This window comes from Ochotona curzoniae, unplaced genomic scaffold, assembly GCF_017591425.1.
Source record: "Ochotona curzoniae isolate NIBS_2020 unplaced genomic scaffold, NIBS_Ocur_1.0 scaffold_4701, whole genome shotgun sequence".
In the NCBI taxonomy this organism is placed as follows: Eukaryota; Metazoa; Chordata; class Mammalia; order Lagomorpha; family Ochotonidae; genus Ochotona; species Ochotona curzoniae.
In genome coordinates, this window is record NW_024467122.1 from 19,753,267 (window position 1) to 19,884,865 (window position 131,599).

Sequence of the window (131,599 nt, forward strand, 5' to 3'; positions counted from 1 at the left end):
GGGGTTAAATTCCTGTCATTAATTAAAATGCTGCTCTACCATTAAGCAACCCCACATTCAAATCATCAGGGGGCTGTTTGTGGACTCAACAAGGCCTGTTATGTAACCATCTAATAACCTTATAATACAATAACTGAAAAGGTGTTTATGGAGTGGCAAACCAAGCTGACCTGATTTCTGAAATAATACAGCAAAGGTCTCTGAAAGAGAAGAAATGACAAGTGCAGTGGAAAGGGCAGAGGGAGATGGGAAGGTATTTGGGGCCATGAAGCAAAATGAACCTCAGAACCAACAGAGATGGAACCTTCCACTTGACAACGTCAAGGGCTGCAGCATTTTGTAATAGCTGGGGCTTGATAAAGCTTTGCTTCCCTGTTAGAGAGCCTTGCAATACCCGCTTGAGAGGTAAACCATCACACCTGACAACCAAATTGCTGTCTGACAACAACAAGGCTGATGGGCCATGGAGCCCGTTGACAGGACAAACTGATATCATCCTCTTTACCCAGGACTGTGATTCTCAAATGTGTTTTGCCACTTTCCAACATGGACAGGCATATTTGGGGGCAAATGATTTTCTTGCAAATTAGATTTTTCATGTGTTGCTCAGCCGCCCCTGCAGTTTTGACAGGTTCTGGAAAGGAAGTGGAGGTAGGCTTGCAAATCAAGCCATGATGCCACTCCCAACAGTGCGAGGCGGATAATCAGCACAAAATGCCGACTCAGTTCCTGTTGGCATTTGTTCTGTCACTATGTGAGTGACAAGATGTGCTTGCAAGAAGCCCTTCTCAGTGAACGCACCGCACCTCCATCTTTCATTCTTCATGGTTAATGGTACCAAGTGCATGGCACCAAGCACTGTCCTAACTTCTGTGAAATAAATTACTTTTCCTCTACAACAGCCTGTGAGGTACAACACTGTACCACCCCCATTTTCCAAGTGAGAAAACAGACAGAATTGTTAGGTAATATGTCTGTGGTCCATGCTGTAAGTTTTTGAGCCAGGTGTTTAACCTACGAACAGACATTAGAGTTCCCAAGGCAATTGCATACACGACTTTGTACTGGAATCCAGTTCTAATCCCACCTTGGCCACTTTCTCTTCACAAGTGCTACATTTAATGATGGCACACATTGTTACTAGCCTTTTGCTGAAGTGCCTTCAAAATAGGTCTCATTTAAAACAACACCTGGGGAGAATGATTGCCATCATTTTCCTTTTTTTTTTTTTTAAGTTTTATTTATTTTATTGGAAAGTCAGATATACAGAGAGGAGAAGAGACAGAGAAGAAGACCTTACGTCCAATGATTCATTCCCAAGTGAGTGCAACGGCCGATGCTATGCCAATCCAAAGCCAGGAGCCAGAAACTTCTTCCGGGTATTCCACAGGGGTTCAGGGTCCCAAAGCTTTGGGCCATCCTTGACTACTTTCCCAGGCCACAAGCAGGGAGCTGGATGGGAAGTGAAGCTGCCGGAATTAGAACTGGCGCCCATATGGGATCCCAGGGTGTTCAAGGTGAGGACTTTAGCCGCTAGGCAACGCTGCTGCCGGGCCTAACCATCATATTCTTTACAAATTGGGAAACTGAAGTTGACATGGTGTAAGGAACTTCCCAAGTTCATAAGATTATTAAGAATTGGAGCTAAAAAAGTTGGAGCTGAAATTAAGCTGATTACTTGCCTCTTGCGCCCTGCCTGTTCTCTTAAGGCCTCAGTTTCTACATCTGTTAGATGGCATTGATACCAACAAGAGCAAGGTGTCAGTGGAACAAGAAAATATATGTGAAGATGAACTGCAACGTTCTATACAATGCAGAATTGCTTCAGGTTTGCCTTTTTTCAAGCCCCTCATCACCATCTAAATACATGTTTCTTATAGGTAGAAGAGATTATTTCTCTCCTTGTAATGTTTCTTTCATAGAATCTGGCACTTTATGGGTATTCAGGTTTTGACAAATGCTGCTTAAAAAGCATTGTCAGGAGACTGATGCAGTAGCCTAGTGGCTTAAGTCCTCACTAGCATACACCAGGATCCCATTTGGGCGTCAGTTCTAATCTCAGTGGCCCTGCTTTCCATACAGCTCCCTGCTTGTAGCCTGGGAAAGCAGTCAAGCACAGCCCAAAGCTTTGGGACCCTGCACCTGTGTGGGAGACCCAGAAGATGCTCCTGGCTCCTGGCTCCTGGCTCCTGGCTTTGGATCAGCTCAGCTCTGGCTGTTGTGGCCACTTAGTGAATCATCAGATGGCAGATCTTCCTCTCTGTCTCTCCTCTCTATATCTGATTTTCTGATAAAAATAAATAAACCTTTTTTTAAAAAAAGCATGGACATAAGGGACAGCAATGTTACAGCTGTTTTTATCTTTTGCTAAGGCAATCTGCAAAGTTTAATTTAGACATGAAGCCAATAAACAGCCTAGTTTCAATGACTCTGAAATGCACATGCATTCTTTGAGTTTAGGCCAATAAACTAATAATATATAATAATGTCAATAACAACAACAAATGGCATATATCATAATAATGAGTAATAAGACAATTAACTCAAGTAAATTAGCCTCAAATCGATGTTGAAAAAGTTTGGGGGAAATAACCTGAAACCTACAAGCTAAGGCGCCTTCCGCTCTACAGTTCTTCCCCACCACAGACCACACAACTGGAACAAAGTAAGTCCACTTAATGGAAAACACATGATTAGTTTTTCATGGGGAGTGGAAACAACTTCTCCTTTTCACATTTCCCAACACAGTCTCTATGAAGACAAATTCTTTAAGTTGCTTTCAGGAAAGTATTTTTTCTTCCTAATACTAGTTTGCTTACAGTGTGAGCAACATGATATCAACAGACACTTTCTTCAAGACATCCTGTAAGTTCTTCTTCTCCTCCCTACGAGTGGATGCAGCAGTTCATAAAGCTGTCAGTTCGGTCATACATGACCCATTACAGACTAATCAACACAGAGATGTTAAGGTCAAGGAGGGGAGGAAAAAGATGAGGGAGAGCTGTTAGTCTCGCTCTGTTTCACCAACTGGTTTTGTGCAGGAGACCTGAATCCCAGAAGCCATTGAAGCATGGCCCACGTCTTTTGTCTTGAAAAAGAGCAATGATAGAATGGCAAACGATGGACCTTTTACCCTCCAGATGTGACAATGTCCTTAGCTGACAAGGGTTTTGAGTTCAATGTTCCCTCTTTCTGGGATGCGTGTTCTCAGGTTTTCCTGTAGCTGCTTCCTTCCCACCTTTCAGGTACCCATCTCAGGGAAGTCTTCATTCCCTGGCTAAGATAGCATCCCCAATTCAGTACTACCTAATAATCCTCTTTCAGCATCTCTACAGCACTTATCTGGACTGAGGATACATTTGAGGAAGTGGCACCTGTTGGACTCTGGTGGTACCCTATAGTCTCATGGCGATTGGAATGCTGCAGCCATGCCTGCCACTGTCTCAACTCAAATCCTAATCCCACACCCTACCTGTGCTGTTTCAAAGAATCCCTATCATGACTGCCAAGGTTCAACCCCCTTGCTTATCCTCTTGCTGACTGGATGAACTTGGGCTTGTTATTTGTGCCCACTTGCCCAAGCTTCTCTATCTTTCCAGTAGGAATATATAGCACCCATGCTGTACAGTCATGTACATTTAATGAAATAATACATGAAGCCAGTACTTAACCCATTTAACCAGTACTTGGCATAATGCAAGTTCAAATCAATTGTAGTTGTGAATTTATTACTGATAATAAGTTCATTTATGCTTATTCCATGATTTTCTCTCCCGAAATGGACCTTACCCACTGTAACATTTCTTAAAAAAAAAGTCAACCTTCTTAATGCTTTCCTTCTCTAGACTGGCATGACCAATCAATCATGTGAAGCTGACATGCCAGCTGAAGCCCATTAAGCCTTTCCACTCAGAAATGTCTTAACAGGCTATCAAGTGGGATTATTAAAAGAGCTCAATGTTCTATGTAAAATAGTGGTTCATTTTGTTTCTGGATAAGTGACAAAGTTTAGTAGTACTAATCCTGGACAGACTCATTGGCAAAGGAGAAGCAAAGTAATGGGAAGACCTAGCTCTTGAAAGATAAGGATGGGGCCTCCATTGGCTTCCACTCTGAAGAGGTAGTAGAAATCAGGACTTTCAAATAAGTATAGATTTTATTTATTTAAACAATACAGCTACAGAGAGAGAGAGAGAGAGAGAGAGAGAGAGAGAGAGAGAGAGAGAGAGAGAAGGAAAGAGGGGGGTGGTTTCCACCATTTGCTTCATCCCCTAATGGCTACAACAGCTGGGGCTGAGCCAGGCTGGAGCCAGAATCCAATAGCTTCTTTCAAGTCTCTCACATGTGTGCAGGTACCTAAGCGCTTGGGCTATGCTTTGCTGCTTTCCCAGGTGCATTACAGGGATCTGAATCAGAAATGGAACAGCACTACAGACAGCCCTTTATTCACTTTGTCACAGTATCAGCCCCCAAAATTAGAATTATTGAAGTGCAGAATATGAGCACTGCTCTGTTTTGTTTATTTGAGAGGCAGAGCGAAACATACCAAATTCCCATCTGTTGATTCACTCTCCCAAAGCCCAGATTTATTGGGCTGAGCTAGCTCAAAGCCAAGAGCCAGGAATTCAATACAGATCTTCCATACAGGCGTCAGGGATGCAACCAAGGCATCACCATGCCCCTAGGGTCTACAATAGAATCAGAATAGAATCAAAGTGGGCACTGAACCCAGGTACTCTGGTGTGGCATATAGGCATGTTAACGATAAGGCAAAATGCCTGCTTCTAATTTGTTTTCTGATTAACTTGTCTCAATAAAGCAGCTATGATGGGAATTGAAATTTAGCAGAAAAACTTGTCCTTGCTGTTGCTTGGCTTCCTGTGAATTCTTATTGAACATTTGAATACCTCCTAACAATTTCTGGATTCCAACAGAGGTCTAAAATACATTGATTCATTTGTTTTCATTGAAAGGCAGAGAGAGGGAAAGATGGAGAAAGAAAACATGCATCCACTGGAACTAGGTCAGGCTCAGGCAACAACCTGGAACTCAATCCAGGTTCCTCGCATAGGTAAAGGGGACTCAAATACTTAAGCAATCATCTGCTGCTTTCTAGGGTGCTCATAAACAGGAAGGTAGAATCAGAAGAAGAGCCAGGACTCAAATCAAAGAACTCCAGTATGGGATTGGGCTATTCTAAGTGGTACTTTAAGTGCTAAGCCAAATATCCATCCTTATCATTTTGTTTTGGAAGTGATAAAGGTATTCATTAGGAAGCTTCTCTAGCAGCTGAGGGTCCCACCAGTTTGGCTGGAAAGCACTTACGTTTTCAGAACAAGACAAAAAAAGAAAGAAAGAAATGGGAGAAAATAGTAAAACAAAACACAGAAGCAGAAACAGAAAATGAAGCTGCTTTACTTACTTCCAGAAATCTAGTCCAAAAGCAGAAAAGAGAGAGAGAGAGAGAGAGACGGAGAGAGAGAGAGAGAGAGAGAGAGAGAGAGAGAAGGTCTTTTAGCATTTCTCTTCCTGTCCCCACTTTTGGTGACTTTTCTTCATTCCCTCAAGGATGCAGAGCCCTCCAATTTCTCCACTAGTGTCATCATCAAAACGTCCCTTCAGGAAATTAGTTGAGAAAAAATCAATTCATACATGAGTGGAAAAGTCTACCTGCTTTGGTATTTTTTCTTGCAGGCAATATCCAGACTGCAGGGTTTAAGGAATTAAGGACTTATTTGGGCTTCCCTGCCACCAAGAATCCTATGTTCACATCCTATCCTTCAGTACCTCAGATTGGCTGCCTTTGTAGTTAAGGTCTTTAAAGAAATAATTAAGGTTCACTAGGTTCATTGTTGTGGACCCTAACCCAACATGACTGGTGTTCTTCTAAGAAGGGATTAGGACACAGGCATAGAGGGAAAAAGATGTGAGAACATAGGAGGAAGATTTCCCTCGGTGAATCAAGGAGAGAGTCTTCAGAAGAGATCAGTGCTGCAGATAACTTTATCTTGGAGAAGTGGGGAAAAAAATGATCGCTGTGGAAGCCTTCCAGCATATGAAACTTTGTGATGGATGCCCCAGAAAACAAAGGTAAAGTCTCTGTCAGAATATGGACTCTTCTGTTTGGTAACTGTGATCATGCAGTCAGGTGGCAGAGTTGCAGTCTCCTCACCCATGGAAGGAGATGATAAGGCCAAAATGCTTATCCTATGGGGCAGTCCTGAGGGTCAAATAAGATGATTCCCAGTACCACTTGGCACAATGTCTGCCTGGCACCAGGAACCTCCCACTTCACAAGTCTATCACCACTGAGAATACGATTCTATGGAAATTTTCTATATGAATACAAATGAGTGAAATCAGTACCTCTGTACCACCATTTACCTTTACACAGTAGATGCTAACATGTAAAATTTTTTAATATTCCTTTTTTAAAAATATTTGAAAAGAAATGTTAACAGAGAAGGAGAGAGGCACACACAGAGACAGAGAGAGTGAGAGAGAGAGAGAAAGAGAGAGAGATTTCACCCACTGATTTATTCTCCAAATAGCTGCAACAACTAGGTCTGCTAGAAGGTCAACGTTAATTAGAAGCCCAGAACTCAACCTGGAGCTCCCAAGTGAGTGGCAGGGGCCTAAGCATTTCAGGTATCACTGCTGCCTCCCAAGGATGTGTCGTAGTGAGAAGTTAAATTTGAAAGTGGAGCAAGGACTTGAACCTAGGCACTCCAACAAGTGATTCTACTGTTATCATCCCAAGTAGCATTTTCACCACCACAACAACTGCTTTTCCTTTCCTTCATCCACTTCTTAGTAACAGATCACAATGATACGTAGTTTTCCACTCCTAAGGGCCCCTTGATTCTCATTTATATGTCATCAGAAGCTATAGGTATGGCCTTGGTCTCCAAAACACGCAAAGAGTTGCAGAAAATAAAAAACAGTCCATTCTGTAACAGCTAAGGTGGAAAAGACCGTTATTTGTACCAAGAAATGAAATGGATTTTTAAACTCATAGAACTTTGAGTGACTCTGATTAAACTAATAGCTTATTAAATCATTAATTCTGATAAGGGAGCACCTTATTTCTAACTAACTTATAAGTAAGTCACTTAAACATCAGTTCTGAGGTAAATGCCAAGTTGGAAATTAGCTGTTTGAAATTATCACTTCAGGGCAGGCACATTCAACTTCAAACATTCCAAATTTCAACATTTAATGAAATTTACTGTAAATGGTTTCTCTAGCAACCAAACACTTCAACTATGAAAAGAAGATATCACCAACATTGCAACATTTTTCCTACCTTGCAGTTTCATAAAAACATCATGAAACAGATCACTCAAAGCTAATTATCCACAAGGCAATCCACATAATTAACATAAATACAATTGTACCTCAGTATCCTCAGGGATTCATACTAAGACCCCTGTAAACTCAAAAATAATACTCAAGTCCCTTACATAAAATGCACAAAGTACATGTGCACATATTCCTATATACTTTAAATCACTTCTAGATTACTAATAATACTAACACAATGTCAGAAGTTACTGCTTTTTATTGCTTAGGGGATAATTATAGAGAAACAGTAGGTGGATGTTCATTACAGCCACAAGGCACAGTAATTTTCCCTTTAAATTACTTTTGATCCACAGTTTATTCATAGACTCAGAATCCACAGAGACAAAGAGACAAACATATGTTATATTGCCTTGCTTTCTCCCAAGAAGTAGGAACAGAATTATCTTTAACCTGTGGGCACTGGATCTACCGCATGTTTTTAGTATTAATAAATGGATTAATAAATGGATATAAAGCTGAGATTAAGCTCACTAGCCACATAACACACTGAAATGTAGAATGGGGTGCAGCCTCCTCCTAAATCACATCCCACAGGTGCATAATCTGTGTGGAGCTGTTACTCTGCAGCAGTAATGAATGTCCTCAGCTTTGTCTTTTTTACCCCAGTCATGGCACCTTTCATTCATCTTGAGTCTATAGTGTTACCTACCCTGCAGTTGTGCACTCTGTTGTCTATCCCATGCTCCTCTTTCCAAGCCCTCTCCTCCATGCGCCGGTACCCACAATCCACCACATCTCCTCTTTTTCAGAGCATTCTCTCTTACCTGTCACCCTACGCAACACAGTTGGGAGCACTGTGCCACAGCGTCAATACATACAGAGCAGAGAGGCTTCCAGGAGGGGACAACTGGACCCCACCCGATCAGGCCTCAAGAGCTTCCAGAGCTTGACTATGGAAAGCAGGTGTCAACAACACCAAACACATTCCTATAAACGTTCGCATCCATAGACTCACATTAGCTAATTTGGCCTCTTTTGTACCTTTTGCCTAACCTTCTAACTAACATAATCTGTCAGTTCTCCAGTTTTAAAATCCTAAAAGAAGAATTTATTAACTTAGTGTCTTCCTGCATTGCCACAAACTGTAACAGCCACATTTAAAAGAAATTGCGATGGTAATGACTTCTGACTTTGATACCTATATATTATGAAAGAGTGGGACAGCATTTGCTGAATAGCTCATGAAAAGGAATTCTGCCAGTAAGCTTACTTTTTACTAAATCACCTTTGTCTTAAGAGCAGGAGAAAAGTATCTGAAAACTTACAGAATTTAGAGAAATTCACCAGAAAAAAGCAGCTCTTGAGAAAACTATAAGGAAGAATGGCACTCAGACTATATTGAAAAGAAAGTTGCTGTGAACCTAGTAAGGATGGAGTACACGATCAGGTCAGAGCACCATTATGGTAGTTCTTAAATTATTTCCAAAATACAAGATCTGCAACAGGAGATATGCTTCAGAGTTTCAGTATCCAACAACAAAATGGGATAGGACAATGGAAGTCCCAAACTAAAAGAGGTCACACTCGTTCAGGAATTACTTCAAATTTGTTTCTGGAATTACCCATTACATGTTTTTCAAACTACAACACATAGTTATCAGAAAAGTGAAGCAACATAGTACAGAGATGTTAAAGATAATCATTCCCTTCTTGGCTTCTTCTCCAACCCCAAATCAGAATCAGTGTTAATAACAACGGTTCGATCACGGTGGATCTAAGAGTCCATATTTATACCTAGGGGTTGGACGGATTGTTTGCTTGCATTTTCACAAAAGAGAACCACAATAAATGTGTTTGCCTGCACCCTTTTAATTTCATAAAATATTAAGATAATCAGGCTTGCACAACAATCTTTGTATATAGATCTAGGCCTCTTTCTTTTAAAATAGATACACGTGTGTGTGTGTGTGTGTGTATCTATAAAACACTTATCTACTCACAACCTTACTTTATTCTTAGTAGAATATTCAATATGCTGGAAAAATAGAATATATGCATTTCAATAGCTTCTACATTTCTCCACAATCTCTTCCTACATTACATCTTTGACCTTGTCAGGTAACCACGGTTTATATGACGTAGTGTATGCAGAGGTACTTTAAGGAGAGGTATTTCCATGACCTAAGCCAAAATTGTCTACTTATACTCCCAGGTATTCTATTTTTCTCAATCAATAATATTTTATGGAAACTTCTCCAAATAAAATACTAGCAAATTCATTCTTTTTTTAAGGCCTCATGATATTCCATGATATGGACAATATAATTTTTGTGAGGACAATATGAACATTTTTTTACATATATTCTTATATGTTGATGCTTTTCATAACAGTTTATTAGGAATGTAAAGAGTAAGTTGGAGAGTAGATATATTTTTAAGCTTAATAAATGTTTTGACATAACTTAGGATTTTTACCTACAATTAAGTGATCATAAATGTGAGTGTACTTCTATATTCTATTCTGTATCATTGAGCTTGAATGCCCACCCTTAAGCCACTAACACAATATCTTCAATACTGTAGCTCTTAGTTAACTCTTAAAATCAGTTAGTATAAATCCTTCAAGTATGATCTTTTTGAAAATAGCTTTTGATGGTATAGATTCTTTGCCTCTTCTAGTAAATTCTAGACCTAGTCTGTCAATTTCCAATCCATCCCCCATCCTCCAAAAAATTACTGGTATTGCATTGAATCTATTTGCCATTTTGGGGAAAACTAAGCCTACCAAACTATAAACATGGCATTTATTGAAACAATCTTAAATTTCTTTCTGGAATGTTTTGTAGTTTTTCAATACAAAATTTTGCAAGCATTTTGTTAATTCAGCTTCATCTCTTTTGATACTACTGTTAACACTATGCTAGTAGTATCAGTTACTTATTGCTGACAGTATAAATAAATATAATTGATTTTTTTATATATATTCAGTAAGCTCTCTTCATTTTGGATGAGGGATATGAATGATTCCCGGTCATTGTGTTTGAAGAATTGTTTTTACTAGTATTTCAGTTGTTGCCCAAACCTGGTAGAGTTCCACTGCAAATTATATTTTGTGTTCAAAGATGCAAACTCCCAAAAAGATATCTGAAACCCTTGCTCTGCTTGGCTCTTTCCTCTTTTAGAATTCTAAGATTCACTATTTCAAAATTCAGTGTCTTCTCAACCTAGAGATTTCCTGGGTTCCACTTCTGTGTATCAAAGTTTGGAAATTGTTATCTGATACAAAGCCTGACCGGGGTAGCCATTACAGTCCTACACTGCCAGTGTCTGGCAAGTATGTTCCCTGTGGCCAATATTGCTTTTTAGTTATTTTTGGAATGAAGGAGAGTATTACCATACATGCAAAAGATGGAATTTTGCTTAAATTTTTATGTAATAGATTTTTCATGTAATAAATTGTGTTGCTAGTTCTGATGCTGAGCCACAACCATTATTCATGAAAAAAAAACTCTGTTTACATATAGTCTGTTATCTCTTAGCACAATGCTAAAATTCATTTGTATACCCTATTTAACACTTTTACATCTAATATTTAGCTCTTGTCTATGGGTTTTTAAAATTTATTGTATTTATTAGCTATATAATCATATTTTGTTATTAGAGGTATGTTTTCATACAGTAGGCTAACTAACAGTCTGTAATTAATTAGTATTATTTAATTAGTATTATTTCAGTAACATTTAATGACTTGCTCTTAAAGGTTAACAGAGCTCATTTATGCAGTGATCCTATCTTTTTTTAATAAGGAATCTAAAATTACCTTAAAATCTCTTTTGTTTGGCTTTGCATATTATCCGGGCTTTCCACTTTGAGTATTTAATTCAGTTAATTTACAATTTTTCAGAAAAGTACCCAATTCCTCCTTGTTTTAAAATTTGTTGTCATAGTTTCAAATGGTATCTCAAATAATATCTCAAGATTAGTTAATTTACAAGTTTTATTTTATTAGTAAATATATTTCCTATTTTATTGATAAATATATTTCCTTTTCTAGGTCTCACAATACTTGTATTCACTTATGACTGAATGAGAAAGAAAGAAAAAAAAAGACACTAATTCTTCAGTTCAAACTTTCTATTTACTTCCCCATTTCTTTCTCTATAATATCAGCATCTCAGACTTTAGCCAAATCCTGAAGACTCTATCAAGATTCAGTTACTCAGTACTTAGGAAACCATGGGCTAATCACAAAATACTTGGGATATACCAGGACTTAAATGTGTCCCCCACAGTTCACATGTTGGGGAACTCGACCCCCTTTTTGGAGATGTTGGGAGGTGGTTCCTTCCACAGGTATTTGACTCTCTAATATGGAACATGACATCCCACCTCAATTAGTAGACTAAGTGTTTACCACTCTTTCTAATCTAAAAGCTTTTTTTAAAGAACTTTCAAGACATTTATTTTCTTTTCAAAGTTCAAGAATTGTATTTGTATATTTCAGTCTTTTTTCATGTATAACTGCAAAATCCTTTCCATCTATCATGTCCTTTCTTTAGTTCAGAGACTTTCTTCAACTGTGGTTTTTCTTTACCTTTGATTTTTCTCTTTCTGAGGTTCCTATTATTCACATGTTAGATTTCCTGGATTTACATTCCAACTCATTAACCTGAACATCAGATTCACTAAAGCCCCGTTTCCTCAGATTCTCTTTTCTATTTCTCCTAAAGCATTAGTAACTTGTTACTTACAAGTAAAAATATTGCTGATTTCAATTAAAGTTACCTTCTCAGATAAAAGGCTTTTAATCCAAAATAGTAACACAACTTAAATTACCAAAGAATATTAATAATAATAAATGTATGCTATTAAAAGATGGCACAATATATTTTAAGTACAAATCTAAATATTATGGGGGAAAATGCTCCTTAAAAAGAAGTCTCTACAGAATTTCTTTCGAAAAAGAAAAATCATATCCATCCTTCTTCAATGATACAATTTTTACCAAGTACAGCAAACAGCACTTTTAATAACTAAGCACTTATTACGTATGTGGTATCATAAAATCTTAAAGTGTCACAGCCTATCAGCAGCTCCTTTCATTGATTTTTTTTCTCTTCTACAACTAAGAATGGCCAACTCTAGGAGACAATATGAAGGGAGAATAAGAGAATCCTTTTTCTCTGTTCATTCTTTAGCCTCAAAGACATTGTCTGTTATGTTAAAATCAGATATTAGAGTTGAAAACAATTAGAAAAGTGGCTCAATTTTCCATTTATCTTCTACAAAAATCAAGAAACTGGTGCGATCTCAATTTGCTCTACTCTTCATTGAAGAATAGCATTTGGGGGGGTACTAAATTTGAGAGTATAATCAGGTACTTCATACAAATAAGAACATCTGCAGTCACCTCAGGAATGATCAGGAATGAACACATCAAGACTTGTGTTTCAGGGCATGAACTGATCAGTAGCTGGAAAAGAAAGGACACTGCCTCATGGAATGGCATTTTCTATTATATCAGTAACTATGGCCAGATTTTCATTTCCCTTGAAACACAGTTCAGCCACAGCTTTAAAGCACACTGTAGTCAAACAGTGCAATGCGAGGCAGAACAATCACCAAAAGCCCACCAAAAAGGTCAGAGAAATGACTCCAAGAAAAAGAATCAACCGTAATGGAAGAATGATATCATAAAGGTATTTCAAAAATATTGTTCGGGCATTCATCATATAGAGCCTGAATTCAGTATTTGTTGAACAAATAAAGAAAAAGATTTACATGTACCTGGGTTCAAATTCCAGGCTAATACTCGATCTTGAGGATTCACATAGATATCTTCGCCACAGTTTACTCATCTGTAAAATGGAGATAATCATAATTATCTCTTCTTGATCTCACAGACCTGAACTACAAACATAGGTCTACTCTCTGGAACAGGGTGAGTTCTTACATGACAGCAATTTTAACAGCTCTATTACAACTGGCTTATTAATTCTTGACCCAACAGATCCAACAATGAAATCAAATTAACATGCTACGTAACACATCAAAGCTTTGTATATTGGCCATATTTGTATTGTAAGAAGGCACTTTGGGATGTCATATCATTATTAGTGTTAAATCATTAACCATACACTAAACTGGCCCTTTACTTTGAAATAAAATGTAAGTCTTCTGCTAATACGCAGCCCTCTCACTAATTTTGATCAGCAAAATTCAAATTCATAAAAATAAACAGCCATGGGCCCGACGCGGTGGCACAGTGGTTAAGGTCCTCACCTTGCACTCCCGGGATCCCATATGGGCGCCGGTTCTAATCCCGGCGGCCCCTCTTCCCATCCAGCTCCCCGCTTGTGGCCCGGGAAAGCAGTGGAGGACGGACCAAAGCTTTGGGACCCTGCACCCGCGTGGGAGACCCGGAAGAGGCTCCTGGCTTCGGATTGGCATAGCATCGGCCGTTGCGCTCACTTGGGGAGTGAATCATCGGACGGAAGACCTTCCTCTTTCTCTCCTCCTCTCTGTATATCTGACTTAGCAATAAAAATAAAATAAATCTTTTTAAAAAAATATACAGCCACTCATCCTGCTGGCCCAAAGTTACTGTGATTTGTGGCCAAATGCATATAAAAGCCACAAAAGGAGTAACTGCCAAGTGGTCTTGTCACTTCTAACAATTTCTCAGTAATTAGCTATTTGATACAAGTAAGTTCTCTTGAAAACTATAAATTAGATGAACCCTATAGAAGGGATTGCATACCATCACACCCAAAGAAATTCTATGCCTGTATACTGAATATTACCCCTGTGGCTGCTCTGCCCCCCACTAGTTACAGGTTGGAATAAATCACATAGCACTTACGATTAAAGAAGCTTAAATAACAATGAAGAGTCTTCTGCTGTACAAAATGATCACACATCGGAAAAGGTTTTGGACTATTTCTTCTAGGGCAGGCATGTGTGTGTGTGTGTGTGTGTGGGCAATAAAGTGGTTTTAGATTATAAATATAGCTGCCTATAATCAAGTTATCATTTTCTGGAACATAGAAAACTGGGCAATTTTGTGGAACTCAGAAAGTGTTTTTGCCATTAGCTCATGAATTACTCAGCAAAAGTCAGCCATATATCATTCCCTATAAGAGAATATCACTTGACTCAATAGATTTTTTTTCCTATTTATTAATTTTAGTCCATCATCAAATCAATAGTTCAGTCTGCAAAAGACAGAGCTTGTTATCACCAGCTATATCTGGGAAGAGAATGGAGAAAGTGGATATTTCAAAAAATGCGGGGGAAATAGAATAAAAAGGTTTTTTTGATGCAAAACAGTGGGAAATCCTTGCAAAATCGTTTTTATAATACCAACTGCCCATGAGCTTATCGAAGACCCCCTTGTGCTTGCGGCCTAAGGTTGAGAATCGCAGCCCACATCCACTGCCATGGCCCTCACTCGGGCACCAGGAAGGGTAGGGGCTGGCAGCTATGCAGAGCCTTGGCACACGTGGCATGGAGTGGCATGAAGGCCCGGGCTCTTGGGTACACTCTGATTTCACTCACAGGGCTAGGTACTAAACAGCAGGCGAACCCAGACCCACCATCCGGCCCTATGCTGCACTAGGAGTCCAGCTGGCCTGAGGGAAAGAAAGCTCATTCTGGCGCAGGAGGCACACGGGCCGGTCGGCGCCATAACCTTGAAAGAGAAGCCCCTCAGCCAAGGCTGACTGACTGGAAAGCGCGAAAGGATGACAGACAGGTGCCCGAGCCTTCGTGTCGTTTACCTACTTAAATCTCCCGGCAGCACCAAAGTCCATGTTATTGTCCCTGTCAGAGAGGCTGAGCTGAAGGGGTTCTGCCTCCAGCGCCTCAGACTCGGGGGAGAGCCGTAGCCGCTTTCTGGAGGGACAACAGCCCCACTCACCAGACGGAAACCTAGGCCCGGCTGAGAAGACCGCCCCCGGCAGCCAGTCTTTGCGACCCTCGCCCCTGGTGGGTCAGAGCTGGCGGCCCGGCGCACACCTATGTTGACAAGCGCCAGCCGCCGCCAGCCTTCTCGCAGTGCGCAGGGGGTTCTCACGCCCCCTGGCTCCTGGCTGGCTGCGCCGGAGGTCGGAAGGAAGGGGGCGAGGGATGAGTCATCCAGTTTAATTCTTTCTTTTCGAGCCCCGAGCCTCCGCTCGCTAACCCCCTCCCGGGATCCTGCAGCTGGCAGCCAAGACACCCGCCACCCTCCCCCCCCCCCGCCCATTCTTAGGCTCCTCTACCAAACCCCCCGTGGCCTGCGGAGGAGAGGAGACGGACGGGGCTCAGAGCCAATGAGGATCTCGCTCTCTCGCCCGCCGTCCAATGGGACACGGCTGACTGAGGGGCGGGACTAGGAAGGCGGGAGGGGGCGGCCTGGAGCAGGCGCGCGGCGCGGCTTCGCGGCTTCTCGGCTTCTCACAGAGCGGGAGCGCCTCGCGGGGAGCCGGCGCCAGGGCTACCCGGGAAGGCGCCACCACCGCCGCCACCGCCACTGCCGCCACTGGCCAAGGTGCTGGACGCCACAGGCCCGTGGGGCCCCTCACCAGCTCAGACACCGGCTGCAGCCGCCGCTGCCGCGCTCTCAGCCTGGTCCCCATGGAAGAAATGGAAGAAGAGTTAAAATGCCCGGTGTGCGGCTCCTTCTACCGGGAGCCCATCATCCTGCCCTGCTCTCACAATTTATGTCAGGCCTGCGCCCGCAATATCCTGGTGCAAACCCCGGAGTCCGAGTCCCCCCAGAGCCGCCGGGCCTCTGGCTCCGGCGTCTCCGACTATGACTACCTGGACCTGGACAAGATGAGCCTGTACAGCGAGGCGGACAGCGGCTATGGCTCCTATGGGGGTTTCGCCAGCGCTCCCACCACCCCGTGCCAGAAGTCCCCAAACGGCGTCCGCGTGTTTCCTCCAGCTATGCCGCCACCGGCCACCCACCTGTCCCCGGCCCTGGCTCCGGTGCCCCGCAACTCTTGCATCACCTGCCCCCAGTGCCACCGCAGCCTAATCCTGGATGACCGGGGGCTCCGCGGCTTTCCCAAGAACCGCGTCCTGGAAGGGGTCATCGACCGCTACCAGCAGAGCAAAGCCGCGGCTCTCAAGTGCCAGCTCTGCGAGAAGGCGCCCAAGGAGGCCACTGTCATGTGTGAACAGTGCGATGTCTTCTACTGCGACCCCTGCCGCCTGCGATGTCACCCGCCCCGGGGTCCCCTAGCTAAGCACCGCCTGGTGCCCCCGGCCCAGGGCCGCGTGAGCCGACGGCTGAGCCCGCGCAAGGTGTCCACTTGCACAGACCACGAGCTGGAGAACCACAGCATGTACTGCGTGCAGTGCAAGATGCCCGTGTGCTACCAGTGCCTGGAGGAGGGCAAGCACTCCAGCCACGAAGTCAAGGCCCTAGGGGCTATGTGGAAACTGCACAAGGTGAGTCTTCGGCACCCTCAGCCCCAAGTCCCCTGAGCTGGCCCTGTCTGGGCTTTGCGCCAGCTGGTCCCCTCTCACGCATAGCGCAGTCCAGCGGGGGCGCAGTGCAGGTGCCTGCGATGTCTGCCTCCCCGGGCTGGTGCATTGCAGGAGGCACAAGAGGACCTTAAACGGCACTGGGGGGGGGGGATTTAATACCCCCTCCTCTATACCCCCAAGAGTTGTAGCAAAGAAGCCTTAGAAATCTCGAGCGCGCAGTCTGCGGGGCTGACTCTGCCGCCTGTGGCTGCCGCCTGTGGCTGCCCTGTGTGCCTGGGCAAGCCGCGCGAGTACCAGGGACTGTCAAGCGCGCTCGAGGGCAGGGACCGCTGTGAGTGTCCGGAGAGGAGTGTGGTGGGATCCCGTGGGTCGCTGAGGCAGACACTGCCTGCCGATCTGCGACTTGGCGGCAGGGGAAACGCTGCGGGCGGAATACTGATGAGCCCCCGCTGGGCCTGGTTTGGATGCATGGTTGGGGTGGAGGGCGCCTCACACTCTAGAAGAGGGGGAGAAAAAGATCCTGCAGTCGCCATGGCAACAGGAGCAGCAGGCTTGGGTCTTGACCTTCCCTAGGGGGACGCAGTGCTGGAATAGGGGTGGAATGGGGGTGGGGTGGGGGACGAAGAAGGGAGCAGCATTTCTCCCCCTCTCCCACGCCTTCCTCACAGCCTGAAAGCCAGGCCCAAGTGCGTCTCCCAGGGCAACAGCCTCTTTTGACCCATCCAGACATTTGATGGCTGGATTCAGTCCTTCTTTTAGTAGTTGCGAGTGCACAGTTTGGGACACCTGTTACCACATTTAAGATTCAGGGCTCTTTAGATGAGGCCTCCACCATGGCTATACAACCAGAGCTCTTTACCAGCATGTTGAGTTAGGTCAACCCTCTGTCCACAGTCTTTTCCCAGGGTTTTCCTAAAATGGCCTGCTGGAACATCGTGCCCTGACTTTGTAGGCCTTCACGCAATGGTTGCCTCTCACTCATTCCTTCTGCCTCTGTCGTAGTGTGCTATCGCTGTGCCTCCACTACACCAGGTACTTTCTCATCCCAGTGACTGCACCTCCCGTTTCCTCAGCCTGAGCCTATTCCCAAAGACTCCTTCATTTACCTCCCTCCGATCTTGGCTAAGATGCCCTCTTTGCAGTGGACCTTCCTGTCTGCGGTTGTTACCACCCAATTCGGATACTAAGGTGGCTTAGTTACCTCCCTGCCGTTTCTCCCAGGTGCAGTTGTCACCACCTGGGCATGCTACATATTTTAGTCAGAGTGTTACTTGGTTGCACCCTCACACACACACGAAGTAACTTCATAATGAAAGAGACTGTTACAAGATTATGCCTACCCTGATCAAGAGGAAAGGAGCCAGTCTAGAGATACACCTAAATTTGACTTTGTAAATAAGCCCTGTAGACATGTGGCAGGCATTGCAGGGGTTCAGGGTGATTGGGGAGTTTGTTTTTGTCACCGAGTTGTAGGTTGAGGCAGGGCAGTGAAAAAGGTTTCAGGCATTTCTTGCAAGCAGGACAGGCTGGCCTTCCACAGAGGATAAAGCTGTTATACCACTATTATTGCCTTGTAATTTTAAATGGTTCAAATTCCTGTTTAATATTATTCTTGAACAGATGTGTTTATTTACAGCCAGAAAGAAAGTAAAATATCATTTTCAGCATTCAATGGAGGTTTTTTTGACTCCTTATCACAGTTGAATGTGGGCTGTGCTTACAGTTGTTCGGGTTCTCTCATATAATTGTTGCAGACCATTTAGTACTAATGGAGATTTAATTTAGGACAAAATTTGAGCTCCACAAGGCACATGACTGCTTTTTAAAAAAATACTTCAATTTCAGTTGTGTAAAACAGCATTTCTTCTTAAAAAGTTTTTGGCACTTAAGTTCACAACCAGACTTTTCTTCACATGGTGATTTTGCTGTGGACTGCAAACTGTAGTCCATGTTGAATTGCCCTACAAAGCAGCTAAGAAATTCATCACTATGGCTGGAAAAAGAATTTAGGGTTACTCAAAAATTAGGATGGTCAAACCATAGCCTCATTTTTCTATGAAGAACCTCTCTGTTTTCTATGAAGAAGGAATGTGTCAAGCCTGGTATAGACCTGAAATGTTAAGCCATTTTTTTTTTTTTACCAGTAATGTGATTTGGAAATACAGTGCACTTCTGGGTAATTTAAAATTTGGACTTATGTTAGAGAGAATTACGTGAAAACCATTGAGACAGGAGATAATTTAGCTGGAAGACCATTTATTCTCAGATCTTTTGCGTATTTTTTAAGATTTATTTATTTTTATTGCTAAGTCAGATATATAGAGAGGAGGAAAGACAGAGAGGAAGATCTTCCACCCAATGATTCATCCCCAAGTGGCCACAATGACCAGAGCTGAGCCAATCTAAAGCCAGGAGCCCAGAGCCTCTTCCGGGTTTCCCAGGTGGGTGCAGGGTCCCAAGGCATTGGGCCATCCTCGACTGCTTTCCCAGGTCACAATCAGGGAGCAGCTGAATGAGAAGCGGGGCTGCCGGAATTAGAACCAGTACCCATATGGGATCCTGGTGTGTGCAAGATGTGGACTTTAGCCACTAGTCTACCGTGGTGGGCCCCTGCACATTTTTTTTTTGTTTCAAAATACTAAGTAGGTATGATTTTTATTTTTTGCCAGTATCAGGAGTATTGAATTGACAAAAAAGAATAAGCCAAAAATGATGACAAATTTTAACCTTTGCTTGTCAACTGTTAGATGAAAAACAAACATTGCTCCCCTACCTTATTTCCATAAAGGGTAGTTAATGTATTAGCTTTTGATTTTCTCACTTAGTGTTTTTGAATTCACAAGTTAATGATACCTCTGTTACCACAACAGTTCAGGCCAGAATTTCTATGTTCTTCAAAATATATGAGAATGAAGAAGTATACGAAGCAGTTCTCCCCAGTTTCAGCAGTTCTTGACACCAGTTATTACAACATCCGAAAATTTGCATTAATGTTCTAGATATTAATCATCTCTACTCAGAAAGAAAACCCTATGAATAAGTAATTTCCTTCAGGCATACATCATGTTCTTACAGATTCAAGACAAAATAGCTGAAGTTTATTCCTAAATAGTTTTAGAAACAACTAGTTGAAATTTACTAATTTTCAATTGAATTGAAATATTTTAAAAATATTTGTGGTCTTCACAATCTATGCAAAAAATTAACACAAGAAGTGCCCTTATAAATTAGTTAACGATAATCATTTTAATTTAGTTCTACTTGCTATAATTATTCCTTTATCTAATTGAGCTGTTATGAAGAATGACAATCCAAAACATGATTCTGGACAGTTTCAAATGAGCGGTTTTGGATGACTGTTATTACTTTGTAATTATAAGCAATTCATATTCCTAGATTAGTAGTAATATGAATTCTTGATTTGTTTTGCTAATGGTCAGTAACATGTTTCCAATCATTCTTTTGTGTCTGTACTGTACAGCAAAGGACTTCTTTTCCTTTGTGTCTAAGTAATTACTCATGTGAATCATGTCCCAAGTGTCATTCTCCATTGCCTTGTTTTCTTGAAAGTGAAGATCTTCGGTTGAAACAGTATTTTTAAATTGTCAGTTGATATGTTTTCAACTCCAAAGTATTCTGGAAAAATATATCTGGTTAGTTATGTGGTAGCATGTCATCAAAACATGTGTAGCCAATATCATATCAACTAATTCTGGTACGTTATAAATTGTTACTGATGTAATGTCGGGGCTTTCAATTGATTGGGATGATACTCTTTCGGCTGTACCTTCAGACCAGAGACTGTCTCCCCATGAAACTGTTGAACTTATCTGCACAATAAGATGCTGGACTCTATGTTTTGTAGATGCTTGCAAGGAAAAAAAATCTCAACTGAATTCGATCTGTGGTAATGCAATAAGATGGAAGAATCCACCATGGGAAGGGGGAAGCGGGTTTTGGGGAGGGGAAGGGGGAATCCCAGTGCCTGTAAAACTGTGTCTCATGATGCAATGTAATAAAAAAAAGAAAAAAAAAAAGAAATGCTTAAAAAAAAAGAAAGAAAGAAACAGCCAGAACTGAGGGAGAGGTCAAATTTGGCCCAGGATAGATTTTTCTGGGTCTCATTAAAACCTCTACAAACAGAAAAAAAAAATGTGTAGCAAAATATGTTATGTAATGTCACTGAAATCATATTCAGTTAACATATGAAATCAGTAAACATTTTAATTTCTGTATTCTGATGGTAGATATACTCTGAAATCTTAAGCAAATATTAGTGATTTTCTACTTTTATCTTTTTACTTATAGTTCAATCAGATTGCTTACTGTCACCATCCTTGCAGATCTTCAGGACAGTGTGACAGAGGGAGAACTATTCCCTTTTCTCCTGAGCCACAGTGGAAAGAGCTAGCTGACAGATGATCCAAGGGCTGGAACAGATGCTGCCACTTGTACTTGGAGACTCTTGAGCAAGTCTCAAACTTTCTTTGCTTCCTTCCCACAAAAAATGTAAAGGAGTTAAGACTACATTTGTGAAAATATTTTCACATGTAACATAAATGGTTACATTTTATTAATTTCAGTTTGGTACAAGTGTAAACTGTGTGAAACAGAAGTCAATGGCTGTCTAGACAACAGTAACTGCCTAGAAATCACATCCCCCAACTTGATAGTCCTTTGCTTGCTCTTTTCTGAGCACAAGGTCCGGTCCATAGCTGCCTAAGAGAATAAGGCACATTCTCATGGGTCCAGAAATGATATTCAGTTGAAGTAGGTTCAAAGAATAAGAATATAACAAAGATTTATTTATCAAGCAAAGATATTTTGTTACTCCTTAACAAAGCTGAAATGATGTTTTATGTGACTGTTATTCTCCAGTAAACATGTTATAACTTTGAAATAGCAGAGTCATCTCCACCCTCTGCATACGTCATGAAAATATTCTATTAATTGAAATTTCAGGTCAACTCACAATTTGCACAAAGTAGGAGAAAATTACTGTAGCCATCTGTTTCTGGATAATAAGAAAAAATACAGACGAGGATTATCCTTAGCATTGGTACAACAAATGGCATTTCTCTCCCTTAAGCAAGTTAATGGACTTGTTATAAGTATGGATCTGCATTTTGACTTAACATGGGCATAGGCATACAAGTAATTACTTATTATGTGATAGAAGGTTAAGAACCAAGTTTTAATTTTCATCAGTCTTATCAGGATCTGTTGGAGGTATGCAGAAGAAATTAACATAAGAAATCGTAGTGGACTTCACTCCTGGGAAGTGAAATGAGGGAAAATGGAACTGAAAAACCTTATAGTTCATCCTCAAAATCATTGAGTTACCTTGGGCTAAATGATGTTGCAGTGATAAACAACCTATTAGTCTTAGTGAGTTGTAACAATACCATCTAGTTTGTTACTCATGTTAATATCACTAAGAGACCTTTTTTTTTAATGATTTACTTAATTTGTGTTGGTTTTTAGACGCTTTCAGCTAAGTCCTACTTAAAAAGCATGTGTATCAACACACATAAAGATTTTTATTTGAAGATTCTAATTCTTTTCTAAAATTTTATTTATTTGGAAGACAGACACACAGAGAGAGACCTCCCAGCTACTGATTCACTCACTAAATATGTAGAAAAATGGGGTTGGGCCAGACCAAAACCAGGAGGCTGGAATTCTGTCCTGATCTATAATGTGGGTAGTAAGGAACCTAACTAGTCAAACCATCACTTGCTACTTTCCAGTGTGTGCAGTAGCAGGAAGCTGGTATCTAAAGTGAATATGGTACTGAAACCCAGGTGGTGTGATATGGGATGCAGGCATTTCCACATGGCATCTTCACTGATATGCCAAACGCCCATCCAAGGTTCTAATTCTCAATAATTCCAGATATTGTGTCCAGAATACTACACCTAGAAGATTAGGTTATAATGCTGTAAGTTCAAAGACAGAGGCGGTTTAGGGTTAAAGAAGAAGCAATCATTTAATATTTGATGTGTATTCATTTACTACTGGGTAGCACAATCTATTGGGTGATTTATTCAAATATTCATACTATAAAAGCCCTTGGGGATTTTTTAAAGGTTTTATTTATTTATTTGAAAGGCAGGGCATGAGAGAGAGAGAGAGAGGAGAGAAGGAGAGAGAGAAAGATTTTACAACTGCTGGTTCACTCTCCAGATGGCTGCTGTGTGGAAGTTGACCCAGGTGAAAGCCACAGCGTGGCCATCCAGATCTCAGATGTGAGTGTTAGGGGCTCAAGTACTTGGACAATCTGCTGCCTTCTTCTCAGCAAGGAGCTGGATCAGAAGTGGAGCAGCTGGGACTACTCAAACTGGTGAAGTTCTGATATGGGATGCTAGCATTACAAGTGCTGACATCACATGCTACATTACACATTATTCTGATTTTTTTCCCCTCAGGCAACTCTAAATTACTCAGTGTGTATGGGTATATGGAGATTTAGCTGAAAGGCTGGAGAAGATTCTGTCTTATACTTCTCTGAATAGTCAGTGTTATTGAGGCAATAAATTCCTGAAGGAATTCTTTATGCATGAGTCCTGCAGAATTCAGAATTCATTTTGTTTTGATCCAGACTCTAGTTACAGTTTTCTCACTCATTGTCTTGGCCAATTTCTCATCTTAGAAAAAGCTATGCAGTGGCCACCATCAGTGTGCTCAAATGGTCAGAGACCCTTTAGGCTTTGTCAGCAGCACATCTGATTCATCCTTAAGGATGTGTGTCAAAGCCAAAGCCAAAACCACTTCCCTGAGATTTCTCATTAATGGTTTCATCCTCAACCCTAAAATGTGGCCAACCCCCAAACTGAGAGGTATCTTCAAATAAAATTACTCAGGAAAACCCAAGCAAAATGCACTCCTCCCCTTTTCATTGCATTGGAAAAATCATATCTCATCATCAGGTCGTTTGTTTGGCCCTGGCCTTGCCATGTTTTTAATTTTCCTGGTTTAAAGCACAGCCTGTCAGCTGCAGCCCCATCTGCCTGTCAGTGTCTTCTCCTCCCCTTCCTCCTCTACACCACCTGGCCTTCCAGCTTCCCCTGAACCTATCTCTTCAAGTCCACCACGCATTACCTCCACCACTTGATTAGACCAGATCATTGAATCACCCAGACAGCCTACCTGGCCAGGCTTTGCTCAGAACTTCTTTGCACTAGACCAATCTGTCTGCCAGGAACTTGTCGCTGTTCCCTTATCCCACAAGAGTCCCTCCAGAACCTGCAGCTTCACCTACCCCAGCTTGATTTTTTTTTTTAACTATAGAGTACAAGAAAACTTCTTGAGTCTAGTCATGAACAAACCATTGATTTTTTCCCTTCTCAACCCACCTGTCCTTAGAGATGCACGTACCCCATGGTTCTAATCCTGTTGCCCCTGGATGTCTAATGCAGATTGGAGCATCTCAGCCTTCTTCCTTCTACTTTGATTTCAAATTGCCTTCCCAGCCTTTTGTTCTGCCCTCCCTCAACTACCAATGCTCTCACATCCACGTCCTATCACTAAACATTCTTCCATTGCATTATAATTTGCTCATGTTAGATTTTTCTCTTTTAGGGAAAGGTCATATACTATTTCTTACATATCTGTCCCCCCATCTCCCATATTTTTGCACTTGGTAGATATCAGTTTGGTTTAATAAAGAAATCAATAAAATGAGTGTTAATAACAATATATTCCAATATTTTAGGTTTCTTTTAGCCTAACAATATGACTGCAGACCTGCTTTCATAATTTTTAAAATGTCCTGAGCATCTACTTACTATATACCAGGCACTGTTCTAAGCCCTTTATAATCCACACATCTTCCTAACAGAAAATAAGGGCACAGACAGGTTATGAAGTCATACCAGTTGTAAGTGGCACAATAAGGACTTGAACCTAGACTGTCTGCAGAGCTCATGTATTTAGCTACAATTCTGTTGAACTTTCTGATAAGCCCAGGAGATGTATGACTTACAGTGTTATAGCCTTAGGAATTAGAATGTTATAACTAACAGCTGAGAATCTTTAGTTCTCCTGTATAAAAATCACAGATGTTAGAAGTTATTTTTCTGCTCAGTTTCCCTATGACAAAACAAAGAGAAATGTAAGGAGTGGGAAAGGGGAAGGAAAAGCAGGTGCACTTTGTCTTCCATAGACCAGATCATCAGATGTGTGATGGGTATGAGCAGGTGGGTTTAGTTTGTAAAGGGTACATCCTGCCTCCCATCAAATCTAAGTGACAGGTTGACAGTACAGTTCTGTCGGCTCAGCTGTGGATTGTCCCTCTCCTAACAAAATAACGTGTCCTGACATTGGTAAGCTAAAACTGACAAGAAATAATACATAGATTTTTGAAAAGATTTATGTATTTATTTGGAAAGCAGAGATACAAGGAGAAGAAAAGAGAGAGAGAGAGAGAGAGAGAGAGAGAAAGAGAAAGAGAGAGATCTTCCATGCACTGTTTCACTGCCAAAGGAACACAACAGGCAAAACTGAGCTTGGTTTTAGTCAGGAATCTGGAGCTTTCTTGCGGGTTGACCATGTGAATACAAGGACCAACTACCTGGACCGCCTTCCACTGCTTTACCAGGTGCATAGGTGGAGAGCTGGATCACAAGTGGTTCAGCCGGGACTCATGCCAGGGCCCATAGAGGATGCAGATGTCACAGGCTGCCGCCTAACCCACTGTCACAGTGCCAGCTCCAATAAGGAGATTTTTTTTAAAGGAAAGTGGTACATAGATATTTTTGAAGATTTAAAACATTTATGTTACAACATTAAAACATTTACAAGTCCATTTTTTAAGATGCAAAAATATTTAAAACATTAAAGAAGTAAGAGACATATGTTTACTTCTTTTTCCTTGTACCTTTTGCCCATGTGGTTAAAGACACATGGGAACTTTATAAAGTTTGCGGGAAAGTAGAATTAAAAGATAAGTTTATCATGGTGCAAAAAAATATTTTGAAATGCATGCACTGTCTTTTATAATACACATTTGCCATGAACTTTTTGAAGATGCCCCTCATGTGTCTATTTTAGTTCAAGAACAGACTTGCTTGTGACCATAAATATTTTAAGTTATTTGAGCTGTGAATGTTACTTATATATTATTCACTGTGAATATTCACATATTAGAATATGTGAATATTTTTACGTTTTGCTATTTCAGAATATAATTAAGCTCTGCCAAACAAAATTCTTTTTCATAAGGGTTGTTTGTAAGGCTCAAATGTGCCCCCTAAAATTCTTGTGCCAGAGACTCAACCCCTAAAACAGTAGTGGAGAAGTGAAATTTTTAAAGGAGCTTAGGCCCCAAGGGCTCTGCAATCTGTGTGGTTTAGTGCCATTTTCCACTATGTGGGTTAGTTGCAGAAGGAATGAGTTCCTGGTAAAAGGATGAGTTCAGTCCCCCTCCTCAGTCCATGTCTTTTATCACATTACGATGCAGCAGAAGACCCTCCCCGGAAACAGCCCCTCTATTTTGAACTTCCCAGGCTCCACAGCTGTGAGCCAAATACATTTCTATTCATTATCAATTACTCCGTCTACCAAAACAGCACAAACTGGACTAAGATGCTTGCATAGAATCAGAACTGAACATTTTTAACTAACAGCTCCGATCAAAGAACAAACTGTTTCTAGAAGAAAAAGCTCTGGGGAGAGAATGCTGAACATTGTTCCTGGGTGTGGGAATAGATACCTTCCGTCACAGCAAGCACACAGAGATGGGTGTTTCTCATCTGCTGTTGATTTATTCATGTGAAGCTGACTTCCCAGCCTGATAGCATCAATTCTGCTTTATTGGGAGTTTTCTTCACTCCCTCTTTATTCTCTTTGATTGCAGCCTGCATTTTAAGAAATAACTGAATCCAAATAGTCATTACTGACTCTTGCTCCCGTGTTGCTCTGCACTGTATCCCATATCTATTCTGTTTTTTTAAGATTTATTTTTATTTATTTTATTGAAAAAGCAGATACACAGAGAGAAGGAGACATAGAGAGGAAGATCCTGTATCTGCTGGCTCAGTCCTCAAATGCCCGCAACAGTCAGAGCTGAGTCAGGAGCTTCTTCCCGGCCTCCCACACTGGTGTGGAATTCTAAGGCTTTGGGCCATCCTCTACTGCCTTCCCAAGCCACAAACAGGCAGCTGGAGAGTAAGTGGAGCAGCCAGGACATAAACCGGTTGCCCACATGGGATCCCAGTGGATTCAGTCACTAGGTTATCATGCTGGGCCCCCCATATCTGTTCTCTGAACAAAGTCGTTGCAGTATGGAGCACATGTGAAGGTGAAGGAATAAACAGTTTCTACATAATGCAGGTTTTTGTAATAGGCTTTGTAATAGGAAGCAAAATATTGGGTGCTTAAATATACATAGGGTCAACTATAACTCCGACTTACCTACAGCCAAATGGAAATGACTCTATAATGTAATCTAAGTGGTTTGACTGTTCTGTAGTTTCTGTTGATCAATGTAAATAACCAAACACTGAGTTTACTATAGATTTATGTAGTCTGTTACCTCATAGTATTGATACTTATGCTATCACTAAGACACAAAAACTCATGAAACTGATAAAATGAATGCTGTTTATGCTATGTACCCTTCCTTCTACACCTATGAGATATTCTCTCAAGAGCATTTGTCACATAAAATCAAATGGAAAATTGGACTTCTGTCTTGTCTAATAAGTTTCACATGGCTCAGATAAATCTGTGATGCTTTTAACAAGCAGTTGCTATTGATTTATTGACCACCAGTCATCCAGTCAGGACCTGTCAGGAAAAGATGGTAACAGCTTTCAGCCTGCCATCAGTGCAGTAGAAAGAAGTGTGATGTTGACATGCCACCTGCTGCCACTGTGGAAGTGAATCTACCATGGATGGGTATAAAATATTGTTCAATATTAAAAAATGTCTCTAGTTTGAAAACCAACCAATATAAAATCTGAATACTTTTATGACCACTGATTTTCACAAACTCAATTAAAAAAAAAGACTGTGACTATCTGCCCTTTAGAATCCTAAAATAGCACACATTTATTTATTTTAAATTATTTATTTTTTTCTTTGAAAGGCACAAAGAGAAAGAGAGAGAGAGAGAGAGCTTCATCAATCACCTATCTGTTGGTTCAGATCCTCAAATGCCTGCACCATTTGGAATTGGGCCAGGCAAGAGTTGGGAGCTAGGGACTTAACTGGGTCTTTCACATGGAAGTTACCCACCCAACTACCTGCTGCCTTTCTAGGTACATGCTATCAGGAAGCTGAGATAGGGAGCAGAGCTGAGACTTGAACCCAGGCAGTCCAATATGGTGTGTAAGCATTGTAAGCAGTATGTTATCACCATATCAAGCACCCACCCCAAAATGACACATTTGGAGTAGGATATGTATTTCTCATTGCTCTGGCTGCTACATATCAAACCAAATTGTGTTTATTAAGGTATTTGCTATGTAAATACAAAATGCATCACTAAAACTGGCTGTGTTTGGTGCAAATAAGCACATAAATATGTCACATGAATTGAAAAAAAAAGATTGAGCTAGTGGAGAAAATGAGCATTTCTGGTATTATGATGTTCAATTCTTGTTGACTTCACATTCAATATTTGATGTAATACTAAAACAGTATTTTGAGGTACAAATTACCTAACAACAGGGCTTGGATTCAGAATTTCACTGAACTTGACAGGTTGTCCAGTGAATTACCCTAAATATTATTTTGGTTAAAATGTATTTCTTATTGCTCCACTTTGTAAAATTTGAGCCACCAATAATTTTTTGAGTTCAGTTTGAGTTCAGTTTGAGAGTATTTTGTTGCAAGCATATACCAAGCAAAGAGTCCAGCATCTAACTGTCCAGATATATTCAACAGTTTCTTGGGGAGATTATCTCTGGTCTGAAGGTAGAGCTGGCAGAATATCATCCTGATCAATTAAAAGCCTCAACTTAACATCAGTGACAATTTACAACATTATGGAATTAATTGTTGTGGTTTTTAGTAACCAGTATGTTACAAGATGCAAGTTCTTAACCACATCCTGTGACTTCTTAAGGTCAGAATCTCGATTTTGTGCTTTCAGTACCCTAACTTGTACTGCATAGATCCTTTGTTTACTCTTACCCTGACAGAGATAAGGTTACTTAGAGGACCAATAATGGGGGCAACTGCTCAGTTTCTCACTTTTTTTGTTTACTTGAGCTAAAGTACACAAACCATGAAAACTTATCCTCTTAAAGTATGTAATTTAGTAGTTTTGAGTACATTTACAGAGTTGTGCATTCAGCATCAATAATTCTAGAACATTTTCATTACTCCCAAAAGAAACCTCGTTAGCAGTCAGTTTGTCATTCAATGCCCTGTCCTTTCCCCAATTTCTGGTAACTGCTTTTTATGTCTGTGCATTTACCTAGTCTGAATATTTCATAAACATGAAATCATACATACAGTTCATTGATATTGTACCTAGGAAACCAGTGGAAGATGGCTCAATACTGGGGTCCCTGATCTGCATGAAATTCCTGAATCCTGATTTCTGTCTGCCCAGCCCCAGCAGGCATTTGAGAAATGAACCAGTAGATAGAAGATATATGTCTCTGTCTCTCCCTTTTACTCTGCTTTATAAATAAATAAAATAAAGCTTTAAAAATATAGAATCATATCATACGTAGGGTTTTGAGCTTGATTTCTTAGCATAACATTTTCAATGTTCATTCACCTTGTAGTGTATATCAATACTTCATTACTTTTTATGATCAAATAATCTACTATTATTGGACATACCACATTTTGTCTATACATTTGTCAGATGATGAACTTGGTGGTTTCTAGCTTTGGTTATGATGTGTAGTGCTGCCAGTAACATTCAAATAAGATGCGCTAGTGTGGACATATATTTTCAATGATTTTTGGAGTTATGGCGTGACAACAAATATTTGGAGGTCTTCTCCTTGGTTCCTGGTCCAAAGCACTTGAGACACTGGGGATTTCTTATTCCAAGTTTGTGTTAACAAGTCTAGGCCTCCCATGAAGCTCCAGGGTGGGTGCTGGGCACCAAAAGACCAAAAATGAGATCAAAGAGTGGGTGCTCTCAGCTCCAGCTGCTGACTTCTGACTCCAGGGATTGCAGGGAGACTGGATGTGGATGTTGAGTTTTATTAAAACTCTTGAATTTCACAACATTTGGAGAGTTTCTAGGTTAGTGAGGTACTGGAAGGATGGCAAAATTAGACACGGGAGTACCATTCCTCCACCATATCTTACCATGTATCTCTTCCCTTTGTTTCTGAGCTTCTGTCAAACTGGTACATGCAAATAGTTTTCTGAGTTCTGTGAGTCATTCATTGTGATCAGCTGTTGAGCATGAGTGGGTTCCTGGTCAGACAGAACTAGGATTAGTCTGAGAACACACAGCTTGTGACTAATGTTTGAGATAAGGACAGTCTTGGCGAAAGGGGGCTGGGAGGGTGAGGATTCTAAAGGTGGGAGGCTAGAGTCAGAATAGGATTGAATGGTCTTATTCATATTGGTATTAGTTGGAAAATCAAAACAGTGTAAATTTAGGAGTAGAATGGTTGGATTACATGATAACGATGTGTTTAATATTTTGAGAACGTGTCCAATTGTTTTCCGTAGACATTGCACCATCTTACATTCTTATTGTGGTATATGAAGTTTCCAGTTTCTCCTTGGCCTCATCGATACTTCTTACTGTCCATCTTTTTTATTAGAGCTATCCTGGAGAAAGTGACCTATTATCTAATTGTTTATTTGTGGTTCTGATTTGCATTTCCCCAATAATTTGTGGTGTTCATAATCTTTTCTTGTGCTTATTGCTTAATTTTTGTCTTTTTAAAGAGAAATTATTTGTCCATTTTTCAGTTATGTCTCTTTTTTTGTGAGAGTTATTTGTATGTTGTGGGTACTTATTTACTTTTAAAATGGGATGGACCACGGCCAGCATTGTGGTGCTGCAGATTATGATGTTTCAGTCTGCAATGCCAGCATCCCACAATTTATGTGTCTACTCTCAGTCCAAGTCCTGCTAATGCATATGGGAAAGTTGCAGACGAAGGACCAAGTACTTGGCATTTAAATATTAATCTTAAATAATGACTTACATAAAGGTTACAAGACCAAAACAGAATTCCCCAGTAGTAAACATCACATGGTCTGTCATTCTTTTCCTGTCTTTCTATTATTAACATGCAGAGCAACACATCTATATAAATAGATAAGGCGCAACATTGTGGCAAAGGCAATAAAGCTATTGTCTGTGATATCAGCATCCCATATCCTGCTCCCTGTTAGTGCACCTGGGAAAGCACAGAAGGTAACCCAAGTACTTGGGCTCCTTAACCTACATGGAAGGCCGGGATGAAGTTTGAAGACTCCTGGCTTCAGCCTGGCCCAGCCCTGCCTTGCATCCATTTGCATAGCAAACCTGCAAACTGAAGATTCTTTCTGTTTCTTTCCCCCACCTTACCTCTGCTTACCAGGGCCTGGTGCGGTGGCATAGCAGCTAAAGTCCTCACCTTGAACGTGCCAAGATCCCATATGTGTGCTGGTTCTAATCCCGGTGACCCCACTTCCCATCCAGCTCCCTGCTTGTGCCTGGGAAAGCAGTTAAGGGTGGCCCAAGGTCTGCACACATGTGGGAGACCTGGAGGAAATTCCTAGCTCCTTGCTTCAGATTGGCTCAGTTCCAGCCCTTGTGGCCACTTGGGGAGTGAATCATCAGACGGAAGATCTTCCTCTCTGTCTCTCCTCCTCTCTGTATATCTGACTTTGCAATAAAAATAAAATAAATATTAATTTTAAAATATTGATAGCCACTATAGAGGGAATTGCACATATCACGCCCAATAACCCTCAAATAATCTGGTGTGTATGTACTAATACAATAGTATTTTCTTCTTGTTATTGAAATTGGGATATTGACACTAATAAAATATTAAATAAATAATTAATAAAATATTGTTTTCCAATCTGAAGATTGCCTATTCAGAATTTCCAAGTTGTCCCAATAATATCTTTTAGTGAAAACATTTTTTTCCCTAGGAGTGGGTATTTGAAACAGCAGTTAAGACACCATGAAACCAGCATCCAATGTCTGAACGTTGGGTCAATTCCTGGCTGCTCTGCTTCTCATCCCACTCCGTGCTAATGCTCCTGGGAAGGCAGCAGATGATGTCCCAAGTACTCGGGCCCTGCCACACCTTTGGGAGACCTGGGCAGATTTCCTGGCTTCTGTCTTTGGGCTAGCCCAGTTTTGACTGTTGTGGTCATTTAATGAATGGAAAATGTCTCCATCATTCTCTGTAACTATACCTTTAAAATAAATACATATTTTGTTGAAAATTGAATGTACAGATATGTGTACCTGTTGTCTCTTAGAAATACTCAGAGAAGGACAGAAGCCTACATAGACCCAGGAATGACGGAAAATTTGTCAAAGACTGGCCTTAGGACCTACCACAAGTTTTTTGTTTGATAACCCCTAATGAGCCAGTGTTGAGCCACAGCTTGGATAAATTTCATCAGGATTGGCTCTGACAAATTGGAAACAGGGACAATTTCAGAAGGAGAATGAAGAGAAATATAATTATGTAGATCCTTAGATATGGCAGTAATTCTTCCTACCTACCCAAGTCTCACTTCTCCTGACTTTTGTAATAGAAGTTCACCTCGGTACAGTTTCATGGAGTTGCAGTGGTGCTGTTTTCTGTCATCTGAAGGTTACCATTGTGGTATTCAGAAAACTTATTTAGAGTTTTCCCAAAAGATAAATCTAATGGTAGAATTTTCTATATAGAACTGGAAAAGATATGAGGTTTAACAGTGCTTCCTACACGGAAAGAAATGCTGCACTGCCACCTGGCTGACTCCTTGGAATGGCTATCTAGTTGTCTTCTGCTCTGGCAAAAAGCACAAAGGAAGATTCTGGAATAAGCAAAACAGTCTCCCAGTGCTCCTCTTCCTATTCTTTTACAAAATTTGTTGCTTTCTTGGAATCTTACTAATGACTAGCACTCTGCATTTCTGATCTCTCCTTCCATTATGGCCTCCTGAGGATTTTCTGGTTCCTGCCTTCCTATCTGCAAGCACTGCTCTGTCTGTGCTGCATGTGTCTTGCTCCTGACCATCTGCACAGCTTGCTCACATCAGAGTGTGTACAGCCTGCTAACCCAGCTCCAGATCCTTGATCAAGGAACTTCAATGGACTCTTCAGTGCCCAGTCTGTGAGGCTTGTGCAACTCCTGCCTCCAGCCTAGTATTGGCTTTTGCAACCCTGGCATCATTCCCACGGAAGATCCAGTGCCAACAACTTCTCAGATAATGCCTTGTGGGCAGTGTCTTTAGGGCTGGCACCAGTCCCAGTAATAGATTATTGTAATGTACTTGGCTAGTCACCTGTAATGTTAAAATAAGATTACACCATATATATCTGGGTTGCATAGAAATGCCCTCACATAACTGTTTTCTTTGAAAAAAATGCCATAAAATTATTTCACTAAATGCAACACAGAATTTATTAATGTGAATCCGCTATTGAAATGGAATATGACAGATATTTAGCATAGCCTGAAAGTTCTGATTACTTTAAGGACACAAAGAATAAACTTATAAATTTCATCTGCATGGAGGGATTGAATTAATAGGTAGAAGTTTGTTACTAAATTTGGAGGCTAGCCAAAGACTGGCCAATTACTGTCTTTTAAAAGGGTCAGGGAGTTCAGTTATGGTGTGGTTTCTTTTCTTTAAGTCTTTGGTTAGCTTTCATGAGAAATCAATCATCAGTTTATCATCAATATGATTTAATTTTAATGTTATGATATCATCATCTATTATTAAGTTTTCTAAAATTCTAGGTATAAGAAATTAATGTGTAACAGCCATCAAAAATCAATCCAGAATGCTTTTTGTTTGTTTTATTTTCTTAATAAATAAACACATTACATTGTGTTTTGGTCTACCTAAAGGTCATAAAATGATTATCATAATGAAGGACAATAGCATGCTTATCATCTCATATTCTTACCATTTTGGGAAGGACATAAGCAGATAATATCTACTTATTTGACAAGAAAAAATCCCTAATTTAATTCCATTTTTTATCTATAGCCTTCATGTATATGTTGCATCTGCACACTTGTTCATCTCACAGTCTTTTGACCTACACCTCCCTGTTTCTCCTCCCATCCACATAGTAACCACTGTTTGATTCTCTATATATTTTATGAATCCCAGGTAAGTAAAGCATACACTATTTCTCTTTCTGTGTGTGGATAATTTCATTGAGCATATTGTTCTTCATCTCCATCCTTGTTGAGCAAATGGCGCGATCTGTTGTTTGGAGGCTGAATGGACCATCTCATCTTTTCCATACCTATTTCTTTACTGTTGGACACTTAGGTTGTTTCCTTATCTTGGCTGTTGTGAATCCAGAAGATTTTTAGAGAAATTCCTCAGTAAATCTGACAACATTGGTTAAATATATATATATATATATTACTGGATTTGAAAGCCAGTTTCTTATAGTTGTTTGTATTTCATGATTTTTTCTTTGGATTGTGGATTCATATTTATCATGGAAATACTATACTCACTGCATTCCTTCTTGCCAGCTGCTCTGACATCCTTTGGCCTTGTTACGGACTTTAGACGATCTGTATTCAGAACTCCATTCTCACTGCAGTTACCTTAAGACCCAGCATAGACCAAGTGAGGCTGTTGCTGCTGTGGATTCAAGTTCGTGGAACTGGTGGAGTAACATAACACCTCTGGACTGTTCAAAGATCGGGTGTATCTGACTGCTCACTTGAGAAATTCACACATTGAGGGAGATTTCTAGTTTGGTTATACAAGCAAAATACTTTCATGTGAAGAATAGATAATAGCTACAATGAAGATTGCATTTGAGGTTTGTAATTCCCAAATGCCTCTAGAAGAATTGGTGGTTGTAAGAATCTAGAAACCAGGCCTAGCAGCTTAAGTTCTCACCTTGCACACACCGGGATCTAATATGGGTGCCAGTTCATATCCCAGCAGCCCCACTTCCCATCCAGCAACCTGCTTGTGGCCTGGGAAAGCAGTGGAGGGTGGCTCAAAGCTGTGAGACCCTGTACCCACATGGGAGACCCAGAAGAAGCTCCTGGCTTCGGATTGGCACCTCTCCACCTGTTGTAGCCATTTGGAGAGTGAACCAGCATATGGAAGATCATCCTCTGTATCTTTCCTCCACTCTGTATATCTGACTTTCCAATAAAATTAAAAAAAAAAATCTAGAAACCAAGTTCACGGAGCTGTTGGCTGTAACAAGAGTTACTATGTTAACTATATTGTGAAATGTGGTTTCCTAACAATGTCATTCCCATTAGAAATGTTTTGTGCAAGATGAAGCCGAGACTTAGGGCAGGATTTAAAAAGATTAAGAGTTTGTGATCACCTTACCTCAAACCTTAAAACAGCACTATGGTCGCTATATCACCTGTAGGAAACATGGAAATTTATCCTCCCAACTTCTAAAAACAGCCAGTCAGGTGCACCATTGTACAATAGCCAGATTAATGTCTTTCCGGCTTTGAGCAAATGAGAACAAGCATTCTGACAATATATATAAGCTGGAGGAAAATGAGAAGCACAGAAGAATTCAGGTTCACAGACAATGAAATATGAGAAACAGGAAATAGAATAAGCATGGCAGAAATGCAGAAACTGGCACAGGTGCTGTGATGCAGCAACTTAAGTCACTGCTCATAATGTTGGTATCCTCTATCAAAGTGCTCATTCCAGTCCTTGATGCTTGCATAAGATCCAAGCCCCTACTGATATACCCGGAAGGAGCAGAAGACATCCGAGAACTTGGGTACCTGCCACTCATATAGGAAAGCTGATTGGAGTTCCTAGTTTTTAGCTTCAGCCTAACCCAGCCCTGGAGTGAATCAGCAGATAAAAAATTTCGGTCTCTCTCTCTTTTTCCATCTCTTCATGTTCTGCCTTTCAAGTACATGAATCTATTTTAAAAAATTATTTTATTTATTTGAAAGGCAGAGTTACAGATAGATGTAGGAGGAGAGAAAGAGCAAGCAAGGTTTTCCATCTCCTGATTTACTCCTAAACAGCCAAAACAGACAGTGTTGGGCAAGGTCAAAGTCAGGAGCCAGGAGCTTCTTTCCAGTTTTCCACATGACTGCAGGGGCCCAAACACTTAGGCCATCTTCTGTTGCTTTCCCAGGAATGTTAGTAAGGACTGGATCAGAAGTGGAGTAGCTGAGACTCTATCCTTTGCCCATGTGGAATGCACTGCAGGCAATGGCTTAATGTGCAACACTGCAGCACCAGCCCCAGTAATTGTTTTTTAAGACATGAAAAATTAGTCTCTGGGAAAATCCTTATATAGCAAATGCTAAGATGAACTAAAGCCAGACAAAAGCCAGAACTGGAGCCCAGCTGAAGAGATGTTTTCCTTAAAAAGTCATGGTAAGGATAGGCTACATGGTATCAGGCAGTTTACTAGCTAGCCTGGGGCTGAGAGTGCCCAACAAACTGGATTCTGTTTCAAGGTCTTTAACTGTTCAGACATCACAATAAAGGAGTTGATAATACAAATGTTGAAGTGTGGGCTTGGGGTGGATGGCGGTTAGGTTAGCTGTGTGTGAACTTAGCTAAATGGGCTCCCTATGTTTCAATGTTCCAGTCCATGAGATGGAAATAATTATTGAACCTACCTTCATGGATTGTTGTACGGATGACAGAATAGTAGACACAAAGCCCTGGGAATAGAGGCTGATCAGAATAAGCCAAAGTAATGGAAGCTATTGCTGTTACACATGGCTGGTAATTTCCACCTAGACTGAGCTTGGTAATGAAAGTCTTCTGGGAAAAATTAAGTTTCTCATGATGGATGTATTATCTGTGTCATAGAGGGCTACACACATGCGTCTTACTGGTCCCTTTCACCTTTGGGTCCCTTCCCTGGAATGAGGGAGAGACATGGTACTTTTCACAGAACAGACAGAAGATGAAGGACCAGGGAAAGGGTCTCAGGAGATAACATCTCTAGCAGGAGATTGTGTTGGTTCCTTACATCACTCATGATCTTGAAAAGGCACGATTCCTTGGAAAAAGGGAGCCATTGCCTTCTGGGAAGGACTCTGGGCTTTAGGGCTAGAAAAGTCTCATATTACTTGAGTGTCTTTGCTAAGAAAATTAACCTACCTGTGCCTCAAGAGCCTCCTCTGTGAAGCAAGAAGCTCACCTCTTCCCAGAACTGTGGGGCAGCTTGTCTTTGGAAAGTGTCTGGCTTTTTTGTTGCTCGTAATAGCTTGTCTTTCTCCAAAGGTCATCCAACTATTTAAGCTGGTGCTCTAGGATGCTTCTAAGTATTAGGGATCCAGCAGTTTGAAAAAGAAAATAGATTGTAAAAACTCTGTGCCCATCAAATAAACATTGAAAGGAACATTTGTTGAATTCCTGAGGCAATTCCCTTTAAGGTGAATGTTCTCTAATAGGTGAGGCCAGGACATTTTTTTTTTTCCATCCAGGTTTATATCAAGTGAAGGTAAAGACTGGGTTAGCCAGATATTTGGCTGAGAGCAATGAGTTTAAATCTACCAGATGTGCTGCCCCCTTTGCGGAAGCCACCCCTGCTTTTGCTTGCTCGGGAACTATTTAATAACTCCCTGTCTCTCACTTCTCCCTCCCTTCCTCTCATATTTAATATTATTTTTTTAAGATTTATTTATTTATTGGAAAGTCAGATATACAGAGAGGAGGAGAGACAGAGAGGAAGATCTTCCGTCCGATGATTCACTCCCCAAGTGAGCGCAATGGCCGGTGCAGTGCCAATCCGAAGCCAGGATCCAGGAACTTCTTCTGAGTCTCCCACACGGGTGCAGGGTCCCAAAGCTTTGGGCTGTCCTCGACTGCTTTCCCAGGCCACAAGGAGGGAGCTGGTTGGGAAGTGGAGCTGCTGGTATTAGAACCGGTGCCCATATGGGATCCCAGGGTGTTCAAGGCGAGGACTTTAGCCACTAGGCCACTCCGCCAGGCCCTCCTCTCATATTTAAATAGTAAAATTAATAAAGAGAAAGCAGGAAACTCAGAGCTTGAAGCCCTGTCTAGGTCCTGCCCTACCACCTTGGACAACCCACTTAACTCCACTGGACTTTCAGCTTGTCATACATAAAGGAAGAATGCAGCATTAGATGAGAGGTAAGGTCCCAGTTGGCGACAAATTAATTGGGATTTGGAATAATTGATATTTCTCTGACTCATTTCCTGACAAAACTTTCTTAGATAAAACTGTCTGCTACCTGCTGCTGTAGCTTTGTTCAGAGACACTTTCAGTTTCCTCCTGTTTTACATTTCTCAGTTGGGGCTTCAACATTGTAAGATCAAAAGAAGGCAGAGCTGGTATCTGCAACATCTTCCATTCCTCTCCTTTTACCTGGCCTTTGAAAGTGTCCCTGTGGAAGCCAGGGCCCTGTGGGACCTTGTGAAGGAGGCAGAACAGAGCGAGGCAGAATGACAAGGGGCAGCTAAGTGGAGAAAGAACACCTGCTAGCCAGCTTTGAGCTCCGCTTCCCTTTTCCAGTAGAATCACTGGTTGGCTGATCTGTAATATTCTGGCCTCCGGGCCACACCCAGTGTCATTTCCTGAAAGAACAGAGATAGGAATCAAGGAATTAATAGAAATAAAAATACCCATTTTGACTGTTTACTTCCTAAAATACGATATCATGGGTAAAAAATGTTTATGCCATTTCATGCTCTTTTAAGTGGATTTTGAAGACAGAAAGAGTATACATTGCCTGGAGTTCTTTGAGGCCAAAAGCTATAGTGGCTAAACCTCTAAGAATATTGTATTCATTTTTTTAGATAATAGATCTCTACTTCAAATGATGAGTAGATTCATTTTTTTATGCAGAAAGCCATAAATGGCTCAGGTATTTTGTGTTTTGATTTGTTTTTTTTTTTTATCGTGGTGTTTTTTTATTATCATTGCCAATATTTATGGTTATGCTGGGAATCTCTTATTTGCAGCTAAGGCCTCTTGCGTGAGGTCACTGACCTTGCAGTTGGGAAGAATTAGAACAAGCCAGCGTGAGCACATCACTGCTTATTTGTATTTTAGCTTAGTCAGATAGGAGGACTGGGTAGGTTGCAAGTTTTCTAAAATTATCTCTAAAATTATTTAATCCTGCAGCTGCCAAAAAAATGTATTCATTAGAGAAATTTTCTTTCCAGAAGTCGTGAATGGGTAGCTCCTGATTTTTCCCAAGCTGATCACACCTGTGTAATTAGCATTAATTCAAGAGTCAGAATATATTCAGTCCTTAGTCTCCAAGAGCCCTGTTCATGCTACCAGCCACCCCTGGCCAAAGTGAGCCAGCATCTTGACTTATAACAGCATGCTGACTTTGTTTTTGTATTTCATTCGATGTAATCATGTAGCAGACAATCTTAGGGATTATCTCTTTTGCTCATCTTTATGTCTGTTAGATTCACATTGTTTATAGTTTTAGGTCATTCATTCTCTTTGTTGAGCAGTATTCCTTTTGTGAACATTCCAGTTTATCCGTTTTGCTATTGGTAGGCCTTTGCTTTCCAGTAAGCTATACATCTTATGATATCTGTTGAATGTCTCACAGGAAGGACACTGCTGGGTGACAGGGTATGCTCCCCACACGCTTGGCTATGTACTTTCTGCAGATGTACCCAGGTAGTGATGCCATTGTGCTTCTTCACCAATAGTACTTCTTACACTCGCTAGCATGTGCTGTTTGTCTTTTCATTTTAACATCTTGGTGGATATATGTTACTGGCTCCATTTTCTAGTAACAAGTAATGTTAAACACGTTCTTACATTTTCTTTATGATCAGAATCTCTTTTTTGGATATGATGACTGCTAAATAATTTCCCCACTTGCCCATTGTTACCTGCCTTTTTCTTGCTCAGTTGTTTCTTTTGTCAAAAAATAATTAATTTTATTTTTCAAAAGGCAGGCCAGCATAAAGAGGGGGGAAAGGAGAAGGAAAGAGAGATAGAGAGATCTTCCATATGCTGGTACATTTCCCAAATAGCTACAGTGTTTGGACCATGCCGGGCTTATGGTATAGTAACCTGGAGCTCTGTCTGACCTCAGAAGTAGATGGCAGATGTGCAAGTACTGGAAACAACTTCTCCTGTTATCCCAAGTGCATTGACAGGAATCTGGATCAGAAGAGAGTCACGCAGACTTGAACCAGCACTTCCATATGGGATGCTGGCATTTGCAGAAAGTAGTTTAATGATGCATCAAAGCCCTGGACCTTCATTTGCATTTTACATTTATTTACCAGCCACAAATAACAACAACAACAATAACAAAACACACTAATCTTGAAATAAACTGCTTTGTCTTTGTATTTTGTTGTTGTTTTAAGATTCACTTATTTTTACTTGAAAGAGTTACAGAGAGAGAGAGACAGGTAGAGAGATCTTTTATCTGTTGGTTCACTGCCCAAATGACCACAACAGCCACAACTGAGCTGGTCTGAAGTGGGGAGCCATGGGCTTCTACCAGAGCTCCTAAATAGGCAGGGGCCCAAGATTTTAGATCTTTCTCGGCTGTTTTTCCAGGCCATAGCATGTTAGCATGAAGCCGGGTCAGTAGTGGAGCAGACAGGACACGATTTAGCACCCATATTGGATGCCACCACCACAGGCTGAGGATTAGCCTGTATAGTCCCTTTCCTTGTGGTTTTATCCCATGAGCTGGAGATACTAAGCAGACAAGGTTTACCACATCCACATTCTCCCGTATTCCTTCTCTCCATGCAAATCATCTCCTACACTCTGCAGTGTTCTCTATCAGATTTTGTGCATATTTCATAGCCTCACTCAGAAATATTATAAAGTAATTTAAGAGAAGGGTTCTTCAGTGCAAACAGTACAAAAGCAAATCGATTTTGAAAAGAGGACAATTCTTGCTTAAATGAAAGCAGGAGCTATTCAAATAGCTTCTAAGAAAGTAATAATGAAGTCGTAATAACCTCAAAGATGTAATTCTAATTTCATAGCAAATGAATTTTAGAAAGTTCCTGGGGTAATTCTTTTTCCTTTCCATTATATCAATAAAAAAACCTTATTCCTTATCTATAATTCTTTTTAAGATAATTTTTATTAGGCAAATTTACAGAGAGGAGATACAGAGAGAAAGATCTTCCATCCACTGGTTCACTCCCCAAGTGACCACAACGGCCAGAGCTGAGCTGATCCAAAGTTAGAAGCCAGGAGCTTCTTCCAGGTCTCCCGCAAGGGTGCAAGGTCCCAAGGCTTTGGGCCATCTTCCACTACTTTCCCAGGCCATAGCAGGGGTTTGAATGGGAAGTGGAGCAGCTGAGATATGAACCAGCACCTATGTGGGATCCCAGCACAAAACAAGGCCATTCTTTGTCATAGAGGGAGGGACATTATATGCACTGTAAGGTGGTGACCTTAACTCAAAGGAGCTGCCTCTTGACTTCATTACCGAACTCACAGGCCTAACAACTAAACATGCCTCTACATATTATTAAGTGTTCCCAGGACCTGGGTTGTGGCAGGGGTGGAACACAATTAGTTGAGATCCACTGGTCTATATTCACACAGGGGAACAACCTAAAGGCCCTTATAATTCACCTTTCTGTTTTCAGGCTGCAACTCTCCTCATTGTACAGGTCTTCATCTTCTGGATACATGGCTGCTTTCCTTTTTTTGTATTTGTTCCATTTCTAGACCCTTTTAATTCTCTCACATTCAATTCTTGCTATATACTTACTAAAATCCTTACCTCAATACCCCACGTCCTCTCACCTAGACTCTGAAATAGGCTCTTGACTGGGTACTTCACACTAATCTCTTCCTTCTGTATTTCATCAGGCCATTCCTGCCAAATTGCTATTTCAAGATGCTATTTTAAATCATGTTGTTAACCTCATACTACCTCAGCTCTCGCCCCAAAATGTTAATTAGTGCTTCTTTCCACAGAAATTATTGGTACACATCCAGCAGCCTCTGCTGGAGTGCAGTAGGAATAACCACACAGCAATAGACAGACAGGAGCTGTAGAGAACCGGGTGACCTTGGTTCTGCATTGAGGGCTAGCCTCATTACTTCCCTTTTAATTCTGTCCTGCTTCCATAACTCTACCTGTAGTGCCAAAGATATGTAAACAGAATTTAAAATTCTTTCAAAAATTCCTTGACCTTTTTGGTCCTCATTTTGTTATTTGTAAAACAGTGGTAAAAACAATATGCACAGGTTTTTATAAAAATTAATTGATAGTTTCCAGTAATGCACACAAGGTTGTGAGCATTACCTGACAATTTGTCCTAATTTCTAAAGATTGTGCCTTAGTGGCTACTCTCAAAATAATATGTAGTCCTTATGAATCATTAACTACACAGTCTGTGACATTATATATCCTTAATTGATAACAGTCTGCCTAGAGATAACACACAAAATACCAAAACCTTTCAAGAGATCAGTTCTCCCGTCTTTAACTTTTGGCTCTTATGATCATACATATATTAGTTCTACCTACTTATGTTGTAAACCACCATAAAGTGCAATGATTTTATCTTTAACAATAATATGACTTTTAATGAATGAACTAAGAGGAATATGTATTACATATTTCTACTTACTTCCCTATTCTTGATTTATTTCTGCATAGTCCAATCACAATCTTTCATCATAAATTTTTGTAAGTTTAACATTCTCTTACTGTGAGTCAACTAAAGACAAATTCTCTTTACTTCTATTTATCTGAAAATATCTTTGCTGTAATTTTTAAATTTTATTTATTTATTTCTGCCCATGACACAGGTTTGTAAGCAGAGGGAATCATTCCTCCCCCTCCTTTCCTATATCCCCTGCCTATTATTTGTCCCCCAAATTATTATAGTATTATAGTCATTCATTTAACAAGCTTAGCTTTCTTATATATAAACGTGTCATGATGCTTGCTCTAATTTTTTAACATTATTTACTATGTATATAGAAGTCTTTTTCTTTTTTTGCACCTAAAGAATTTGGTTCCATTATCATTTTGCCTTCGTTTTTTTCTAATGAGTAGGCAGCTGTTGTGTTGTCTCTGCCACTCTGCAGTGTGTCTTTTGCAGCTTAAAATATAATGATATTCTCTTTAGCTCTTCTTTTAGAGGATTTTTTAAAAGTAAATTTGGGGAAAAATCTTTATCACTATCTCATGAAATATTTTTCTGGGTCTGGTGTCGTGGCACAGCAAAGTGAACCACCACCTGTGACACTGGCATCCCCTTATGGGTGCCAGATTACCTGGTTGCTCCACTTCTGCTCCAGCTCCCTGCCAATGCACCTGGTAGAGCAATGGAGGATGGTTCAAGTATGTGGGCTCCATAGCCTGTGTGGGAGAACCAGATGAAGCCACTGGCTCCTAACTTTAGCCTGACCCATCCCTGGCTGTTATGGCCATTTGGGGAGTAAATCAGAGGATGGGTGTTCTCTGTAATTGTCATCTTTATATAAATAAATAAATGTTTAAAAGTGTTTTTTTTGCATTTTTCTTTCCTTTTCTCCTTATAACATGTTAGTAAGATGCTACTTATTTTTGTGTAGGTCACTGAAGTGTTCATTTTTTAACTTTTCCCCTCTCTTTACATGTGAATAATTACTATTGATTTCTTTTCAGAATCTTTTATTCTGCTAAACATATTGAATTGATGTATTACAGATATTGTGATTTTTCTATTCTTGTAACTCAGTTTGGCTTCTTTTGTCACTTGTACTTTTCCCTGAAGTTTGTCATATATTAACAATTCATGATGATCATCTTAAGTCACCAAACATGTTTATAATAGTTGTGTTGAAGCCTTTCTTTGCCAATTCCAACATGTAGGTCATTTCAAGTTCTGGTTCTATTCCTTGAATTTTCTTTTTAAACTGTGGATCTCATTTCCTACTTCTACATGTATCTTATAATGTTTTATTATATGTTGAAATCAGTCATTTGTTATCTTATTTGTTCATCTTAAGATATATTATAGAAGATGCATTTTTAAAACTCTGGCTTCTGGACCTGGTGTGATAGCCTAGTAGCTACCTCACCTTGAATGTGCTGGGATCCTGTGGGTACCAATTCCTGTCCTGGATGCTGCACTTCCCATCCAGCTCCCTCCTTGTGGCCTGGGAAAGCAGTTGAGGACAGCCCAAAGCCTTGGGACCCTGCACCCATGTGGGAGACTTGGAAGAGGTTCCTGGTTCCTGGCTTTGGATTGGCGCAGTACCGGCCGTTGTGCTCACTTGGGGAGTGAATCATCAGACGGAAGACCTTCCTCTTTCTCTCCTCCTCTTTGTATATCTGACTTTGTAATGAAAAATAAATAAATATTTAAACAAGCCTTGGGACCCTGCACCTGCATGGGAGACCTTGGAAGAAGCTCCTGGCTCCTGGCTTCAGATCAGTTCAGCTCTGACTATTGTGGTCACTGGGGAGTGAACCAGCACTGAGAAGATCTTTCTCTCTGCCTCTCCTTCTTTCTGTAAATCTGCCTTTCCAATAAGAATAAATAATTTTTAAAAACCCTCTGGCTTCTGTAAATCTTTATACAAAGAGTATGTTTTCTCTGGTTACACATGTAAATTATTGTATAATCACTTTGCCTTTATAGAGGCTTGGTGTTCTGCTTTGTTGGGATAAACTTTAGAAATTCCAAGGGGATTACCAACTGCTGCACAATCAGGTCTCAAACTACTTCCTCACCATTGGACAGATGGCAGATGTTACTTTCTTCCAGGCTCCTTGGAGTCTCACCGTGCGTCTCAGTTAAAATATTAGCTAACCGCTGGCTGGAAGCAGGGTGTTAAATGCAGATTGTCAGAAACCCCTCTCTATGATATTCTCCTTTATAGGATAATCTTCCCTTACCACTGGCCAAAGAGACCTCACTTTTTCTAGCTGCCCTCATCCCGGAGGAAACCTCTGTAAACACAGACCTACGTGTAACTCTTTTCCATTTATATCTTTTGGTTGCTTTCCAGTATCTTTAAATTATTTTTAATATATATGCATATTTAACTCAGGGTTTGTAATTTATGTGTACATGAGAGTTACTCTAATAAAAGTTGCTCCACCATTAATGTAACTGGCATTTCTGTTCTTTTCAATGTAATTTCTAATATACAATAAAAATGGAGATACTGGAAGAATCAGGAAATATAAAAAGACAGCTCAGATTGTTAAGAAAGAATTAAAGCAGTAATCAATACGGTAGACACAAAATTGGCCTGGAGGGGCCTGGAGTAGCCTAGTAGCTAAAGTCCTCATTTGCATGCTCTGGAATCCTTTATGGGGGCTGGTTCTAATGCCCCAGCTGCTTTATTTCCCATCCAGCTCCCTGCCTGTGGCTTGGGAAAGCAGTTGAGGACAGCCCAAAGCCTTGGGACCCTGCACCCATGTGGGAGCCTATGAGAAGTTCCTAGTTCCTGGCTTCGGATCAGCAAAGATCCAGCCATTGCAGCCACTTGGGGAGTAAATCAACAGATAGAAGATTGTTCTGTCTCTCCTTCTCTCTGCATATCTGCTTTTCTAATAAAAATAAATAAATCTTTTAAAAGCATTTTAAAATGTTTTAAATGGCCTAGAATTAGTATTTTTAGATGAGGATCTCCAATAACCATATTAAAGGATGTGTTATAAAAACAGAGGAGTGATTTTAGCAGAGAGAAGAAAACTGTAAGAAAGAATGACTACAAATACTAAAAAGCAAAAACACTATGACATAAAAGAAGAATATGCTCATCAGGCTGAATGATGGATGAGACAAAGCCAAAAGAAGACAATGAAACTGAAGATTTCACCCACACTGAAATATACCACAAGATAAAAAAAATAAGTGAGTTGAGGACAGCCCAAAGCTTTGGGACCCTGCACCCGCGTGGGAGACCCAGAAGAGTCTCTTGGCTTCGGATTGGCATAGCATCGGCCGTTGCGCTCACTTAGGGAGTGAATCATCGGACGGAAGATCTTCCTCTCTGTCTCTCCTCTCTGTATATCTCTCCTCTCTGTATATTTTTCCAATAAAAAATAATAAAAATAAATCTTTTAAAAAAAATAAGTGAAAACACAGCAACAACAGAAACTGAAACAGAGGGTCTGAAATCTGTTGGGTAGCATTATGTCCTCCAAACCCATATTAATGTTCTTAGAATCCCAAAATAGTAGAGAGGATGATGGAATAGAACAAGTATCTCAAGGGATGATACGTTCTAGTTTTAGACCCAAACAGCTAACAAGACCCAATGTAGAGTAACTGATGCTAAAATAATTTGATACCACATGCAAAAATAAATGTTTAACCATAAAAAGACAAGCTCCTACACTGATACACACAAAAGCCTCATTTGTTATAGTGTCATAGGCCAACAGTTAGAACCACAAATACTCTAAAATAAAACTTGAGAACTAGTTTCAGTTTAGAATGCACAAAAAATTTCTTAAAGCACAAAAAGTTATAACTATACAAGAAAAAACTATAGAAATAATTTTGTCAAAATCTAAATTATTTTTACAGATAAAAAGGTGTGAGGCCAGGAACATGGGCCACAGCTATAGTACTGGCATCCATATTGGCACAGGTTCAAGTCTCAGCTGCTCCACTTCTGATCCAGCTCTCTGCTCATGTGCCTAGGAAAGCAGCAGGTGATAGCTGAAGTCTTTGGGCCCCTGGATCCACATGGGAGACCTGAAAGAAGCTCCTGGCTTTGATTTGGGGAATGAACCAATGGATAAAAGACATCTCCCTCCTTCTCATGCTGTGTAACCCTGCCTTTCAAATAATAAAATCTTTGAAAAAAAAAAGACTAGGAACAAACATGACAAGGACTTGCATTCTGTGTGTATGTATTCTGCTAATAAAAAGCAATTTTTAAATGACAAATGGCCTGAACAGATAGCTACTCAGCTCTTGCTAATGTGGATTCTGAGGCTACATTCATGGCTTTAGTAGCTGGGACCCTGCCACCCTCATGGAAGGCCCAGATTTGGTTCCAGGCTCTTGACTTTGGCTGTTGCAAGCATTTGGTGAGTGAATCAATAAGTCAAAGATTATTTTTTGTTATTTTTCTTTCTGTGTCTCTACCTTTTGGAAAAATGAAAGTAAATAGATTTTTACAAGGGATAAGCTAGATGGTAACAGAGAAATAGATTGTTATAAGACTGAAATCTAGGCTGAAGGATAATTGATTAAATACAAAGTAAGAATAGATTCTTAGCCAGTGAAGAATATGATGAAAATTCTATTTCTGAAATATTACTGTGGAAGTCAATTACAGTTTAATTGGTGAAAGAAACAGCGAGAAAACCCACTGCAATTCTGAACTTTTCCAGGCAGGAAGTGATTCATCTGTGTATTCTAATTTAATGAAAGCCTACTTTTGGAATGAAAACACCTACAGAAACCTTAAAACTAGCATAAGACGGTTTTATCAAATTTAGTCCACATTTTTCCCTGAATGTACCATGAAGAAGCTGGCTTTAGAGCCTTTTTAGTTATGAATAATCTAAAAGATCTTCACTGATGGTTAGATAGTCCTAATAGAGGAATAGGGCAGTAGTTTCTGTTTTGTTTTGTTTAAAGATTTATTTATTTTTCATTACAAAGTCAGATATACAAAGAGGAGGAGAGAGAGAGGAAGGTCTTCCGTCCGATGATTCACTCCCCAAGTGAGCACAACGGTCGGTACTGCGCCAATCCGAAGCCAGGAACCAGGAACCTCTTCCAAGTCTCCCACATGGGTGCAGGGTCCCAAGGCTTTGGGCCGTCCTCAACTGCTTTCCCAGGCCACAAGGAGGGAGCTGGATGGGAAGTGGAGCTGCTGGTATTAGAACTGGCGCCCGTATGGGATCCTGGCGCGTTCAAGGCGAGGACTTTAGCCGCTAGGCCACTGAGCCGGGCCCGGGTGGCAGTTTTTTAAAACCACTTCTTAGGCTGCAAATTCTATGCTGATTTGAACGTTGGTGAACAATGAGAGGAATAAATGTCCAAAGACTATATACCATCTCTACTTTTAAGATTGATTGATTGGTTGATTTGAAAATAGAGTGACAGAGGGAGAGATGGAGAGAGAAATTTTCTACCCACGTTTTCATCTTCCAGGAGTCAGGAGCACCGCTGTGTTCTCCCATGTGGGTGGCGGGGGCTCAGGTAATTACACCATCATCTGTTGCTTTCTAGGAGCATTAGGAAGAACTTGGATGGAAAGAGCTGAGTAGGTGGGACAAAACCCAAGCCCTCTGAAATGGGGTGTGGGCAACCTTAGTGACTACTTACCCAACTGTGCTACAACAGTCTTCCCTGCATTTTTTTTTCCTCTCTCTTTTTCAAAAGTTGTTTCTCTAAGAGAGAGAGTGTGCTTCCATCACTGGTTGACTCCCAGGCCCTGGCAACAGCTAGGATTAATAACCTGCCTGAAGGCAGGATCCCCAAATTCAATTCAGGGGGCCCACATGGTAGCAGAAAGTCAAGTGCAGGAGCCATCACCTGCTGCTGCCAGAATCTGCATTAGCAAGAAGCTGGACTCAGGAGCTGGAGTTGGGCATTGAATCTGGATATGTCTATATGGCACACGGACGCTTTAACTGGCAATTCCCACTGTCAGTGTGCGGATTTTTTTTTTTAACAGATTAATGTTTTCCTGTTATAATGAAGATACTTGGGCTATTGGTTTCCACAAGTTCTGTTTCTGCAGAACCTAATCCAGAAATCATGTGGTAACCATAGAAACATGAAGCAAAGCAGTAGCAGTGGGGCTTAGAGGAAATGGAAAATCTCTGTGCCTCCTCTGTTCTCAGATCTGCTTTGCTCCACTGCTTTTCGGCTTAGACAAAAAAAGCTAATTTCCCAGGACTGCTGCAGGAGGAGGTTGTACTGGAATCGGGGCTGGTTACTCCATTTCATCAGCTCCTTTTCAAGGAGAGTCTACCCTCAACAACTCCGAGAACTGTGTTGTTTACCGAGGGGCCCCACAATCGTTGTTTATTACTACAGCCTCTAAAGAAAAAGGTAAAACAGTACCTAAGAGTTTCTACTCATATATGGAAAGCTAAGAAAAAAACCAGTAAAATTTGAGAATAAACATTGTTACAGTGTTCTGTCTCTTGAAAATGCATCTTGAAGATTAATTTTACTTGGGAGAAGCAGAATTGCAGAAGGAGAAGAACCAGGAGAAGGAGAGGAAGAAGAAGGAGAAGGAAGATACTGTATATCAGTTTTGCTCTGCCAACCTCTTTTCCACTTCCTCCATCTTGTATAAATGTGTTAATATCTGAAAATTTTAAGATGTCCTCATTGTATATTGTTAATATTGTTCTTACAGACAATAGGATACATCACTGGAAAAAAGATAAATAAATTCACATTTTTTAAAAATCATGATTTTTTTTATTTCACAAGAAAAATCAATGAAAGTAAAAAGTGATTTTCTTTTTCTGCCTATGTGTATCGTATTTGGTGAAGTGGATCACAGATAAGCAGCTGCTAAACTGGTTTTAAAGAAAAATTTAAGATAAAAAAAGCACTTTTTTATAGTGTTTTATTTTAGCCAACAGAGTATTACTATGAAAAATATTAAAACTCAAGTTGTAATAACACTAATTATGGTGATTTCTAGAAAACAAATTATTTTTACCTGTAAGAGGAAATACTATTACTCCCATATGTAATCATCTTGAAAGCAATTAAAGGAGTATCTGTAGATATCTTTGGATTATTTTAGATGTCAAAACAATACTTCAATTCTATTGAAAAAAAAGTGCTGCATGCCCAGTAAGATGCCCATAGCAGTCTCGGAATAGTGCACTAGATTAGCTGTCATGGCCACTCAAGTTATTTGCTTCTTGTTAGGAATATGGGCAGCATATTCCTACTAAACAGTTGTGAGGGAATAAAAATAAGCATTGGGAGACTGGAAGCACAGCATTGATGGGCAGGGAGATTTTGTGTGTTTGAGGCCCTGTGCTGACTACCTGAAGAGCTAAAAAGGAATCTTCAGAATGATTTTGTTAATGGATAGGAGGTGAGCAGAATCTAAGCCAAGCAAGATGAATATTCACAGGTATTAAACATCACATTAAATCTCTCTTTCACCTGAGCAAGTTCTTGCTTCTTGATCCCAGAAGTTGAAAACTCTCACCTTTGTTCTATTATGTATGAAAGGTTGCAGTGATAAAGGAAACAAAGGGGGAAAAAAAAATCAAGATCTTGCACAAGCAGCAATTAAGACCATGGAATTGTGAAATTGAGAATGCTAAGAATAGCAAAATAATGATGTTTTTGCTCAGGATTTTTGCTGAAATGTTGATGCAAACCAAATGACTGTGTCATTAATTTTGTATTCAGGGTGATGCCCTTTGTGCGCACATGAAGTGACATTTCCAAACTGCCTGGAAAGAGGCTGGACACATTTGCTGAATGTCAGGTCTCACAGATGTGAGATCTGGGATCTGGCATATAAAGAATGTGACATTAAGGATTATTCATGATGAGTTTGTTTATTTTGATTTTTTTTTTTAGAAATTAAGTTTTAAATTTAGGAAGTACAGTTGCAAAGCAGACATTTATATTAAAATAAGGCCTATTGTGCTGCACTCAGAAATACCATGTTGAATTTGATATTCTTTAACTGAAAAACAAATATTTTTTTTATTTCCAAACAGAATACTCACTGGTGATAAATTAATTTATGATCTAGTTGGAGAGATTTTAAAGCTTTTAGATACTCTGATTTCTTAACCATATTAAAGATTATCAGTCTATAATCATACTTGCTTTTCTACATCTCTAATAAATAACAATGAGCTAAACATCACAGATATGAGCTATATGTTGAGTGGTGAGATTTATTTTTGGACATGCTAATCTAAATATACACTTCCTAGCGAAGGTTGCCCTTATGGCAAATGAATGCATTCTTGAGGTTTTTAGAATTGTCTAAAAATATTCATGAATTACAACTCAACAAATCTCGTGAGTTTATATACCTAATAAAATATGAATATTATAACTTTAAAATTGTACAAGTTGTGTGGGATTTGCTTACCATCATAAGTCACACAAATTTTATTTATTGAACAAACATAACTGTATTGCCCTTACAGTTCTGTAGGTGAGATGTCCATTGTGGGTCTTGCTGAGCTAAAATGGAGATGTGAGCAAAGCTGCTTTCCTTTCTAGAGGTTCTGGGAGAGAATCCCTTTCTAGCCTTTCCTGTTTTTTGAGTTCATTCTCATTACTTGATTCAGAGCCTTTTTTGTGTCTGCAAAATCTTCCAGCTGTAGCTCACCCTAGCTCCCTGTCTTCCTATTTTCAAGGATCCTTATGAGTCCATTGTGAGTTTAATCCAGGATATAAAATCTCGCTAACTTGCCAATAAACAACATTAAATTCATCTGCAGCCTTAATTCCCTTTTGCTGCATAACCTAACATATTCATGAGTTCCAGGGATTAGAATGTCCATGTGTTTGGGGCCCACTATTCAATTTACCACATACAATTTTCCCCCCACATTTTATCATCTTTGCAATTGGAATGTGTCTTGAACCAGTATGATAAGTAAACATTGTTTCATGGCTTCGCTGACAATGCTTTTCTTTCCTATTCAAATTTAACATAAAGGTGTTGTTAATAGTAATAATAGTTATAGTTAATAGCTTTTACATTTAATGAAATGACCATATCAATACCCTCAAAGTAACATGACAAATAAGTCTAAATTTTTCTATAAATAAGAGCCGGTACTTACTCTTCTATATGAGTCATAAAGCATGCTCTCAAAATTGTGTCAAAGTGATGCTGGAGGAAGATTTTTGAGATGTTCTCTGGACTGGAATTAATGAATTTTAAGATAATTTTAAAGTTTTTCTCTCTCTTCCTCTTCCTCTCAAATAAATAAATAAATCTTTAAAAAGAAGTAAGCCTTGTGATGCAATCAGTTAAGCCACTCATATTAGAGTTCCTGAGATCAAGTCCCACCTCTGTTTTTCCCATTCAACTTCCTTTTAAAGACATCCACAAAGCTCTATAAGTCAGGGCTGGAAAGAAATTCAGGATTCACCTTTGGATCTTAGAAAGAAATAAGCATTTGAAAACCTGACTCATTAGACTTTTTAAGACCTAATAAATATAAAGGGTCTTCATAAAGTTCATGGAAATTCATACTTTTTAAAAAATCTATACATAATTTCATCTCTTAACACCAATAATAAACTTTGGACTTTTTCCAAGTACCCCCATATTGTTAGAGAACCTAAGATAAAGCTTGTATTTTATAATCAACAAAATATTTCATAGCTATGAAATGGAAATGTTTTGTACAGGGTGACTCACAATTTTTTTAACTTTATAAAATAATTTATTTGTATTTGAGAGGCAGAAATCGAACAAGTAACAAAGAGACAGGCAGATAAAGTTCCTTTTTGCTCATTTACTCCCCAGGCATCCACAACAGATACCTCTGGGCCAGGCCAAGGGGATGGGAGCTCAGAACCCGATCTGGATCTTTTCCCAGGAAGTCAGAATTGGGAGTTGGAGCTGGGATTTGAACCTAGGCACTGTGATATAGCATGTGGGCATCCCATGACGGCTTAACCAAGAGGTCAAAAGCCCATCCCCCCAAAAAAATTCTTTTTCATTCTCAGGGTTTTTTTTTTTTTAAAGCGCTATAGGTACTAAAATAATGATTTCTCTCTAAGAACTTCTATGAGGCATGGGCTTTTTATTATGCCACACTAAACAATGTGACCTCAACACTAAATAATTTATGGGCAGCAGTGTTTGTATCTAGAGTTGGAAAGGGGGTTCTGAAGAGAAATCAGCTTAAGTAATGGAGTCTGAGTCCATGGGACAGCAGCTGAAATGAGTATTATAGAATCTGGGCAGCTTTTGCCTGTGTCAGAATTCCTACTTTGAAATTCAAGAATTATATCATTGAAGAGATGGTAATGTTCACACATCAGTGCTGCTTCGGGTAGTCAGAATCTCTGTCTCTTTCCCAAGGAAAATTCTGTCAGTAGGGATTAAATGCTAATGGCAACAATAGCCAAAAATAAATGACTTTGAAGGCTGGGGATGCTGATGATCAAATTTAATTCCCCCAGAGTAGAGGAATTCCAGCAGACACACAATAGGAGGTAAAAAGGCTTTAGAGAGCTGCTGTTAATGAAAAGTAATTCCTAATTAGGTTCACAGGATTTTGTTCTTTTGTTATTTTTTTCAAGGGTTAGTTTAAGTGGTAGGGAGTTGGTAGTTTGCTTCCTAACACTTGCTTTTTGTTTTTTTTTTGTTTTTTAACCATGCATAAGGACTTCAAAAAGTTCATGGAAAATACATGCTGCAAAAGAACCATGTATGGATTTTAAAATTTTTGCACCACAATAAACATCTCTTAATTTTGTTTTCTGTGAGCTTTCTGAAGTGCCCTTCTGTTAATGATTCTGGAAAATTTTATGTTGAGAAAATTCATTTAAACTCAAGGCAGATAAGGATATTAATGATATTCAGTAGCTGCATCATTATGGCTGCCATATAAAAGACTTGAAGTACAGACAGCATGTTGAACCCGTCCTTCTCTTTGGGGAGCCCACATCTCTAACCAACAATGGCAGTTTAGAATGATTTAGCTAATAGCATTATTCCAATCTGCTAATTACACCCACGCTAGCAAATTCCATGAATACATTTCTTCCTGGGTGCTTGGTGTGAAAATCTTCCATTCTCTGTGGGCAACAGAGACCTCCCAAGTAGGACCTGCCTGCTAACCCTCCTCCAAGTCCTCTCAGTCCTTTCTCCTGATGTTAGCTGGTTGTAAGGATCACAGGTCCTCTGAGTGGATGAGCCCAGGAGCAAGGGAATGAAGAATAACTGCATTGAAAGGAAAGAAACAAAATAGAGAAGGGAGCAAAAGAGGACCAGAGAGAAAAAGATTAAAGAGACTGTAGATAGAAGAGAGGAGATTAAACAGGAGGAAATAGAAAAGATACTAAAATTTCAGAGACTATGAGTGTCTCCTGCATTTTTAAAGCAAGATAACCAATTTTTATTTATTTATCTTCATTAGTTTAAATTCTTCAGGGGTTTGCATTCTGGGTATGGTAATATTATTCCTAACTGGTAAACTAGAACATGTGAGTTCCTTTTTAAAACTCCCTGTTGGGCCCGGTGCGGTGGCGCAAGTGGTTAAGGTCCTCGCCTAGCACACCCGGGATCCCATATGGGCGCCGGTTCTAATCCCGGCAGCCCCGCGGCAGCCCCGCTTCCCTTCCAGCTCCCTGCCTGTGGCCTGGGAAAGCAGTCGAGGACCCTGGGCTCCTGGCATCGGCTGTTGCGCTCACTTGGGGAGTGAATCATCGGATGGAAGATCTTCCTCTCTGTATATCCGCCTTTCCAATAAAAAATAATAAAAATAAATCTTTTAAAAAAAAAAAAAACTCCCTGTTTGTTATAGTCAACTTCAATCACTACCAAGGTCTGATTGAGGCCATTTACTTTGCTCTTTTGGACAGAAATCCAAATTACCTGTCATTTTCAATGAAGGTCTTTGAGATAATGCCAACAATGCATGATAATGACAATACTGTCACAGTTCCTGTGTTCCAATGTGGATTTATGACCTAATGTTCCTTGAATAAAGGATACCTAGTTGGTTGAAAGGAACCGTCCATGGTACCCCAGAGCAGTAAGGTGGCGAATGCCTGCTTCAGTGCTCCTAATTGGCCTCATCTGCCACCCTGACCTCCAGGGACAGGTAACAGTCCTTCTCCAGGCAGTCCAACTTGATGATGCAGACAGCTGAAATTTCCACGTTAAGCTAAAATTACATGGTGTTCAAGAGAGTGGAGAGTGATGCCTCACCACAGTCCTGAGCGCATGAGCTGAGTTAGCGCTAGCTTGCAAATGAGGCTAGACCACAGATGAGCCTTGAACAACCCCAATAGTATCAGCCCACACAGTAAATAAATTTGTTTCCGTATATGCACATGATGACAATCAACAGAATTTGAGAAATAGCTGCCCACTTAGACAAATAGATTCAGCAACTCAACATACAGTCCTCGCCAACAAAGAATCTAACAACTGTATTATTAAAGTAATTCCTTCTTTTGAGGGAAGCTTGACTTTTTCTTCTTCCTTAAAAACAAGTGTAAAAACAAAAAGTATTCCTAATGGGAGCTTTTCACCTAGTGGAGATATTTGGGAATAGCAACTATTCACTTAACCCTTTGCTCTTTTATTTGTTTATTTTTGTTCTATTTGGGATTTTGTTGTTGTTGTTGTTGCCGCTGCTGGCCTCTTATAAAGCCTGGAACAGATTTGCAATTTAAAGAAAACAAGATTGGCCTAAATAAAATAAAGATTTGTATCTAACTCACATAATACAAACACAAAGATAGACAGCTCATGGTGGCTAAACTGCCACCAGAGACCCACATTCCTTGTATTTTCTGCTTTGTCATTCTTGGCATGTCTCTTCCACCCACTAAGTTGTCTCATGGGGCCAAATAACAGTAAGAGTTCCTGTCACTGAGGCCATGGCCCAAATGGGGAAAAGATCTAAGGGAAAAAGGAATACAATGTCACACTTTGCATCTGAACCAGTTCCCTTTAAAGTACTTTTTCAAGAAGGCTCCCTCAGAAACATTAGCCAAATCTCAGTAGCTGATGATAGTTGTAAGGAAACTTCAGAAATTAGTGTTTTTATTATTATTTATTTTTAATTTTATGGTATAATTCCATAGCATCTGGGATTTCCTGCCCCCAATTATATAGGAGTCCTAAGAGAAGGGACATATGCATGGGGGATATGACGGATCATTGAGACCTGCAGAGAAATTCTAGTACCATGCATGGCAGAACAAATTGGACAACTCTCCCAGCCAAGCGTTGACAGGAAGTATCTGATCAAGTTGAGACTTTAAGGTAGACTAAGTCAGCCAAGGTACCTTGGAAAGATTTCTTCAGCTTTGGAACAAGGAAATAAGCAACACCTCAGAACTACCAAAACAACTTAAACAGTACTCTCAAAACATGCTCCACATTGAAGAAATAGGATGATATTGAATGGCCGTCCCGCATCCCCAGGTACTGATGTAGTTAGGCTGCTGAAAGGAGCCCTCTATCCTTTCCTCCAGATACAGGAAGAAAAAAAAATGAAAACAATTGTCTCATCCACATTTCCACATTCCTTGACCCACAATACAGATTGTTTTGTTTTGTGTTGTTTTTCGATTTTACATCAAAAGCAAAGCACATAATCTGCCCCAAACAGAATTTCTTTGGATCCTAAATCTGATATCTTGCTTAAATACGTGCAAATTTATGTATTGTCTCTGATGATGCCCTCTTCTACTTGCCGTTGAAATTAAAAATGTCAAATTCAATAGGATCGATGTTAGGACACTTCGTTATTCCTTCAGAAATATCCCTTTGTGTAAAAAGTGTTGATTTACCTAACTAATCTCCGTAAGGGTGCTTAGTCATTTTTATAAAAATATGATGTTATATGATGTTAGACTCATTTAAATGTCTTTTTAAAATCACACTGTATGGGCCCGGCGTGGTGGCGCAAGTGGTTGGGGGTCCTCGCCTTGCACGCCCGGGATCCCATATGGGCGCCGGTTCTAATCCTGGCAGCCCCGCTTCCCTTCCAGCTCCCTGCCTGTGGCCTGGGAAAGCAGTCGAGGACAGCCCAAACCCTTGGGACCCTGCACCCGCGTGGGAGACCCGGAAGAGGCTCCTGGCTTCGGATCGGCATAGTATTGACCCGTTGCAGCTCACTTGGGGAGTGAATCATCGGACGGAAGATCTTCCTCTCTGTCTCTCCTCTCTGTATATCTGCCTTTCCAATAAAAAAATAATAATAAAAATAAATCTTTAAAATCACACTGTAAAGTTGCCTTTATAGCACCTATTTCCTAGGGATCACTGTTTTTCCTCTCAGTGAACAGTATTTAGATATTGTTTTTAGACTTCATGGCTTCTGCTAGCTTACTTAAAGTGGACTTGCCTGAGGTCTAAATTTTATTTAGGTTTTATATAACTGATGCTTTTTTTCATTTGTCAGAAAAATACTGAAACTTGTTTTTCATAATTGCTTTATTGGGATGTAATTCACATTCTACAAAATTTACCAAAAGGCATATTTCAGTGGTTTTGGGTAAATTCAGACTTGTACTTTCCTTATAAATGCAGGAGTTCATAATATTTTTATATCTCCCAAATAAACTGCATCTATTAGCAGTCATTCTCTATTCACTTCTCCCCACTATCCCCTAGGAACTACTAATTTATACTTACGCTTTTTCATTCTGAGAACTTCATATAATTATGATCATACAGCATTTACATGTGACCTTTTGCCTCTGGTTTCTTTCATTTAGCCTGTTTTCAAGGTTCTACTTTTTAGCCTATGAGGGGCCTTCAGAAATTAATGAAAGGTACCTGTTATAGAAGAACTATGCATGGATTTCGAACTTAAGCCAAAATGGGCTTATCTTTTCATTTTTCCCATAAATTAAAAAAAAATCTATGCTAATGTTCGTTCATTTGAAACAAAGAGCAATGGAGAGAGACAAAGAGACACAACTCATTGGCTCATTCCTCAAATGGCCAAAATAGTCAGTGATGGACCAGGCTGAAGCCAGAAGGCCAAAATTCCACTTGTTCTTTTCTGTGGGTGACAGGACTCCATTCACTAGAGTTGTCATCTGTTTCCTCCTATTATATATTATGAGAACAACCAGAACTCAAACTGGCACTCAGATATGTCATGTGTCACATGTCACATGTAGCCACAGTGCCCTTTTTGAATCACCTTGTGTATCAGGGCCTCATTCCTTTTTATTGCTGAATAATAATTCATGATGTGGATATATTATTTCATTTTTCCATTCATCACCGGATGGACATTTGGATTGCGTCATGCTGGCTGTGCATATATCCTTTCAGACTCCTTGACTATTCTGCCTCCTTGGAAGCAGATCAAGTGGTAACCCTGTGTAACATTTTGTGGAGCTGCCAAGCTTTTTTACGAAGTGGCCGTGCCATTTCACATGACGATTAGCAATCGATTAGGAGTCCAATTTCTCCAACACTTGTCATGTGTCTTTTACCTATAGTTATCCCAGTGGGTATAGTCCAGTGGGTGTGAAGTAGTATCTCAATTGATTTTTATCTGCATTTTAAGTTTATTTGTATTTGTTTATTGATGCATTCTGTTTTAATTTGTGCCTGTGACAGCCACAGCCAGGGCTCTGTGTGTCATCACAGAACTATGATTCTGGCTCAACTCACCCTGAAATTCAAACCCAGAACTCACACTGTCCCCACCTACAGACAGCCAGAGACACCAGATCTATTAAAAGCTGCTGACCTTCCCTCCACCAGGGAGCACACACCAGATAGACTTGGGTGGGGAAGGGTATTGCAAAATAGGAAGAAATACCTTGAGGGAAAAGAGTTTCCAAAGGGACATGAAGTTGCTGAAACTATTATGGATTTTTAAAAATATTTAATTATTTATTTGAAAGTTATGTAGATAGATTGAGAGAGATATCTTCCATCTGCTGGTTTACTCCCAAATGACTGCAACAGCCTGGGTTGGCCTATAAAAGACTGAAGACAGGTCTGGAATAAGAAGAACTTCTCTCAGGTAGAATCTGTTCCACACTGGGTAGCTTCAAGAGCCAGGGAAAAACTCATTGCCAGTGGCCCATAGAACAAGTCCTTCTGTTACCTCAGAAGACTGCTCTGAGCCAAGGAAGAAAGCCCCTGCATGGGCAAGGATGGAGGAGAAAAGCTTTACCCTAAACAGTTTCTGGTTTGCCTATGTAGCCAGCAGGGCAAAAATGAATGTGATTTCAAGGTCCTTTCCTTGCTAAAATTGTTCCCACTCTTCTCAACATTACTGAAAATTCTTTTAACTGAGACAAAATTTTTCATTTGACAGCTAGAAGTGAAAGATTTAAAAGAGAAATCTTTGGTTTAGGTAAAAAATTAATGTGAATGATTTTGAGTGAAAGGATAGTAGGTCTCAGATCCTTCCCAAGTCCTGAGAAGAGGAATGCAAGAGACCGTTGGCAGGACAGGGGTGGGGAATGGGGACAAGAAAAGTGCATAGTGCACAGAGGCAGGCTTCACTATGTTTGGTCATCATTTTCTTTCCTGGCTATGGGCAAGATTGCCTGGGTGTTGAAGGATTTCTGTCACACAATTGCAGTGGATTTTTAAAACAGCTCACCAGGGTAAGCATTGTGTCTCAGTGGGTTAAGTTGCTTCTTAGGATACCAAAATGCCTTACCAGAATTCCTGATCTAGTCCTATCTTACTCTACTTTGAATCCAGCTTCCTGCCAATGTTCCTTGAAGGCAACAAAAGACGGCTCAAACACTTGTGTTCCTGTCACTCGGGTGGGAGACCTAGGTGGAGATTCTGGATTCTGGTTTCTGCCTGACTCAGCCTTGTCTGTTGCAGGTTTGGGATAGAGAACCAGGAAATGAGTCTGTCTCTCTCTCTCAGTATGTTTCCCTCTCTATCTAGCACTGTGCCTTAAAATAAATAAATCTTTTTAACAATTCCTCTTAGCATAATGCACCATTTTGCTAGGTTTGTATTCTACAAAGCATGGTTAACACAACCTTCAATATTTGTACCCTCACTCAATGTTATGTATTCTTTCCCATTCCCACCTCTCTGCAGTATGACTTCCTGTCCAACCTGAGTCCTCTGTTCTGAAGAACCCTGGCTCAACAGATTGAATGAGGACAAGGGCTCTTACAAGTAGGCATAGGCCATTATCATTTGTGCAACTGTTATTAGAAATATGTGTTTATTTAAAAATATTTGAAACAATCACATTGTAGCTATTTTTAAATGAAAAAATATATACAAAAATGTTTCTGTATTTTTATTCTTTTTAAATTTTATTTTATTTATTTGAGATGCAGAGTTAGAGAAAGAGAGAGGAAGAGACAAAGGAAGATCTTCCATCCAGTGGTTCACTCCCCAAATGGCTGCAATAGCCAGGCTAGGCCAGGACCAGGCTAAAGCTGGGAGCTAGAAGCTTCTTCTGCATCTCCCACATGGATGCATGTGTCGAAGCACTAGGTAATCTTCCTCTCTTCCAAGGTATGCTAGCAGGGAACTAGACTGGAAGTAGAGCACCTGGGACTTGAATTGGTACTCATCACATGCTAGCATTGCAGGTAGAGGCTTTACCCATTACACCACAGCATCAGACCCAAGTTTCTATATATCTGTTTTTTAAATAAGGTCAATTATTAAGGAGAAGTGGTAGTAAAGAAAATAGAAAAGAAAATCTTATGTAATATTATCATTTTAATCGCATTACAAATGGATAATAAAAAATTTAAATATGTACCTTACTGGAAGCTTAAGAACTTCTTTGATAATTTCATCTCTTCAAAGAACCAATACTAAGATACTTCCTATTTTCCTGACGGGGCCTGCCATGTATGTAGTTGAATAAGCTGTCATTTGCATCACTGGAATCTCATATGGGCACCGGTTCAAGTCCCAGCTGCTTCACTTCTGATCTGGTTTTCTGTTAATGCACCGAAGAAAGCAACAGAAGATAGGCCACGCACTGGGGCCCTTGCCACCCATGTGGGACACGTACGTGAGGTTCCTGATTTCCATTGGGTCCGTTTGGCAAATGAACCAACAGATTAAAAGATTCTCTTTTTCTCCTTCTCTTCCTGAATTCCCACTCTTTCTGTATAACCCTGCTTTTTAAATGCATAAATAAATAGTTTAGGAAGTTTGTAGAAATATGGAATTAAATGGTAAGCTTATTTTGGCACCAAAAACATTGGAATCCATGCAAAATGGCTTCATAATATGAACTTCTTGAGATCCTCCCCTAGTTTTGGAACTAAATAGAAATGCAGTTGGGGCTAAACACTTGTCATTTGCTGTGGATGCTTTCTTATCTTGGATTCTGACAGGTCAGTCAAGGGCAAGGTTGTGCAGCCCACACTTTGTGGGTAGGGAACAGCATGAACTGCAGCTCAGAACACACATTTCTGTGCATGTCATGTGTGTGTGTGTGAATGTGTATGTGAGCAGCGGGCACAACAGTCACCTCACATAACCTGCCTGTGTTTGTGCAAACTTATCACAGACTTTCTTTGGGGAAATGACTGCACAGTTATTTATTCATATACAATATCAACCAATTCCCCTAGCCAGATTTATTTCTGTGGGAGTCAGATCCTAGATTCTAAGTAGCAGAGAGAACACTGTTGTCATGGAAACCATCCCTCTTTTCACCAGGCTAGCACTGCAGTTTACTTGCAATGAAATGAACTGGTGAGGATACTGAGAAAAGGGTGAAAAGACATGGCCCAAATCCATTTTTCCGAATGACATTTGTGGTCACTCTTAATTCTACTGTTGATGGAAATTGCTCTGTTAGTACTGGATTCTAACAGACCTTCCAATACTGACAAGGAAAACCAAAATGTAATGTAGAAGCTTTTAAGATAACTGAAAGAGCTTCTCTTTGGCCGATGAAGGTGATCAATTGCTAGAATAGTAAAACATTGTTTTTGTTTAGTCTCAGAATAATTTGAAGCAATGGTAGTGAACTAGAGAGTTATCTTATAGATACCTTAATTTCCATATTGTCAGGTTTCAGAAATGTGATGCTAGGGCTACCAGAAAGGATTGATGGTTCCTCATCAATGTGAAAGGAGTGGGCACTTCTCATACTCATAGTCAAAGTAAAGGAACAACCACATCAAGACATACAAAGTCTTATAAGAAATTTTTAAAATATTTATTTGTTTTAAAGGCAGAGTTGCAGAGAGAGGGTGTAAGAAAGAGAATCTTGCATCTACTGATTCATTTCCCAGATGGCCACAATAGCTGACAGTGAACCAGGCTGAAACGCAGAGCCAGAAACTTCTTCCACATCTCCCATGTGAGTGATAGGGGTCCGAACACTTGGGCTATTCTTCCACTAGCTTTTTCAGGCCAATAGCAGGAAGTTGGATTAGAAATGGAACAGCAGATAATGAAACTAAGCCCATGTGGGGTGCTGGTGTCTCAGGCAACAGCTTTACCTTATATATATTATATATATATAAGGTATATATATATATAATATATACTTATATATATAATTATAATATATAATTATAATATATAATTATAATATATAATATCAATATTATATATTAATCTATATTAATCTAATATATATTATATATATAATATATGTTATATATATAATATATACAATGGGAGATGTCCTAAGTTCTTAGGCCCCTGAACCCCTGTGGAAGATGTGGGAGAACCTCCCTCCTGGCTCCTGGCTTTGGCCTGGTCCAGTTCTGGTTGTTGTTGAAATCTAAGCAAGACCTCTAAAAAGAAAGAACAGGATATTTGTGTTCAGGAATCATTGCTGCTCTGAAATGGTGACAATTCTTTTTTTTTTAATTTATTTATTTGAAAGATAAAATTACAGAGAGGGAAGGAGATAGACAGTTCTTACATGCTTTTACTTCCCCAATAGCTACATATCTCCCAGGTGGGTGGCAGGGGCCCAAATACTTGGATCATCTTCCACTGCTTTCCCAACTACATTAACAGGGAAATGGATTGAAAAATGGAGCAGTAGGGGGAGGATTCAAACCGAAGTTTAAATGGGATACTGGCATTACAGGCAGTGAAAACTTAACTTGCTACACCACAAATGAACCTCCTACTAATTAGGGAGTTTCTCTCATATAGTCTTTCTGATGAAGTCAAAGTCTGGCATAGTCCAACAACCAATGACAGAAGTATGGCTTATCTGCCTCTCAAAGAAAACAAATGTCTTTTTCCCCAGCAAGACAGATAGCTCTGACCACCATGTGAATTCCAGAGAGACTCTGTCTGGCCCAACCACCAAGTCTCCTACCCTCCTCACCAGCCAAGCTCTGATATTGGAGATGCACAGGAATGCAGCACAATTCTCCCCCATGAGAGCTCTGCAGGACACGTTTTACCTTAGGGCACAGTAAATGAAAATCGTTGCCTCACACATTGTTCATAGTTTCTTGGGGGGACATTGGCTCCCTAAGTCTCTGTGGCTTTTGTGTGGTGTGCTGCGATACTGAAAGAATTTGTTGCAGACATTCAGCAGAACCTGAAATCCAGTCACAACATTGTAGTATCTAAGATCTGTCCTCCCACAATGACTTCATTTTATTTATGCTCCATTTGAAAGGAGATAATTGCTTAGGGGAAACAGCAACAATCAGAGCCATGGAATAGGAACTACATGCCACATATCACATTTTTCCATATCTTCACCCATTCTGGAAACACCACAATGCTTTAGGAAGGTTTGAATAGCATGAGCCTTCTAATACACACAAGTTCTGTCTGGTGTACTCACAATGCCATAATCTACACGAAGAAGGGGCTAGCATTGTGGCTTTGTGTATGCGATGAAATCCTCATCATGGTCCTGTGTTGCAACTACTGTTTGTAACCCCAAGTTGCAAATAAAGAAGCTAATCTGAGCATTATCTATTGAGTTCCCTAGATGCAGACTGTGAGAGAGATGCACAGGCTGATTAATTGTTGAGTATTCTTGATAGATCCACCTATGACAAAGTGGGGAAGCCAGGATTCACTGGAAACCAAAGCCACCATACAGAAGCCTCAGTCAGTCCAACATTATTTCAGAGCTGGAGTGTCACTTCTAGATTACTCCCAGAGCAAAATCGAGAGACCCATTCACTGCATCATCATGGAGGTCTGGGAAGTACCCCATGCTCTGGGAGGCAACACAGTCGTTTTCTGGGCCATCAAACTGCTATTGGTCTAGCTTGCCTCGTCTGTTTTGCACTAGTTCTTTGACCTTTTTTGACCCATCCCATACCTGTAAGTTAACATCATTGACAGCCAGGACACTTCATTCAAACTTCTGAGTTGAGAGGGAAATGACAAGTGATTTATGTTTACAGCTAGGAAAGTGAGGGAAATATTGTCTTCTATCTGAGTTGCTTGGGCTGATGTTAGTTAGGAATTGATCAGGATGGAGTGAATTCTGTTAGTCATTTACTGAGCCTAAGAAATGAATTCTGAACCACCCCTCCAGGATCACCTCCGTGTTGAGATTCTGATCTTTGGGGAGCATCACTATTTTGGGACACAATGGGAACTGAGTGGAAGTTGAAGAGGGAAAGGTATGCAAAAAAGGGAAGGGGGAGATGAGTATTTTGTTTCTCTCCTTCAAGCTTGAACAACTGGGCCTGCTTGTGTGAGGCCATGTCTATTCTGAGCATGCTCTGATTCAAGTACAACCTAACTGGCAATCGGTCAGTGCCTTGTGGCTGCATCATTTTCCAGTCTCCTTCACTTTAAGATTGTGACAGTAATTCAAACAAACAAACAAACAAAATCCAAGAAACCCAAATGCCATTAATGAGGCATTTTAAATGGCTTTTAAAACCCTACCTTTCTGTCTCTAATGACTACGTGAACAGCTAAAGATGTTGTAATGAAAACATACCCTGCATGTTTTCATCTTCAGTGTTCTGGTCATCCATTTTCTGTGCTGCTCCATGGTCCTGAATACAGAGCATCTGCTAGCATGGAGTAGGAATTTAAATGTTTCTAGGAAGCTAAATCAATCAATCACAATGGCATTCTACATCAGATGTAGCTTATAAATATAATCAAAAGGCTATCCTATAAAAGCAAGGTGCACATAAATCCTTACAGTGAGAGTACTTCTACTGATAAAGAGTTCTTTACAATTTTTCATGATCTTGTTCACTTTCTACAGTCAGAGCTTAGGAGAAAGATTTCTGGATTTTTATCTTATAGTGTAGTTGTTTATCAAATACCATTACAGTCTATTTATTACATTAAATAGAAAGCAGTAGAACTGAACATACCCCCCCAAAAAGAATCTGGAAATAAATTACATTTTGTACTTCATTTATTGCATTGCAATATAAAACTGTGGGAATTTCTATGACTAAATAATTGTTTTTCTAAGTATATAACAGCATCTGGTTAGCACATCTTTATGAGTGTCAGATATGACTTGTATTACACAAGCTTGTAATGCAAGGAGTCACACAGATAGAAAAACTTCTCTGTAGCCAAATGAATTTGGCTTCTGTGTCCAAACCCCCAAGAGTGATTCCTAAGGCATGGATTATAATTAAAGGAGGAGGAAAACCATCCTAGTAACCTTTGCTCATTCAGAAAAATTAGATAGAAAATCATCATTGAGGAGATGATTCCCGCAAATGATGGGATTGCTGTACTTAGCAGTAAAGGATGTTGCTGAAGGCTCATCTTTGCTTTCTGTTAGTCTATGCATCTAGCCTACCATAGCATTAGTACATACAGCCAAGTATTGGTGACCAAGAATATTTTGCAGTAGCTCCTGCTCCAGTCAGCAGGTGTTTGTGTAAGCAGGCATGAGCACAGCAAATAGCTTCTATTAAGCATGGATCTTGCCCTGTACCCCAGTGGGGGGTCTGAGTATTGGATACAGGATCGTATGCACTGCCCACAATAATACCTTTATCCTTCTCCTTTTATGGATGAGGTAAAACCATATTAAAAAAAATGAACAGCCAGTAACTGGTAGTATTTATAAATTCAGAATAGTTTTCATGTTGATTAATACATTCAAAGGTTACAGTAACCCAACTACAAAATATTGTTATTATTCCCATTTTTTTTTTCATTAGAGTCATTCAGCAGATGAGCTTTCTAGTAAGGATAAGAGCCACAGTTTGAACCTTTTGAAAGCCTATGTTCTTTCCACCATCCCACATTGCTCCCACCAGGCATTTGGCATACGTGTTTTTAGGGACAGTCAGTGCCCAATTTTGAATTTAATAAGGCAAATGTAAAACAAAACACTTCCAGGTTCAATAGCTGTAATTTTAAGATCCTATCCTTTTGCTGGATAGATAGGGTAATGAGGTACTATGTTGACAAGGAGGAAAAGTGCTTTAGTTTTCAAAGGCATTCTTTGTGCAGGAGGACTAATAGGATGTGCCCAGCCTGCCAAAGAGATGGAATTTTGTAGCCAGTGCAGTGTAATGGCTACAAACAATGGAAAATTCTAGTACAGTGACTTAAGCAGTTAACTTTTCACATGTAAGAAGAAGCCAAATGGCAGGAGGCAACAAGTGCTGGCTCAGTTGCTCCAAGATGTCATTAGAACCTAGACTCCTTTCTCTTCCCACCCCGCCAACCTTTACTATTTTGATCCTTTTTAAATGAGAATCAGAAGACATCACATCCATCATAAAGTTGGAAGCCCAAGGCGAAAGGGAGAGGCTGTACCAGCCATATTGTTCCCAAGTCAGCAGAAGAACATGAGCTTTCTCAGGCCTTTCCATCCTCAGAAGTTTTCCACTTAGAACCTTTGGTTCAGCAATCTGTGCCATGGCTATCCCAATAGATAAGAGATGCTGGGAAAGCAGATACTTTACTCAGAAACATTCTCTCCACATCAGAAGTGCATCTTTATGAGAGTGGAGTGGAGTGGGAACTCAGAGAGTAAGCCTTCTGGACTAGGAAGCTCAAGTGGAGGAGAGTTAGTGCAATAGGGAAATACTTGGGAACAGTTAGAGGGTGTTGGTGGAGTGAGGTAGGATAGCATCGTGTCCATTGTGTTTGTCTTTCTACCCGAGCAGTCCCAGAGCATCACACCAGTAGCAATACCTTCTCTCCTTGGTCCTCTTCTTGACACTCTTTATTTTTTATATCCCAAGCCCAGACCCAAATAGTGTTGGCAATTTTGTTTTGTATTGTATTGTATTGTGGGATTGTAGTATTGGCAATACTAGTGTTACTCATTGTTGGGTTCTGCTTTCTTAATCCCCAGCAATAGGCATGACATAAACTATGAAGTAAGTAATTGTGAGCTGAGGAAATTCTAGGTAGAGATAGCAGCTGGGAGAGGCTTTCACCTGTCATGGCCAGGAAACTACTCAGGAACCCATGCAAGGATCCTGGATGCCATTATTTCCAGAATCCACTTGTCCAGTTGGCTCAATGGCCCAGCTTCACACAGGAGGAATCCAAGCAGGCTGATGACTCCCAGTTCTGGGAATCTTTTGATCTGAGAACAGCTCTGTGTGACTTTGTTACTGCTCTGTGTAATTCCAGCTCTGTGACATCCCTCTCTTTCTCTTTGCAGAACCAGCTCTCCCAGGCACTGAATGGACTGTCAGACAGGGCCAAAGAAGCCAAGGAGTTCCTGGTGCAGCTCCGCAACATGGTACAGCAGATCCAGGTACCTGAACCCCTGGGGAGGGAAAGCAGCGGGGGAGGGGGAGGTGAAGAGGTTGTCACGTGACATTGTGCAGGGAGAGAGCTCTCTTTTCTTGTATCTTTATGTGCCATGGGTAGATTCGTGTCTCTTTTTGTTGTCTCTGACCTTATGGGGACATTTCCAAAGGCCCACAGAAAAACAGAATTTAAAAGACACTTTGCCCATCTTACTGACCTTGAGATTTAGTTCATGGAAATCATCTTAATCTGACCTCCACAAGTGGGCTCTTTGAGTTAATATTTAGTTCATATCAAGATGTAAGTTATTCTTTAAATGTAACCCAAGCTTTGAAAGCATTACTCACTGACTTCTTTGTACTTTTTGGTTATGCATACCCGTTACAGCTTTTGGTTCCCTAAAAACCCAGCAGTTTTTATACTTTCTTCTGTTTTGGAAAGCAATGGAGTTTATCAATCAGGCCTTTCTTTGCTTGTACTGGCACAAAATGTGCAGCCCATGCTTGCCCCCACCCCTCTTCACCCAGACCAAAACTTCCTTTCTATTCAAAATCACTGATGGAGCCTTCAAAAAGAAATTTCTCTCTCTCTCTCTCTTTCTTTCTCACACATACACCAGATCCCTAGTGTTACCCTGCATGGGGCTTAGAGAACTCTTTCATGATGTTTTCCAAGGTCTCTTCTGAGAATTCAAAAGCAGTTGCTTTGAAAGGCAAAAGGTATTAATTATAGACATTGCTAACACATTCCTTATACAAAGACCTTGCACTGGAAAACAGTTATCAGTTGGAAGTACCTGCAATACATTCTTCCCTAAAGAGACACAGTTAACTCTTAGGGGCTTTGGGAGTACACTGTAGTTCATTAGGCTCCATCCTTGCCAGCTCCCAGAAGTTTGCCTTGGCTTAGTTGAGTGTTCTTTTCTAAGCATTACTGGTATACAGGTAAGTATTTGGCTTTTTTTATTTACAAATTCATATTTTTTCCTGATTATGGTTTAAAAATCAAATTGGTATGGCTAAGTTGTTGAAAAGATTACCTTTAGCAAACGTTCATATTTCAGTGAGGAAATTGTTTATAAGAAATGTCTGTGGCATATACAGATTTAAAATTTTTTTCAGATTTTTGGAAGTAAAAAGTTTCATGCCCCGCATTTAAACATTCTTGAGACACCTGTTCACTTAATACAAGTACCTTTCCTCCTGCAAACTGCTGCCTTGTGTCTGGTTTTCACAAAAGGAGATTATTTGTGCAGTATTGATTGTTCTTAACTGCCCACCTGTGTGCACACTTTGCTTTCCTTAATCGGAGAGCCACTGAGTATGTTCTCCCATTGTTGTTACATCTCAATACTTCTATTTTTATTGGGCTATTGTTTAATATTGAAAGCCATTGCCCTCATCTTTCTTCCTTAGATGTGATAGTTCAGCATCACCTCCAAGTTGCCTTACTGACTGCCACATTTTACCATGTGTGGCTGAACTTGCACAGCCTTCAGGGAGACTCGTGTGCAACACCACAGACCAAGGCTTTATAATACTTAATATCTTCCAGATTGTGCAAATGGTTTCCTTTTGATAAAAACAAGCTTAGACAATAAATAGTTGTCATTTTCCGTCTAAATCTCATACAAAAACTCTACCACTGTAGAGGGAAGTTTGCCCATCTACCTTTTATAAACATCAAAGTATGTGCATTATGGACCGAGTTCTTTGTAATTCCCTGCAGCAGGGGTTTCTGTGCCATGCACGGCCAGGGAAGCTCTGGTTGCTCTGACAGCCTGAGATGCTCTGTATCCTGCAGCTGAGAAATGTGCTTTCTCATGCAGGAAAACAGTGTGGAGTTTGAGGCCTGTCTGGTGGCCCAGTGTGATGCCCTTATTGATGCCCTCAACAGAAGGAAAGCTCAGCTGCTGGCCCGGGTCAACAAGGAACATGAACACAAGCTGAAGGTGAGCACTGTGCCTGCTGTCCAGAGAGCAGCAACCAAGGAGGCCGGGGGCCAGGAACCGTGATAGACTTGTGGGCTGGCTGCCCACAGCCCTGGGTGGCCAATGACCTGGCCAGTGAGCAGAAAGCACAGTTCTTCATTCACCACTGAAATATCTAAATGCTTACCTAGCAATGTTTTAGATGTTAAACTGCTCTGGGTACAGCAATAATAATAAATCAAAATTCCTGTCCTTGTGGGGCTTCTATTCCACCTGGAGAAAGAGTAAGCAAGAAAATAAGTAAAATGTTCAGCATGCAGCAAAAGCACTGAGGATAAAAAATATAGAAAAAAAAATAGCAAAGGAGGATGGTGAGTACCTGGGGTTAGTGTTGAAATTTTTAAATGGCCATATAGAGTCAAAAATGTGTTTTTGTGTAGGAAAATGGAATCTTTGCCATAGAGAAAACAGACAAGTTTTGTCTTCTTAATTTCTGAAGGGAAACTTAATGTTAGACAACTGTGCAGACGTTTGTCACCACACCATGAAACTAATTGATTATAAGTCTAGGGCCCAGTTGGCAAGACTGGTTCTCCTGGAGACCTGGAATAGTCCCCTCATTGCCCCATGAGAGCACAGAACCAGAATATGTGAGCAAGGGTAGACAAATGAGGATGACCAAAGGGAATCTAGCAGTGGGTAGTCAGTTGAGACCCACATAGGCAAACCTCAGAATGACCCCAATGACTGGAGGATAGGGAGAGGGGGTTGGGCCATACTGGCCTGGGGTGGAGAGATAAGTGATATCTGAACACAGGCTGTCTGTACAGGTCAGGCACTCCACATCCAGAAACCTCGGTAGGGGACAATAATGAGTTGGTGATAAGGTGACAGCCCACCAAGTAGCAAGTTAGCAATAGGTGCTAGTCCCTAGAGATTAGGAGAAGGCCCACTTCTAAAAAAATGAAGTTACTGAAGGTAAATCAAGGAAAAGTTTTCAGAATGAAGAAACAAAGGAACACAGTTTGCCAACTTCAGGGTAAAACTTGGTGGCAGAGATCCATTAGGTGGACCCTGGTTCTTGACTACCAGAGACAAGGCAAGGCAAAATGCTATTGTCAGCTGGGACAGGAGAGCTGGACAAGATCTGGCAAACTGGCAATGCTAAACCCTGAAAGGCAAAGTGCCCATCTCTTATAGCCCTTGAGGCCCAGGGAGCTCTAGTGTGGAGAAAGCGTCCAGGCAGCATGAAGAAAGCAGTTGTCCAGGGAAGCTTCATAGCTCACGCTCAAGATAAACAAAACTGCAACTGTGGCTTCCCTCTGCATTTCCCTCCTGTACTCCCCATCTGCAGGCTCCTCAAAACACATTCAGATCCACACACCTGCTCCTTCCTGTCCCAGTGCTGGGGCAAGGATGCAGTGGGAACTCAACCCTTTCTTCCTTGACTTTGTAAATTGCCTAGGGCAAGGGGAGTCTGGAATTGAGGCAGACAGAAGGCTGAGCTATGACACTGGGGCCTAAGCCAGCCTGACTCTGCAGTCAAGGTCATCACTGTACCTCTGAGGTTTTCCTCATAGATGGCATCAACACAAAGACAGTTGTGTGTCTTGAAGCTGGACTCTGATTGTGAGCTTGGAAAGGAAGACATCCAGGGCTCCAATGTTTAAGGAACACGAGCCTGTTAGTGTGGCAGGAAACAAAGACTGGCAGTGCTTATGCTCCTTTCAGAACAGCTGTCAATAGTTCCTGGTGATGTGCCTAACCAGCAGGTCCTGTTGGGCAGATCTTAGGAAAAACTCAAGCCATTACAGATCCACATGCCAACCCAGCCTCCTGGAATCATCCAACTGGAAATGAAGCTAGTAATAAAGCATGGGACTCTCCTAGGATGTCATACTCTGTGGCATGAAACACATCATGCATAATCCGTGGTGAAGTGGTCAATGATAGGGACTTCTAATGACATGGCTTGCTCTAGCCCCTAGTTCCTATTGGCTGTAATAAGCTTATTTGTTTTTTAATTTCCCCAAGAGATACTGAGCTATGATTCATGGCAACGTATGTGGGAATTCTTAAAATGTGGGGGCAGTCTTAAAGATACTAACTTTTTTTACCCAAAAAGTTCTGAAAGTTTTGCCATATGGATTTCTATCTTACAGATTTACTTGCAACCATCTGGAAAATGGTTCTGTTCCATAAAAGTTTTCAACTAAGAGAAGTTGTGTCTGAATGATTTTTTTTTACTGGAATCACCATTTCTTATCTGGATTAAAAGCAGAAATGTGATTCTGTAGTCACCTAGCTGGCAATACTAGATGAGCATCCTTAGTGACCAAGTCCTGGCTTTAACAATGGCAATAACAGGGATGGTGCTGTGTTGTGGGTAATGGCAATGTCAGCCTACCATATAGGCACCAGTTTGAGTCGTGACTGCTCTACTTCTAATCTAGCTCCCTGCTAATCTACCTGGCAAGGCAGTAGAGGATGGCCAAGTGCATAGATCCTTGCATTCACATAGGAGATCCTGGCTCTGTTTTGGCAGTATCACAGAGGATATTCATGATGATAACAGCTAAGCTTCCGGTGATGTCTCTTCGAGGCAATGATGTACAGATCCACGTGGCAGGGATCAACTTAGTTCCTGTCTACAGTAGCACTGTGGTGTCATTGTCACCATTATCTCCATGCTAGAGCAACATCTACAGCATCATGGCACCATGCACTTCAGCCAGAATTTAAGCTGTGAACACTTGGCCTGGAGCCCAAAGTCTGAGGAACAGTACCCTATTGTGTTTAGTTGGAAGCATACTGTGGAGAGAAGACATTTCTCTAAGTCAGCTAGGACCTCAATGATACACACCCTTGAGGGGCTGAGTATACCCACAAATAATGCCCACCCAGGTAGCAGACAAGCTTCTCAGGCTGTAAGGGCAATATCACTGACAGCTATAAAGGTCACAACAAATCATGGAAAAGCGAGGCCCAGAGTAGCTCAAATTGTGACAGTGTGTGTTGGTGGCTACTCACAACTTATTTTTTCTAAGGAGGTTTTTTGGTTTGTTTGGTTTGTTTGGTTGGTTGGTTTTTGTTGTTGTTTTGCTTTTATATTTTGCTTCTGGTTTTGTTTTTGATTTAAGAGGTAGAATATAAGAAAGGTAGTGATCCTCCTCATTTTCCTGTGCTGGTTCACATCTCACTGCTCTGAAGTGTGGGGCTTTTTAGGATTAAGTTGGCTGAGGCCCTTCTGGCAGAGCACCCAGGACTGCCTGCTGGTGGTAACTTGAGAAGCAGAGGGAAGGAAACCGAGGCTCTTCCTCTCTCCTAGCCTGCATGGCCTGGAGGCTCTGCCAACAACACAGCAGTCACCAGAAGAGACTCCCCAGGGTCTCTTCTTGAAAACCAAATAGCCTGCCTCTGCTATTTTGTTATAGTGATGAGAACCAGACCAGTGCTAAGTGTCCCTCTGCAGCTCGGCAACTGTGAAAGCCAGCAGTGGGTTATGCTGTTGGTGCTCGTGTGAGAAGCATGAACGCAGAGCTGGAATTCCTTGGTCCAGGCCTGCGTCCTGGGTGGGCTGCCCCTGCCAGACACAAGGATGCCCTGACAGGCTGCAGAGCAAGGCAGCTGTCTGCCCTCATTCTATCCAAGGTCCATACCCCATCTCACAGGATTGCCGAAGCCAGAGCCAGGTGGTTGGTGTCCCCCACGGCAGCAAAGCTGTTCTGTCCTCTGTCTCCAACAGTTTTTCGCTCTACAGTTCTCAGCTGATTTTTTATCTGTCACCACATTTAAAAGCTGCCACCCTCGCTGCCAGTACTGGTCCCACAAACCCTCACTCTTCCGTCCTCCCTTGCCTTTTCTCTTTCTTGTCACTTTTCTTGCTTCCCAGATTTGTGAGGAAAAAAATAAACACAAAAACAGCCTTTTATAGACTCTCCTTCCGGAGCACAGTACTTCTTTCTCTCTTCTTTGGCTAACTTGTCCTTCATTATGCGGTGAGGATAATCATGTTCTTCCAATTCCTTTTGGCCAACCTCTCTGGGGGCCAGCAGAGAAAGAAAGAATTGTGTATTTGTGTGTGTGTGTGTGTGTGTGTGTGTGTGTGTGTATGTTTCCTGGTAACTTTCTCTCTTTGAGCCAATCCAAAAGACTTGGGATGCAGGAAAGTGGGTGAGCATTTACACAATCTTTATAATCTGCTCATGTCCCTCTCTCTGAGAGCACTGATTGCTCAAACAGATTTAGTTGTTCTGTCCTTCTGGTCTGAGGCTGGATGGGTCTCAGCTGGGAAGAGCCCAGATTCTGTGTGGCAGAGACCAGACTGAGAGGACACATTTCATCACTCAGTCTGCAGCCACGGGAAGGCCTGTGCCTCCTGGCTTTTGTCTAAAATACGGGTCAAGGCGGTGCTCACTTTCTAGAGCTTGGTACAGCACCTAGCACAGCATTTAGTAAATATGAGCTGTAACAGCTATCTTGTAGAAACAGAATGATGGGGAATATTTTGTCATTCAGTGTTTTAAAGAAATGTTTCCAGGAGTTTGTCTTCCACAGTGCTGTAATTCACACTATTAGAGTCAGCCCAGGCTCTTATTTTCTCATCTCTAGACCTGGGGAATTCCCTACCGGCTTGCGTTTATAATACATCATTCCATAAAATGGTTAACAAAGTTAAGTGAGCTATTTTTAAAAGCTAAAAACAAAATTTTTAAAAAAAGGCATAGGGCTTGGAGGCATATGTAGATATGGTCATGTTTTAAGAAGACTGTTTGAAATGTAAATTACAGTTATTACTCCTCTGTGGTTTGAAAAAGTACTGGGAGCCAAATATGTATTTTCAAGATGTCATGAACTTAAATAAGTATCAGAAAAGTACTAGAACAAAAATGCTTTTGAGCTTCCAAGAAATACCATTAGCTCCTAAATGAAACTCCTTGAGCAGTATCCTAGCCATTGACACCCCCTCCCCAGGTTTCTGTCCTATCTGTGCAACATGTCAGCATCCTACCCAGGACTTACCTAACTGTGGTCCTCACGGGCAACTTCTGACAGCACTTAAATTGTAGTATTGCACTCATGAGATTTTTGCATATAACCTTACATATGTCATTTTCTTTTGATAAGCTTGAAATGGCATCTAAGCATTATTTTTGTTTATGCAACATTTAGAATTTGAAATAATCCTGATATCACCTTAGATGTGTTCTGCGTCCAGTATCTTAGAATAAATGGATACATTGATTGGTGCAAGGTGACATGTTTCTTTTTGGTTACTTTCTGACTGTAATGTCCCAAATGTGTGTGTGTATATAGTATGTGTGTTCATATATATATAGCACGTGTGTGTATATAGTGTGTGTGTACACACACACACACATACATATATATATAGAGAGAGAGAGAAACACATTTTGTAGTTGTTCAGAAAAATTTTGCAAAGAAATCTAATCTTTGATGTCCACGTATGGTTGGAAAAGTTAATGCACCAACAAGATGACTCAGCAAGGATGCTGTGAGGTGGTGATCCAGTGTTATAGAGCTCACATTTTCACAGAGGGCTCCATGTACCAGTTGTAGCTATGTGAAGAATGCTTGATTTTTAGTTCCATTGTACTGTTGGATTTTGTTAAAATCATTACCATGTTTTTCACATTGAATTTGTTATTATTCCCATACATTCCTTTTATGATTGCAAAAACAATACTTGGAAGTTCCATGGCCCTATTGCTAAAAGCACGAATTTAAATTATAAACATTGACTTATGAAATGGCTTCCATCAGCTATTTTGCCATTGTTTCAAAATAGACAATCCTTTGAATCAAGATTCATGTGTGTGGGGGCAGTGAGAGTGAGGTGGACGGAGAAGGAGAGGGCAAAGGAGGAAAGAAGGAGAGAGAGTAAAGGAGACACCTGCACATACTCAGAATGTTAGAATAATTAGATAAGATTTGACTTGCTACAACTATTACTACCAAAAAAGTAACAAATTCAAGCCAATAATCAGCTCAATGCCCCCCAAAACTGCAAGTTTAGTTAGTCCACTACATGAAAGACATGGAAAATTAGGCACACTGCAAAAACTTACAGCCTCTAATTGCTCTCAGCAGAAATCTAACCACTCTTGGGTTTGAGTAAAACCCTTATTAGTGAGAAATTGCTTTTGTGGCTTCTTTCACCAAATTCTGTGATCCTCTACTTTCCACCACACAGGAGCAAACATCACAGGGAATTCTTTGGACATCTAATTCCCAGTTTTCTCATGAAGTCACCAGAAAGGCACACACACACAGCTAGGACTCCCCTAGGCGAGGAAATGGAATTTTGAACACCACAAACTCACACTGGCCAATGAGCTTTTAAATGTTCTTTGATTAAACCCACATTTACACGACACCTCAAAAGGTACCTAACTCATGCCTTGAAGATGGTGAGATAATGCATGTATCCTACAAAACACCATGTTGTGTACATCATGATTTTGTAGCCCACCATTAGTAGTAAATGTTCTGAGTGGGTGGGACCACACCAAACACTTGTCTGTCCCAATGGCTTGTACCGCCTTCATCAGCTTCTCCATATAACGATACTGGGTTCAGTGCCATAAGTATGCACTTTGTGCAGTTCACTCGGTGTTTTGTGATACATTATTGATGGTATTTACACTTCTGGATTTAAAAGTTCACAGCTAAAACATAGAACCCTTCTAAAACAGGGCAAATTTTATTTATTTAATAGTCCTGACTGGTTTTATTTTACTTATTTTTCTTTTTTAAGGAATTTATCAATATGTTAGATTCTCAGGAACACCACAAATGCATGATAATTGCTGTAATACAATTCAAATAAACTCTGATGCTAATGTTAATATTAATACAAAGAGATATGCTCCATGTTCTTCATAGATGCAATTCTCTTTTTTTAAGATTTATTTATTTATTGGAAAGTCAGATATACAGAGAAGAGGAGAGACAGAGAGGAAGATCTTCCGTCTGATGATTCACTCCCCAAGTGGCTGCAATGGCCGATGCTATGCCGATCCAAAGCCAGGAGCCAGGAACTTCTTCCGAGTATCCCACACAGGTGCAGGATCCCAAAGTTTTGGGCCGTCCTCGACTGTTTTCCCAGGCCACAAGCAGGGAGCTGGATGGGAAGTGGAGCTGCTGGTATTAGAACCGGCCCATATGGGATCCTGGCGTGTTCAAGGCAAGGACCTTAGCCGCTAGGCCACACCACCAGGCCCCATAGATGCAATTCTAATATGGTAATTCGCTTTCTCCCTTCCTTTTCCTTTCCTTTCCTTTCCTTTCTTTTCCTTTCCTTTCCTTTCCTTTCCTTTCCTTTCCTTTCCTTTCCTTTCCTTTCCTTTCCTTTCCTTTCCTTTCCTTTCCGTTCCTTCCTTCCTTCCTTCCTTTTCTTCCCTCTTTCATTTCTTACCCAAAGCTTGACTTGTTCTCGAAATGATTTGTTACCAATGTAGATACATTAATAGTGCAGAGAGTGGGATCAAGAGAATGGGAAAGTTGTATATGAAACCGTGTAGGGGAAAAGTGGCATATGAGGAACCTAAAAATGCTTTTCCTTAATGTAAGTGCCACTAAGTTTCAATGAATCAAATTATATATTAGATAATGTTCTACTCTAGAGGGAAAAAAAAGTGGTTTCTTTATTTTGCCAAATAAATATACCATCCAAAGCACTTCACCTTTAACTCACACAGGAGTCTATTCTAAGTACCCAAGCATTATGTGCTTACAGACGTGGTATCAAGGTCACAGGTGAATAAAATAATAAAATCCTGCATAGTAGCTTCAGCACTTGCTACAGGTTATGTCACAGGAGCTAACTGGAGGAAAGAGATTGGCCTAGTAACAGATTAGAGTTATGAACAGGCAAAGCAAAACTCCTTTGGGACTGATTGTGTAAACTCTCCTGGATGCTCTAGGCTGCTGAAATGTCTGAGAAGAAAATGGGGCGAAACAGCCCACTCTGTTTCTCCAAACGTGTATCAGTATCACATCCTGACCCAAGTAGTGATGTTTATTAGTGTACCTCTTAACAAGATAAATTGTTTGAATGATAGACATTTGCCATTTAGAAGAGATGCTGACTCTTCTGATACAATTTTTTGAAAGATTTATTTATTTTTCTTAGAAATACGGATTTACAGAGAGAAGGAAAGAAAGATCTTTCATCCACTGGTTCATTCCCCAAGTGGTCTCAATGGCCACAGTTGAGCTGATCCAAAGCCAAGAGCTTCTTCTGGGTCTCCCATGCAGGTACAGGGTCCTGAGGCTTTGGGCCAACCTCTGGTGCTTTCCCAGGCCATAAGCAAATATCTGGATGGTAAGTGTGCCATCTGGGTCATGAGCCCATATGGGACCATGATATGGTCATGGCAAGGACCTTAGCCACTAGACCATCATGCTAGACTCTCCATGCATACAATTTTAAAGCTTATGAAACTGTAGATTAATTTATGGTCTCATCAGTTTTAATTTTTGGTGAAGGACAAAGTGAGAATATTGTTCTCTATTTGTATCATTCTGCAACTTGCATAGTTCCTAATCAAAAGAGTGTAGTACAACCATTTGCAAGTATGGTGTCAAGGGGTTTACAAAATACAAAATGTGTATCTCAGCAGTGACAAGATCTGACTGCCTAGGAATTGTTTGCATAGGAAAAATGTTAAAAATAAGTGGTAAAATAGGGACTGGCATTGTGGCATAATGTGTAAGGCCACTGTATGCAGCAACAGCATCCAATATGGGCAACAGCTGCCATCCCAGTTGCTCCACTTCCACTCTAAATCCCTGCTAAAAGCCTAGGAAAGCAGTGAAAAAATGCCCCAAGTTGTTGGACCCCTGCTACTCTTGTGGGAAACCTGGATGATGAAGTTTCTGGTTCCTGTCTTCTGCCTGGCCATCAGGGCCACTTGGGTAGTAAACCACCATATGGAATGTCTTTCTCTCTCTCTCTCTCTCTCTCTCTTTTTCCCCCAGTGCCCCTTTCTTTTTATGACTCTGACTGAGAGTTATTTGAAATAACAGAATAGATATTATAAAAAGTAAATGAATTGGTGATAAAAGTGGTTGTGAATAGCATGGGTTAAGAAAGCTAGCGAATAAAAGTTTATTAAAAAAACATTCAACTGTGATAAAGATCTTTATGTCATTTTAAAATATATATTTATTTATGTAAAAGGCAGAGTACAGTGGGAGGAGTGGGGGTGGCAGGAGATCTCCTATCCTCTGGTTCACTCGCCAAATGGCTGCAAGAGCTAAGATTAAGCAAGCTGAAATGGGAGTCAGGAACTCCATCCAGTCTCCTACATGGTATCCAGGACTCAAGTACTTGACCCATCATCACTACCTTTCCTCATGTATTAGCAGATAGCTGGAATGGAACTGAAGCAGACAGAATTCAAACAGGAATTCAGTGGAAGTTGTAAGCCTCCCAAGCTGTGGTTTAACTGACTGTACCACATAGCTCACTTCAAAATCTTTACACTTTTCAAAGATCTCATTATCTGCCTGATCTCATAAAGTAGGAAATCTTGCTAGACTTGTTCAGAAACTTGAAGTCAATTACAAAGTACCCAAAATTGCTGCTCTAGCAACCCAGAATGTTAATTTTTAGCAGTGATTCTACGATAGGCAGTTGCGGCTGTTATGCAATAAGTGAAATTCTGTAAAGAGATAGATCATAATCACTTGTAGCAACACTGAATGTTGAGAGTTGGGGAACTTGGGGATATGGGTGTGTCTGAGAAATGTGAGCTATGGAATCAGGAACCTGGGGCAAACAGACACAGGTGGAAACGATGAGTCCTTGGCACTGCAACACTCCTGCTTCTCAAGGGCAGGCACAGAACTCTAGCAATCACACTGCTCCTCTGGCAGTCCCCAGTAAACCTTACTTGAAAAGTAAACTCCAAGAAACAGACACTAAATTTTATAGGGACCAAGTATTATATTTGTCTCAATGCCGTTATGTCCTAGAACTGTTACTGACCCGCATGACCTGGAAAGTAAACACAACAGCTAGACTTATTTTGTCTGGAAAGCAGTTGCTGTGCAATACCCTTTCAGCTCATCCCTGTGCTTGCTACTTAGTCTTTTAGTACCAGTGGTCAAAGGATAGCTGTCAGTGGGGTAATGCAATGATGGGGCGGCATCTATGCATCTCCTTAAATAAGCCTCGTGAGGCAGAGGGAGTAATTTCACCTTAGTATCCTGTCTTGAATTTGTGTTTTACTTGTGGAGCACCCTGCCACCATGCAGGAAGCAGAATCCTAACATCTTTCTTTATTAGAAAACAGTCATTTTCACTCCATGAGCCAAGACCAACAGATGGTGGTGGTAATGGTGGTTGTGGCAGTTGTCAGAAACATATCAAATGGCAGGAGAAAGAATTAACTAGTGGATTCCAAATTTCATTTCTACTCCCTCCTCAAAAATCACAGAAGTAATCCTCCCATCAAAGTCAATTTCTTTCACCAATAATGATAAAATTTCAGGTCATATATTCTGTTTTTTTCTTGTTTAAAAAGCAATAACAAATTACCTGTCAGAGAATTAGGAGATGTAAATAGCCAGAATTTTTATTCTTGAAAAAGAATAAAATTGTGGCACCAACAAGTTAAGCTACCACCTCCAACCCTGGACTCTCCTATTGGAGCAGTGGTTTGAGTCCTGAAGGATCCACTTTTGATACAGCTCCCTGCCTTAAAAAGCATTGAAAAGTGACCCAAGCGCTTGGACCCCTGCCACCCACTTGGGAGACATTGAAGTTCCAAGATCTTTTTAATGAAAGTTTTCACACATAGGTGAACCTTGAAGACATTATGCTCAATGAAATAAACTAGTCACAAAGAAAGCAAATATTGTGTGAGCACACATATATGAGATTCCTGGTATAATCAAATTCATCAAGACAAAAAAGTCAACAGTCCCGGTGTGAGGCTGATAGAACCTGGCTGAGAAGCAGGTTTCAGTCTGGGAAAATGGAAAATGTGGTGCGCTAGTACAGCGACGATGGCTACACTACAGTGTAAATGGATTTGATGCCACAAAAAAGAACACTCAGAAATGGTTAACCTGGAAAATGTTACTGTTTGTATATTTTACCTCAGTAAAAATTTAGCAGTAAAATGACCCAGAATTGTAAGAGGATGAGTTGTCAAAAAATATGAAGAAGTTAGATATCAAATAATAGAGAAACAGAAATGATTAGATAAATTATGACTATGCTCTCAGTGAGATATGTTTGTAACCAGTAACACTTACAATGGTGGCAACATAAAAAACTACTAAGATAAGATATTGCACAGGGTGGGGTTATAGAGGGATTGTCGTATGCTCTAATCGGAAGTATAAATATGGTTCTGGGAAAAAAACCTGAAAGGGAATTTCAAAATGCTTCAAAATTTTATGTGAAGATGCTGATATTACTTCTTTTGTCACCTAATTCTCAATTGTTTTGGAAAGTGAATATAATGACTTTAGTGAGAAATTTATAATTAAAAACGGAAATGAATGAATGAAATGAATAAGAAAATATATTGATGGTTATTAAAAGCCTCTGTAGCTTTTTTCCCATAGAACCTGAAATGCTGGGTGTTTTTCTGAAGTTGCATAAATATCAAGATACAGGGAACTGAGGTTCCTGGAAAACCCTTGTTCTTTGCTTCAAAATTATTCAGGATTCAGGTCACTGAACAGAGGACACAGAAGATGAGCATCTTTGAAGAAGGACACTTTTCAGGGAATGTCCTGCCTTTGTCACTGGGTGAAGACAACTTCCCAGGGGCAGAAACTGCATGCCTATCTAGGTTAAAGCTGACTCATATCTTGGCAAATAGAGCAGCCTTTGAAACTGCTTTCCAAAATCAGGCTGTGAGTCGAAGTGGGTTATTCTTAAAACTTAATTATTCATCCATCTTCTGTCTCCAGCTACCTTATTGGCATTATCTTTTCTCTCACAAACTCCACTATGACTCATACCAGCCCATACTACCCACTGAAGGCAAGAGAGTCAGAACATGTGCCAATGGGACCGGGGAAGGGCAGACAAGAGAGCACTGGGCTTGAAAGGTGCTGTCTGTGCTTCAAAAGGGGCAGGCAGAGGACAGGAGAAGGTATGCTGCAGTCACACTTCAGAGTAGACACAGCTCCTTTACAGGTTGACCTTGGCCTTACCTGTAGAGCAGCCCACAGGAGGATCAGCTTCCCGGGGACTTGAGAAACGTGTATTTTTATTTTTATTTTCAGTTGAAAGAGTTACAGAGAGAAGAAAAGACACAGAGAGGGAGATCTTGAACCTACTGGCTCACTCTACAAATGGCTGCAGAAGCTGGAACTAAACCAATCCAAAGCTAGGAATTGGGGTCTTTTTCTGGGTCTTTTGCATGGTTGCAGGTACTGAAGGGCTTAGCCATCCTCCACTACTGTTCCAGTTCATAAGCAGAGCTGAATCAGAAGTGAAGCAGCTAGGATGCCAACTGGACCATATGGGATGCTGGTTCCACCAGCCCTCAGAAAGGTGTATTTTAATATGTTAGGGTCAGCATTCACCTCCCTTCCAATAAATCCTGCTTCCTCCGAGTTTTCAGAGCTATGTGTTCCAGAGTCATATCCATAGCAAATACTGCTCACAAAGTCTCCCAACTTAGCTCCTTTCCATGAAGCTCTTTGATTCTATTATTAAGAAGCTTTCCAATGCTCCATTGTGCTTGTTCTGCTCTCTGCCATATTGAACCGTTGTCTCCTTATCCACCCTAGGTGGTTCGAGATCAGATCTCTCACTGCACTGTGAAACTGCGCCAGACCACAGGCCTCATGGAGTACTGTCTGGAGGTGATTAAGGAAAATGATCCTAGTGGCTTTTTGCAGGTGGGTATAACTCATTTCTGCCTTGTCTTCTAAGTGTCCCATGCAACTGAATCTCAAACCCCCAGGAAGGGCTTCCAATGCCTGTATTGGTAACAGACCTTCATCAGTGGGTGGGTGCTTGCTGAATAAATTCCACTGCATTTCTGGAAGTGCCTCTTACGTATACTGCAAAACTGAGAATACATGGACTGTGTTTGTTTTGTCCCTGTATTCAAGCTCCTCCAAAGGTAATGCCTTGCAAGAACTTGAGTTTTTCTCCAATAATGTCCCTTGGATAGTTTTATCAGCTGGAAGTGTACAACTATACAAGGTTTTTATTTTCTTTGCTACCTCCCACTGGCCAGCAAGTCCGTGACTTCTCAGATGTAATGAAGGTTTTTGTTGTTGTTGTTGTTGTTGTTCTTAGTGTTATTTTAGAAGGATGTAATAATCTAAGCCAAATTTTGCTTAATTTTTATCCTTGTAAATATCTTCCAACTCACATACTGATAAACTAGTTTAGATGACAGAGACCAAATATTAAAAAAAAGTTGTCAACAAAAGAAGAAAATGATAATCACATAAAGATTATGCACTTAATATATAAGAAAATCTATATGCAGTCTCTTTAAACTGTTTTATAAAACCTATTTGCAAGTCTTAATGAGATATCCACAGCTAAAATTAGATACTGCTCATTCTTATTAGAGTAAGTGGTCACCACTGTATCATTATTTGAAGTTGTTGTCTTTTACTGATGATGAGCACGATGCTATATGCAGGTTTGTTTGTTAGACCAGTGAACATCTGCTGTTTATTTAGAGTTGCTCCTAACTCATAAACACGCTCAGATATGCTGCCTAAGGCATGGATCACCTTTGTGGTGATAGAACCTTTCTCAACAGCTGCATTGCAGCAGGAAGAGCAGGAGCCCCAAGGAGGTTTGGGGGTGACACACCCCAGGGTCAATATGCAGCATTATGTAGGAGTGTGGTGTTGTATTTCTTAGGCTGTGATCTTTGATGTGATTAGATCTCTGACGCCCTCATAAGGAGAGTGCACCTGACTGAGGACCAGTGGGGGAAAGGCACCCTTACTCCCAGGATGACCACCGACTTCGACCTGAGTCTGGACAACAGTCCTCTGCTACAGTCCATTCACCAGCTCGACTTCGTGCAGGTGAAAGGTACGTGCTAGATCCCTGGGTCAGGCAACAGCAGCCCAAGGAGATACTGGTGCTTGAGGCAGGTTCAGTGTACCCGGGTTAATGTCACAAAACCCTGGAGTAGCTTGGATGTGACCTTCCTCTGAGCAAATCAGATAAATTCAGTGCTTGCCTGTTTGAGAGTCTTAGAGATACCACACGCCCAGCATCAGGGAATAGCAAAAATTATCCAGAACATACCATTATTCAACGCAATTATTTATAACATTAATAATGAGACTGAATGATCTCATCTATCTTTTCAATACTTCATCTTAATTTACTTTACTTTTATTATCACTCTGCCAAGTTAATTTATATGCTCTGCTTTGCACTAAATTAATTAATTCAGTAAGAGCACATTTGTTTTCAGAAGCTGAGTGTTTATGTGTCAGCTGCATGTGGTGGAAGGAAAAGTCAAAAGTTAAGATGCAGTAGGGCCCGATTGGCCGTCATTGACATTTCTCCTACTGTCCCCTGTCATATCTGTTAACACAAAATATAGCTCTTCCTGGCGGAATGTTCTTGTCATTTTGTAAAAGATACTTCAATAATCTGTACTTTCACAGTGTGTCCATAAAAATTATCTCAAAAAAAAAAAAAAGATAACCATAGGGTTCAGTGCAGTGGCCTAGTGGCTGAAGTGCTCACTTTGAATGCGCCAGGATCCCATATGGGCACCAGTTCTAATCCCGACAGCCCCGCTTCCCATCTAGCTCCCTGCTTGTGGCCTGGGAAAGCAGTCAAGGACAGCCCAAAACCTTGCGACCCTGCACCTGTGTGGGAGACCTGGAGGAGGTTCCTGGCTCCTGACTTTGTACTGTCTCAGCTCCAGCCATTGCGGCCACTTGGGGAGTGAATCATCAAATGGAAGATCTTCCTCTCTGTTTCTCCTCCTTTCTGTATATCTGGCTTTGTAATAAATATAAATAAAGCTTTTTAAAAAATGTAAAAACCACTATATATATGGCCAAAATTAAGGCATGTCTGAGCTGATATTAAAGCAGTCTGACATGGTGAAACTAACAATGTATATGCTTAATTTTTGTTCTAAAAGTGTGCCAAGTAGATGGAAATGGAAAGTTAAATATTTTCAAAGTTACTTAAAATATGCATTTGAAATTACATTGCAAAATGGTAACCAAAATAGGAGGCCACTTAAAAATTATGAGAAAATGATATTTATTTTCTGATAGAAAATTTAATTCACACATATGAGAGTTTTTTAAATGTTCATAGAAATATGTGTGATTAAAAATCTACATGTATATTTTAACATGCTTTTACATAAAGTTATCTTTTACTTTGCTCTTCTGGAAGCCTTTTGAAATATTCCGATAACTTCATTGCTTTGGCTCACAGTTTTAATATTCCATTTCCCTAGTCTTGAAATTTCACTAGAGATAATTTTATTGTTGTTATTGTTGATTCTCAAAGTCTGCAGTTGGGTTTTCACAGTTCCTTTAGACAGTGAGAAGACAGTGCCTAAAAGTCATTCTCTTATTAGCTAAAAGTTGAGCTGGTTTGCTCTTGCTGACTCCACATCCACTTTCCCCACAAGCAATTGTGATCGCTGTGGAGTGCTGGTACTTTCTTCATTCAAGAACACCTAAATTGTAATGACATGTGTTCTGTTGAGTGGAAAACCATCTTACAACTCTTTCCATATTTCCTCATTTCCAGATTGGTGTTTGAGGTTTCAGAGTTGTCTTTTATGGAAAAACAAAGTATTAAATTCATCTTTTGTTTTTGTTCAAGAGTGATAGAAACATTTTCCCTCATAGTTTTAGGTTGGTATTAGCAGCTTTCCCAGATCATAGAAAGGAAATTGTAAGAGTCTTCTCCTACTCTGCCAGGGCTCTGCTTCTAGGTTAAGAACAGATTTCAGACACCTGATCCATTCTGGATTAACATACCCAAGAGTCATCTAAATACAGAGTATTCCAAGGTTCACAAGTTGTGGTGCTGAAATGAAATACCAGTGTATTTATTCTGAACTAGTACAAAATGATGACCCACTTCTCCAAGAATGGTTGTTAATTGTGTATGTGCTTCTACTCACCTAAGCACTCAGTTGTCTTTACTAAATCATCCTGAATGCAAGAACCCTGAGTGTGCAAAAAGGTCATAGCTAGTGACAGCATGATCTGAACAAGCTCTGGTATAAATCATAGTGAGGGCCACCAGAGAGCTGGCAAGGACCCTCGTGTGCTCCATGTCATTTGTTTCTGCTCCGTGTTTGGGGGCCTGAAATGCATGTCCTTCACCCATATATTCACCTTTGTCAATGACAGTGAACCAGTGACAGCTTCCTGAATGCAGCCTGCAGTGCCTCTATCATCCGGCTTTCCCCAGCTGCTATTTGAATTGCTCATCCACCATAAAGAGGAAGGACAATCTACAAAGGAACCTCAAGGAGGATAGTACAGTAAAAGTACATTTCCAACCATTGTGCTCTGAACATGAAATGTCACATAAATTACTACCAGTGACAAATGGGTATTTTAGAAAACAGAAACTTGGCATTAGGCATGGAGATTTTTCTTCTGGACACTATTACTAATTACCAGACTGAGGAAGTAATATAATGCTTCAGAAAGTTCATGGAAAATTATATTGAAATTTGCTGTGTTGCAAAATGCTTACATATACACACACTACATTAGAGGTGGGGGTGGGGAGGGAGCACTCCCATCTGCTAGTTGAATCCTCAGGAATCGGAAAGAGCTGAAAACTCAGTCCAGGTCTCCCACGTTGGACGGCTGGAACCCAATTACTTGAGCTTTTATTGCTGCCTCCCAGGGACCCCCTTAGGAGTTAACTGGAGTCAGGACCCAGAGCCACATATCAAACCCAAATATTCCAATGTGCAATGCAGGCATCTTAGACACTAGGGTAATAAATGCCTGCCTCCCTCCCTCTCAGATTTTGAAATCATATATGCAAAAAGTCTTTTAAAGTTCCCTGAAAAATAGGCATCATGGATTTGAATTTTTGTACCCAAATAAATTTGTCTTTCATTTCCATTTTCCATGAATTTTTTAAGGTATTTCATATAATGCAGTGCTAAATAAACACCTCTGGAGCTAGCCTGCTTGGCTCAAATCCCAGCTCTGTCACTTGCAAGCCTTGGAAAGTTTCTGTGGGTCAGGTTCCTTGTCTGCAAAATAGAGATGATAATAGCACCTCTCTTGTGGTGTTGATGGTAATACATGGAAAACTTTTACTATGCATGTGTAGTCAGCGCTCAAAGAGCATCTCTTAGGATTAGTGTCCCACTATAAGGTGGGAAGCCAGCTTTCATTATCATGTGAATTGTCATAATAGTCTATTCTCACAGAAGAAATCTGGATGGCTGTGAATGTTCACAATGTGAAGGGTTAGAGAAAGAATTCAATAGAAAAAAATGTGAACTATAATTTGGACCAGAAAAGTCCTAAAAAAAAAAAAAAAAAGATAGACATGGCTACTTGGTCTCTTTGTTAAAGACCAACCATAAAAGGGGAGGATACTTGGAAGCCACTGTTCTGGAATTTCACTTTGAGCCATGTCTCTGGCAGCCCCATCCAGGAAGTCAGTAAGAATAGCTAACCTTTTGTATTTAAAAGGAGAATTTTTAGCCTAAGGTTAATTTTGTAAGCTAAAGAATGCTGAGTGCTAGAATTCTGACCAGATAGGTCAGGACAAGTTAGTTCTTAAAGAAAAACTAAAGATGTCCTGGAATGAACATAAAAGTGTATAGATCAACAAAGCTATAGAAGTGCCAAAGAAAGGGTTTTAGTAAAATAAAATGCTTCCACATTTTTCTAAACCATAAAATATAGTGCTAGTTGTACCTAGGTCTACATGGAGACATTGGTGTTTCTTATCAGAGTCACTGAAAGCATTTACATGATTCAATTTGAGATGATCTTTTGATCCTGTCCTAAGGCTTTATAATTGATGAAATATTGACCTGCCTTAATCATAGACATTAGGAACTTAGAAGACTGACAGTTAACAAAGTGAAAGAGTCAAAGAATTGTTTTATGGTAGGCACTGACTGATGAAGATCACTCGTAACAAATGTCCCAGGGATAGTCAGCATGTCTCTGGAAGCCCTTGGAAGAATGAATGGCTTAAACTTGTCATATTTTAAAGTACTCTTTTAATAAATAAGTTTCAAAAAACAAAGTAGGTCCTGAATCCTTACAGATGTGTAGGTGACCCTGCAGTTACAGCTCTGAGTGTCACTGTTTGGAAAACACTCTGCTTCCTGTCTTCCCCTCTTTCCATCTGGCCTTAAAGTCTGTTTATGGAACCAAGCAATGAATTCATCTTTTCTCCAGGTCCAATTATTGTAGGACTTTAGAGACCGCAGCAGTCATAGTCCTCTGATAAGATTCCACCTCAATCTTGTGCCATTCAAGCTTGAAATCTGATTTATTTTCTCAAGCTGATGCATTTAGTTTGCTAATCATGGATTTTGACTTAATTGATCTAATTCTGTAGTTCAGTCAAGATTTTACTATAGTATGTAGGTTCTTTTTCTTAGTTAACCTGTTTATAAACCTTCAGTCAGGATTTTACTGTAGTATGTCACATTTTTTTTCTCCGTTAACCTGTTCATAAACCGAAGTTTACCCTATCTCATATGTTAGCCACTGCTTTTATTTTCTAGAGATCCACTATAGATCCTGTTTCCTAAATTGCTGTTAAAAATAAACCTCTTCTGAGATGGGGTGACTGACAGAGCAAATTTAATTCGAAGCATGTATAACACAGACAGTCTGTCCCATAATTAACATCTGTTCACCAAAATGTCCCTGGATGTTGGACTAGTTTTATTAAAGTGTTCTTTTGATAAAGCTGTTCTGTTACTAAAGTCTAGAAATAAGTAAATGTTTTGGTCTTAAAATAAAATTCAAGCATTTGGTAAAAATTATTTCGCAGCTACAAGCATTGGGTTCATATGTTAGTAACTGGAATTATTTATTGAATAGCATACCTTTTTAAAAATAAATTAACTATTTTATTAATAATAAATTAGTTTTTAATTTATTATTTTAAAAATTATTTTTATTTATTAATTTATTATTAAATTAATAAAATAGTCAATTTATTTTTAAGGCACAGTGATACATAGAGAAAAGGAGAGACAGAAATAAAAAGTTCCCCAGAATTTTTCCAAACTGAGAAATGATGATTTTTGTCACACGGCACAAAGCCTGGAGAAGAATCACAAGGGTAGGGAGGTGAGTCTTGCTTGGTGGTATATCAGGCCAATCCTCTGACTATAGTGCCAGCATCCCTTATGGACACTTGTTTTAGTGGATATGGAACTCATCCCCTTCTATATGCCACAACTAAGGTGACATGTCAAGAGCTGAGGGAAGGGCATCCTCACAGCTGAGGAGCCAGTCCCATCATGGAGACTCTGAGACAGATCCCAACCAAACTGGGTGCTTCTAACCCCATGTTTACCAGGGGGATGCCATATCAGGATACTGAACTATTTGCGACACAACAGAAGCCAGGGTTACACTAATTTCTGTTTAGCTTCCTCTCCAGTCCCAGCAACCCCCATCCTACAGCTGGAGGAGTGTTGCACCCACAACAACAGCGCCACGCTGTCCTGGAAACAGCCGCCTCTGTCCACGGTGCCTGCTGAAGGATACATCCTGGAACTGGACGATGGCAGCGGTGGTCAGTTCCGGGTAAGTCAAGAACCTGTGCTTCATTAGGCAAAACCAGTGATTCTCTTGGGAGGTTGTGCCTTGGAAGCTGGCCTCGCTTTCTGATATTTCATGGGCATGGGCCATCTTGGCAGGCCCTACCTCCTCTTTGGCTAAAGGTCTGCTTTGTCCTTGGGCCATCAGAGGTGTCTCTACTGATGTGTCGTATTCTTCTTACAGACAGTAGAAGCAGCACTGCAAACTCTAGATTTATACTGCCTTAGCTCTAATTAGGTAGCCTCCACTTTGCTGGGTGACGGGGTCTGCTTCTTACTTCTTTGAAGGGACATGATAACAATAACCTGAATCTTAGAAATTTATGATTTGTGTGCATGGCTGCTTGTCTCTACATATCTGCTTCTCAGGTACCCTGCCTAATTCTTATCCATCCTCTCTTCCCACACTGCCTTCCACCTTCACTGCCCCAGTTTTGCCTGAGTTTGTCTCTCTTGTGAGCATTGATGTTTGAGAGCTCTAGAAAGAGGAACAGCCTTTCTTTGTCATGAGCCATTCCCCACACAGAGACCAAGTCCCTGAAGACCAGCCTGCTCCCAACTGTCAGTGCCCATCCCTAGACACTGGCTTTCAAGGCCTATCCAGCCTCCTTTTCCTGAATATGTCTTTGGCTTTCCACAGAACTTGAATCCTAAGATCAGAAACCACATCCTATACAGTTTTCTGTTTTGATGGGAAAGCTTTATTTACATAGGTGTCAATTTATTGGCATGATAAAATCAGGTTAATTCCTCTGCAAGATACATATCTCGGGTTCCATTTATGTTTGTGTCTTTTGTACTATGTGTGTATGTGGGTGTGGGTAGAGTGAGCATGTGTGGGTGTGTGTAAAGACCTGTGTCAGTTTCTCATCCATGACTTTGCCTTTTTAAACTGGTTTCATTTTCAAGGCCTTTCTTTTTTCATAATTATTATTATTTTGGCTGGAAAACATTCTCCTGACTTTCATAGTTCTCTAAATAAATTATCTCAATTCCTATCTAGGGGAGTGTCTCATACTTTAGCCAGAGTTCAGTCCCCCTCCCTTACTGTCCAATGACATCCTGCTCTTTCCCCTTGCCTCCACCTGCATGCTAACCATTTTCTAGTCCAGTTCTCTAACCCATACTTCTCCTCTAAGAGTTTGGCCTAGAAATGCCTTGAAGCTTTCTTATACTCAATGTTCTTTCAAATAAGCCTGCCATTTTCTTTTATAACCTAGTCCTGTTCTTTCTACATCCCTACTTGTCCTTACTTTAATATCAAACTCAGACTCTTAGCACCATCTGCCTACCCCTTCCTATAGGAGCCACAGTTAAACACTGATGAAGTCCTTGAATCCTACTTCTAGTGAACAGGGCTTTCTTATCTGGATCCCTTCCTCTTATTCCACAGGCTACCCCAGCGTACTCCCAGCCTATCCCTTCAGGTTATTCCTTGCTGTACCACTCAAAGAGCAGTCCTCCCCAACATGAGAACTTATTAAAAATATGAACTCTCAGACCACCACCCCAGGAACCTTTTGGATGAGAAAACAAATTTTAACAAGATCCTCAGATGATTCATATGCAACCAAAGATTGAGAAGAGGCCTGAATAAAAGGGTGTGATATTTAAGTTTGTGTTACTGCTGAAATAGTAAGGAATGGATGGGCAACCCAAGACTCCAGTCTTCTATTAAAAATTTGTCACTTTAAGACTGTGCTTTGAATGCAAATCATTTCTAGTCATTACATCAGCATAAATTTTACAAAGTGTACAGCTAAAGAGGGAAGTAAATGCCTAACCTATGCTAAAGATGCGTTATGCTCAGATTTATTTTAAGCCTTTGAAATGTCAGTCTTGCTTTCTTCCCGATTTCCTCCCCCCTTCCCTCTGTACTGTGAAGGAAACCTACGCCCCTATGACTTGGAGTGTAATCTTTGTGATGGTACCTAAATATTTCAACAGAGTTGTCAGTGCACATAAAGATCACCTTTCTTTTCATGCATGTATTTTAGAAACCATAGCAATGGATAGTAGGTATAATGTCCTTTACAAATACCAAGTTGCTGTTAGTAAGCATAATCCTAACTATAAGAATCCAATTTTAATTTTTTAAGCCCCAGCTGCCAATAATTTTCACTCATTAAGCTGCAAGGTTCATGCTAAACTTGAGGCACCAGGCTATATACACATATAACATTATGTAATCCTCATATCAACTTCATAAGGTGCCCTCATTTTGCAGATTGGGAGATTGAAGTTTAAAAGGTAAATTCTGTGATCCCATATCTCACAGGATTCATATCTATGTCAGGCTAATGCCAAAACTGTTGCTTCTAACTTAGCCATATTGCACCCCCCTTACTCCTCAACTGAGTTTATTTGAAATGGGTTCTGCTACTTTTTGACCCTCAGGAAGTGTATGTGGGAAAGGAGACAATGTGCACCGTGGATGGGCTTCACTTCAACAGCACATACAATGCTCGGGTCAAGGCCTTCAACAAAACAGGAGTGAGCCCCTACAGCAAGACCCTGGTCCTGCAGACGTCCGAGGGTAAGGCCCTTCAGCAGTATCCCTCAGAGCGAGAACTGCGTGGCATCTAAAATGGCTGGCAAGCCCGGAGGTAACCCCAGCAGTGCCCACATTCCTGAAGTGTTTCCATGACTTACTCTGCATTCTGGCACGGAGCTGCCATTCCTCTCCCACCTTTAGAGAGCCCATGGGATGTGGATGTGACCAAACCAAAGCTTCCACATCGACAGTTCCAATGGCTTGGGCCGGCGGCTTGCTTTGGTAACATTCTAAATAAGCTACAATTGAAGAAGCTGAACAATGAAGGCCTGAATTTGTCCCCGGTGTCTAAGACGAATGTATTTAGGCTCTAGAGCAGGTTCCCATTCTCCACCGACATACATCACTTGCCAGTTTTTCCCAGATGATTCTATAACTCTGTAGCACATGCTTGTGCCTGGGAGTGGGGCCTAGGTTCTTTGCAGCTGTGGATTTGTGTGACTAAATGTGTTGCAAGTGGGTGAGGGGTGCTAGAGCTGATCAGAGAGGGCAAGGCAGCCACTCATGCGTGAAACAGCGTGGACTGCATCCATTCCGTATCCCAAGCTGAGGCTGCTGGCACCGGGACTGAAATTTCCTGTGGGCAGCAGCAGGAAAAAGCCAGCAACTCATTGTCTTGTCATTTTACCTGTGGCAGTCCCCTTAGTCTAGGGGAGGCTGGTTAGGACCACTGTACAAGGTTACTCTCTAAAGAACTTTTGCTTCTTGTCTATACTGTGAATGTTTTGGCCATCAAAGATGACTACTAATCCATCTCAGATGAAATACTTGAGTTTGATGGCCAAGTATAACCCTCTAATGCTTTTGGCATTTTCATTTCGAGAGTAATGGCACCAAGGAAATTAAACTTAGGAAGAGACATTTATGCTGGTGCCAAAGCATTTTGAGACCTTGAGGGTGTCATTTTAATCAGAGAAATCACACCCCCACTGGCATTCTGTAGAACATCCTTCTACAGAACTAATTATGGTGATTTTGTTCAAGATGTTAGGTACAAGAACTGGGATGGTGTCTTGTGCTTCCCACAAACCTCGACATATGCCAGTCACCCCTGAAAATGGTTCACATGGTTAAAAAAAAAAGCACAATTTCAAATACCATGGCAAGGGCAAAGGACCCTTGGCCATGAAGATGATGCTTTGAGGAGTGGTTGTTGGTCTAAGACAGATGTTACTCCAAGAGAAACCTTTGTTAAAGGGAAAATGCCTGCATGCCCTAACCTCTTTGGATGAAGTGACACTGTAGCTGGACTTCCCCTAGCATAGTCATTTGAACAACTGTTCTCTGGAGTGACCTATGCTTTTAAGAATAAGTTTCTTCTTTCCTAAAAACACCATGCTAAGTGCTGAAGCCCTCTAAGAGGTTTTCCTAGGTGCCATGCTGAAGCTATTTGATGGTGATGGCCTCATTTCCCATGTGTGTACAAGGTTTGATTGAGGAGTAAAGTGCATGCCCACAGAGCAGAGAGGAAGCCACAGCCATGTTGCTAATACTGTGCCATCAGACCAGCGGGAAAACAGTTTCTATCCATAATACATCGTAAGAATCGTGCTATTCCGCTAAGATCACTTACTAGCATAGCAGCCTGAGTGCTTAGGATGTAGTCTCTCAGTTTCTTTCATGTTCATAAGATTATGGTGTTTAATTTAATAAATTGCAGGATTGGAACTGCGATCCCTGGTACCACAGTCACAGAATTGGGGGTCATTTTCTAAATGAAACTAATGGAACAAGTTTTCTTCCAACAAAGAAACTGTACTGTAGAAATTAATTTCTTCCATGAATTTTATATATTGTGTACAAATGTAAGGTATGTATCCAATACAAAGAAAACTCATCATGTAGATATCAGTATTCTCTGTTACTGCACAGAAATGATTTTCTCATGATGAAATAAAGTTCACATACATACTTTCTCCATAACCTTGGTTTGTTCTATTTGTTTCTCCCTCATTCTAATTTATACAGTGAGACAAGATTTAGAAAGCAAGAAAATATATAGCAAATAATTTATTTTTGAAATGAAAGATTTTATTATGTCGTAATGATAGAGAAACACCTATAAAATTAAAATAATTATATCCCTTTTTGTTTTGTAGAACTCAGTGAGACAAAGCTATTCACAGAATTTTGATATATTCACTGCAGTTTTATTTTATTAATCTTGTTTTCTACAGTTCCTGGAAAGGTTTGCTTTAGAGATTCTTGCTTTTTGCTGATCTTGGGGGTTTGGAGGGGTGGTTTGTTTTGGCTCTTTACTATAATGAAATCCTTCATGTTCTTAGTTAACCATTTACCAAAGTTCAAGACAAAATGTATCACAGAAAGGTATAATTTCATATGTGATGGCAAGTCTAACTTACTACCAGCATGCTGTCTGAGATTTAAATCACGCATTACATATATTCTTTTGGAACCATCACAAAACCTTCGGATGACTTAAAGTTGATGTAATGTAAGTGATATTATAGATTTCAGAAATCTATGGTTTGAACTGTAATTTTTTTTAAACAGATATCTCTCCCTGGCTCTCTCTCTCTCTTTCTCTCTGTCTCAGACAGTGCTTGATAAGTAGCTACTGAGTGCTGTCCTGGGAGTACAGAGAAGAGCTACGACCTTGCCACCATGGAGCTCACAGCCTGAGAAGAGAGACAGGCCTTACACAATGACCTCCTAACAAATTGCAGTAAAACACTGTGAACACAGAAAAAAGGACCGCAGAAAGACACGATTTTGATAAATTTGGTCAAGAAAACAATGAAAGTCAATATAATCTAAAGGAAATGATAAAGAATGTGTCATTAGAAGAGAAAAGGAAAGGAAATCCCATTACTATAGGAGTTCAAGTTGGATAGTTACTTGTAACTGAAGTTCTTGGAGATAGATATATCTAAGGCAATCATGCACACAAGGCCATCTGTAAAATTACCCTTAGAAATAAATATAACTGTAAGCAGTTAGAATTTTCAGTGTCTTTAAAAAATAAGGCTCACGAACGTAACACTGTATATCAGAGTAATTCACTGAATGGCCATCATGGCTGCGTCCCCATCTTTGAAACCATCTGCAGAAGAGATGGTTCTTTCAGAAACATTCTGTAAGAATGCATTTTGATACACGGAGTTTTGAGACTCATTCTGTGTGACTGACTGACTACCAAAAAAAAAAAAGAAAAGAAAAGAAAAGAAAGAAAACCTAAGGCTAACACGATAAGAAACATTCTGCTTGTATTTTCCAACTTCCCTCTAAGTAAAGTGTAGTGCTTTTTTGTTTTCAATCTGGAGACATGAAATCAAGTAAAGGCAGTGTTCCTGGATCTGAAATAGCTCACTGAGGTCCTGTACCCCTTGGGGCCCTCCCTGGGCTGGGACAGTGGCTGTGGGCAGCCTGCATAGCAGAGGTGCGGCACCTACTCACCACACGTCCAAAGGAAGCAGAACATGCAGATTTGCAATCTTTTTAGCACAGTTCACTGTGTAAAAGGATTATTTCCCTTGGGAAGATTCTTAGACATGGAATTACTAGGCCAAAGAGGACTAATGTTTTTAAGTCCCTTGATTAGTGTTCCCAGTTGGTTTCCAGCTAGATTTTGACCCCGGGAATGAATGTGTCATTCCATTTCATCACCTTAACTCCGTCACTCATTTTAATTTCAACTAGCAAGTAGGCTCTTCCAAAGATGAACATGTTGCTAAAAGAGTCTATTTATTTTATATTTTTAGAATTATCATTCTTGCCTTTTAATGTTTACTAGTTACATGATACAAATTAAAGAATATTTATAGGAAAAAAATGAATGTGACCTGGTGAGCAGAAGGAGTTCCCAAAGAAGGTGAGATCCAAACAGAGGGCAGAACTATATGAAAGACAAATGTGAATCAAAAACCACAAACCTAGCTCGAGCTTATAGTGAGAAGAAATTAATGACTCCAGTGCATCAACTGAGCACCTCAGTTAGGTCAGTCACTGATTTAGGACTGCCTGAAGCATAGCTTCCTCCCCTAGGATTTAGGGAAGCTCATTTTCCTCTTTCTTAAATTTCCCTGCACCCTCTTAAAATCCGCTAAAAATCATGGATCCCACCCTGTAGTCCAGATTGTCAGTTTACAGCCTGGAAGTAAGAACAATGGACTCTGGCTGGTACAAAAATAAAAGACACAAAGTGCAGGCACAGACGCCCCCAGCTCATCCCAGAGCAGAACTCTCGGGCCTCACTCAGTTATGCAAGTCCCACAGAGCTCACTGACTTGTTTGCAAAAACTGTTGCAGACTGAAATTGTTAAAGAAGTGAGCTGAGGTTGTTGGTGGCACTGACCATGGAAGGTAACTAGAAATACTGAGAGAAGACCTCCAAGAAACCAAGTTAGCAGTCTGTGGCAAATGATCTTAGTAAAGAAGTCAGAAAGCATATATCCTATCAGTAAAAGGTTTCCATCCAAAACATTTAATTCATTGCATGCTCTAGAACCCATGGTGTAGAAAGTCAGGTATATCTCAAAAGGTGTATGGAATCCCAATTGAAATAAGCACCCCCTCAAAAAAAAAAACTATTAGATTAAATCCTTGATCAAGCTAATGAGAACTTTCTTCATTACCTGTCAAAAGAATCCATGAAAACTGATAGTTTTAGGATACTGAAACCCATGTTTCAGGGTAAGTGCTGTCCACCCTGACATTTATAGAGATACAGAGTACATCCCTATACTCTGCCGTATCTAAAACTCTCTCCTGCTCTTGTTCTACAGCAGACATCAGTTTCCTACTACTGCTGGGACAGATGACCACCAACATGGTCAGAATCCTAAGTGGAATGCAGTGCCCTAGTATCAGCAGGTTAGGTTTCTTTCAGGAGTTGCTGGGGGGATATTCTCTGTCTTGGCTTTCCCAGTTTCTAAGATACATATTCCTTGGCTCGTGGTACCTTCCTATATCTTCAAAGTCAGCAGCCTAGCATCTCCCAATCACTTTCTGGCTCTGATACTCATGCCTTCCCCTTACAAGGATGCTTGTGACCACCTTGGACCCACCTGATATCCAGGGATCCTTCCTCCATCTGAGATTCCTTAATCTAATCACACCTGCAAAGTCCCCCTTGTTGGGGACATAACATATTCACAGGTTCTAGGAATTAAGACGTGGACATTTTTGGATGGATCATTACTCTGTTTACCATACTCTCTGAGGAAGTTATTATTGTTTAAGTTATTATTGTCATGAGCCATCTGAGCATCAGAGAGTTATATAATGTGCTACACCTGGGATTTTTTAACCTCCAACACCCACCCGAGCTCCCTTTACTGCAGACACTAGGGAAGTGCTGCTTGCACTTAGTCAAAAGGAGTATTAGCCCAAATTTCTAGATGCATGAAAGCATATCGTCAAAATGAAGCAACACTGTGCAATTGCCTCATGTTCTCATCCAGAAACCCTGGTCAGAAGTACAGCCTTAAGCTTAGCAAAGTATGACTTTCAAGTTTTGAATGTGAGTGCCAGTTAGCCTCGGATCCATCTGCCCAAAATCTCTGTGCAGATCATATATGGTGATTTTGGTCCAGTGAAAAAACTGTGCTTTAAACAGTGATATGCTGAGATGCTCAGAGAAGAGAAAATGTAACTTCATGAGAGAGAAAGACCTCTCTAAAGCACAGCAGGAACCACCCAAGCCACCTGCCTCCCCATAGCCAGAATTCTACAGGGGAATGATGTTGTCTTGTATTTCAATCCCATGAATTTCTTTATTCAGGGAAGAAAAGATTCTACCCAGTGTCATTCAAGATTTGCAGATGGTATCAATCCATCTATACATACCCTACTCAACCCTGAAACCACTAGAAGTTCCTCTAAGGAAAAACAGTAGCCTTGTCATCCTCCAAACTTCTGTCCATCAAGAACTGATCTTCCAAAATTTTCTATCCCATCTCCACCGCAGCTGGCAATGTGGCTTTGATGCATCCCTTCCCCTCTGTAAACTTCAGTTTTCTGGTTTCTGAAGCCATAGAATTATAGCAGACGACCTTTAAGTTATTTGCAGTTAGTACCTTTGTGGCCTCTCTCTTCAAATTACTTTTGGAAGTTATTAACAGTTATTTTAGAAACATTACAAAATGGCACTTGCTACCTCTTACTCCAAGGGGTCTAGAGTGGTCTTTAAGATCTGCCTATGATACTGAATGTTTGGCACTCACAGAAAATAGTTGACAAAGGAACATGTAAAGAAAAGCTTATGGCCTACTGAGGATTTTTTTTTCTATGCCTCTACTCTGCTTTTTCAAAATTAAAGCATCTGGCCTCTCCAAAAATAAATTTTAGTCAGAGGGATATAAATTTCTAGAACAAAATCCCCATGTAGATAAATCATATACCTGACCAAATTTGGGTAAAGCTTACAAAATCTGGAGCCAGTGGTATCATGATGGATTTCAGAATTCAATAGGAACACTTTGTTAGTTTTCACTTTGACCTGATATTCCAGGTAATTTCCTGGATTTTTCCATAGGACTAAATTGGATCCAGAACCCTAGTGTATTGTGGCTCACACTATGGACTCTTCTGCATTTAATTAAAATGTAGGAATTTTTGGTTCTTATTATTGTTCCTTACAATAATGCCATGCGTGTTCCAGTTTGGAATGGGGCACTTGGGCAAGGAAGTATGCAGTCCTTCTAGTATTAGAAAAAGTTATTTCCTTCTTCTAAAATGAGGTTTTCAAAACAGACTTGTTTCTCCCACTCCAACTGCAGTTAATGCTGTGCTCAAGAAAGCTTAAAATGCCACCTTTTGTTATAAATTATGTACCAGTTGGACATAATTATGATTTAGGCTGCTTATTAGATCATTCAAGAAATCTCAGCCTCCTTCTTCATTCATTTCTTTGTCTCTTTTAAAATCTTCCCCAAAAAGCAAATTATAGCTGGTTTATAATAGAACTGAAACTCATCTTTAACACAGCTTGTGCAGTTCATAACTGATATACATATTTTTTGCTTTACCCTGTTCTAAAATACAACCATCTTTTTGGACCAGAACCCAACGGCTGGTTAGTTTGTGGAGCTGTTCACTGCTAGACAGACAAACAAGACTTCTGCCTGAATATAAAAAAAGCTGTATTAGTGTCCATTGCCTTATGGAAACTGTTTGCTTTTCCTGTTCGAATTCCAAAACTAGTACCTCAAAGACAGTACTTCACATTTTCAAAATTTTCTGTATCATCCATATAAAACTTTTGTGTCCTGTACAGGTTGGAGTTGGTTAAGAAAGTCCACCTGCAGAAGTAGAAAAACCCAATCAATCATGCTCATATATCACACAAGTTTTCTCTAAATTACCCTTCTTATGATCAGCTCTCCTGTCAATTTCATTTTTCCCAACCTCTAAATTCTGAAGTAATGTCTAACACATTGTAGGTATTCCATCATGTTCACTAACAAAGGAAATATGCAGTGAGTCAAATGGTAATGCACCTTTCAGATTTTTTTTGTTCTTCTTGAACCCACAAGTAGTAATACATGTGGTTTTCCTATTGATCCTTGCCTTGGTAATTCCCAAAGTCCTCTTTTGAGCAGAGGCTTCTGCCCTCATGTAGGCCCTTACCCTACAATCAGGTCAGTCCTACATGGAGAAAATAAGTCCAGGAAAGAGCAAGAGGAAATAATGGTAGCTGGCAGAGTTGATGAAAGGGCAAGTCTTGGTCCATTCTCTTTTTGAACACAGTCCCCATAGTTAATGGGTAGAGCCCCTACAGTCAGCCACTGACATGTTACTTTCCATTGCTCTCCCTCCTAAACTGCTTTCACTCTGCAGAGCTCTTCAACCAGATAGCATCACTACATATGACAACACATGATGAGATATTAACAATCTCCTAAGGAGCAACTTAGCTTTCTTTAATGATTTATAGAAAAAAATTTATAATAATCACCCTGGATGTTAGCCCAAATCTAAAACCTAGCTTCGTATCATATATTCTACAAAAATTAAAAACATGAAAACTTTATTCATCATTCCTCTGATAATAGAATATTATGGCAATGAAGCTTCTCTAAATCTCAATATTGTGTTTTATAGAGGAGGTGAAGAAGTAACCTATATATCCTACCTAACCCCCATGGGTATAAAACAGCATACACACCAGGATAGTTGTGAGTTCAAAGTAAGTTAAATATTATTTGGGCAAATCATGTGTGGCAATAACCATTCTCACTATTGTCACATTGCCTCTGGTTCATACTTTTGATCATATGTTCAAGAGAGTGAAAGATTTAAAGTCTATACATAGAAAAATGGTCCCCCCAAAAGGGAAGTTTTAAGAGGACTGGTGACTGGCCTCAAACGCTTGAACAAATGATTTATTATTCCATGTGGCTCCGGATACTAATACCATAACTGAGGGCATATCCAACTCCAAGGCATCTTCAATAAGTTCTTGGAAAATGCCCTATGAAAACACTACATAAATTTCAATTTTAATGTATGTAAATTAAAGAAGGATTTGTTTAAAGTGAGAGAGTCAGAATATATTCAGGCATGAGTGTTGGCAGTTGATGAAGAGATACTTGCCCTGATAGGAGCAGAGAGTCACCCATGAGGATATAGTACAGAAGAAGGAAAGAAAAAGGAGACCAAAAAAGAAGGCTAGCTTTTTTTTTACTCCAAAACAAACTTAGCTTTTAATTTCTTTTTTCTATGAACTTCTTGATGTACCTGCGCATATAAACAGTATGTATGAAGTGGTAGAGGGTAGTGCTAGATGGAGGAAATGTACAGGGGCAGCTTAAGGGTTGATATTGAGATAACTGTCTTCCCTCCAAGGCTTGTGCATTCTAAAATAATATGGAGGGACACAGATGACCTACAGGAAGTGACCAAATGTTTACCCTGTATGCCATGGGGAAGGGTATGAAGGAAGAATTGTTTCATTGGATTGGGATTTGGGATTAGGTAGAAAGTTCTCTCTCTCTCTCTCTCTCTCTCTCTCTCTCTCTCTCTCTGTCAATTCATTTGGAAAGATCTCATGGCAAGGTAGGATTTGTTTTCTGTTTGTTTTTTAAGAACCTGTTTATAAAATGTGGAAAGATCCCAGAAGGTGAGCAATGGGAAGTCATAGGTGGGAAAAACTGCAAAATAAAGATGGAATGGCTCATAGTATGGATATTATGTAAGTGTGTTTGCATGAAGAATATAAAAAGAGGAGCAAAGGAAAATTGGATCTTTAGTTGACAATGGATCTAAATAAAAGATAGGAAAAATGATACCATTTCAGCATAAAGTTATTGATCCCATGAATAAACGTAACTGCCCTCAGCCCTCACCCCACTAAGTGGTACCATCGCCAACACTAAGTTCTTCCTGAGGCCAAGACTAGAAAAGGTGAGTATGACTCATGATGGCATTGCACATCTCTCCATGGTTTTCAGGTCTTCTTGGGGATTCAGTATATTCCAAAATTAATCTTATCATGTGTGTCCTTTCTGCTAATTTTTAAAGCCACAAATATTTTCAAGATAATGAATTGATTGTTCACATCTGGTGAAAATATGTTTCCTAGAATTAGCCCATGTCAGTCTGTAGTACTGTGTTGTATTTCAATTAAACTAAAAGATATTATTTCCTTGTTAAGAGGATTATAATGTACATTTTTTAAAAAATTGTTACCCAAGCAAAAGGAATAATGGTATATGTTAAGTCATCCAAAGCATATGAAATTTAAGTAGAAGAAAACTTAAGTGTATTATTATTGAGAACACAAATACTTAAATTGATAAGTAGTAATTCCTTTTCTCTGAGATCTGGTTTATTTAAAAACAATATCTTCCTCCAAGGATAAGTCTAAAGCTAACTTTAATATTGTGAGATTAGGATAGGAAATGAGCTGACACTTGGCAGTATGAAAATTCACCAATGCCCTTTTCTGGACTATTCAAATAGGACCATGTTCTACACACATGTCAGTTATCTTAGGTTAAATATGCCTTGTGCTAGGAGAGAGTTGTGTAACAAAACAAAGACACTATAAAACTCAAACAGAAAAAATATTCCCGGAAACACACTCTGATCATCAACAAAGTCACTTTTCGTGAGAATAAAGTCCCTCAGTGGTTTGAGACATGGAATATTACCTTCATGCCATCTGTATATCCTGAATGATTGCAGTTGACCTTAATAACATAGAGGCTACTATTGATGAAGTTCTATCTCTGACCAGACCACACAACTCCATGGAACTCACTACTGTTTTGCAAAAAAAGAAAAGATCTTTAAAAGAGAGATTCGTTTATTTGAAAGTTACATAGAGAATTAAGAGAGATTGATAGAGCATGCATTAGCTTTGTCACTTCCCAGATGGCCTCTGTGATCAGGCCAAAGCCAGGTCCAGGAGCTCCATTCAGGTCTCCCACATGAGTGGCAGAGGCACAAACATTTGGGCCGTGCTCCCCTGTTTCACAGAGGTGGAGTAGCTAGGACAAGAACTGGCACTCACATAGGATGCCAGGTTCATAGGCAGTGATTTTATCTACCCAACACTGGTCTGAAAAGAGGAATTTTAGTAACTTAGAGAAATTAATTCACAAGCTCTTCTAGTACCACATCTAATAGTTCACAAGTCCTTACTCTGATATAGTAATGCTCTTTATACCAGATCTGATTATCTGGAAGAAAAACAAAAGACCCTTTGCCACTAGTGCACCTCACCACTGCTCACAGTCTGTTCATTAGAGAACCACAGGTAATCAAGCGATGTTACCGGGACCTGATTACAATGCAGAAACCAAGGAAAGGCTGTTTTCCTCACTATTTGTCCAGCACCAAGTTTCTTAGGTCATCCCATCTGTCCTCTTCTACTCTAAGATTTGAGCATGCTAGTAGTATAGAAAATCTGCCCATCCATCTGAAAATGAAATACGTGCATTTATATATGTATACATATGTGTATATGTGTGTGTATATATATATATGTATATATAAGTGCAGAGAAAAGGAAAAAGTGGGAACAGCAAACAATTTGCAAAGATCATCATCTGCTACAGAGAAATCCTGTAAGAGGGCTGTTGTTAACATGGCAGTGACTTTCAAAGTGGCTAAAATAGATGAAGTTTTCTATCAGCCATCAGTTAGTAAAACTGAACATTGAAGTTTCTAAATTCAACTCCGAAACTGCTTCATTTAGTTAAAAGGAAACCTTCCCAAAACACTTCTACCACTAAAAAGTGGAGGGAACCGAAAGTGTTTGCCATGTATCTTGGGTTGCTCTGGCCCCGGGCACAGTGGTTTTGTTCACACCTGCATATATGAGCAGAAGGACAGATGAGACTGTGGGGTTGCATCCCAAGGGCAGGTCTTGGGGAAGCATGCATGGGCAGGAAGCAGATTTCTGATCTCTAGTTTGCATTGATCTTACGTTTAGACCCAGATTCAGAAGAGCAGACTCTCCCTTTTCCAGTGCCTTCGGAAAGATTGCCGCTCCGTAGAATGAGTCCTTTCTCCTCCACCCTTAATCTACAAGCCAGCTTCCCGGGGAGATCCTACTTTGGTCTCAGATCCTCACTCCACCAGCCGAGCTTGCATTCTTCCTTACAGTCTCTCAATGCACCCGGTGAGCCGAGCTCTCTTAGCACTTTTCCTCTTGAGCTCTGTGCCTTGGTGGCGCCTCTGAATACCCTGTTTTGTTCTTGCCGTTCGTGTGTGCACAGTGAGGGGGATGAGCTAGTCTTTGTGTCTGTGGCTGCTTCGGGAGAAGGTGAACTATGGAGTTTCGTGGCGTTTTTGTTTGTGTGCTGTGAGGACCAACCATGAGGCTGTGGCCTGTGTATAACGGCATTGGAAAGCTATGAGTGAAGTAGTTCTTTTTGCACAAGCTGGTCCGGCCATGGATAACCCCACTCTGTCATCACACACAGTGGCCTCGCAGGGGCACAGGGCGGGCTGGGTGGAGGCTGTGGCAGTACTGCAGAGGTTGGCAGCCCAACTGTATCCAGGAAACCAGCTGTGACTGGAGACTGGATCAGCGCATCCAGCCTGGAGTGGTCTGATTAAACATAGACTCAAGAGATCTTCACTGACAAAATAAATTTTTTTTAAATATAAAAAAAATCACGTACACCAGCAGCAGAATTCATCTTACAAAACAAGCAACTCAGCAGAAAGCAAAAACATTTTCTGCAAAAGTCTGTGCTCCCTAGTAGGACTGTCTGGGCTCATGGCTGACAGTTTCCTAATAGGAGAGAGCACCACTGGCTTCATTAGAAACCCTTAACTCCTAACGCCCAGTGCCCAAAGATCTGAGTAATTACAAAGTCTGTCCCCTGCAAAGTGTCCCGTGACCAAGCCTAAGACACAGGGCTGCTGGCTGACTTCAGGGAAGCCACACTTGTACTTTGCAGTGAATTCCATCTAGCAAACAACCTTACTAAACTATCTAAGATACAGATTTGATCTCTTCAGGACTATATTGTAATCATGGATACACCTGATGTACATTTCACATTTCCAAAGGTTTCTTTTGTTGTTTGTTTTATTCCTTTGGCTCATCCCACATCCTGGAATGAAGAAAGCCACAGCATGTCAGTGCAAAAAGGATGCGAGTACTTCCAGCCCTCTTGAAAATGACATTTTTCCTTTGTGCTTTCTGTTTCCTATTGTTTTTCTGTGCACTACTGGCTTTTCAACATGCTTTGTTATGGAACTCTTCTCACTGTGTCTGATGTACTGCAATATTGTTACAGTCTTTGTAATGTATATTGTCTTAAGAATAAAATGAAATGTGGGATTAGTGATATTTGATGGCTGTATAAAACTCACTGTTCTAGTTATACCGATGAATATTAAATGTATGATGGTGGGTTGAAAGTAGTGTCAAAAATTTCAGAATACTTGTTGTGAAAAAAAAAACTTGCACAAGGCATGATTCATTTAAAAATTGTTGAAGCCCTATTCAGTCTACATACTTATCTCCAAAGCTGGCTATGAGATCCAGTTTTAAATCTTTGAATGTTTCCAACTCACCATGAACTATATGAGCAGGAATGGAAATGACAGTGAAGAGACTCTAACCATGAACATCACTGTGAGTCAGAAGAAAATGATTTTTTAATGTGAATTCATCACAGGGTAAAGTAAACTAACCAAAATTAAAATCAGAATCTTTCAATTTTATTTTAATTTGGTCATTAGTTCTCTTTTAATTTTTAAATCTTGTAAATTTATTTTAAGTCCTTTTAGAAATTATCATATAGGGTCTTACTAAATTGAAAAAAAAAAGAAATGATCTTTTCTCTAGTAATAATCAAAACCAAATTTTCTGGATCCAACACCCTTGGAAATTATAGGTTATTCATGTGAAGCATTTTTAAATGAGACCATCCTCCTCCATCCTGAGGCATCTCCTCATGGGGTAGGGGGTCTAAACCTTAGGAAGGGAAAAAACTGTAAGACCACATGCACTCCCAGCACCCCTTCTGCTCCTCCAGGTGAGGATTGTTGAGTCAAAGAAATGGAAAAGATGTCTGTGATTTAACTTGGACCCCGGTCACAGGATGGACTATTCAGCATGGCCACAGTTGGACAGGCAGGAAAGAGTGAAATAGAGCTGTTTCTCCAAAGACATGGGACTTTCTACATTTCAGTGGGGGATAAATTTTTCTCTTTCTAAAAAAACAGTGTTCTCAGTATGGAAGCACTAATGGAAAATATTTGAAAATGTAAGCTGCAGAGTTTAGAGTCAATTGAAGGAGGACTTAGGAAATGGTAAGAAGATGAATTGTTGATTTTGAAAGAACTGAGGAGACATTAGTACCCAGCCAAATATATTGACATGAAAAGGGCATTGTTTTTTCATGAATCAGGCCTCAAGCGACTATATTCAGCTGGTGCTCTTACAAGTGTGTGCAAATAATTTGTCACATTGGTTGTTTCGTAGTTTTGATGTGTAGTATCTCTTCATAGGATGCAATTTTGAGACACAGTCCGCACCTTACTCTCAATTAGGCAAGTATACCTATTGTAATTGTTCTTTTACTTGTGGGATTGATGTGTCAATTTTCTTCATGAAATAAATGGCAGCAGCTTCTATTATGTCAATAAATTTGTCTACTTGTCCTTCTAACTCCATTAAAGCAGTTTCTCAAATCCTTAGTAGTGGAAAAGATGCTTGGATTTTTTAGTGTTATGTGCCCCTAAGCTTACTCCCACTCCCTTTTATTTTGTTTTGTTTTGTTTTTATACGTCAGTGCAAACAATCAGTAGTCATATTGGCTCTTGTAGTACATGGAGTCTTTTAGATTGAGGCCTTTTTTTGGTAAAAGTCGACCTAAAGCGACATGCTTTCTTATCAATATCAATTTTGCTTCCCATTTCTCTCCCTCATGCCTTTCACTTGGAATGACCACAGTTGACATTAAAAAGCTGTTGGCAGGTACGAAACCACCTTATTCTGTTACCAGAGTGCATGATGTGAGATGGCTCACAGGTTCCATTAAGCAGCAATCCTGTCTTACCAGATCATGGTATTTGTCAGCAGCTTTTAGAATTTAGGAAGTAACAACTTGTAGGAAAACCTCCTTCTATCTGGACCTAACAGTCACATACCTATGGCTCAAGCAAATCATTTTACATGTTAGTTGTAGAAGCAACCCATAATTTGAATTTTTAAGTACAGAGGAAGCAACCTGTCCTACACTCAAGTCTCACTTAAGAACATCAGTGTGTGAGTTGCTTAGAGCTTTGTGGTCTGAGCTTTTATTAGAGCCATGGTAATCTTCCAAATGACTACATTCCAGCACTTCTACTGAAGGGATATTTCCCATTTTCATTCCATGTGTTTTGTCCCCCTCTATCTAGGGCTCTAGATCCTAGCCTCCCCCCCACTCAGGGCTCACACAGGCTGTTAGTGCCTTCCCTCTCCCTTTATGTCTCTGGTGCACTGTTCTGCCAGTCACCAGGTGAAGGAACTTGCACCTTCCAAAATCGATGCCACTTCACTCCTGGAGCGCTGCAGGGGAGTACAGTCTAAGCCAGGTAACCCCTGTTGACTCGGTCATGTGTCCTCTGCCTGCTTCTGCTGCAGAGGGTACCAACTCCCAGGCCACTTATGGCCCCTCCAGTCCCAATCACTTTCTTCCCGCATGACAGCATGAAAATGCAACACAATGCTCCTCACCCCACCCAGGAGTGTACTCAGACACTTGAACTTGTTGGGTTCACCTTAATAACCCTACTCCTTTCTATTGTTCCCAGTGGCCTGGTTTGCTTTTGACCCTGGCTCGGCACACTCAGACATCATCTTCTCCAATGACAACCTGACAGTGACCTGCAGCAGCTATGATGACCGGGTGGTGCTGGGGAAGACTGGCTTCTCCAAGGGCGTGCACTACTGGGAGCTGACTGTAGACCGTTATGACAACCACCCTGATCCTGCCTTTGGCGTGGCTCGCATTGACGTGATGAAGGATGTGATGTTAGGCAAGGACGACAAAGCTTGGGCAATGTATGTGGACAATAACCGGAGCTGGTTCATGCACAACAACTCGCACACCAACAGGTACCCCTGCAGCCCCCAAACCAAGCCTTCTTCACGTTGGCTTCTGGTCAGCAGAGAAAGCCCAAGTGCAAAGAGCTGTTACGTGGACCATATCAAGAAGGAGGGGCAGGTGCTGGTGTTCATTGAAAAACGCAGGAGATACACTGCTCTTAGTGGAGTCCATCCAGTGGGTGGTGGTTTATTTTCTGCATTGCTAAACTCCACCTGTCTCTGGAAGGTCAGAATGCCCATGCATATGCACTGCAAATCACACAGGATTCTAAAACCTACACCTGCATTTTAACACAGAAGCACTTTGGGACAAATTACATTTCTCAGTCTCAGTTTCCAAATCCACCAAATGAGTATAATATTTTTTCTGTATAAGAATGTTCTAAAGATTAAATGAGCTACATAAAGATGTCTCCCACTGGAGACACCAGAATATACAGTGACTGTGGTTACTATGCTTATTATGAATATGATGCTCAGAATAGAAGCCACTCCTTAAACTAAATTATGTGGATGCTCATCTGGATAGCTTTCTTCTTAGAGGATTCTCTCAATGTCGTATGAAAGAGAGCATCCAATTTGCTGAGACTAAGAGGACACAATAATTTTCTTAAGATTTTTTTTTATCTTCAACATATAGGTAAATGTAATTTAAAGATGTATTTATTTTTATTGGAAAGGAAGATTTACAGAGAGAAAGACCTTCTGTCCACTGGTTCACTCCCCAAGTGGCCGCAGGGGTCATTGCTGAGCAAATCCAAAGACAGGAACCAGGAGCCAGGAGCTTCTTCCAGGTCTCCTACACAGGTGCAGGGTCCCAAAACTTTTGGCCATCCTCTACTGCTTTCCCCAGGCCACAAGCATGGAGCTGGGCACCCATATGTGATCCCAGCGCATACCAGGCAAGGATTTAGCCACTGAACCATTGCACTGGGCCTGATAAATAGATTTTAATACATTTTCTCATGGGATTCCCTGTGGGGACAGGGCAGAATCAGATAATTGAGCTGTGTTCAATTGGATCAAAAAGAAAGCAAGCCAGGATAACTGGTTTCCACCATTTCAGCTGTTCCTATAGGCTCATCACTGACCTCTCTGTAGCCAGGAAGCTTCCAGGGCCTCCTGTTCCCCAGGATATTTCGCTTGTATCTCTGTTGAAGGGAGCACACATGGTTTTCAGTGGTTGACATTTTGGGGAACTCTGTGTCCCTAGACTCCTTTTGCCATCACCAATATACTATGCTTACATTTTGTCCTTTGGGATTCATTCCTTTGGAGAAAAGGAGTAGATAACAACACGATTATCACACAAAGCAGAGAAACACGTTCTTAATGCTGAACACATCTGCTTGCTGGTTACCTGCATGTCACATGTGGTGTAATTGTTAAACCTGGTGATGACGAGATTCTGTGTGTAAGTCTGTCCTTCAGTGGCTATGAACTGTTTGTATTCTGCATGCAAGAGGAATTGAATGATACTTTTCCATTCCCCTGCTCTGCTGAGATGAGGATGACATTCAGTACAGTTAAATCTCAGGGAATAAACACGAATCTGATGGCCCCTGTTTAATTGTCCATTGGTATTTTGTGAGTTCATCAGTTGAAGTATAAGACACAATTGTTCGTCAGAGGACAGTGCTATGCAGGTTCCTTAACATCACTTCATTTCCCACCATGTAATTATTTCACCTCACCAGGAAGAATCCTCTTCTTCTGTGTTGTCATTTTAAGGACAACCTCTATCTTCTTAGTTCCAATTCAACATGCTAAAAATTACCAATTTTCTGCAATGAATTTTCTATTTCATAGGTAGTATAAAATCCAAAATCCAGTGTTTATGCGTATGGATTTTGGCTCAGCCTACATACATCTTTATTTTGATTTTCAAATGAAGCTATATTTAACGATATTTAATTCACACCATTTGTGCAAACCTTGCCATATAGCTACAAGTTAGAGCTCTGATAGCAGAAAGTCTGCATTTTTGTATCTCTTTAGTAGTGTTTTTTATTCTACTGCTGTGCCTTGGTGTCTACCCCATATGAATGCATTCACCCTCAGCAACAGCAGAGCAGCTCCAACGTTCTCTCCAGGGGCCCATTTCCCTGTCCTGGGAGGCAACATTGGTGGGTGAGAGACAAAACAACCTGCCCCTTTATAGCTATGTGGATCACAGATAAATAGTCAGCACCTAAACAGGTATATCTGTGGTGTTCAATTTCTGTATCAGAAGAATTGATTGGCCAAAAAACAAAACAAAACAAAAAAACAATGTTTGGAAAGGTTGGGGGTAGTAGGCCACAATCATTTGAAACAGGCTAAAAAAGCACTGATTTACTAAAAAAAAAAAAAAAAAAAAAAAAAAAAAAAAGAGCTTCTGGAATGAAACCTAGTCTTTCTTTTCCCACAGAACTGAGGGAGGGATCACAAAAGGGGCCACCGTTGGGGTCCTTCTTGACTTAAACAGAAAAACGCTGACCTTCTTTATCAACGATGAACAACAAGGTCCCATTGCTTTTGATAATGTGGAGGGCCTCTTCTTCCCTGCTGTCAGCCTCAACAGGAACGTGCAGGTAAGCAGCTTGCAGCCAAGAAGAGGGAGGGAAGCTAAGAGAGGGAAGCTAGGAGGGTAAGGCCCAGGCTAAGCCACAGAGGAGAGGGGCCAACATGAACAACTCTTGTGACTCCATATCAGCTTAATCACCTTCCTTATAGAGGGGGACCTCACAAAGGTTGTGGGAAAATGGAATTCAAAGACACATTTATTTTGGTGCCAAAGTTTTGAAATCTATGTGTGTAAACATCATAATTTCAAATTTGGGGGCATCAAAATGTACTTACCTTTTAATTACATTTTTTCCCATGAGCATTGTGAAGTTCCCTCTTATTTGAACACTGTCTAGTTAGCAACACACAGGAAAATGGAAGTATATTTACACTTTGCAATGACCATTCATCCAAGTTTAGTGTTACCTCTAAGAGCAAATGAAATTGTTTCCATGAAGCTCTGGGTGCCTGGGAGGAAGATAAGATGTAGCTGGAAGTTACCAGAAAATCCAGGCATCTTTCCTATACTGTTGTTTAGCTTGGACAGCTGCCATGGACATAGAAAACCCAGTTTCTACCTATACGACCATTATTTTTTACTTATTCTAGATACAAAACAAGTTTCTTTCATTCATTTATTCACTTAACAAATATCTAGAATTCCTTTAACATATCCGTGGGGAGGGGAGATAAAAAGCTTGGCATCCTATAATGTCACCCCATTACTGGGGTCACAGGAGACAGATGATGAAATACACACAAAGTTATAGCATTAGTCACATGGTATGTTAGAAGGAGACAGGAGCCATGGAGAAAAAACCAAGGGTGAGTGAAGGAATCAAGAGTGCTAGGATGAGACAGAAGGGCTAGTGTAAGTAGGCCTTCCTGCAAGCACAGTGAACTGAGCCTTAGAGGTCATCAGGAATGTGCTTCTGAAAGCCTCCCATACAGAGGAGACAGGCTATGCAACCTGTCTAAAGCCTCACATAAGCTTACAAGGGCAAAAAGGCTGGTGCGCTATGGGTGGGAAAGGAGAGCTCAGAGCCAAGCTGTGCAGGGCCACGTCCTGCCAGCTACCATTAGAACTTATGGAATAGGATTTCACTTTTCTGAGCAGCACCGCTCAACAGCTATCATCCTCATTCAGCAAAGGGCTGCCTTAGGACAAGGCTTGGAATCAAATCACTGTATGGAATGTTTCAAAATTCACTGTTGTCTAACAGGATATGTAATGAAACTGACTGCAGGCCAGGGTGCTCTGTTTTCTCTTCCTACAAGTAGATTACATTTGATGGGAAGCTGACATCTAATCTGTCCAAGTTAAGCCTCTGCATCGCAAGAAATAAAATCTTAGATTTCTCTAGAAGTGAAATTCAGCAAACCTCATTCTCCAAAACTCTCCATAGTTTTAGTAACTTCCATCCAAAGAATACAGTACTTGATACTCCTCAAAAAAGTTCCAGAATGTTCTTAATACATTTAGACAAAGGCACCAGCCAGGAAAGACAGAGTGAGCATCTCTCATCTGAAAACTAAACATCTGAAATGCTCCAAAATCCAAAAGCTTTTGTTTTATTTTTTAAAGTGTATTATTTTTATTTGAAAAAAAGGCAGAACCACAAAGAGATCTTTCATCTACTGGTTCCCCAAATGCCTGCAACAGCCTGGACCATACCAGGCTGAAGCCAGGAGCCCAGTACTCCTTCCATGTCCTCCTCATTGGTGGCCAGGACCCAAGTACTTGAGACATCATCTACTGCCTCTGCGGTATGCAATTAGCAGGAAGCTGGATCCAAAGCAAGGCTGGGTTTCTGATATGGGATAAAGGCATCCCACGCAGTGGCTTAACCCACAGTACCATTACACCCTCCCCACATACGACTTTTAAAGTTTTATTGATGTATTTCAGAGGCAGAAGACAGATGGACAGACTCTTAGAGAGAACTTCCCTCTGCTGGTTCACGCTGTAACTTCCCAGAACGCTAAGCGCTGGGCCAGGTTGAAGGCTGATGATGCCAGGAGCCAAACAAACGTCCAGGTCTCTCATGCGATTGGCAGGACTCAGTTACTAGTGCCATTCCAGTGAACTACCAGGATTGTCATTGGCAGGAAGCTGGGACTGGAACCCAGAGCAGAAACTTAAACCCAGGCACTCCAATATGGGATGCAGGCACACTTGCCCATGGGCTGACAGCACCCTAAGGTCTGAACTGTTTTGAGTACTGTCAGGATGCTCAGAAAGTTTCTGATTCTGGAGCACTTTAGATTTCAGATTTTTAGATTAGAGATCCTCATCTAGTCACGTCAATGCAAATTTTCCAAAATCTAAAAATCTCCCCAGTTTGTTAACACTTTCAGTCCCAAATATTTAAGAGAAAGAATGCTCAATTGCATGAAATAGTTGTAACCTGGTTCACATGGGTACCCCTGAGGCTGGAGATGTAGCAGAAGTTGGTGAAACAGTATGAGAATGTTTGGGAGAATCCATGGAAAATTGAATTTAAAAAGAAGTTTTACTTCTTTTGAGTGCAAAAAAAATTGAAACCCATGCATACAAGGGGTTTTCAGAGGTTCGTGAAAAATGCAATTACGGGGAAACTTGTTATGAAGTTCAGCATTTTTACATTGAAATAAACTTTTAATTCGATTTTCCACAAACCTCATGAGGATCGCTGGGGAAGCACACCACGCTTCTTCACAATTGGCAGTCATCAGTGCAAACTCAGGAGGAGCTTACCCCAACTGGGGTGATTGGGGGTCCCCCTAATAAGAAGGGGCCGTTTTTGTCACCATGGCCATAATGTAGGATAGGGTAGTGCCTCCTGCAATGTGCCTGACAGGCATGCCTACCCTCAGGTCAGTGCTTGTGTGTGTCCTCAATAAGAAGTTGCACAGTCTCCCAGCATCTTGTACAAAGACAAATGGCTGAGAACAGTGTGCAGGGTCTCCCAAGAGTTCAAAGAAAATACTTCTAAGCAACAAACTGTTTGATTTCAGGATTTTTTGTTTATTTGTTTTTTGGCTTATTTGTGTTTTTGTTTTATTTTGTTTTGGTGCTGAAAAAAAAAAAAAAAAAACCTAACTGTCAATTGCATTTTTCCATGAACTTCTCGAAGCAGCCTCCTTTTTGCAAGTCTCACCAGGATTTGAGAGCCCACCCAGGTGGCCAGGCTCTAACCACAGGGCAATGTCTGCTGCTAAACAGACATTGGAGGGAAGTAAACAGTCCCTGTTCTGCATTACAGGCACACCCAGCATGTGCCATGTACTGGGGTGGGATGGGGTTACCCATGGGGCATTGCAGCACTCAGTCTCGTTCCCCAGGTCACGCTGCACACCGGGCTCCCCGTCCCTGACTTCTACTCCAGCAGAGCATCAATAGCCTAAGGACGTGCTGTGGAGGTGCCAGCTGCCCATCTTGCCTTCGCCCAAGAGAGCCACAGCGAGAGGCTGAGCCAGCCCTGGAGGGATGCAGATAGCTGGCAGAAGAAGCAGCGGCAGGAGAGAAAAGCTGGTCCTCCACAGCCTTCACCTCCAAAGCTCAGTCCCTTTCCTTTCCCTGTCTTTCCTCTGCTGCCACGCCTGTGTTCGCTTTCATAGCCAGCAGTTCTAACCCACCGTGGACCTACACAACCCGCCATGTCACTTCTCCTCCACTCCTGGATTTTCCTTTGATTTAACTTGAGTTTCTAGGTAGGTGAGTTATAGTTTGTTTCTCTTCTGCTCATGTAATTGGTGACTTACTGAACTGGCACTGCCAGGAGACTGTTTTTCTGATAACTATTTTTCTTGTTCTTTCTGTTGAGAAATAGGCAATAGGGAGAGGTCGGGAAGAAAGCTGACTGGAGCTTGCAGCTTGCCTTGTTCCCTCCAATGCAGGGTCAGCTCCGTATAGCTGTATCTTTGGGAGGTGGGCAGAGTGAACTGAGAATTTTCACTCTTCACTGGCAGGATGATTGGATGACCCCATAATTAGGGTCTTGATGTGAAGTTGGAATGCTTCTATTCACAAGCAGACAAACAGACTATAGAACATGATGATTTGGAATTCCTTTATCTAACACAGATTTTTGGCTGAGAACATAGTGTGGACCAGGCACTGTGTTTGAGACACTGTGAAGACATGGTGCTGGGTAGGTAGGCATGCTTCTGCCCTCCTGGAGCTAATAGAAGACCAGGGCAAAAACTAAAATGATTATAAATTTTCATTTGCATCAGACGAGACTAAGATCAGAGAAGTTCCTTGGCAAAATTTTTCCACATTTCCAAAACAAGGCTAAAACCCCTACATAGCACCCACTCAAGGCCTTTTCAACTGTGCTATTTTTAATTATAGTACCTGTTACCACTCATTACAGAGCTCTTCTTTGGTAGAGAGGATGTCAGCATTCATATGTGTTAATACCACAGCAATGCTAAGCCTTAAAAGTAGGTGACAAAAAGAAAAGAATGCCAGCAATCAGAAGTCAGAGAATCCATTCTCACGATCTCAGGATACACACACTGTCCCCATGTCTACTCTCCGTGCCTGTCACAGTTAGGAGAGTCATCACTCTGCTGCTACTCACGACCTCATGTGCTGGGTTGTCTGGGAAGCCATCAGGTCACGTGTCATTCCCACAGCTGAGACCAGAATAGCTTTGTAATAAGAGTAAAGCTTCTGTCTTCAAGAGATAGACCTACCCAAGTGACCCTTCCAATTCTTCAGTGTGACATGAAGTGTCAGAAAAGGTGGGACCTGAAAAGAACTTCTGATTATCTAAATAGTTTCCACTGAGCTAAGAAATTTACCATAAAAAAAAAGACAAGAAAAACAAACACAAATAGAAGGGAAGAAATAGGATGGAAAAGCTAACAAATCAGAATTTGGGGGTGGGGGGAGAAAGTCATACACATAAATAGCTAATGATTTACTTCTGTGCTTTCTTTATTTTTAAAGATTTCTATAGGTTGTACTGATTTTCTAGTTCAGTGTACCTAATTTATTGAATGGGTGCTAACCTGTTGATGTCCAACTTGGTTTTTCCTGACTACAGAAAACCTCTGTTGCAGGACAACACTCACTATTTGGTTTACTCTCCCATGAGACCCTGGCTAGGCCGCTGTAGCCTCACAGTTACTCTTGTTCTTTATTAAAGTCATCCTGCCAATTAGATTTCCAGTGACTTGTAACATGTAGTTTACACTGAATCGCAACTAATCATGCATAGAGTTACTATAGTGGGGGAAAAAAGAAGTCATCCTTTCTGGTGTGCCAATAAATCATTTTTATGACAGAATGAAATGTCTCTGGAATTTCTTAGCTTTTGCCTATTTGGAGTAGCAATTCACCTTGATCAGACACATATTTCATGACAAAACATTGCTAGAATGTCCCCCAATTTTGTCCTATCTCTCCCCTTCCAGTTTTCTTATTTTCTGTTGGCTATCTAGTGGACTGGTGAGACATTTTGTGCGCTCCCTGCAGTGATAAGGTTAATGGAACTTAAGACTCTCTGTCCTTTCCATGTAGAAGTGATTAAGTGATGTGCAAGGAGTCGTTCTGTTTTCTGGAAATGAGATGCTTTTGCTCCAGCCTCTGATGAGCGCATTCATCTTTGGCTCATCAACTCACTGATAAGCAACAGAGGGGGCTTGCTGCTGAATCAGAATTTTGAATTATTGAAATTTTTTTCATAATAATAAAGCAAAGAAGTGCTTGGGCTATGCCTTACCATTTATATGAAAGCGCTGAAGGCACCTACATGTGTTCCTCAAATATATGTTCCAGTTACTTCTGCCAAAACTGGTGTTGAAGGAAACCAGGGTCATCTATCAGGGAGGCTCCCTAAATTGTGCATTTATCTGAAAGACCAGGCACTGGAATAAACTAGAGTGTGGGTACAGATGCACAACAGAAGCACCTGGCCAAAATGCATGGAAACAGCATTCTGGACCTTTCTGTGCAGTACTTCTTCACCCTGCCACAGCTAGGATGAAGAAAGAGGTGTAAATCTACCTGTCTGTACTAGCACATGAGGCACTTCTCTAGGGGCAGGGGCTAGGGGAGGAACCACATTTCATCAGATTCCGATTACAGAAGAGAATTCACAGTCAGGTGGGTAGTTATATAGCCTTGTGACTATAGCAAAAAACATGGAAATGTTTAAGGGGATGGAGTGTGTGGTTAATGAACTACACTTCAATATGAAAAAAATACTTTCCATGTGACAACGTTCGCAGGATCTCCTGAATAGCCAAGTGTGTGGGGAACACCAGGAACCCTGTCTTGTGGTCCTCATACAGGACACCTCCCTGTGCTATAACCTGGTAACTGCAGGGTTGGACAAGACTGAATCTATCTAGTGAGGATGCTCCTTTCAGCCTCTGAGGCTGAACCTGCTGGCCTGGCTCCTCTTTCCCCAAGCCTATCCCAATGCTTCTGCAGCTCCTGTGCTCTGAGATAAAGCCAAGATGAGACACGAGGGAGTCTGAGGAATGGATGCAATTTGAGTGTCCCCCAAAGGGTCATGTTGAAAAACAAAATCCCTCATTCCTATGACATTTAGACGTGGGGCAGGGGGCAGGGGGCAGGGAGGCCTTCAGAGAGGTAATTAAGATTCCATGAGGTGATGAGGGTGTGGCCCTCAGTGGGGCCTCAGTGGCTTCATAAGAGGAAGAGTGGGCCAAGCTGAAATACTCACTCTGTCTTGCCGTGGAATGCCCTTCAGCATATTAGACTGCAACAAGAAGGCCATAATCAGGTGCTGGCTCTGTGTGTGCCCATGGACTTCTGATCACCAGTATTGTGACCGAATAAACCTCGGTTGTTCGTTCGCCAGTCACCTGTCTGGTTATTTTGTTACTACAACAGAAAACCAACAAACAGAGGGACTCACAATCCGATCTGACCTCCCAGACCTCCCTGCTTCCCATGCTCCTTTGTAAATGGGAGGGTGCTCAGATACTTCCTCCTGTCTGGTGGACATGACCTCTACATTTTGTTTTCTGATACCATCGAGGCCTGCTGAGGTCTTGGCCACAATTTCAGGTGGGCAGCACCAGCATTTCCCACCCATTTCCTAACTGATTAAGAAACCACCAACAGGGAACATCTTACCTGTAGGCTCCCCACCCAACAAGGAGGGGTCAGGGAATGCTTAAAATCCCAAGACCTTTCCTCAAAACTTTGGTGTCTCTTTCTCTCTCCCCATTTCAAGAGGCACCCCACCTCCTGGCTCTCTCTCAGGAGGTGCTTTCTCCTTCCCTCCCCCTTCCCTGCTCACCTGGTCCCTTCGCAAATAAACTTTACCATCTGCAACAGATTCCCGACTTTTTATTTTTATATTAAGCTGAGGAAAGAACCCATCGGGCATTTCTGGTAAGATTTTCCACTTTCCTAGACTTTGCTCATGGCCAAGTGCACAGTCCAGGTTAGGAAAGCTGGCCACCAGCAGGAAGCAATTCAGACCAGCTCCTCCAGACCCTTGATGATCACACATTTTGCTCATATCCCTTTTCCTCCCTTCATCAGGTCAACTAAACACTCACCATGAAATCAAAAAGGATTGACATCTTGTTTGATGCTCTTGGCCATGTTTCAAATCAGAGTCTGACAGCTAATGAGCATAATTAATTACAGTTGCATTAAGAAGCAAGGCTGAAGGTCACATTTTAACTATCTGTTAGCAACTTACAAGCCAGCATGTATCAATGTATGGTGATTTTTCATGTGAATGATAGAGAGAACCATAAAACAAAAGAAACGAGTCTGATAGGACTCTTCATATAAGCATAAACCAGTGGTTCCTGATCTTGGCTAAAGTTTTTCATAAGGAAAATATGTCCAATATTTATTCATACATATTCCTTACAACAAAGGAGTTATAAAGTGGGATAAGGTATGTAAAAGTGTTTTATGACATAAAAATGAAAATGCAAGATATAACATGATAGCCTGGTGGATAAATCCTCGCCTTGAATGCACCAGGATCCCATATAGGTGCCAGTTTGTGTCGAGCTTTTCTGCTTCCCACCCAGGTCCCTGCTTATAGCTTAGGATAGCAGTAGAGACAGGCCCAAAGCCTTGGAACCCTATACTTGTGTGAGAGACCTGGAAGACGTTCCTGACTCCTGGCTTCGGATCAGCTCACTTTGACCATTGTAGCCACTTAGAGAATGAGTCAGCAGATGGAGGATCTTTTTCTCTGTCCCTCCTTCTATCTGTAAATCTGCCTTTCCCATTAAATCTTTTTTTTTAATGAAATACAGTAAAAATAAGTGTCCCTTGTAAGTAGCATTTGTACTTTGCACTGTCAGGTAGGAATGGAAAGATGGGGCATGTAACACTGAAGTCCCCCTTTCCCAGTTTTGATCAATGTTCCAGTGCTTGCTTTGCATCCTGGGGCAAATGGTGAAAACTGACAGTGTGCACACCTCTAAAAAGGAGATTGCAATAAGATTATTTTAATAACATAATCAAGTTGCATAAAACAGTATCTGCCATTGAACAAGTGCTACCAACTTTAGTATTATTCATCTGTGGCAATCTGTTAATGATCAACAAGATTCCAGTTGGGTGTGGCTGCTGATTCTATCATCATCTTGGTGACAATGTCTTTCTCCGGAACTTAACAAAATGTTTGTGAAATTTTTCTGCAAAAATTAATGGAAAAGGAAGGCACAGAAAGACCGAGAAAAAAAAGCAGTGCACGACTGAGCTTGAAATAAAAATCTATGTCAAAGCAATGATAATCAAAAGGAGGTACAGCACCACTAATATCAACTACAGAGTAACTGAAAAATTGACATTTGAATGGGCATGGAAAAGAAAATCACTAAGGAGAAAAATGAAAATGGTGTCTAAATAGTGAAAAGAAATTTTACTGAAAAATGGGCTATGTGTTTGAGAAGTAAGACTATATTCCTAATCTCACTTCCAGATATTAAGGTGTTAAAAAGAGAAAATATTAAACTTTCAGAAACCTAGTAGACAATGAAGATATGCATTTGGTCTTTCACAAGGAGGCTTAAGTCACTGTATTTTCTGTGATGGGCTTCCTTTCCAAGAACCCTCCACCTTCTCCTTGACATTTCTTCTCCTTGGTTGTACTTGCCATTTGCTTTCTTCTTGAATTAAGCAGACCAATCTTTTCTCTCTCTGAACCTACGTCTAGAGTCAAAGATCCACTGCTTTATTTTTAAGCTGCCATTTTTACCAACCGCTTTGTTGGAGAGACAAGAAGTTTTAAATATGAACTCATCTCCACTCTGCTTCCTGACTGTATTTTTGACTTAGCAGTTAATTAGTTTCTATTGAGCAAGCCATGCTCAGTACAAGATGATCCTAATTGTTTCCACGGTAATGCCAATTTTCACACGTGAGTTCAATTTATGTCCCCAATTGCCTGGTGGGCAGTGTGGCTGTCAGACTGGAGCCTTATCTGTTGGGTAGGCTTAAAAACAAGGAACAGGTGCAAATTAATCGCAGCTTCTGAAGAGGTCAGTGTCGTGGCTGGCGTTTGGCGGGATCTACAGCCTTAGCAGAATACAGAGTTGGTCCAGGTACAGTAACACACTGAGACCTGGATGGCAGCAGAAAAATCACAGATAGCCTCAACAGGAAAACAAAATAAAACAAAACAAAGCAGCCAGTCTTGAAAAATCCCCTGAGATCCAGCCAAGACTGCATGCTGCAAACCAATCCTGATTCCAACTGAGACGGAGAATCAAAACGCCGTAGTGTGGTCACCCGCAAAGCAAGCCCCTGCAGCAGGTAAGCAGGTCACACAGGACCCCAGCTGAGGGAATGCATCTCCTTGCTGTTACAACAATGTTAGCATCTGCTCTCTGTGCCTCGGTGAGATAGGGAGAGGATTCCAACGGACCCTACAAAGCACTGACCCTCACAAAGTCTGAAGAGTATGGTGGTGGGAATATCAGAGACCCAAAAGGAGCTGAACTTTACAAGACACTGGGACATTGGAGCACACTTGGCAACATACAGAGTTGCGTGCATTTCATATGGGGCTTTGGGGCTTTTCAATTTTGTCTCTGCTTTTTTGGCTTATTTATTTAAAAGTCGGATGTATCGGGTTCCCTCTGTAAGCTTCCTGCCCAGTCTAAAGGAAACAGTGATTCCTGGGACATATTGCTAAGTAATACTTTCACAGCATTAGGCAAAACAGCTCAAAGTCAATAGGCTGTGTTTCCTGACCTGAATCCTCTTGGAGTTAGGCTAAGAATAACAGCCATCCCATGTTTTCTTGCTTCTTAAATGCAAGACTGTTAAGACCTGATATTATACAATAAGGAATTGACTTCCTCATTTCCAGTTTGAGTGTCCTTTACTTTTTTCCCTTGCTTGATTACTCTAACTTTTAGTGCTATCTCCTTCCATATCTTAAAGAGAAAGCCTTCTGTTTCTCCCATTCAATATGATGCTAGCTATTTACTTATTCCATATGGCCTTTATTATGTTGAGGTAAGTTTCTAATTTCATCACAGGGTTTTTTTAAAAAACAGGAAGAGATATTGAAATTCATCAAATATCTTTTGTGCATCTATTGAAATAATTATGTGATTTTTGTCCTTCATTCTGTTGATGTGGAACATCTCATATGTTGAGCCATCCTTGCATTACTAGAATTAGTCCACTTGATCATAGTGAATAATCTTTTTAATGTGCTGTTGGATTTGATTTGCTGGGTTTTTTTTTTAATTTTTGGTTACTGTAAGTATTAAAAATATGGTCTATAGATTTCTCTTTTATTATGTCCTTGTCTTATTTGGTATAAAAATAATAATGAACAAATGAATTTGAAATATTTCTCTAAGAAGTATTAGTTCTAATTTTTTAAAGTTTGATAGAATTCAGTAGTAAAGACGCCTTCTCCTAGGCTTTTCTTTGATGGGAAATGTTTTGTTTTGTTTTTTAATTTATTTATTTATTGGAAAGTCAGATATACAGAGAAGAGGAGAGACAGAGAGGAAGATCTTCCGTCCGATGATTCACTCTCCAAGTGAGCGCAACGGCTGATGCTATGCCGATCTAAAGCCAGGATCCAGAGACTTCTTCCAGGTCTCCCACACGGGTGCAGGGTCCCAAAGCTTTGGGCCGTCCTCAACTGCTTTCCCAGGCCACAAGCAGGGAGCTGGATGGGAAGTGGAGCTGCTGGGATTAGAACTGGTGCCCATATGGGATCCCGGTGCATTCAAGACAAGGACCTTAGCCGCAAGGCCACGCCGCCGGGTCCAGGAAATGTTTTCAACTGATTCAATCTTGTGACTTGCTGATGGTCATTTTTGGAATTGTATATCCTCATATTAGATGCTGGTGAAGTATTTCTGTCGAAACATTTATTCATTTATTCTAAGCCATTGAATTTGTTGACAAGAAGTTGTTCATAACAATCTCTAACAATCACTTGTATTTCTGTAATGTCAGTCTAAACGTCGTATTTTCATCATTTATTATATGTTTTTGAATCCTCTTTTTTTTTATTAGTTTAGCTAAGGGCTTATCAACTTTGTTCATCTTTTCAAAAACCAGTTCTTTGTCTCTCTCCCTCTCTCTCTCCTCTCTCTCTCTGCCTCTGTCGTTTGCTTTTATTCTGAGTTTTGTTATTTCTGTCCTACTGCCAATTTTGTTCTTGTTTTTTCTAGCTCCTTGATGTGCAGTAATGATTTTTTTTTTTAAGATCTTTCTGGGTTTTTTGCTCAGGCAATGATTGCTGTAAACTTCCCTATCTGTAGTGTTTTTGCTGTACCCCATGGGTTTTGCTTGCTGTATTTCAGTTCTCATTCATTTCAAGAAACTTAAATTTCCTCTTTGATATCTTTCTTGATCCATTGGTTCAGTAGTAAGCCATTTGATTCCATAACTTTGTGTAGTTTCCAATGTCTTTCTTGTTAATGACTCCTAGTTTTGTCATATTGTTATCAGAAAAAAATTGTTGTTTTGTGACCTGCTGTATCATCTGTTCTTGAAAATATCCCACAGATTGTTGAGGAGAATATGTATTCTGCACCCACTGAATGGAAACTCTGTAGATGTCTATTAATCCCATTTAGCTAGGTTGCAATTTAACTCTGCTGTTTCTTTATTGGTTTTCTATTTAAATGATCTATTTGTGAAAGCAGGTGTTCAGATTTACAGAAAGAAAGAGAGACAGAAAGATCCTCCATCCGTTGGCTTACCCCTCAAGTGGCCACAACAATCGGAACTGATCCAATCTGAATCCAGAAACCAGGAGCTTCTACCAGGTCTCCCACATGGGTGCAGGGGCTCAAGGCTTTGGGCCATCCTCCACTGCTTTCTCAGACAATAAGCAAGGAGCTGGACTGGAAAGTGGAGCAGCTGGAGTATGGACTGGCACCTATATGGGATGCTGGCACTTGAAAGCAGAGGATTAGCCAACTGAGCCATTGCACCAGCCTTGGGACCTTATTTTGCATACAAAGTTATCTGCATTGAAGGATTAGTTATAGTGATCTGGCTTCACATGTTGCTATTCTACGCAATTTATTTTCTCTGGGTCTATGGATGTTTCTGCTATTTCACTACTGCCTAGCACCCTAACTCTTGTTAAATCTTAAAGAATTTGAAAACTCAAATTTGTCCCAAATCTTCAATTGATATATAGCCCAGTATGTACTAGAAAAGTGTCTAAAAAGTAGGTACTCTATCACTGCAAGCCTCTTTCTGAACCTGTAATAGATTCAAACTCATTGCCTTATGTCCACAAATACCACTCTGCTAAGTCAAATCACATAGCTCATGCGAGACCAGTGCAACCTAGAAGTAGAGCCAAGGCTCACCCTGTAGGAGCTTGTCAGCTGTGTGGGCTCACTGCCCCAAGCTGCCCGTTATACCTGGTGATGCTGCATGAGGTGTAAGGCCTCTCACCAAGACACAGAACCTTTCTGGGAACTGAAGTAGATCCAAAGGTTCTGTGTGCAGTTACCTGCCTAGTACTAGGGACCTATTAGCACAAGCTCAATGCTGGGTTGTCAGCCAGGCACTGAATGCTAAAGTGGCCCTGTGACTCCTTGCTGTGTGTCCAAGGATGATAAAGGCAGCCCCTCAGTTATTCCAGGAAGCTCTAGCTGCGTCCCATTTGAGTCTCACAGTCACCACAACCTGTGCAATCTTAGGGGGCACCCCAGGCTGGCAAGATGCTGAGGGTGATAACATTGAACCACGTCTGCCTCACCAGGGGGAAGCCTCTCCTTTATAACCTGGGCAGGCCCAGAGCCCCTGTACACAGGTACTGGCCCTGGGATGGAAGCCACTAGCATCTGTTCATCATTGCCAGTTACCAGTGCAGCTCTGGATGCAAGATACAGTCCCATAACTGTTTGCTGCTACCCATGGCTGAAGAGTGTAATAAAGGCAACCCATAGACCACCCAGTCTGGCCCCAGCCTAGTACTACCTGTGTCTATAGTAGTAATACAAGGATAACTACTGAGAAACCAGCTCTGATAATTACCACAGCTACTCTGGGTCGTACCAATTCTATGTTCCAAGCCTCCTAGTCAAATGCACTTTCTTTATTATTTCTATTCTGTTACTGCAGAAAAATTGTGTACCTACACCCAAATATGTACTTTAACAAGATTCCTGAGGCTGAGTCTTTTTTAAAAAGGGGAGCTTTACTTAGTGCCCAGCTGTGGAGGTTACAGGTCTGGGATCAGGCAACCTGATCTGGGTGCTCTGGGAGGGCTATGCAGCTGCCTCACAACATGGCAGGTGGCAGCGTAAGTGAGAGGGTGAGTGGGGTCATGTGGTTCAATAGGAAACAAATGGGATTCCCAGTCCAGGCTTGTACTTTTTCTATCAGCTCACTCTCACAAGCAACTGAGATTTCAAAACAACTGTCTTAATTTCTTCTAAGAGTGAACTCAGCACCTTGCAGTAAGCCCCACTGCTACAAAATTTCCTCTGTCTCAACCCCACTCCTCTGGGGGCCAGTCTTCCAGCATTGAAACATACTCAAACCATAGCTCCAAACCCCTATGTTCCACATAAAGGAGCAAAAACGCCCCTCAATAATGTGTAAGTACATCAGACGTAGCAATTATACTCCCAACAGAAATAAGAGCAAGTGTGGAGTAAAAACATTTACAAAATGTTTATGGCAACTTTGTTCACAATAACCAAAAACCAGATACAACTCAAAATTCCACAAGGAGTAAAAATGGATATATAAAATTGTGCTACAGTCATATAAGGAAATGAGACTTATAGATAGATGTAATGCTGAACAAATGAAGTCAGACTCAGAGACATACTGCACGATTCCACTAAATTTGAAACAGGGAAAAGTCAACTTGTAGCACTGAAAATCAGAGTGGGAGGGAGAAGGACTAGGATAGGACCCAAAGGGGTTTCTGAGCAGCTCATTCTATGCTATAGCTCAGTCTACCTCAAATGATGTGGACTACTCATTTGTTTAAAAAAAAAATCCTTGGGACACTAATTTCAGATTCACATGCATGGGGCCAGTCCTTGTAACAGGTGAAGCCACTGCTTGGAACACTGGCATCTAGTGTCAGAAAGCAGGTCCAAGTCTCCATCCCACCACTTCCCATGCAATTTCCTGATAATATACCCAGGAAGGCAGCAGAAGACCCAAGTGTTTGGGTTCCTGCTACCGATATAGGAGACCTGGGTAGAGTTTCAGGCTATTGGCTTTAGCCCGGAATAGCCCTGGCCTTTGTGGCCCTTTGTAGAGAACCAATAGATGAAAGACCATTCTGTTTCTCTCTCTTCAAAAAAAAAGGGGGGGATTTATGGACCCTGGCAAAATGGCTCGGTTGGCTAAATACTCTCCTTACAAGCACTGGGATCCCACTTGGGTGCCAGCTGGTATCCCTGCTGCTCCACTTCTCACTCAGCGACTCCATCTTCCCTCCTTGTGGCCTGGGAAAGCAGTGGAGGATGATCCAAACCTTGGGATCCTGCACCAGTGTGGGAGACCTGGAAGAAGCTCCTGGCTTTGGATCAACTCAGCTCCAGCCATTGCAGCCATTTGGGGACAACCAGCAGACAGAAGATCTTTATGTCTTGCCTTCTCTCCATAAATCTGCCTTTCCAATAAAATAAGTAAATCTTAAAAAAAAAAAAGAGTTATGCATCTGTCTATGCATCTTGCATCTTACTGCTATAAAAGCCTGAAGGGACTTTCAAACATTTATGGAGGGAAAGAATGTAAAGGAAAAGCTTATTTTGAAGCAAGAAGAGTTTTGTAGTTCATACATAGTTTTTCATAATATGTGCTTCTCATAAACACCCCTGGAACACTTGGATTTTAAAGGTGTATATTTTGTTTGCTTTTTGCAGTTCTAGGTTTTTTTAAGTTTATTCAAGATACAGAGAAACAGAAAGAGCAATGTCTCATTCACTGATTTACTCCCTACATGCCTGCAATGGCCAGGAGCTGAGGACTCAATCCAGATCTCTCACGACAATAACCCAAATCATCACTGCTGTTTCCCAGGGTCTGTCTTAGCAGGAAGGTGGAGTCAGAGCCAGGCAAGGACGCCAGGGACTCCAGCGTGGAATGCAGGAACCCCAACCAGCATCTCAACTGCTAGGTCAGATGCCTGTCTTCTAACTGACCTTCTGATTTCATTGTCCATGAGCTTTTTGAAGGATTCTTGTATGAAACCCCTCTCCTCCAAATGGAACTTTACTATGTGAGGCATAATATTTGTAATGGCTAGTAATATTTGTAGCATAGAGTTATATATCAAATACAACTTGGATGCTAGATATCACATGACATTGGTGTCACACATTTTTCTCATGAGTCTTAGTCAGAAGACATTTCTGTAACTCCCCACCCATGAGGTCACCAGTTCTTGCACTATATTGTCTTACGCAATCTTCTACCTGGTGTTACCAAATCTTCCATGGCCTAGATTTCTGGGAGTCCCCAGAAGCAGTCTCCCTAGGCTCCCCACGATGAATAATGCCCTCACCCACAGAGTCCCACAACTGACCCAGGTCTGCCTTGGAGCTATGTGGCAGATACAGAGAAGGGTTCTCGTGAACCTGCTGGAAAGTGAAACAGCATCTTTCAGGTGTGCAGGCTTTATTCAGAGTTCAGCAAGAAACTTCCTGCATTGCTTCCTGACAGCCCATCCTGTCCCAAGCTTCTTGGTGGCTGGGCCAGGGAACAGAATCCAGAACCTTCACTCACCTTTGACAATAAAGATGTATTCCTGGGTGTAACCAATGGCCTGCTTCCATGTGCCTGGAGAGTGCTTGCTCACCCAGGTGGTTACTCAGCTTTTACCAGCTGCTTACACCAGCCAAATTCCAGCAAGGGTTTGATCTGCCGCCTACCCCAGGGGCTGCCTGAGCTTCGGCGAGCACCTTGACCTCACCCAGGCCTGTCTCATCAACTGCTGAGGAGCCTAGGCAGGCAGAAACCTTGAGCTCGACCCCAGAGAGGCCTTTATTCTGCTTCTCTAATTCTGTGAACCCCAGAGGGTCCCTGAGAAACAGCAGACTTTGAGCATTTCCTAAAAGAAGCTTGAGTTTATTGAAATCTCATGCTTTTCTTTCATTTTTTTAAAGTTTTTAATTTAAAAATATTTTCCAGTGTTCTGTATGGGAATCCATTATGTCTTTCAATTTCAATGTATTTCCATCTAGGCTTTTGAAAGTGAGGAAGTACAATTTACTCTATGCTCTGGCTAGAGTGATGAACATGTTCCATTCTTATTACCTTCTTCAGAAGAAGATGGGTCATTTATTTTGCGGTGTTTTGGCACATAATTTTCTGGTACAAAGAGAGAGAAAACCCTGATCCAAACTGTGGATATACTGCTGCCCTGGTAAGTCAGGTTCAAATACAAACTACTCCACCTGCTGGTGTCAGTCTCTCTCTGCAGTTCACGTGTGGATCTTCCCCAGAGCCCCAAATCTGTCTTAACGTACCATTAATGTGAGCACAGAACCCTGTATATAGTGGGTGCCCATTCAATGATTGTTTTGTTGATGGTTTGAGAAACGCAAGTGGTTCTTTCACCTGGGACATGGCCACAGAGCGATCCTTATATTTATGATTGTTAAGTCACGGTGTAAAATGAAAAGGCCCACAGTAAATACATGGACGTGTAAAGCACTTTAAAAGTTCTTAGGAAGTGGAATTTTAAAGGTGTTAATAATTTTTTTTGCATTTTTTATTTGAAAGACTGAATGATAGAGAGAGACAAAGACAGATCTGAGAGGGATGAAGGGCAGTTTGATCTTTCATTCATTGATTTACTCTCTAAACAACTAGAGTGACTGAATCTGAACCACGCCAAAACCAGGAAGCCTAGAAATCCAACCAGGTCTGCAACATGGGTCAGGGATCCAAGCCCTTGGGCGGTCTTCTGCTGCCTGCTCAGGCACGCTTGCAGGGAACTGGACTAGAAGCAAAGCAGCAGAGATGTAAACTGGTACTCCCATGTGGAATTTGGCATTGATAGCAGTGACTCAACCCACTGGACCAGTACATTGGCCACAGATAGGAGAGTTTTGGTGCAGAAAACAAACTGAAATACACGTATAATTTTTTATGTGAACCTTTTAACGTCTCCCTCAGATGCGTGGATTTCAAAATTTGATTTACTTTGATTTCATATGAGCTTTTTGAAACACCCTTATACTTAAGTGTAAGATGAGAAGGAAGGAGAGAAACAGAGAATGCTGGGAAACTGAACTGCCTCCTTATGTCAACTGATAGGGTTCATTGATGAGTTCCAACTGCCCAGCACAATGCTGGACTCAGGGTGGGTATTTAACAACAACTTTATTAATAAATACCATATCGTGAAAAATTTTTAAATAAATTAGAAATATCAAGTTTAAAAAATCAAAATAAGATTTTATCATAAGATCATGCTTAATTAGCAATAATCTGCCTTATATGAAACAAAAGCTTATCCCACACCCCCAGACTCCATTCTTGAAAATATCAAGTGGAAGGGCAGCAATTGTCCCTCTTTATATGTGCTTATTTTAAGCTATCAGATGTTACCCTTCAGTATCTGAGTACCATTGTAGTTATAGCTTTAAAGACAATGGAAGAGCTCAGAGTTAAAGTATCTGGCATTTGAGAGCCTGTGGAGGCGGTTACTTTAACAGTATTTGTATGGGAGCCTGTGTGTTTTGTTTGCCGAGTGCCTGCGATTGCTCAGTCACATACAAAAGGTAAGCCATCCATGTGCTTATCCTGGAATCTGCTTTGACAAAGGCCTTCAGACAAGCTAGCAAGGAGCTTGTCCTTTTTACATGTTGCATCATGATCAGTTGCTGCAATCCTATCTCAGTACGTTTTTCACTTTCTTGGTCCAGATGTTCATATCTCCTTGCAAAATTTTCCCAGAGTTAATTTCATTCATTCCTAAACAAAGTTGAAAGGCTCTTCTGAAATTTGAGTCTTCTTGCATGAGTAATAATACTAGGCACTAAGCAAACATGGATAGTATATAAACTCAGATGTGCAGGAAATTATAGCTAGGTTATATGTAAAAACACATATATTATGCTTTTTTTGTTTTCTGTAAATTTTCTGAAGTACCCTCCTATGTGTGTTCAAGTTCCACTATGGTTTCAATATTAGCTCAAGTCCCCCAAAGGCCCTTGCATTAAAAGCTTAGTCTCCAACATGTACTTACTTATGTTAATAGTTATGGGATAATTAACATCAGTGGAAGCTTAATCTAATGTTGGTGTCTAACAGTGGGGTCCTTGGGAAGTGGTTGGATTGGATTGGTTGCTGGAGTGGTACTCCCATGATGAAGTCATGGTGATCTTACTGGGAGAGACCACATACATGGGCAGACTTCCCTGTTTCCTTCCTGCCTCACTATGTGACTTCAAACACCCCTTTCTCTCTCTCTCTCTCTCTCTCCCATTAGATCCTCTAGTCTCATCAAATGGCAAAAGGTTCCCCAACCTTGGCCTGTGAACTTCCAAAACCATGAGCCAGACTAAACCTCCTTCCTTCCTATGTGGCTTGTCTTGGTTATTTAATTGTAGCAATAAAAATTTGACTACACTTCCAGTCTGAGCTCTCATCTCTCCAGCCTTGGGAAAAACTTAATCTTGATTGGACCACTCTCTTGGGGACTCTTCACAGAAGTTTCCTGGCAGTAAAGTACCAGTGGTGGGAGTGGGGATGGTAAGCCTCCAGCCCTGATGTCTTTGTCCCCGGAATGTTCTCTGAATCTGTCTTCTCCATCTTCAACCAATGGCTGCCCCGTGCCTCCCTGGGGCTGAGGAGTGTGTGAACATGTCTAAATTCAGACTGCTAAGCCCCACAAGCAGCCAGTTCCTCCCTGGGTTCCTGTCCCTTGCCCTAGCTCTCCCCAGGGAGCAAAGCCAAGTCACAGGCTTCTCCGGATCCTCAGTCTAGCTGGAGTTTCTGCTGGTTCCTCAGCACGATGGGCTCAGACCCCTGACTCTCTGGGTAGTGATGTCTCTCCTCTCCCACCATGCTCTGTCATCTTCCCACCCATCTTCCCGTCCTCAGGGTCTTGGCCCTTACCCTCTTGGAGTTCAAAACCAAGAAGGTTCACACCTTTCTCAGATATTGTAAACACTTCAGTTATCTCCTGGGAAGAAAGTAAAATATTGGTTAATATCTCAGAAATACTACAATAAAGAACTAGTTAGTAGTTGCTTCATTTGAAAGGTAGTTACAGAGAAGAAAGAGCAATCTTTCTCCAAATAGTGCAACCACCAGGGCTGGACCAGGCCAAAGCCAGGAACCTGAAACTCTATCCAGGTCTCCCATGTGGTGTCAAGGATCCAGGCACTCATCTATTGCTTTTCCAGATGTATTCTAGGAAGCTGGGTAGAAAGCGAAGCAGTCCATATGGGAGAATGCTGGTATCACACATAGTGGTTTAACTTGCTGTGCCACAATACCAGCCCTGAACTTTCCATTTCTGGAGCTTGATCATTTCAGGCTACAAGCCTCGCTGAGACACAATTGAAATTTGCCTCTACTTGAGTGATTCCAAACTCCACTTCAAGGAAAAGAACATTTAAAGATTCGAAAACCATCACCCTCACTCACTGATAATCTTGAGCATGTTTCTTCTCTAAACCTCAGTTTCCTCATCTGTGAAAGGGGAATAAAAATACACCATGCCTTGCAGGGCTTGTGAGAGGATTAGATGGGGTAGGGGTACATCTTTGGAGCCTAGCCTGAACCCTTGGAAAACAGTGGTTGTAGTTTTGGTGAATCTGCAATAAGCCCTTCCTTGGGACATGGTGGATACTAATCTATCTGTCTTTTTTAAACATTTTGGATGGTCACCAGAATAAGCCAGGCAGACTCCCCCAGCTGCAGGGAGCATTAAGTGAGCCACGGCTGCAGATGGCTTTACACCCAAAAGTGACTCATCAGAAGTCTGACAGCGACCTCATCCAAACTGCCAAGTGGCCCTGCTGGCTTGCCCTGGGATGTATTCTTAGCACTCCCATCTGACTCAGACTTGCATCACAGAGTGGGGCTCTCCTAGGCTAACCTGGCTGCCTTCCTGCCTGCACCCCATCCTCTCCTATGGGCGTTTCCTCTCATGAAACCCTTGCATGTTGAATCCTGTCTTAGCACCTGCTTCTGTGAAGACCCAAACAGACACACCTGCTCATAGTTCTTTCCCAGGATGTGCATGTTCTGTGTGTCCAGTGAGGTCTGAATAGTTTGCACAAGTGCTGGGCTGTTACAGCAGCCACAGGGAGCAGAAGGTGAGAAGCAGGGAGCAGTGCTGGTACAAGCATAGGAGGCATTGAAATCTGATGCCTAAAAAAAATTTTAAATTTGATGCTTCCTTGGAGACCCAAAGCATCAGGCATTTCTGCTCAGGAAAAAGGGGAAGGAAAGTTTTTTTTATTTTTTTAAAGACAGTGATCTTCTTAGTCACATAGCTTATCATCTCAAGGCCTCAGGTCCCGGATTAGCACAGAAGTAGCCAACCCTGAAGGAACTCAGTGACCTTCCTGTTGTTTGTTTCTGCAGCTTTAGCCGCAGCCTGTGCCACCCAAACTACTGCTTTTCTCTAGATAAATGCACTTGCCTTAAATTTAACCTAATTAATTTATTTGTAACCGAAAAGTAGAGACACACAGAGAGATCTCCCATCCACAGGTTCGCTCCCCAAATACTTGCAACAAGTACAACCAAGCCAGACTGAATTCAAAACACTACACTAAATCCCACTGCTGCCTTAACATTTTTAAAGCAGAGTCCGCATCTAAGCATAAGCCAGGAAAGTATCATATACCCTAAGAGGAAGACAATGTTACAAATGCTAGTTGGAAGCTAAAACTTGGAAATGATTCAGTCTGGGGCCCGTTTCTGTTAAAATATATGTTTGTTAATGCAAGAGCCATGCTAAGGCTGAACGCTTTCCAGAAAGACAGAGAATTGGAAAGGAAGCAGCCATGAACAATGTTGTTAAAACTGAGTCTGTTGAGTACCCCTAAACCATCCACGAAGATGGGATCCTCTTAGTGGATGGGCTTGCATCCACTAAGACCCACCCCATGTTCTCTAGTTTTATTTCTCCCATTACTGAGATGTTCCATTCAGACACCAAGAAAGCAGCATGCACCCTAGTTCATCACATTGGGACTCAACAAGAATGTTGCATACCCAGGTAGTCAGAGAAGCCAGAAGCCACCGGCATGAAACTATCTTAAGCAGCACTAACAAGCAGCATAACGTGGCTTTTAGCCTTTCCCTGTCTTTTGTGCCTCTGGGTTCCTCACTCCCCACCCAAGTGGCCTGACTTCATTTTGCCCTCCAAAGCCCTTGGGATAAGATCTTTTCAGACCTACTATCCTCTTCTCCTAGCCTCCCTCTCCACTCTTTCTCCATTCAGCTGTTAAAGCTGATCCAACTATTTCACATCAGTGTGTGAATGACCTCAAATTGGCATAGTACTACGGTTATGGGGGGGAGGGGGCTTGGTAGATATGTTCAAAGCAGATTTTTTAAAAATTTTTCTTAAAGATTTATTTTTATTTTCATTACAAGTCAGAGAGGAGGAGAGACAGAGAGGAAGATCTTCCGTCCGATGACTCACTCTCCAAGTGAGCGCAACGGCTGATGCTATGCCGGTCCGAAGCCAGG

The 131,599-nt window shown here is 40.8% G+C and overlaps 1 protein-coding gene across 20 annotated transcripts; it reads left to right on the plus strand.

The window, feature by feature from the left end:
* Positions 1-15,296: 15,296 nt before the first annotated feature.
* On the plus strand, positions 15,297-112,863 carry TRIM9 (tripartite motif containing 9). Of its 20 annotated transcripts, none has more exons than XM_040968567.1 (13): positions 15,922-16,743; positions 67,044-67,139; positions 68,964-69,086; positions 81,849-81,959; positions 82,971-83,124; positions 88,681-88,838; positions 91,250-91,388; positions 102,808-102,996; positions 105,345-105,386; positions 105,790-105,813; positions 106,635-106,938; positions 109,340-109,502; positions 112,801-112,863. In XM_040968567.1, exons 1-13 carry the CDS (start codon positions 15,922-15,924, stop codon positions 112,861-112,863), a joined length of 2,388 nt encoding a protein of 795 aa, XP_040824501.1. The 20 variants fall into 20 exon arrangements, with proteins under 20 accessions (XP_040824513.1, XP_040824501.1, XP_040824506.1 ...); XM_040968572.1 differs by having other exon boundaries at positions 106,635-106,884; XM_040968570.1 differs by having other exon boundaries at positions 102,844-102,996.
* Positions 112,864-131,599: the final 18,736 nt, after the last annotated feature.

Bases quoted from the DNA above. Each gene is read 5' to 3' on its own strand.
- TRIM9 (XM_040968567.1), top strand. From the start codon at position 15,922: ATGGAAGAAATGGAAGAAGAGTTAAAATGCCCGGTGTGCGGCTCCTTC. The intron at 88,839-91,249 runs GTAAGTCAAGAA...TTTGACCCTCAG, and splicing joins GCAGCGGTGGTCAGTTCCGG to GAAGTGTATGTGGGAAAGGA. The intron at 105,387-105,789 runs GCAAGTATACCT...GAATGACCACAG, and splicing joins CGCACCTTACTCTCAATTAG to TTGACATTAAAAAGCTGTTG.